Raw genomic sequence first — 102,465 nt, 5'->3', positions numbered from 1 at the left:
CTTACCATGAAAGGGTCTTCTGTGGGTATATTGAGGCTCCCCGTAGCTGGAGATCCTGCCCGTAAAGCTCCACTTTTTATCAAACCTTCATTTGTTTTTTTTTTCTTGGTTGTTGACAGTAAGGCTTCTTCAAATCTCACCCAGAATAAGTTAAAATGGAGCTTCTTAAACCTTTTCCACTGGAAAACCCTTTTCATATGCAAGTCATACATTTACTGATAATCAACCTTAAATTTATCCTAAAACAAAAAAATTCATTTTCCTAGACAGGATTTCTCTGTAACAGTTCTGTCCTGGAACTAGCTCTTTTGGACCAGGCTGGCCTCGAACCTCTGCCTCCCAAGTGCTGGGATTAAAGGCGTGTGCCTGCCTCCACCACCACCCAGCCTAAAACAATTCTTTGTTGAGAGGCAGAGACCAGACTGGTCTACTTGGAGAATTCCAGGAGAACCAGGGCTATGTAGTGAGACCCTGTCTCAGCAAACAAACAAAATCCAGTTCTTTTGTATGCACGCAATTTTACCTCTTACTAAAGACGAAAGCAAACTGGCTTGAGAATGAGAAGGCATGCTTTATTTCACAGAACTGAATATTTATACTGCAGGACATAGAGTATCTTCAGCATTTTTTAGAGTTGATATTTTTAGTCCTCATTGATAAGGACACTGCTTCATTTAAATTCTGTAGTACAAATTGGCATAAGTAAGCCCCTAATTAAATGCTTCCTTTGATAACTTTCCTTGGTCATGGTGTAATGATTCAGCCACAGAACATGGCTGACACTTCTGGGTTCCAGGGCCACGTGTGTGCTGGCAAGCCCTCAGGCAGAAGTGCCTAATGGCCCGGGAATCGTAAAGGACCCCGTGTGACCCACATGTAGCATGGTTGCATGATCTACATATGACATAACCACGACATTCCCCACCCACCCAACCCCACGTGTCCCGTGTTTCCTTCTCACTCGCACCAGGTAATTTCACAAGGCATGTCTTCACAGGAATAGAACAGTAACTACAACATGGAGTAACAGGTATAATCTCATCTCTGTAAGAAGGCTAAGGGCTAGGCATGGTGGTGCACACCTTTAATCTCAGCGCTGTAACAGAGCCCCAAACCTTAACAGGGCCCAGACATCAGCACACAGTTGACTCGGTGAGGAAAGCACCATTAGAACACAAATCTCAGCAAATGAACAGCACCACCTGCCGAAACAAAATGAAGACCTAATCCATCAATCCGTAGTTCTGGGAAACTCTTACGTGGACTAACCTTGCGTTTTGGGTTCTGTAGTTCCACCTCTGGCAAGCAGATCTTTCTGAGTTCAAAGCCAGCATCATCTACAGCGAGTTCCAGGACAGCCAGAACTATTACACAAAGAACCCTGTCTTGAAAAAAGAAACCAACCAAACAAACGTGGTTGAGTAGTAGTTGCTGAGGTGGCTTAGCGGGTAGACACTGCCACGCCTGACAACCTGAGTTTCATCCCTGGAACTGACCCCTGATTTACACACACACACACACACACACACATAAATAAATAATAAATGGGTAGGTGCTGAAGAGATGGCTCAGGCACCTGAACACTAATACTATACGTACCCCGCATATATGTACACATAATCAAAAATAATGAGATTATATCTGAAAAAGTGAAAGGAGGAAGTAAAATGATTCTTTACTGACACAGAGACCCCAGAACTTTATTTGGAGGGCATCTAAACTATTTGCCTAAACTTAGTTTACAGACGACTTCACAGATCTTGAAATCTGCCAAGAATTGGATGTAGCCACATGTAGATTATTATCTTAAAAAAGGTCTGTTTTATACCTCTTTGATAATTTGACTATGGAGAAGACCTTAATGTTTTTAGGTTAAATTTCTTTTTTTTTTTTAGATTTTTTGAGACAGGGTTTCTCCGTAGCTTTTGGTTCCTGTCCTGGAACTAGCTCTTGTAGACCAGGCTGGCCTCGAACTCACAGAGATCCACCTGCCTCTGCCTCCCGAGTGCTGGGATTAAAGGTGTGCGCCACCACCGCCCGGTTTAGGTTAAATTTCTTTACATGGGCTTGGTGACCCAGAACTGTAATCCCAGCTTCCCTGGTGACTGAGGCAGGAGGAACACAAAGTTTAAGGCTTGCCTGAACCAAACCGCGGAGTGAGTTCAAGGCCAATCTGGGAAACTCTTATCTGTGTGTGTACTTGTTTCAAGAGGTGGTCTCCCGTAGTTAAGAATGCCCTTGAATTACTGATTTTCCTTCCCAAACCTCTTGCTAGGATTACAGGTTTGGGACACCCAGGTCTTCTAGCGCGTGAGGTAAGCCCTCTTCTCCCTGCCAGCTCAGGCACTGACTTACTTGGTTTCCCCACAATCACCAGTTCTTATCTATCATCATTTTGTTTTCACCTCTGGTATTTTGCGGCTACACAGAGGTGCCTCAGGTACTGTTCTAGGAGGCCCGACTGCTAACCTTCGGAGTACTAGGAAGCAGGCAGTTCCCGGGAAGCCCTCAGAAGCGTGGGTGACGGAATCAGCTTGGGTCTGTTCCATCTGGGCTCAGGACTGAGCGCAGCCTAACACTCCAGTGCTCCTCACTACCTTGGTATTGTGACCAAGCAATGTCAGAAAATCATACGGGAAGGGCCAGGTGGTAGTAGTGCAGGCCTGTGAGTTCAAGGCCAGCCTGGTCTCCTAGAGCTAGTTCCAGGACAGGCTCCAAAGCTACAAGAAAGTTAAGGGTCCAATGTCAGCAGCCATTGCCAGGAGTGTGGATAACCCTGGGAGCAGGTCTCTTAGCACTCCTAGTGAGCCACCCCTCTGGCTCAGTCTTGGGGCAGTGGTGGGTCTGACTTCTAGCCTCAAAGTATCCTGTAGGCCATGGAAAGGATGCAGACTCTGGACAAGGAGACCAAGTTCTGGGTAATGTGGGGTTATCACACAGAGAGCAGTTTCAGGAATGCTGGCACCAGGAACCTTCCCTTCACAAGGTGAGGCCCCAGGTACTGGGTATGTTCTAGCAAACAACAGCCATTCTTGCTGTCAGTGGCTTCCTGAGCCCTTCTGACTAAATCTGTGATTAACACCTTCAGGGTCAGTGTTTAGGGCGGTGAGGTAGGGAAGCAAAAGGTACAAGGGATAAGCCTCGCCCTGGGAAAACCACCTTCGTGATCATGGTATCTCCCCGGCCAGGTAAGTATTAGGGAAGCAAAAGGTACGAGTCTTGACCCTGTCAAAGTGGGCCTAAACAGAGCAGACAATGACCACCGGGAGCCTGAGCTGGCCTACAAGGTGAGAGGGTAAAGACCCTTTGTTCAGCTGTTTGTCCTGAGAACTGTGCTGGGACCTAGGCAGGGTCAGGGCTGCACGGAAGCGGTTACCCCAGTGGTCATATTACTTTTCTAGCACCGAACAAGCTCTTGACACACAGGCAGTGGACTGGTGTGACCGTGCCCACAGTATACAGGCCGCTAAGTGCTGGCAGAGATCTGCCTGGCTACCCCCGAACTAGACTAGGTATTTGGATGGTTGGCGGGTGAGGGACAGGTGGTTTCCCCTCACCCCCTTGCACGTCCACTTTGGTCTCGGTGCTCTAACTTGGGAACACTACAGCCGGGAGCCTGCATGGCCATAGTCTTAGCCTTGGTAGTCACCTTTCTATCCCAGCTTTGGGCACTACACGCGACCACCTCTCTGCAGAGGTGGCTGTGCCCCCAGCTCCTCATGCTATATTGGTTTAGAGCAGGCACCTAGCCAACCCAGAGTCAGGGTCTCTCTTGTGGGTAGATTGGCCTCTGGAGACCATGCTGGATGCCCTTGAGTACAGGAATTGGCTACAAAAAGACAAACAAAGCTCCTACTTATTTTTTTTAAACAAGTTTATTTATTGAAAGAATCTGAAAATAGTAATAAGGCCTTCATTAACAATTAACAAATTTTAAGATATTAATATGAAACATTAAGAATTTACGTGAAAACTCCATGTGTTCTAGATCAGTCTGATAGCAGCTGCTTCTAGACTTGTCAACACTTGCTATTTAGATGCTATTTAGACCCATGCAGACCCTGCTCTCCTCTGGACCACACAGAGGCCTGCTGTGCTTACTGTAACAGATGAACAGCACAGATCTTGGGGACAAGCAACCGCAACTTAACAGCACTGATACCAGACCACTCAGGGATCCAGAGGTGCTGAGGTCAACAAGGGCCTGGAGGTCCTGATTTTAACAGCGTGGTCAGCACTAGAGTAATTGGCGAACCCTTCTGAGCAGCACAGGACAGAAGCCTGAAAGCCAGGCGAAGAATGGGCAGTTCTCCCTTCCTCCTCCCGCCAGAAGAGGGGAAGATGACCTAACTGCAGCACCTTGGCTGACCAGTGACTCCACAAACGCTCTAGGGTCTGTGTGGCGTCCACATGTGTTACTTGTGTTACATACATGTGCTGCACAGAGGGCTATACGTGGCTGCTGCTCAGATGCAAACCTAAGACTCTTGTGGAAGGAGGGCAGGCCCACAGCCTGATGCCAATAGTGAGTTGGTCTCAAACCCCTTGTGGCCACTGTGTAAGGGAAGAGTGGAAGCACGGAGCCCTGTCCCGGACACAATGTAAACACTGGACAACAGGCAGTCCCCTCTAAATCTTCACAAAGTGTGTACAAGAAAATATGTACATAATCACTTCAGAAAGTTTAAAATAATCTCTAAAAAGTGTACACAGGATTTAAAATGTCTCGGGAGCTGCTGCCCTGCGATATGAGGAATGTGACGTTGCTGGATGGCTGTGCAAAGTGTGGCCTCTGCTCTGGGAGGAGTCAGAGGCCTTGGGCCAGACTCAAGAGGTACCTAGCCATCACATGCCTTGCCAACCCATAGCAAAGCTGCCAGGTGACCCCAAAAGTTGCAGGGGAAAGGTGCAGTCCCTGGGGAAAAGCACTGCAGCTAAAGGAAGATTTCTGGCTGAGACATTTATTTCAATATCAAAGGGAAGATCAATTCATTCTGACCCCCTCAGAATTTCAACAGACTGATTATGGGAATTCCTGACCTGGGATCTCAGGGGGTCCATGGGAAAGATGTAGGACACCCAGCCCAGTTCTCATTTTGCTTCTTTAGAAATGAAAAAGAGGTTTAAAAACATTAAAAAGCTGATCTCTTCTTCAAAAGGCAGACCCAAGCTCTCCCAGCAAGGCAGGCAGGACACAGAGATCCTGGACAGCCATGTGGTTGGTCAAGGCCAGGTCGGCCAGAAGGCCAGCAGGAGAGCCAGAGAAGGAAGGCCCCCAAGGGCTTGAGGGCTCAGGTCAGAGGCTGGCAAGTGAGGCCTAGCTGTCCTCCTCGTCCTGGTCCTCATCCTCTGGGAAGTGAGCTTGCTTCTTCCGAACATTCCAGTGCAGACACTGGGCAAGGCTCTCAAACCAGTCACTCACAGGGTCACACACACAGATAGAGGGCAGCGGGTAGCAGGAGGTGGTGATGCTGATGCTTTGAAGGAAAGAGAAATACGTCTGTGTAAGCTGGGTGCCTTTTCAAGTAACAAACTACTCTCCCTAGGTCAAGGCCCTCTCCCAGGGTCTCACTTTGTCCAAATGGAAGCAGCCACCCTGGATCCTGAGAGGATCAGACAGAGACTCTGTCCCTGTTTTCACCAGGTCTCTGGCTCCCAGGGGTCTAGGCAACTTCTCCTGAGGTGAGGCAGGGTGGGGACTTTAGAATGACCAGGCCAATACATAAGCAGCTCTGCTGGTCCGTCCTAGAGTCTGTGACTGCTGTTGGCAGCACACCCACACATCCAGGAAGAGGAGGAGCTAGCCTGAGTCAGTGCACCGCTATCTGAGGCTATGGACCTCTCATCTGCAGGTGCTGCAGGTCACAGGCAGTGCAACAGCCTTGCCAGAGGTGACTCTCCCTAGATCTAGGCTCAGACCAGTCCAGTCTCTGTGTATAACAAGAACCAAGGGGCATGGCCTTGCTACAAGCCTACTACACCTACACGTGGCCATGCTTTGTAACAGGGACCAATACCACACGACAGAAAACAAGGTCAGCCCACGCCCAGCACTGCAGCCCCACACCTGTCTCCATGGCGTATTTCCTGCCTCTTCCGTCCATCAAACGACACCCATGCAGTGTTCCTGGCCTCTGGTGACAGCATAATCTAAGGGGTGGAACAGGAACAAAAGTGGGCTCTAGGTATGCAGGGTGCGTCCCAGCCCACTCGGGGTCCTCCGGAGTTCCTATATGGAACAACTTCAGCCTCACGTCGGTGCTCTAAGACTGGCAGCTACCTCCTAGACATGGTCATTAGAACTCACGCTAGTGACAAACTAGCCTGAGTGGCCTGTGATGAGGTGATCGAAAAATGAGGCTGGGCTGGACACTCAGAGGTCAGCCAGAGACCAGGTCAAAGGTTCTGTGGAGTACACCAATCAGGGGTCTTTCATCACAGAGACACTTTCGTCATTCACTCCCAATGGGGCCCATCCCTACTACTTGCAACTGAGAGCCCTGCATGGAGGGCTGGCCAGCTCTCTGTGCCACCAGAGACCATGGACAGTTGCAAAGCTAGCTGAGAGGCAGGGCTCCCATCTGAAGATACTGGGAGTGGCATTGTCTTTTGGAGGTGGCAGGTGCTGAGGGAGTGACAATTGCTTTTTGCTGGCTCAGGGTCAAGATTCACAGACCAGAGGAGATACAGGGAGATTGCTCTGACCTTCAGCTCAACCCCTGCTGGGACCACGATGGGCCGGAATGACAGCGAGTGGGGGCAGATGGGCGTAACCATGATGGCCGGCACATTGGGGTGGACCATGGAAGCCCCGGCTGCAGCTGCATATGCTGTGCTGCCCGTCGGGGTGGACACGATCACGCCATCGCCCTGCACAGTGGTGATGAGGTGTCCGTCCAGGTAGACATCTACGTTCGACAGGTATGAGGAGGGGCCTCTGTCGATCACCACTTCATTCAAGACCTGGAAGAGATGGCAAGGCCATGGCACTACCATAAGCACTTACGGTGCACCCCAAGTTTCTTATCCTAGTGTCAGGGATCCCAGCCCGAGTGCACCCCACCCTGATCCCTTGCTGGGGACGTCTCCACAGACCTGGTACTGCATGGCCTGCTTTCCGCCCTCTGGGTCCAGGCCGTTCTCACTGAGGCCATTATGGATGGCTCTCTTCTTGTCTCTGGGCTCTTTCACCACCCTGACCTTCAGCCGGCTCCTCAGGATGACCGCGGCATTCCCTGGGGTCAGCAGGATCCAGCTCAGGGAGGCTGGGACCCTTCACCTTTCTGTTCTACGCCAGTGACCTCAGTGCATTCCACCAAAGCCACCCTGAGCAGCCATGTGCTGCCAGATTTCCCACTTTAGTAAGGAGTGTTTGAAATATCTGAAATTTAGAAATCTCTAAATCTTGAAACTACATCATTAAATAACAAATATGAAAAAAACAAAACAAAAAAAACCAAGGGGGCTGGAGACACGGCTCAGTGGTTAAGAGCACTGGTTGCTTTTAAAGAAGACCCAGTTTCAATTCCCAGCTCTCTCATGGTGGATCACAACCATCTGTAACTCCAGTCCCAGAGGATCCCACACCTCCATGGGCACAAGGCATACATGTGGTACATAGACATACTTGCAGGCAAAATACTTATACACATAAAATTAAAAAATAAAAACAGCAGCAACAAAAACATAACCAAGGAGGAGGTAAACCCTGAGCTGTTTTGAGAGATCCAGAACATTCCAACTTACCCTCTATCACCTGATTCACTTGGGATTGGAAGTTCTCAAAGTTGAACGGGGTCAGAAAGCCCAGGGAGCCAAGGTGGAAGGCCATAACAGGAGGCACACTGCCCTGTGGGTGAGGAGACCAGGTGGCATTGCTGGGCTACCCAGGAAACACCAAACTGCCAATAGCTGTGGACCCTGGGGATGGGTAGGCATGAGCAAGGCAAGAGGTAGAAGAGCCAGAACAGGGCAGGATGGTGCTATCTCCCCAAGAAGTGAGAACAAGGTGGGAAGGGCCAAAAAGAAACAAAAGTAACAAGCCCAGACCAGCTCACTGGTCACATAGGAAAGATGTGGCCAGCACCAGATACAAGATGTGGCTACAGAAATACAAAGGCTAGAGGTAGGCAGATTTGGCAGAGACCTGGTGGATGGGAGAAGAAAAATGGAGATTGTTTAGGCCCCATCTGAATACAAACAGGGTTGAGCAAAAACCCCGTTCAAGTACAAGTTGTCTGCAGTCTGTGGCCAGAAACTTCTGCAGCAAAGCACAGATGACAACTTGCTGGGAGAACCCCAGTCCCCACTCCCACCCCCAGCTCGATGGGCTCTGCCCTGGCAGCCCACTAGGGTACCGAATGCCTACTCTTCTAGCACACCGTGGGCCAGCTCCTACCTTGCTGAGGGTGAGACCAGAGAAGTTCCAATGTCTCCTTGCTGCCCTTACCAGCCTGGGACTTTGGCTTCCAGACTAGTTCCTCAGTGCCAGGTTTCTCCCAGAGGGTCTGGTCTGTGGCCACGTGGTCCCCCTTCAGGGAGTCTCCCCACACTACTGCTCTCCCCCTCCTTGGCCAGCCCAGCACTGTCAGAGCATGTCCATTCATCTCTAGTCACCCCAGGAGACTAGTTACCTGCAAACTTGCTTTACTGCCAATAATTGGGCTGAAAAAAAAAAACTTCTACCTCCTTAGAGCAGTGGTTTTCAACCTTCCTAATGCTGCAACCCTTTAATACAATTCCTTATATTGTGGTGACCCCAAACATAAAATTATTTTTGTTGATACTTTATAACTGTAATTTTGCTACTGTTATAAATCTTACTGTAAATATCTGTGTGTTTTTTGATGGTCATAGGTAACCCCTGTGAAAGAGTTGTTTGACCCCAAAGGGGTTGTGAGCCACAGGTGAGAACCACTGCCTTAAGTAAGAACACTAAGAAGCTTGTGGCTTCTAGTATGAAGCTGTGTGATAAAGAGTAAGGGGACTCACATTCTGAAAACACCTCCTCACATTGTACCCAAACAATGCATCAGTACCCTGAAACATAGCCTTACCTGGAAAAGAGAGGAGGCATAGAGCAGGGTACCATCTCCTCCGAGGCAGATGATGAAGTCTATCTGGTTGGAAATGTCGTCATAATCTAGAGAGCAGACACAAATCTTGGGAACTGTTGTCATACACAGCCCAGTGCCCAAGCATGCAGATGCCAACAAAGGCAGAATGCTCATGGCTTCTGCCAACTGAGAGAGGTCGAGAGAGCACACCTTCACGGAAAGTGCAGAACTTCTTCTTCACTGGTCCAAAGCTTTCATCACTCACTATAGCAGGGTCTTCCAGTACTTTCTTTTCCACATACACGATCATGTTGTTCTCCTGGAAGTAAAGTATACACGGGAGCCCCCACACAGCCCTCAGTAGCCCAGCCCAGGTCATGCTGGCTTTTCCACATTGGGTCGGGGGGGGGGGAGCTGTTTCCTTAGCTAGCAAGTCATTTCCAGCCTGCTCACTTCGTTGCTATGTAGCCAGAAACTCTGACTCATGACATCATCGAAGCTTCTTCCCAAATAGGTACTTTCTAACCTAGTGGCTCAGGAACCAGACAGCTATGCCACGAATTGGATGTGTTGAGGGTGTCCCCCAAGTCATTTACTGAAAAGCAACATGATTTTGAGGTGTTGGGGTGATTAGGAGTGAGCCCATCATGGTAGAGCCACACCACTACATTCTGACATTCTGATGGTTTCACAGGAAGGGGAAAGGGTAGAAGATGTGTACACACACAACAGGAACACACCGCCTCCTTCCATATGCTGTCCTATCCCTTTGGGCTCTGCAAGGAAGATGGCGAGCATCAACTGTGGCCCTGGACTTTGCTTCTCCAGAATCACAAGCTAAAACTCACCCAGACTGGGAGCTGTATTGCAGGCAACACGAAAGGGACTCAGGTGAGGGTTAACTGCTGCAGCATGACTTAGGAGGGTTGAGGTCAGGAGAGCTAGCATTGCTAGTATCTTAGAAGTGGGGTAGCCAAGAGGTGGTGGTGCACAGGCCTTTAATCCCAGAACGTGAGACAGAGGGGGGGGGAATCTCTGTGAGTTCAAGGCCAATCTGGTTTACAAAGTGAGTTGTAGTAAGGTCAAGGCTACACAGAGAATTCCAGTGTTGGAAAACAACAACACCAAACAAAAAACAAAAAAAAGGAACTGGGGTAATGCCATGGGGCAAGTTGACAAGGTATAACGAGGCTCTCAGGAGATGCAGCTCCTCCACCCTGAGTTTCCCAGCGTCCAGCACTGTGGGCTAGTAAGAACTTTTAAGAATGCTTCAGACAGCTAAGGAAGAGACAACCCTGGACAAGTCTCCTCCCCGACTCACCCCGAGCACAGCCCTAACCTGCTGGCCTTACCTCCATGAGGTACATGCAGAGCTCTTTGAAGGGCTGCAGTAGGCTGGCGTCTCGGATCTTTTTGATGACAAGCACACTCTTGGGAGACTTGTTCCATGTCAACCGCTGGCTTGCAGGGTCCTGGATGTGCCTTTAGGGAGAGAAGAGAGCTCATACCAGCAGTCATCTTTTCCTTGAGGGAAGAAGCAGGCAATTTGGAAAAATAAAAATAAGTACACCAAGAACTAGTTAAAATGCACTGCCAACTTGTGTGCACAGAATCAGCACCAGACCCCTCCAGGGTCGGCCGCCAGCCATCCTGCAGCCTGGAGCCAGAGCAACCATCCTTGAAGACCCCTTGCCCAGCTACTGTCCACATGGCTTTGCTTAAATCCCCTTGGGCACCCTGCTGGCCAACTGTACCTGTAATCACCGTCATGGGCCAAATCACACATGCTGTGTTCATTTCCTTCTGACACTCCCCAGTGGGAACAGGGGCAGCAAGAAGAGCAGAGGGAAAAGCCTAAGCTGTCTGTCAGTCCAGTGAGAACACCAGCTCCTCTGTCCTGGGGTCTACTGTGGATGGTTTCCAGTCCCAGGACCCTTAGCGTGTGTGTTTCCTTCTATGTGCATGGACGGCCTATGGCCTACTACCTCTCGATGCCATAAACTTGGCTGGCTCTTAATTATTAACTTATTTCTCTATTCATTTATCTATTGAGACAAGTTCTTACTATGTAGCCTTGACTTGCTTGGAACTCATTATATAAGATCAGGCTGGCCTTGAAATCATAGAGATCTACCTGCCTTTGCCTCCAGAATGCTGGAAATAAAGGCACAACCTGGTACCATGCTTGGCCTGGTAATCTTACTTCTGAAACACCATTTTCCCTATCCAACACAATTTCTCCCAATTAAAAAAGGCTCCATATATGGCAGCCTATGAAAACCCACTACCAACTTTTGAAATTATAACACAAACTACTAAAGACAGGTCAGAAAATGACCATGGAACCCTGGTCACAGCACTCACCTGTTTCTGGCATTTCTGGGAGGGGAGGGGCCGCTCATAGCCACCTCTCTCTCACCATCTGCCTGTAGCGCTCACGACTCCTGAGGCGGTCTCCACCTTCCAGGAGACAGCAGGATGTCCCCAGCATTTCAGTGCTACAAGCAGACACACACAGAGCCCTGCCTGGCTACCATGCTCCTACTTGTGTGTTACACTGTAAGTCTAATTTTTGTATCTTCAAAACTGAAAGCCAAATGTAAAAGCCTTGTCACAGGTCCTACAGAAGTGTTCTCTAAACTGAGAAAATCAAATAAATAAAATGTAGACTTCCTTCTGAATATATGACCATTTTGCTTAACCATCTACTTTAAAAATGAACAAAACAGGAGGTTAACTTTAAGAGCAAAGAGGGCCAGCCTGAACTCCCTGCTCTTAGGGGAGGACCAGGACCACCTGCCTAGCAGGCCTCTGGCAGGCCACAGAGTCCTGACTGCTTAGGGAACTGGGAGCTTGGAAATGGCAGGGCCCGCCTACAGGGAGGAGTTCTCAGGCTGGCTGCAGGTGAAAGGGCTACAGGTGAAAGGCAACCACTTCCTGAATTCTGGGCTCCAGAGAATTTGAGTGATCACAACCCTCTGCCCCACCAGAGCTCCAAGTCCCCACCTACACCCTGCCCTGCCCATGTGTGTGTCATGGCTGCCCCAGGTAGGCTCAGCCCACAACTTTCAGCCCAAAAGCTCAGAAGGGTTCAGCATGCACCACCAGGATTAGTATATACAAGTCAAGATGCCAAGCCCTCCCTGTGACCACAAACCAGTTCCTCAACTTCCTATTGGGTCACCTGAAGGGGAATGCTGGCCATTCTAGGCAGCCTGAACTTCAGGTGCCATGTGGAGCCGACAGGCCATGGCCTGTCAGAACCAGCTCTGGATGAGCTGCCGCAGCAGCCAGGGATGCATGACCACTGTGCCCAACTAACAGCGGCTGAGAGTCTCACCCACCCACAGGAAAACACGGCCTCTGAAAAGTCCTCAGGATGAGCTCTAGGCTATCTTGGGAATATCTGGGAAACATATGAAGTCCTCATTCTTACAACACAGGTACTACTGCCCTACATTTACACGTGGAACGTTACAGAGACACAAGTGACAGAACTATGTACCCCAGAGCCCAGCAAACAACTGGAGGCAGGTGAGTGCCTGTTCTAAAACCCACCCTTGAACTTAGCTTGGAGGCCACTCTGTGTCTTGGTCTAAGTAACTGATAATCTAAGTAAAACCGGCTGTGAGGGGCTGGAGAGATAGCTCAGCAGTTAATGTTCCCCGGCTGTGCTGGCATACACCTTGAATTCTAGCACTTGGGAGGCAGAAACAGTTGAAACTGAGTTTGAGGCCAGACTGTTCTCTAGAGGAAGTCTCAGGACAGTGAATGGCACACACTGCTCCTGCAGAGGACTTGTATTTGGTTCCCAGAACCAACATCTATTATATATTACATATATTATATATTACAACTGCCTGTAACTCTAGTTCCAAGGGTTCCAAAATCCTCTTCGGGCCTCCACAGGAAGCTGCATACATAGGATGAAGCAGACACATTCACAGGCACACACACACATATATAACATAAGGTGAAGCAGACACACTCAGGCACATATATATAAATTATACGAAAAACTAGCTGTTGGAAAGGCTTAAGTAAGGGGCGAGTGTCAGGCTGTGCAGGAAGTAGCTGAAAGCAGCTGGTACTGGGCAAACGCAAGAGACTAGGAGGGCACTGGGAGGTGGTGGGCAGGCACGAGGGGCCAGGAGCAAGGGGGCAGAGGGCAGGGAGCGTGCCCAGAGCTCTAGGTGGTAGGGAGCTTGGGTGGCCACATGTGGGATAGACAGTGAGGTCACAGTAGACGTTAGGAGACTGTGGTGTTGGTGTGATTATAATTGCTGGATGTACGGATAGGGAGTATACAACATGTCAGCATCCCTTCCTTCCCGTGACATATATTTAGCAGTAGCAATAACTCGTAATTCTGCTCTGTGAACACACGGGCACTGGAAATTTTTGTCTCAAAAGCACTAATACTAGCATCCCTCCAGAACAGCATCAGTACTAAGTTACACTAACCCTGCAGTTCCTTGGACGGCCTGGAGGTGGCAGAACAGGCAACAGCGCTGTCATCTGAAAGGAAGCTTAGACCAGAGGTTCTCAGCCTGAAGGTCTGAACTTCTTTGGGGGTTGCATATTCTTGGGGGCCAGATATTCTGCATATCAGTTATTTACATTACGATTCATAAGAGTAGCAAAAATACAGTTATGAAGTAGCAATGAAATGATTTTATGACTGGAGATCACCACAACATGAGGAAGGTTGAGAACACAGCACAGGCATGTGTGTTCTGAGGGGAAACCAGCCCCATTGTACATCACCTGCCTATGGAACAAGAACAAACGTGCAGCGTCTCCATTTCACACACTCAGGCTAATGTTTACCCAACAAGTCCCAGCACACCACCCAGACATGTGGCCCTTTCACACAATCCTTTGAAGGAAGATTCCAGATGTACAAATCACAAAGGTCTCTGAATGAGGAGCAGTGAGGGCCAAACAAAAACAAAAGTCATGAAATAAAATTCTAATTCTTCTTCCTATTATTATTATTATTATTATTATTTTGGAGACAGGGTTTCTCTGTATAGTCCTGGAACTCACTCACTAGATCAAGCTGGGCCTGAACTCACAGAGATCTGCCTGCATCTGTCTCCAGAGTGCTGTGATTACTGATTGATTGATCGATTGATTGTGTGTGTGTGTGTGTGTGTGTGTGTGTGTGTATCACAAAGAGTACAGAAGTAAGAAGACAATCTTTTCTCTTTCTACCATGTGAATTTTGGAGCTTGAACTCACGATGTCTGTCTTGACAACAGGTACCTTTACTCACAGAGGACATTCTAATCATTTGTTGTTGCTTGCTTTTTGTTTGTTTTTGTTTTTTGAAACAAGGTTTCTCTGTGGGACAGTCTGGTTGCTAGCTGTCCTGGAACTCACTCTGTAGACCAGGTTGGCCTTCAACTCACAGAGATCTGCCTGCCTTTGCCTCCAAGTGCTGGGATTAAAGGTGTGAGCAACTGCTGCCCGGAGCTTGCGTATTTTTTTGAGACAGGTTTCTCTGGGTAGCCCTGGCTGTCCTGAGATTTGCTCGGTAGACCAGGCTGATGTCAAACTCGAGATTCGCCTGCCTCTGCTAGGATTAAAGGCATGCACTACCACTACCTGGCTAACATTCTAAATTTTTAAAATACAAAGCAGTAGTATCAACCCATTTCAGGGATTTTTCTTTTTTCTGTACCTTGTGACAAAACACAACTAGACACTGTGCAGAATACAGTGACAACACACTCGCTCTTTGGGCTGACAGCAACGACGAGACACATAACTGCTGAGGTCAGACCCAGTGAGAGCTGTGAAGGGCGCTGGATGAGACGTAGCTCAGCGGCAGAGCGCATGCCTGGTACAGGTGAGGCCTGTGTTCCACCTGGAGCATGGCAAACCCACCCTTCAAACACATGCACCAACAAGGAGAGACAACTTTCCAGCAACTAAAATCAGGTCGAAAAAGAAAGAAAATTTACATTTCTAGTTGTGGAACAATGAAAGGAGAAACCCCTGTGTTAGAACGGATTCTCACAACTATCTCACACTGATCCCATGCAACCTGTGCAGGACAGGCACAGGAAGGAACCTGGCATCCATGGTTACAGTCCTCAGTTCCCCAACACTTTTCTCTTTCTCCCTGGTTTGTTTATTTGTTCTTGTTTTTCAGATGGGGTCTGACTCTGTGATTCAGGCTGGCATCTTACTAACAGCTCAGGCTGGCTTGGAACTGGAGATCCTTCTGTCTCAAACTGAGTGCCAGGTTACAGGTGTGTTGCCCTTTGCCTCTGGAAGCCATGGGAGAGAAATCACCAGCTGAGCTTCTCCACTTAGGCATCTCTGAATACAGAAAGTTTCTGAAAGACACCTGCTTGACTTTTGTTTTAAACAACTCAGAACCCCACACAGGGCAATCCCATGATAATCACCAGGACCCCCCCCCACACCCCCTGCCAAGTCTGGTTAACTTACATGATGGTCTGGGGGTTCTGTAGCACGCAGGCCTTTGGTCCAAATGTGGTCACTGGGCATGGCCCATGGAGAGAGCGGGTCCTCCTGTGGAGCACAGTGGGGGCTAATGTCAAAGTAGGAGGGGACAGGCAGCAAGACAGACATGGGCTGTGTCAGGCCCTGTCAAAGTCCAAGAAACCCAAATGACATTAGCTCCATCAGCCACAGCATTCACATGGCAGGCACAGAAGATCCTGCCCTGGTCCAGGATGCTATGTCAGAGCTCGCTGCTGCTCAGGTTCCCATGGCAGTAACGAGACATGGAAGCTGACCTGGACAAGCTCCTGTGGACACTGATCCCAAATCAAAGGCACAAGTCTAGTAAGGGACTGGCATGAGCCTCTCAGCAGGTCTGTGGGCTATAATCGGGAGTCAAAACCAGGCGCCACCCTCAATAATCTAGATGAACATTCTAGCAGAAGTATTTGCTCTAGAGCACATGTGTCTACAACATAGATACTAATTGAGCAACCAGCCTTCCCTCCTGAAAAGTGGCCCAGCCAGTTAAGCACGCAAACATGGGTTCACTGTGCCTGCCAGAGCCAAGGACAGCAGCAGTCAGGGCTCCCTCTGCTTCTGGGGGATCAGCACAAAGACAGAAACAGTATGGAGATTTCTCTTCTTGGGACACTGCACTCAGGTCTTGGGGTCTCACCAACCCTTCACAGCCCAAAGAGAACAACACTGAATAACAAGAGCCGTCTCCAAACTCGCTTTCCCCTTCAGCTGCCTCCAAATCCACAAAACCTTCCAGTCCTGATGACGCAGATAAAAGATTGCTCTGTTTCTGGGGGATGGGCCACGTCCAGGGTCATGGAGCCTGGCCAGACTAGACAGCTGACTCCTGGAGAGGAGTCGATTGGTTGCTGAAGACCTTTCTGGACTAAACAGGAGCTAAGGTTTTACATAAAGCCTTTCCCCTTTTATCCTCCTTTTTTTCAAGTACGGCCTCCCTCTATAGCCCAGGCTGGCCTTAAACTCATGATCTTCCTGCCTCAGCCTTTTAAGTGATAAGATTGCAAGTGTGAACCACCAAGCCTGGGTTATTTATATAAGCCTTTAAAAAGTTATGCAGAATATCACAAATATCAACTTTTATAGGAACTTAAAGGCTACCAGGCAGGAAATTTAGGGCTTGCAAAAGACAGGAGTCAGCACTAGCAGTCCATCCTTGAAGGACAGATTGCATGGGAAAACTTGTTTGTCCCCACACTGCCCGAGGGCATTAGCCACCAGCGACAGAAGCTGCCCTGACCTATGGTCACTTTCACAGGCTCAACATTCCTGGAATAAAAAAATGCTATGCCAAACCCCACACAAACCAGAAACTAAGGCAATTCTGCCCAAACCTGGCTGGGTACAAACACAGTGGAGAAGGAACAGGCAACACAGGGCACCGTGATCAGCTGTGCACCCAGAGCAAAGGTGCTGGCCACCTGGCCTCTGCTGGAGCCATCGCTCACAGGAAGAACTTTCTATATAGAAGCTGAAGCAGCTTCTTGTCCCTCCACTGCTACCGAGCAGGAGCTCTGAGAGATCATCTTTCTCACAGAAAAGACGCCATGACGTTAAAGTGGCTCCTCACTAGAAAGCCTGCTTGCACAGCTCACAGGTCTCTGGGAAGCTCTATAACACGGTTATTGTCACCATGAGTGAGAACACCTCCTGATGTCAGTGGAACCCCATGTTTGTCAGGTGATCTTCCTTCCCTTGAGGCTTTATGCCGCAGCAGAGGAAGGCAGCGCCCCACGACCTGCCCATGAGACCCGAGGGCCCTGGTCGCAGTGGCGCCCCTGCTCCAGCAGCACCTAAGTCTTTTACTGAGCATGACCAGGACTTCTCTCAGCTCACCCTCAAGTCAGCATGACTCTGGATGGGTGGTTCTGTGCTGAGGCAGAAAAGAAAACATAGTGCAGCCTATACTTGGCACATATTAGTTGGTAACAAGTGCCCAGCATAAATCTCCCTCTAAGGTCAACACTGCTTGGGCAGTGCCAAGCCCCACCCTATGGACAAAACTCACATTAAGCAATGCTGATTCACACTGACACAGGCCGTGTCCTGTCAGGATCTAACATGTCCCATCACAGCAAGAGAGGAGAGGGGACTCCTGGTCCTACCTGAATTCCTTGGTGCTGCCCAGGGCAGGCGAGGCTGATAGGCTTCGAGACTTGGCCCGGCCCCTGATAGGATGGTTGTAGCTCCAGGTCTCATCCCCATGACAAGCTGAGCAGTGGTAGGAGGCTGAGTCAGGGCTCAACTCCTTACTCACACTCATCTTCTCTTGTTCCATTTCCACAGTCGATGGAGAAAACACTGACGCCTTCATTGATAAAATAAAGAAAGTCAATGCACGTGAGCAGCATCCAAGGAAAGGTAGGCTGTGGTTATCTGAACCGCTGTGGTTACCTGCCAAGGCTCCCAGGGACCCTCAGGACATTCCCTGTGGAGGAGTGGGGGTGTGGGGGGGGAGGGAAGGGCTTGAGGCCCCTCCCTTCCCTGAAGGTATAAGCAGCAAACACTGCTGGGAAAAGACTCTACTGATACAGCTGAGTCACCCAGGCTCCTGTAAGTAACCTCAGTAAATTCACTGCTGGACTTGGGACCACTTTTCTATCTGGATGAACAGATAACAGACTCCCTAAGGAAAGTCACATGCAACAGCACAGAAGCTGCCAGGTTTCCATTTTCCAAAGTTCTTCAAAATATGCTACCTTTGCCCTAGAGTTAAGAACTCAGAACCCTTGGCATTTATCCTCAGTGCAAGACTGCATCCAGGGCCACACGTTCCAGCTAAGTGCTCTGGGACTACCGTGTGTCTTCAACCCTCACTGGTGTTTCTGAATCCATCTGAAGATAGCGGAGAGTGAGCACAAAATAACCAAGACAGTTGTAGGGTTTCCATCACAAGCTAGATAAAAGGGTCCCTGGAAGGGTGGACACAGCACCACATAGCAGCCCTTGTGGTGTGGATAGCAGCACAGAAACAGGTTTCAGTCCCTAAAAGCTGAAGAAAAGCAGGAATGCACTGGGCCGCACCCCTAAAAAGTCTAGGGTCAGTCCAGTGACAATCCTCAAAGGAAGCTTCACTTCCCAAATGTCATGAAGGTACACAGTTCTGATGCCATGGCTCAGGAAAATCAGGAAGACAGAGGAAGCAAAAAGGTCCCTCTCCTCCTGGAGTTTTTTTTTTTTTAAATATTTATTTATTTAGTATACAATGTTCTGTCTGTGTGTATGCCTGAAGGCCAGAAGAGGGCACCAGACCTCACTACAGATGGTTATGAGCCACCATGTGGTTGCTGGGAATTGAACTCAGGACCTTTGGAAGAGCAGGCAATGCTCTTAACCACTGAGCCATCTCTAGCCCCTCCTCCTGGAGTTTTGACACATTTTCCCAGCCTGCTTGGGGTCAAAGCCAGCATGGGATGCCACATGGGCAGGCAACATCCAGATGGTGAAACCGGGCAAACACGAAGTGTATTTACTCCCCTAGAACCAAACTGGGTTTTCTGAGGATGAGTGGTGGTGAACTAATAAAAGTGGAAACAGAATCAGAGGAGCTAGCCTGCTGCTGGTGTCGGCGCACGCCTTGCCTTTAATCCCAGCACTTGGGAGGCAGTGGCAATCAGATCTCTGTGAGTCCAGGCCAGCCTGGGCTACAGTTAGACTCCTGTCTCTAAAACAATGCAACAGGGAAGGCTAGGCATGGGAACGAGAGCCCATGAAGCCAGGAGGCGGAGGCAGGAGGATGTCTGAGTCTGAGGTCAGCCTGATCTACAGAGAGACTTCCAGGCCAGCCAAGGGCTGCAAAACAGAGACAACAAAGAAAACCAGCAGAGACAAAGCAGAGCTCTGTGAAGATCCCAGTGCAGACAGGGCTACATTTTATCTGCCTCAGACACAAACTAAACACAAAGAAGAGTGGAGCAGTGTCTGGCGAGAAAGCATAATAAACTAGTTTTGGTAAGTGACTGAAAGAACTGGGCCTTGTTTGTTTTCTGGGGTGGATTTATTGGGCTTGCATATCCATACCCTGTTCCCAGCCCATTGCTGAGGGAGGTCATGGTAAAAACCTGTAGAAACCATGAAGAAAATGTGCTAACTGACTTGCTCCAGTGCTCAGCAGCTTCCTTATGTAACACCTAGGAGCACCCAGGGCATGGCCCCACCCACAATGGCTGATGATCATTTGAGACAAGGCTGTGTCAGGTTGATATTAACTAGGATACACCGATAACATGGAGGGGGGAGTACTTTTGAGATAGGCCTCATGTAGGCTGACCTCATATATCACTATAGTCCCCCCGAACCCGAGACAGGGTTCCTCTGTAGCTTTGGAGCCTGTCCTGGAACTAGCTTTTTTTTTTTTTTTTTTTTTTTTAGTTTTTCGAGACAGGGTTTCTCTGTGGCTTTGGAACTAGCTTTGTAGACCAGGCTGGCCTTGAACTCACAGAGATCCACCTGCCTCTGCCTCCTGAGTGCTAGGATTAAAGGTGTGCACTACCACTGCCCGGCAATTTTATTTACTTTTTATGTAAGTAAGGGTTTTTCGAGAGTTTCTCTGTGTAGCCCTGGCTGTCCCAGAACTCTGCCAACAGCCTCTGCAGTGCTAGGATTACAGGCATGAGTCACCAAGGCCAGGCTCAGATTTTTAATTTTTTTTGTATTTTTTTAAAATATTTATTTATTTATTAAGTATACAATATTCTGTCTGCACATATGCCTGCAGGCGAGAAGAGGGGACCAGATCTCATTACAGATGGTTGTGAGCCACCATGTGGTTGCTGGGAATTGAACTCAGGACCTTCGGAAGAGCAGGAACCGCTGAGCCATCTTGCCAGCCCCTTTAATTTTTTTTAATTAGGTGAATATGCTGCGTGTTTGCGTGGTAAATGCACATCCATGTGGTACATGTGCAGGTGCCTAGAGAAGCCAGGAGTTGGATCCCCTAGAGCTGTAGTTACAGGTGATTATAAGCTGCCTGATATGGATGCTGGGAACCAAATTCTGGTCCTCTACAAGAGCAGTATTTGCTCTTAACTGCTGAGGCATTTCTTGATACAGGAGATTATAAAGAACCTTCAGAGAGCCTGGCATAGTGTTACATGGCAGAAATCCCAGCACTAAGGAACTAAGGCAGAATAGGAGAATCATGAGTTCAAGATCATGATTTACATAGGAGACTATAAAAACAAAACAAAAAAAAAACCTCAACCTCTAGAAAGGACTGTGATGAAGGGGACAGTAGCCACAGTGCCATGATTTTAGACACTGTGGTCAATGACAAGCCATACCTACTGCCCTGCCTCAGGAAGCCTGCAATGGGGCAAAACACAAAACAACAACATAAACATCACAGCTTCGTGCTTAGAACACTGATATAAAAATGTCACGGATAACATCTGCTACAAGCACGCACTCAACATAACCCATCCTTAAAAAGTGAACCCCTGTACAGCAAATACAGAACAGAATATTTGGTGTCAAAAACCAAATATTGCCATCAAAAAAGAGAAGTATCAGGCCTGGTGACAAACACCTTTAATAGAGCTGTCAGGAGGCAGAGGTAGGAGGACCTCTGAGTTTAAGGCCAGTTTAGTCTACATAGAAAAACCCTGTCAAAAGAAAAAAAGGAAGGAAGGAGGGAAGGGAAGGAAGGAGAAAGGAAGACAGTGTAGACCACAGATGAAGTAGTGTGTGATCTAAATGCTTCTCTTTTGCACTAGCAATACTGGAGACTAAACCCAGGACCTCACTCATGCTAGGCAAATGCTCTACCACTGAGCTGGTACCCCAAGTTGTTTTACTTTGAGACACAGTCTCTCTGTTACCCACACAGGCCTTGAACTTGTGATCCTCCTTCCTCAGCCTCCAAAGTAGCTGGGATAACAGCTGCACCATCAGGTCCAGCACCTTGCTTGAAGTTATCTCGAAGCCTTAACTACCCTGTGACTGTATCTTGAGAAGGGCCTCTGAAGAAGTGAGTCATGGGGCGGGGCCCTAAAGTCCATCAGTGCCTCCCCCACCACCACAGGGTTTCTCTCTGTACAGTTCTCACTTTGAGTTTGAGCCCTGACTGTTCTACAGAGAGAGTTGCTGGACAGCAAAGGCTACACAGAAAAACATGGTCATAAAACAAAACAAAAAAGAAACCTATAACAGTGGCGCAGGCCTTTAATCTCAGCACTGGGGGCAGAGGGAGGCAGATCTCTGTGAGTTCGAGGCCAGCCTGGTCTACAAGAGCTAGTTCCAGGACAGGCTCCAAAGCTACAGAGAAACCCTGTCTCAAAAAAACAAAAACAAACTTAAATGCCATATTCTATAGATCTCTGAAGTTTTTGAAGACCACCTGTCTATCTAAAATATTTGTTTGACCTTGAAAACATACCTAACATGACTACAAGTTTGATTGTAATAGGTGACTAATTTCTAACTTACATTTATTTATTATCCTAAAAAAGTTTGCAATAATAACTCTCAAGAACTAGAAATTACATTGTATTGTTAAATGAGCTGCATAGGTACAATACCGTAAACAACAGCAGGAACATATGTACATGATGTTCTACAAAATAACCTTAAATTTGTACCAATAGACAAAAATATCTAAAAGTAGGAATATACACAGCATAACAAGAATAACCTCAAAAATGTATCAATATACAAAAATCCACACCTACCAATGTAAAATATTTAAGACTAGTAGTTACTGTTTTGGTTTAAAAGTAGGTTCAAAAATTGCCGGACAGTGGTGGTGCACGCCTTTAATCCCAGCACTTGGTAGGCAGATCTCTGTGAGTTTGAGGCCAGCCTGGTCTACAAGAGCGAGTTCTAGGACAGGCTCTAAAACTACAGCAAAACCCTGTCTCGAAAAACAAAACAAAAAAAGTAGATTCAAAAATCTACCCTTTCATCCTATATCCCTGTTTTCAAAAAAAGTCCCTGCATCTAATCTCCTTCTCGTATGCGTTACGTTGGGGAACCTCAAAACCTCTATGGTCAACTAGTGGCTGGCCCTGTCCTGACTCCAAACAAGCTTTATTTGTCAGAATACAATCAAAATATCACATAAGATCCTTCAAGTAGTGTTAAACAGGTGGATAGCCAGTCAAAAAGACCAAAAACTGAAAACATCTTTTAAAAAAGATTTATCTTGTATATATTTATTAAATATATATTTACTATATATGTGTTTATATATATTTATTATGTATATCGTATTCTGCTGCATGTATGCCTGCAGGCCAGAAGAGGGCACCAGATCTCATTACAGATGACTGTGCGCCACCATGTGGTTTCTGGAAACTGAACTCAGGACCTCTGAAAAGCAGCCAATGCTCTTAACCTCAGCCATCTCTCCAGCCCCTGGACTATCTCCTCTAATCACATACAAACATGAACTCAAAAGAGATGACAGATGTGTACAATCAAACCATTAGAGATGCTAGAGAAAAAAAATCATTACGGCCTTTAAAATCTTTTACTTTGTTTTTAAGAATTAAACCTAGGGCCTTACATTTGCTATGGAGTACTCTGTCACTGAGCTGTTCTCCCAACTTGTGCGTGTGTATACACACACACATAAATATACACACATACATATATACACACACATATGAATGTATGTATATTCTTTCATTTATTTATTTATTTATTTATTTATTTATTTATTTATTTATTTATTTATTTATTTATTTATTTTTTGAGACAGGGTCTCTTTGTAGCCCTGGCTGTCCTGGAACTCACTCTTGTAGTCCAGGCTGTTCCTGAACTCTGAGATCACCTGGCCTGCATCTGGCTTCCAAATGCTGGGATTAAAAGTGTGCACCACCAGACCGGCCTTTTTATAACAAACCAGAACAAAACACAACTGGGTCTCATCCTGTGATCCAGGCGTCTTTGACCATGTAATCCTCTGGTCCTCCTGCCCATCTCCCCAGTAACTAGGATTACGGAACTATGTTGCCACATCCATTTTACTTTTTCTAAGGTAGTGTTAAAGAAATGAAAATGTGTGTATAGGAGAGATGGCTCAGAGGTTAAGAGCATTGCCTGCTCTTCCTGAGGTCCTGAGTTCAATTCCCAGCAACCACATGGTAGCTCACAACCATCTGTAATGAGGTCCAGTGCCCTCTTCTGGCCTTCAGGCATACACACAGACAGAATATTGTATACCTAATAAATAAATAAATATTTAAAAGAAAATATGTGTATATACTAACAGACATAGCCTCACTATATAGTTTATCCTCTCTCCTTGGGTTCAGTCCACTCCTGGACTCCCACACTATGAAAGGAGAAAAGCAACTCCTTCGACCTCCACAGACAGGCTGTGCACACCTGAACCCACCCCTGCTCACAAAAACCATGTAAACAAACATAATTTTAAAAATTAGAAAAGTTGCTCCCTGGTGGAGACCACGGGTTTATGTTGGCCAAGGCCTGTGGGGTTTCTGTGCCCTGTGCTGGCCTTCCTCGCAGTGCCCTATCAGGTCACTACTGGGCAGAGTGGGCGGTTTGTCACAAAAGACTGTGCAGGGGTAAGTGTCTACATGGGATGCGCTGGGCAGTGGCACAGATCCGCTGATGGAGCCTGGGTCCCCCTGCCTGCTCTGCTCTAGTGTTTAAGCCCAAATTCACCCCATCAGCACGGAGCTGAAGACCAGGTGGGGGAAGACAGCATCATAACAGGTGCCACAGGCATCTCTGAAGTTAGGGCTGCAAAGACCCAACAGTGATTCTGAGCACATCACTAACAGAATATGGCTAGGCTAAGGCACAGCCTTTTCCTGGTCATGAGCATAGACAGATTCTGGTACATTTTGCACCTGGCCTTTGTCCAAGCAGCTGGACAATATGGACTGTTGGGTCTTCCAGGCCCTAGCTTTGAGTTTCCTGGAGACAGAGCTAGACAGAACATGCAGAACACAGGAGACAAGACCATTCTGTCATGCAAACACTTTCAGCGGTTGGACTGCGGTACCATTTCATGGGGAGGAGACTACGACCCCAGACTGAGGCCAGAAGGAACGTGCAGACGAAGAATTATCAAGAGAACATTGTAACACCCTATTCTGTGTCCACTGGAGTTGGACTGCTAGTTTCTCAAGGCAAAGAGAAAGTGACCACTGCCTGGGCTCTCAGGTTCCTATTCCCTGTTGGAGCCTTTAAAAAAAATTATTAATTTTTATGTATATGGTATATGGGTATTTTGCCTGCTTGTATGTATGTACCATGTGTGTGCAATTCCCGTAGAGACCAGAAGAGTATTGGATTCTGTGGAACTGCAGCTTACAGGTGTTAGCCACCATGTTAACAGAAGCCAAGGGAAACAAACCTATTTCCTCTCTAAGAGCAACAAGTGCTAGTAACCACTAGTCATTTGTCCCGTGTCTTTTTAAAAACTACACTTGTAAGGTGTGGCGCACACCTTCAATTCCAGCACTAGGAGGAAGAGGCAGGTGGTTCTCTGTGAGTTCATGGACAACCTGGTCTACATAGTAAGTTGCAGATAGTAAAACACTGTTTAAAAATAATAATAATAATTTAAAAAATGAGGCCAGGTGGTGGTGGAGCACACCTTTAATCCCAGCACCCTGAAGGCAGAGGCAAGCAGATCTCTTTTCTGGTCTACAAAGTGAATTCGAGAACAGCCAGAGCAGTTACACAAAGAAACCCTGTCTTGAAAAAACAAAGTAAACCGGGCGATGGTGGCGCACGCCTTTAATTCCAGCACTTGGGAGGCAGAGGCAGGCGGATCTCTGTGAGTTCGAGACCAGCCTGGGCTACAAGAGCTAGTTCCAGGACAGGCTCCAAAGCTACAGAGAAACCCTGTCTCGAAAAACCAAAAACCAAAAAAAAAAAAAAAAAAAAAAAGAAACCCCCCCCCCCAAAAAAAGAAAGAAAGAAAAAACAAAGAAAGTAAATAAAGAGCCAGGCAATGGTGGCCACACTTTTAATCCCAGTACAGTCAGGGCTACACACAGAAACTGTGCCTCAAAAAACTAAACCAAACAAATCAAGCAAGCAAGCAAGCAAGCCAGGCCCAGTGTACAAGTGTACACAGTGAGTTCCATGACAGTCACAGCGATAGAGAGAACTTGTCTTAAAATACAAAATAAATAATTTTAAAAAGAAAGAGAAAGCTCACACGCTGTGGTCTCTATGAAAGTCTGCTTTCTCCATTTATATTGAGGTCCCTGGGACTGAACTCAGGTTATCCGGATTGAACCATCACTCCTTTTCCGCTGCACCCTTTGGTCCTCAACTTCTCTCTAGGTGACTCTCTTCCAAGCAAGGTCTAGAAAGTGAAGTGACAGCTACTTCTAGGCAAGGTCAGCAGATGCTGAGGCAGCTGGGTCAGGGTTAGGTTAAACCTATTGGAATTGTTTTGTCTCATTATGTAGCCCTAACAGGCCTAGGAAAAGCACTGGATCACCACAATGGAGTATTCCTAAAGAACCTAAGAAAGTAGCAAGAAAGACATCAAGATGTCAATAAATACACGTACAGCGGTCAGGAATACACACGCCAGTCAGCAGGAGAACATAAGACATTTAAAGCCAGATCTGCTGGTGCACACCTGTTATCCACCCAGGCCTCGGCACACAGGTGGGAAAACTGCAAGCTAGGCCACAAGAGTCAGACGCAAAAGGAAAGAAAAGGAAAATTAGTGAGAGTAATAAGGAAATGTTTAACTTCTTCATTAATATCAAGTTCCATGCTTTTTTTTTTTCCGGGACAAGCTTTCTCTATGTAACAGCCCTAGCTGTCCTGGAACTAGCTCTGTAGACCAGGTTGGCCTTGAACTCACAGAGATCCACTTGCCTCTGCCTCCAGAGTGCTAGAATTAAAGGCATGCAGCACCCCCCCCCCCCAAACCCTCCCAAGTTTCATGCTTATTATTCACTTGTTTTTGAGACAAGATGTTGCTATATCGACCAGGTTGACATCACTACTGTGAGTCACATTGTCCAGGTCTTAGTATTTATCTAATATCTACCTCATTTCTACAAATAAACGATAGCCAGGCTAGCAGAGAGGTGGGAGAAGTGTGCTGTTTCTGGAAAGTTCTGAAAAATGGGATCAGAGACCCCATCTGGTGGTGGAACGGTGAGGCTCCACCAACACAGGGCAGACAAGAAGATGGGTCTAGGAGGCTGAGTGGTCAGGTGGTACCACCCCTCTCTACTGCAGAGTGGATGGCACTGGCATATGTTGGTACCACCTCTGTCTTAACCCAAACATCGTTTTTATGAATTTTCTAGTTCTCATGTGGTAGCCCCAGGAGCATGGCAACCATGGGTCAGGACATAGGCAAAATGATAAGCAACCATCACAAACAAGGAACACGTTTCCAGGGCTGAAAAGTGAAATCTTCAGGAGGGCTGGAGCCATGTGCTAAGTGCTAACAGAGCTAAGAAAGAGGAGCCTGAGGCCACAGCCTGTCCTCTTGTCCTCCCAAGGCTCCTTCTGGCAGTGTTGAGCTTTCTGCACAGACTTTCTCTTGCTGCTCTACCAGGAAATAGGCATATCTGAGGTAATAAAGATGCAGATGAATCCACTCCCTTATAATAAGTCACTTGCAGGGCTGGAGAGATGCCTTAGCAGTTAAGGCACTTGCTGCTCTTCCAAAGAACTTGAATTCTCTTCCCAGAACCCACCTAGAGCAGCTCCCAGGGATCTGACCCCTGCTCCTGCCTCCCAGGCACCTGCACTCAAGTGCACATAACCACATACATGCATACACATGAAAAGAGAAGAAAACTTCAAACAGTAAGACCACCTGAGGCCTGGAAATGTAGCTCAGTTGGAAGATTGCTTGCCTCACACACACAAAGCCCTGGGCTTGATCCCAACATCACATTAAAACAAGAAAAACCCCAACTGGATACAGTTGGCATATGCCTACAGTGCCAGCATGCAGAGGTACACACAGAAGGACAAGAAGTCCAGTCATCCTTGGCTACACAGGGAGTTAGAACCCAGCTTGGAATACATGACGTTATGTCTAAAAACAAATTAAGGATCAGAGACAGCTCAGCAGGCAAAGGCACGTACTGCCAAGACCGATGTCTGGAGTTTGATCCATGGAACCCACAGGTGGAAGGAGAAAACCAACTCTTCAAAGTTGCTTCACACATGAGCAGTAGCACGTTCACGTCCATATAAATTTTTAAAAAAAGTAAAGGAAAGTCACTTGTGTCTCTCCATCCTCCAAGTGAAGCCTAGAGTACTGAACTATTAACTTAATCTAAACACTGCTGTTATCTGTTAGTCACTTCTACCCAAAAGGAGGGGTACGTGGAACAGCATCTCTTATGTGTAAGGATCTGGACTGGATCTGTGTGGCATCTCAAACAAGACAAAATGAACAAACAGCACCCCTGCCAATTGTTTTATTACATAAATCCACAAAGGAGAAAAGGCAGAAACAATTTGAGATGCCACCTCCAAATGGTGCTACCTGGTCGGGCAGTATATTGTCACCGATGGCTGTCCAGAACACAAGAAGGGGTTGCGTAAGTCTCAGTGAAGTGATGGCTGAGGAAAAGCATGCTACAAGGAATTCCAAGGGACAGGAGGTCACTAAAGGCTGAGGAGGGCAATGTTGGGAGGGAAACTGAGGTTCTTGAAGTGTGTCATTCAGCAAGATGCTTAAATTACTAAGGCAAGGATGCCACCATCAGGCCTGCAAAAACCAACTGTGATCCATGAAGTAAATGAACATAGTTTAGAAAAACATTCGTCTCAAGAGTCAAGCCAAATGCATAAGTTTTGAACTGAAATAGAGATTGTTAGCAAACAAGAAAAGAAAAATAATTTCCTATTCAAAATCATTTTTTTTTTTTTTTGGTTTTTCGAGACAGGGTTTCTCTGTGGCTTTGGAGCCTGTCCTGGAACTAGCTCTTGTAGACCAGGCTGGTCTCGAACTCACAGAGATCCGCCTGCCTCTGCCTCCCGAGTGCTGGGATTAAAGGCGTGCGCCACCACCGCCCGGCCCTATTCAAAATCAAAGCGAGGAGAAAGCTCTTTGCTTGAGAGGAGAGCTGGTAAGAGGCTGGGTTTTGACCAAGGAAAAACAGACCCTGGGACTGCGATGGGCACGCCCTAGTACCACAATTAAGAAAGCGGCCAGAGCACAAGTCTGTGAACGTGACATCTGAGTCATGAGAGGCACTCGCCTCTAGGAATTCAGGACTTTGGAATTTTCTGGCAAGTACTGGACAGCAAGTTTAAAATGTGTTTCTGGAGAATTCCACACCCCGATTGTTGTTACGAAACGCCTAACTTCCTACTTTGCACAAGTTTTGGCTTCTGAAGTTTTGTATGCCAAGCCCTCTCCTCCTTGCTAAGGTCCCAGAAAGACCAGGGGAGCTGAGTGGACCGCGGTACAGCGCGCTCAAGTAGCCAGGGCCAGGAACAGAACGGAGGCCTCCCTAGCTGCTACCGGGACCCGAACCTCTGACTCGTCCCATGGATTCATCCCCTGGCCGGATCCTCAGATCTGCCCCACAGGCTCGTCCCCGAGACCACGCGTCATCCTGGCCGCAGCCCACATTCGGACGCAGGGAGGCGCGTCAGTGCCACCAGCGTCCGGCCTCGGGCAGGTGGGCAGGGCCGGCGCTGTGACCCGGCCTTCACGGGCCTCCAGCGGCGAGTGACGCCGGGCAGAGGGTGACCCAAGGTCCCGCACTCACCGTCGGCTGCCGCGCACCCGCGTGGACGTCTACATGCTGGGCCGAGCCAGCGGTCCCTGCCGCCCTACTGCTACCTGGCCCTCGGTGACCCAGCCGCCCGCCAACCCATGGCCGCTAGGTCCGGAGTCCGGCACCACCAAGCAGCACTGCGCCGCGGCTGGCAGTGCGCAAGCGCGAGCCACACGCATGCGCTGCAGAGCACGTGGGGAGGTCCGCGCAGCCGCAACTAGAGAGACGGGCGGCCAAACCGCACACGCCCCTGGTAGGCCCCGGACCAGGGCTGCAGAAGAGCGACCTGCAAAGGGAGGGGCGAGGCCAAGAGGAGGCGGGGCCAATGGGAAGGGGGCGGGACCGAGGCAAGGGGGCGGGACGGGGTGGAGGCGGGGCCGAGAGGAGGCAGGACCAGGGTGGAGGCGGGGCCTAGGGGAAGGGGACACGTCGGTCGGGGAAGAGACGGGGCCAAGAGAGGGGCGGGGCCGAAGGGAAGGGGCATGACCGGGGAGATGGCGGGGCCGAGGGGATGGGGGCAGGACCGGGGAGGAGATGGGGCAAAGGCAGAGAAGGGGTGGGGCGAAGAAGCCGAGGCAGGGCATAACGGCACGAGGGGCGGAAGCGTGACAGTACGGGGGTAGGGGCCGAAGGGAGGAATTGGGGCGTTGTGGTCGGACAGGAGGCGGGGCAGATGGGGGGGGGGTGAAGGAAGGTCGGAAAAGGGTGGAAAGCGGAGGCAGAGCGGCAGAGTGGGCGGGGACTGAGTGGTGAAGGCGGAGCAGAAGGGGAAGGTGGGGCAGAGAGAGGAAGCAAAATAGGGAAGCAGAACAGAGGCCGGGGGCGGAAAGAAGCTGCTTGGGCCTTTTGGCAGTCTCAGCAGCCACACAGAGACAACACCAGATTCCTTTCCGCTGTTTGCCTGCTTTTTGCCTCCTTGCCTTGTGGTCTGATCTTTATCCCTGACCTATGGCCCGCTCTGATTTCTGCAGGCGAGGTTCCAGGACCTGTGGGTCAACGCATGGACTGTCCAACAGCTTCCTGCCCCTCCTTCCTCCCGTTGTTCTGAATGACCAGGGCATGGACCTGAAAGTATTCAGAATCAGAACTCAGGGGCACCTGCGCTCACGTGGGCCTGAGGCACTTCACGTGGCCTTTCACATTTAGTAGAGTGTCCAGGATTTGGGCCTGTAGTTTTAAGAACCTGACAGCAGACTGGGTGTTGTGGTTCACTACTTTAATACCAGCGTCTCTAGGAATCAGGCCAGCCAGGGGTACCATAGTGAGACCCTGTCTTGGAAAAAAAAAAAAATTCTGACAGTTGAGAGGTGACTGTAAACAGTGTGCCTCATCCACAGTTTCAAGAGGGAACTAGAGCTTTGTAACTGATCCAGAGGTATGCTAAGTTGGCAGACACCCAGTTCACACATCAGCGGTGTGACTACTCCATTTGGCAGGACTTGGCACCCTTGGCTTTGCCCTTCCTGTACAGCCCAATGTCCAGGCTTCCCCACAGCCCCCATACCTGCTGAAGTCAGGATGTTCTCTGGTGGGGACTCCTGAGGTTCACCTCCTCTTCTTCCAAAAAACAACAGATCCATGCACAGTGGAGATACAAAATAGGGGTAGGAAGATGACAGGGGTTTTCTTAAGTTTTGTAACTTCCTCATGTGTTTTGTAAGCCTAACTCCTTCCCCATAGTGAACATCAGCCACACCCAAAGAAGGCTTGAACTGTTTTTGGACGTTACTGCATTGTACTGTAATACTTGATTGGTATCTAGCGGTACATTCCAGGTACAAGGCTAGCCTTGGAGAGACTTCCAGAGCGGGAGAAGTGTCTTCTGCGAAGGCCTCTAGCTTCCCCTTTTCAGAGGGAGGAACAAAGCTGACATTATGTCATTTCTTAGTGGGCCCCACCGAACTCTGAGGACTCAGGAACCTCCAGCTCAACCCCACCTCTGGGCTGACACTGAGTCAGTCTGGGAATAGCCAGAGGCAAGACTCCAAAGTAGATCAAAGGTCACATGGGGTGAGGTACCAGGAAGAAATCAGGGCATGTAGAGGCTGAGGACCTAGTGCCTGGCGTACTCAGGAACAGTGACTTCAGGACCCTGGGCTGCACGGTCACCAGCTGGAATCACACACCAGAAACTGCTACTCACTCGTTCTCACATGGGGGATCTGGGGACAAATAACTTGGCCAAAATCATCCTGTGACGAGAGGCAGAGGCAACTGGCTGCTGGGATCTCAAGCGGTAGGGAGCAGTCCACAGAGCACTCGTGGTGGTGGTGGGTTGCACTGAGCATGAAGGGGCAAAGCGACAGTGGTATGAGCAGGCTGGTCACTTGGCTCAGGCACACTTGAAGGCATGAGTAGTATCTAGTGGTGAATGCAAGCTGTGAAAACCTGAGCATTCTGCCTGGTCTGAACTGTACTGCTATTTGGCCACTACTGCTGTCCACATGTTTAAAGAGGGCAGTAGCCTTGAAGCTGACTGAGAAGGAACCAACCTCCAGTCCTCTGAGGTGGAGACAGAAGTGTCCTGGTTCCACTGGGCCTGCTAGAGATCAGGGTAGAAATAGGTTAAGATACGGATTCTCAAAGACAGAAAGTAGGCAGTGTTGGGAGTATGGTCAACCTCACCAATATTTCCCTCTAGCTCAGAAAGAACTTTCAAGTGTTCTGTACTCAGTGGGGATCGGGGTAGGTAACAGCCTACAAAAGATTTGTCTGTGAAGAACAGATTAACTTGAGGGAGATTGGGGGAGTATTACGCTAAGCAAACCCATCTGCTCAGCCCGCCAATCACACCATAGAGCTTGCAACATCAGGGTAGTCTCTTCTGAAGGGAGCACCACCGACCGAGTGGACTGATTTACTTACCACCCCCAATCAAAGGGAGGTTGGCTTAGTTAGTACATAGGGCATCTGAGGATCAAAGTCATCTTTTATAATCATTCCTTTAAAAGATTCGTTTAAAATTTATTTTTATTTTACTGCATTCTGTGTGAGGTGTTAGATCCACCGAACTAAAGTTACAGCTATGAGCTGCCATGAAGGTGCTGGAAATTGAACCCGGGTCCTCTGGAAGAATAACCACCTCTTCAGCCTGTCTCTTATAATTTTCTTTTCCGAGAAAGGGTTTCTCTGTAGCTTCAGAGCCTTTCCTAGAACTAGCTGTTGTAGACCAGGCTAGCCTCAAACTCACAGAGATCCACCTGCCTCTGCCTCTCGGGCTTAAAGGCGTGTACCACCAATGCCCAGCCTATCTCTTATAATCTTAAAACTCACGTTCAGTCTAGAACTAGGCACTGCAGTAGACTGGATGCTGGAGGAATGGCAGCTGAGCTTTATTTTAATACTTCTGGGGGCAGGGCGGTGGTGGCGCATGCCTTTAATCCCAGCACTTGGGAGGCAGAGGCAGGCGGATCTCTGTGAGTTCGAGACCAGCCTGGTCTACAAGAGCTAGTTCCAGGACAGGTTCCAAAACCACAGAGAAACCCTGTCTCGAAATGAAATAAAAAAAAAAACAAAAACAAAACAAAACAAAAAAAAAACAAAACTTCTGGGGTTGATGCTCACTCCTTCAAGATGTAGCGGCCTTTATTGACTAAGAAGGAAATGCTGCGTACTTAGAAGAGTGTATTCAGAGGGGAAGATCCTCAGTATTTTAGTGGGAAGAATAAGCCAAAGCAGCTTGTTGGTAGAGAGGCGAAAGGAGAAGATGCAAGACAGAACCCAGATACTGAGGGGTCCTAGAAGACAAATGGTTCTGCAGGCCTGAGATGTACAGCATCTTGGGAACGTCTCAAAGCTGGCCCCCACCACTGGCCCTCTTTTCTTTTTTTGAGACAGACTTTCTCTTATTATATTCCTTTGGCTGTTCTGAAACTTACTAAGTAGACCAGATTGGTTCCGAACTCAAAGAGCCACCTGCCTCTGTCTCCTGAACGTTGATTACAGGTATGTGGTACCATCATCCTCAGCCATGATGTTATGTTATTGTTGAGTAAGCAGTTGGGGCATGTGGCTACCTCCATACACTGAAACTGACCCTCAAATAACCATCACACCAGAGTCCCTCATGTCAAACTGCTTTATTACATCTTAAATAACAGTACAGTTTAATATAGTATCTATCTTGCATCCAGCCTCCTTGCAGTACACTGACTTTAAAATTAAATACAAAAGGTGAAAAGGGTACAGGGTGCAGAGAGCTCTACAGAGTTGTTTGGTAGGAAGAGAAGGGGCTTCGCTGTGTTCTCTTTGCCAGGTCCAGGCCTACTGCACAGTCACAGCACAGTTTTGTACAGGACGCTGCAGAAAACAGGATGGCGAAGCCACTACTGCTATGAGGGTGCAGGGTACAGGGGAGGGGAGGCCCACAGAACACTGCTGTCCAAACGCTGCTGCTGAACATGGCTTGAGATGATAACCACGAGGATCTGCATGGTGGAAAATTGTCGCCTCGGATGCAAAAGGCTGTTCCATGGAGGCAGGCTTCCAGGAAGTGGCAAAGAGGCAGCAGAGCGGCTTTCCCTCTCCCCTCCTGAATCCAACAGCAATCATTCCCAACAGGACTGCTTGTTTTGTTTTTTAAAGTAAAGAAAACAGTGACTTATCCCACTACTCAAGCGTGTAAAGCGCTTGCTGCTTCCAATATGTGTGCAGAATAGCAACAGTAATGGACAAAGCCGCCACTTGTACAACTTGAAGAGGTTATTTCTTAAAAGAAAAAGAACATCTAAGGACTGAGTCCTATATGCACTTTAGAGCATTTCTACAGCATGCGATTCTAAGAGTAAACCCACCCAATATGGCAAACAATCAAATTGTTTAAAATTTAACTTAGAAAGTCTGAGATCATTATTTTCAAAACATTGATTTGTACATGGTTTCATACACAAATAACCAACTGACTATCCAAGCACAGGACAGGCACCTCTCTGGAGAACAAGTCTCTGACAGCAGGGGCAGGACGGCTAGTGTCACATGACTACAAACTTCCCTCCAACTTCACAGGAAACCCAAGGTAAGAGAAGAAACTAGACAGTGAGGAGGACAAGTCAGGAGGGAAGGGTGCTGGGAGTAAGTTCACTGCTGAGCAAAGGGGAAGGATTCCAATAAAGCATTTGTGGCCGTCACATCATGTGCTTGGCTACTTAGCTTCTGAATGTTTTTCTTCCACTATGCCATGTTTGTACGAAACATTCATCTATGACATGAGATTAAAAAAAAAAAAAATAGCCAGGGACAAAACTGCATCCCTGACAAATCAGAGGCTACCATGGGCTCCGGTTTTCTTAGTTATTGAACATAAAGGAATATATTTAAGAAAGAAATGTGAATGCTTCCAAAGTCCTGCTACAAATAACTCGTATTTATAAACAATTACAGAATGTCACAGAAAAAGATCACTGATCTAAAATGCAAATGAACTAGTAAAGAGGCGTGTCTGTCTCACAATCACACTCAGGGTTACCTTCTGGTTAACATTTTTATTGTAGTATTTCCTTTTAAAATTTACCCAAGACAAAAGAAGAAAACAAAGACAATGGCCCCGGAAGGAATGCACAATTTGTTTTAGTTTACAGCACAGAGATCCTTCTCTTAATGGGAGTTGTGCTCTTGGTTTCAGCAATAAGTGAAGGAAAAAAGATCTTGCCCTTTTGAAGTTCTGAGGGGAGGTGTGGGTGTCCACGTTAGTATGGTTGGATAGGGTATGCTATCGCTGTAACGCTCCAAGGTTGGAATGGTCTTCCAGTCACCATGGCATCCACCTGCTGCTGTCAACAGAGCTTGGGGTCAGTGCATAAGAAAAACAGATATCTGAGCTCTTCCCACTGCCCTCTCTGAGCCATGGGTCACCACTACAATACCAGATCAACAACACATCTTTGTTAATCTGCAAGCCATGCATGGAAAGAAACTTCATGCCCTGAGAAGTATGTTTAGCTACACTAACAAGTAACTCCATTACCTACTTGCCTTAGTTCCAGATCTTGAGGAAGCTGTCCCAGGACCCTGTTGCCACAGCCATGCCATCATCAGTCACCCCCAAGCAGCTGACACGGTTGTCATGTCCAGCTAAAACACCTGGAAATATAATCAGAAACATATGATGCTATGACAAGAACAGGATGGCTCATTTTGACAGACAACACTCCAAGACTCTGCTACAGCCATCACCTAAGAAAGCAAGGGAAGGACACCACGGACGAAGAAAGTTTTGTCCAAGTGGAAATTATCCTTAGGTAAATGGCCAAATCTGTTCAGAGAACAACCAACCATACATGCTCTTTTCTAACAAGAACAAAAGGATACCACGGTGGCATGCACATGTACACAAACGCAGAGTAAGAAACCCAGACCCTCTTGTACTAACTTGTACACTCACAGAAGCTTAAAATCACAGAAAGCCGGTGGTGGTGGCACTCCTTTAATCTCTGCACTAAAAAGTGGATCTCTGAGCTTGAGGCCAGCCTGTTCTACAGAGCTAGGACCCAGGGCAGCCACGGCTACACAAAGAAACCCTGTCTCAAAAAAACAAAACAGCCGGGCGGTGGTGGCGCACGCCTTTAATCCCAGCACTTGGGAGGCAGAGGCAGGCGGATCTCTGTGAGTTCGAGACCAGCCTGGTCTACAGAGCTAGTTCCAGGACAGGCTCCAAAACCACAGAGAAACCCTGTCTTGAAAAACCAAAAAAAAAAACCAAAAAAAAAAAAAAAAACCACAGAGTACAAACTACAGTTAAGAATCTATCCATGTCTTAGTGGCTAAGAATACTTGCTACTCTTGCCAAGAACCTGAGTTTGGGTTCAAGCACCAACGTGGTGGCTCACAACTATCTGTAACTCTAGTTCCAGGGTTCCATTTCCCTCATCCGCCCCTCAGACAAGGTTTCTTTGTGTAGCTTTCGAGGCCATGATTTGCTCTGTACACTACGCTGGCCTGCAGGTACTAGGTATATGCAGGCAAAACAGTCATACACATAAAATAAATCTTAAAAAATCTAAAAACCTAATTTCAAAGCAATTGACCACATGAATATACAGAACCTAAAGCTAATATTGGAGCTATCACATAGCACACCATTGCCCATACATTCATTTCCACCATAGAAGGGTTTGAAGCTTCAGAAGCAACTTTTAATTCCTGCAGTTAATACCAACTACGTATAAGGGCTAGAGGGTCTCTGGAGTTCAGGGTCAGCCTCCCTGGTCTATAATGCCGAGGCCCTGGCTATCCTGGAACTCAAAGATCCATCTGCCTCTGTCTCAGTGCTGCGAGAGTGAGTACCACAACAGCCAGGGCTACACAGAGAAACCCTGTCTCAAAAAACCAAACAACAAACCAACAAACTTGGGAGTGGGGGTAATCAAATCACTGTCCAAGAACACAGAAAGGCCATGTGGCTACTGACCTGCTCTGTCAGCTTTGAGTGCATCCCAGACATTGCAGTTGAAGTCATCGTACCCAGCCAGGAGGAGGCGGCCACTCTTGGAGAAGGAAACAGATGTGATTCCGCAGATAATGTTGTCATGGGAGTAGGTCATGAGCTCCTGGTCTGCACGGAGGTCAAACAGCCTGCACGTAGCATCGTCTGAGCCAGTGGCAAAGGCATTGCCATTGGGAAAGAACTAGGAAGAGAAGGCAAATCAAGACATGTGCAAGCACTGAAGGGGGTGGGGGTTGGGGTGGGGAAAAGTAATCAACCACGGAACGTTACATAGTCATTAGGGTACCAGGAACACAGTGAATTCACAGTCAACATATGAAGTACTACATATGTACATATGAAGTTCTAGCCCATATACTGACAAAAAGATAAATAACTCAGTAAGAACCGATGTTAATGCAATTAGTGGCATGGCTGCTGCAGAAAGGAAAACAAGTTGAAGCTGCAGCAAGAACAGGAATGCCATCAAAGAGTGAATGGGGCATGCACTAGGGGAGTTCTGACACAGTCCTCATGGACTGCCAATGTCACCAGGAAGACTTAAGTACAGAAAAGCCAGGAGAATGAGCCACTGCTATAGGGCTCCTGTTCCCTGGCCACTAGTTATCACAAGAGACTTGTGAAGAAAGAAACAAAATCCTGATCCAGCCAATCAGACTCATCCCTTAAGGAGATACTACAGCAAGAAAGCAGGCTTTAAATCGGCCATACCCCTGGCTAGCAGAGGATACCCTGATATATTCAGCTCTAAATTACTGGCCAGTCTAGGGAAAGGAGCAGAGCTAGCACAGCCTCTTCAATGTCTGAAACAAATGCAGAGCACAGAATCCAGCTGACCTTTAAAGATCAAGTCAGTGCTTCAATTTGGTCTGTGACTCTGGTTGTATTTGTAAAGAACATGACAAACCAGATGTGGTAGCAAAGCTGAGGACCCAAGTCTGAGCCACAACATGTGGCTCGTAATGGCCTAACTCTAGCTCCGGGGCATCCAACACCATACCCTTGTGTCTGGACTCTGTGGGTACCTGTACTCATAAATGCACGCAACCACACACAGACATACACATATATTTATTTTTAAATGTATGCATTTTATTTATTTTTATGTGTACAGGTGTTTTGCTTGCATCTTATGGGTACAAATCCCTTGGGTCTTAAGTTAGAGATCCTTGAGTCCCACCCCCGTGGGTGCGGGAACTAAACCAGATCCTCCATAGAGCAGCCGCACTCTGAACTGCTTTAGGCATCTGTGGTGGTCTAAATGAGAATGGTCCCGCAAATTCTTGCGTTTGGGTCACTGGTGGAACTGTTTGTGAGGGATTAAAAGGTGTGACCACTGTTGAAGGTTCCAGGTTTCAAAAGCCCAAGCCATTCCCAGTTAGCCCTCTCCTTCCCTCTCTACTTCATGGTTGTATCAGGATAAAGCTCTCAGCTACTTCTGCAGCTCCGTGCTTGCCTGCATGGGGCCACAGTCCCCACACGATGGCCATGGACTCACCCTCTCCAACAGTGAGCCTTCATTAAATGCTTTTTTTCTGTAAGTTGCCTTGATCAACAGAAAAGTAACTAAGAGGCTATCTTCTCTAGCCCCTAAAAATAAATCCTTTTGTTTTTTTGAGAAAGGGTTTCTTTGTAGCTTTGGAGCCTGTCCTGGAACCTTGGTAGACCAGGCTGGCCTCGAACTCATGGAGATCTGCCTATCTCTGCCTCTGAGTGCTGGGATTAAAGGCATGCACCACCACTGTCTAGCTAAAAATTAAATGTTTAATAACTTTAAAAAATAACATCTAATGCAGATATAATTTAAACTCACACATATGGCATTGATGTCAGACTCATGTCCTGTAAAGGTCTGCCGGCACATCCCTTCTCGGACATCCCAGAGCTTGGCTGAAGCATCACAAGCACCAGAGACAAACAGTCTGGTGTCAGGAGCGAGAGACAGACTCATGACATCTCCAGTGTGTCCAGTAAATGTCGTCGTCTGCTGGCCAGTCTCAATGTCCCACAGGGCACTGGAGTAGGAGCAAATGACAAGGTATGAGCACACATGACCTCTGTGCCAATGTTAAGACACATTCACGTCTTATTGTATTGAGGAAAGAAACAACTGTATAGATGCATAAATAGGCTCGTTTCCAGGTCACCTCACTGCAGCAAAGGGGTGGTTGTCCTTTCATAGCAGGTCATGTGAGGTTTTATCACATATGTACCTTTCATGGGCAGCAGAAAGTGCTAAGGCCTGAAAGGAAAGAGGCTTTTCTCCTATATCATTCCCTCTGTACCCCCATTTCCCACCTTCCTACACACTAGGGAGGAATTGTTAGTTAAATCTATGGCTCAAAGCAATTGTGTTGCCTGAATTCCCCTTCCTTAGGGATAATAAAGCAAAGATGGTCCTCATGGATGAACATGGTATTCCAAGGGCCTGCCTGACAGTACTCAAAGGTAAAACATCAACAGGACTACATAAAGCAAGAGTTGGCTCTAAAGTGACAGCCATATGCTACTTCTCACTGCAACCTGCACAGGCAACAGCACACTGAGCTGCCAGTTCTTGTCGACCTTACCAGAAGGCCTGGCTCAGCCTAGCAACACAAATCCAAGCAGTCAATTTCAATATACACAATACAGGCTATCTTTTCTGGGCAGGAGGGACACAGGAAGAAAGAAGCAGGGAACACAAAAGCCTCATACATTCAAACCAAGAAAATGATCACCATGTGAAATCTGTAATGACTAATCTTCATTGTCAACCTGACTACATTTGGAATCAGCTAAGCCCAAGCAGCTAGGCATATTTGTGAAGGATTTTTTTTACTGGATCACTTGAAGTGGGAAGACCCACGCTAAATATGGGCCACCCCTTCTGGTGGGAGCTCACGTAAAAGGACAGAGTCTTCACCCCCACTGGCGAGCTCATCTATCTTGCTGTTGAGGCATTCCTTTATTGATTTTAAGATATATTCCAGGTTTCCATGGTAGACAGAAGACCAGCTGAGATATCCAGCTTCACAACTACCAGACTCTTGATCATTTTCATCAAGAGACACAGCTATTGCTGGACCAGCAGGCCTGAAGGCACTATAATAAATCACAGCTATTTAAATTACTGCTGTTGATATATTCAGGAATGTTTCCAGTGACCAGCAAAACCCACAAGGGTAGCTTAAGACTAAAATTACTCTCTTAAAATAACTACCTGTCATCTTGTTATTTAACAAAGGGAATCACTTGACTTCTACCTACTAGTGAACAAGCGTTCTGAGACGGAGTCCGGCAGAGCTGCTGTTGGAAAGCTGCATTCCTGCTCACAGTGTACTGAGCTGGCTTCACAGTCAAACAGAGGCAAAAGGCCTCTAAAACATATGTGTACGTAAAGATAAATGGAGAAAAGGAAAGAAAAGCAGGTACTTCATATATGACTATAGTCTAAATATCCGTATTTTAGTTCTCTGTTCAAAACTAAACTTTGTATACCTAGATAGTACAATGAATAGCAACTTTGTTTTTAAATCACCAGCCATAAACAAATTCAAGATAGTCTTTTTTTTTAAAAAAACAGGGTTTCTCTGTGTAGCCTTAGCTGTCCTGAAACTCGCTCTATAGAGCAAGCTGTCCTTGAACTCACAGAGATCCACCCACCTGTCTCTAAGGCAGGCACCACCACTGCCCCTAGTCATGAGAACTATCTCCCAAAAGTCTCACCCTAATAGTGTGAACAAGAACAGGGAATCTCAGGCCTCAGTCTCTGCCTTGCCAGGTACTCACCATGTGGTGTCTCCAGAGCTGGTGACTATCTGATTGTCATCCAGGAACCGGCAACAGGACAGATAACCTGGAAAAGAGCAGACCCAAATGAAGACTAGCAGGCCCCAATCTCATGATCTTCTCAATGTAAAAACCACGGTAATGGAAATACTCAGAACTTTTGTTTTGGCTGTGACAGGAGCACTAACTATCACGGTGTGAGTGAAACCACAGCTACACAGAACCAAAGCTGGGACAATGGGACGGTACTTCAGACAGACCCATTCCCTGCACAGCACAAAGGAGTAAGCCATACATAGGAATTCTTGGATCTGAGGACAATGGGGCGGTACTTCAGACAGACCCATTCCCTGCACAGCACAAAGGAGTAAGCCATACATACAAATTCTTGGATCTGCCTTTCTATTTAAGGTAGGGATTCCCTTTCCTTTTATACTCATTTGTCTGCCAGCTGGGACACGAAGGAGCTCAGAGCCCAGTGGGAAGAAAGACAGTAATGGAATCAGGGAAGAAGGGGTTAACAAATCAACCAAGAGGAACAGGAAGAGAAGGCAGAACAGGCAGCTCCATGGCAAGAACACTGGAAATACCCATGGGAAGGTTACTGGGCTCGCTTTCTCAAAAGCTATGACATGGAGCTTACATGGAAAGCTAAGTTTCTGCTTTCTGCTGACACTCACTGGAAAGATTTCTTGGAAGCTGTGGATGGAGTAGGAGACAGTTGAGACCCTGTCTCAAAATACAATAAAAATTTTGAGAGAGATGAAAAAATTAAGTCACTGAAAGTAAGTGGTATATGAAAGTCACTTAGTTCACAAGAGAGGAATGGCGAAATCTGCCAAACAAAAGAACAAATTATAAATGGTTACATAAAGTTATACAGTAGGAACCAGGACACTGAGAACTTCCCAGACATGGAGTCTGTGTACAGGTGCCTGCTGGAATGACATGGAGGGAAGCTGAGCAAGCACCCGGGCTTTGCTCCAGTCTGTGATGATGACCAACAAGTGGGAGAGGGACACCAGAATGATGGAAACAGCAGTAAGTCATCAATTTCCCAGTTGTGACTTTCAGAGCACATTTTACAGGGAGACACAATCTTTTCTTCTATTATCTAAGGTCACTAGTACCCATCGGGGGAAGGGGATCACTGTGTTTATAAATAATGTAAAATACTAATTTCTCATTAGATGAAAAAATTATACCCAGATAGGGTTTTAGCCACTCACTCTACCAGCTTCCAATACTGAAGGGCAGGCAATGTCATGCTTCATCAGAAGGGCAAATTGCGGTCCTCTTGACCAGAATATTCCAGCCAAGGATACTATACTCAAGTTATCAAAGACGCCGCTTTGAGTCTTGGTTTCCACTCGCTCTCCATGAGTCCCTATAGGGATTAGCATGGAGACCAATCTGTGCCTTAGTTCCAGTCTCCTCAAAAATAGTATTCAGGCAATAAATCTTCAAATATATATTGCTATTTATCTGTGTCTGTATACATACATGCACACTCGTTCATAATTGTTCATTCATTTATTTGGTTTTTTGAGACAGTCATGGCTGTCCTAGAACTTACTTTGTAGACCAGGCAGGCCTTGAACTCACTGAGATCCGTCTGTCTCTGCTTCCCAGGTGCTGGGAATTATTTATTTTTTTGACACAGGGTTTCCTTTTGTAGCCCTGGCTGTTCTGGAACTCACTCTGTAGACCAGGCTGATCTCCAACTCAGAGATCTGTCTGCTTCTGCCTCCTGAGTGATGGGAATAAAGGTGTATGCAACCATACATGGCTAATTGTTTTCAATAAAATAATTTAGAATATGTATTCTACCAGTAAATTTAAAAAATAGTAACATAAATAAGGTAGTAATACTGAATGTTCCACTACTATGAACCCAATGGATCCATTTTCCAGGATTGCCTGGGAGCAACGGGAGGCATGATTGACTATCACTGAGAAGAGCTACAGTAGCCTCCAGAGAGTCCTGAGTTACACACCCAGGTGCTCTAATCAGGCAGGGCAGCAGCAAACCCACACAGACACTAAGTGACAGGAGGAGAGACAAGAGTTTTGTTGCTGTGTATGTGCTTCTTGATGAAACCAAAAATTTCAGAGGAGCACAATGGAATCCAGAGTTGTTATAACAATTAAAATGCCAAAGCCATAACTCAAACTTACAGTGTTCACTAAGAAGGCAAACTGTCCCCTATATTCAAGAGGCAAAGGGGCCACAAAGATATACTTCAAGATCAGAGGCTACAAGTAGACATTTTACAGTTAGCTTTTATAACTATTCAGAAACATGAGAAATAATCTTGTTATAAATAACATGTGTGTAGGGAAGATTCTCAAATTGAGGAGACCGTTTAACACCAAGTTTATCTAGACCATCCTTCCGTGCCTCCCCAGCATGGTTTGCAGTCTTGCATCTACTCTCAGGTGAGTTCCCTCAGATGCTGGCCATTACTAGGCTGACAGGAAGCACAGCTGTTGTCTATTGTTGTTGACCAAGCCAACTGAACTTACCTGACTAGAAACAAAACACAGGAGGAAATGGAAACAGAAGAAAGTTACGCCTTAAAGCCATAGACACCAGGAAAATGAAGACATGGCTCAAATTCTACCAATTTAGCAAAAAACAAAATTTATGGGTACCAAAAGCCAAAACACAATGAATGCCACATATCCAGGCACATCACAATCAACCTGCTTAAAAACAAAATTATACCCTTAATGCGTTTTTTTTTTTATTTCGGTTTTAATGTTGAAGGCAGAAAAAAGACTCAGTGGTTAAGAGCAATGGCTAATTTTCCAGGGGACTCAAGTTCAAATCTTAGCACCAACACAACGGCTCATAACTATCTGTAACTCCAGTTCCAGGAGAGATCAAACACCCTCTTTCTGGCTTTGGTGGGCACCAACATTCACGCAGGCAAAACCACCCACAAAAAATGAATTCAAGGCCACCCCAGGATTCTCTATGTCCAGCAAACATATCCTTCAGGAATAAAAGTCAAGGGCCAGCAAGATGGGTCAGCGAGCACAGGTGCTTGTTGCTAGGCCTGACTACCCGAGCTCGAGTTGCAGGATCTACATGATGCAAAAGAATCAACTTCCCACTAGTTGTCCTCTTAATTCCACACACGCATGAATACACACACAGGTCATAAGTAGATCAGTGGGTAAAGGAACTTGCAGTGACACCTGAGTTTGGTCTTCAGGACTCACGTAGAGATAGGAGAGAACTGACTCCATAGCATTATCCTGGACTTCCATGTGCACGGTGCCCCCCTTGCCCCATGCACATAAACACAATAAAAAACATTTAAATGTAGAACAAAGGGCAAACAGATGTTTTCAAAAAATGAAGACTTCTCACCAACAGCCTACCCTAACCACTGCAACCTCACCTGGTTTCAGTTAACCAACGGAAACCTAGGCTGAAAATATTGCTCAGAAAATTCCAGAAACAACAAATTTAAATTTACTCTCCAGTGTCATTAGACAAAAACAAAAATAAAAAAAGAACATTAAATCTCAAATAGTATTCATTACATTGTATTGCTGTAATTGTGCTATCTTCTTAAAGTTATTGTTGTTAATCTCTTCTTGGATCTAATTTGTAACTTGAACCTCACTGAACAGACATGAATATACAAGAAAAACAGCACATACAGGGACTGGCATAATTCACAGCTTTAGGCTCCACGAAGGAATACGAAGCATTTTCCCAAGGATATGAGCACTCGATAAGCCATGCTCAGGGAGGAATGCACAGTACTAGAGCTGATGCGAGCTGAGTGAATGTGAGACGACCATGCAGCTCTTTAAACAGAACCCTATACCAGACTGGCAGTGCACACTTGTGATTATAGGACTAAGGGGACAGAAGGAAAAGGATGCAGAGGAATTAAAACCAAGACTCGCCGGGCAGTGGCGGCGTGTACTTTTAATCCCAGCATTCAGAAGGCAGAGGAAGGCAAATCTCTGTAAATTCAAGGTTAGCCTGGTTTACAAAAGCTAGTTCCAGGACAGGCTCCAAGAACAATAGAGAAACCCCGTCTCCAAAGAAACAAAAAAACAAACAAACAAAAAAACCCAAGCTGTGTAAAAGACAATTTACTAGAAAAATAATCAACAAGAGAAAAAAAAAAAAAAACAAAGTGGATTCATAGAGTATTATATGAGAGTGGGTACTGATCATAACAAAAGGACCAATGATTTAGGAAGATACAACAAATGATCAAATATACATAAAACACTATGTTTAAAAGAAAGACCAAATTAAAAGGAATAAGTACTCCCATAATTATTTTAACACCTTTCCTCATCAATTCATAGAAAATACAAATGTAGAAGATTGTAACGTCTCGCCAGGTGGTGAACAGGATCCTGGTGGTGCATTGTCTGTAACACACGGAGGAACAGGACTTTTGAGGACAGAAACAGCCACAGAAAACCAAACTATGACAGGGATTCTTCTTTGCCAATGCAATGTGTTCTGAATGCAGTGTGAACTAACTCTGGGCAAAACAGTCTGCACCTAACATTTTAATGCTGACCACACTCCAAAGACCTGAATGGACCAAAGATTCTCTTCCGTCTCCTCTGAAGGAGCACCAGTCAGTTCACAACAGGGAGGCTGTGCACATGAACACACGATGAGGACGGAAGGACTGCCGACGTGCTGATAAACAAGAATGGTGGCTGCCAACTGTTAGAAGAGAACACAGTAGCTGGGAGTTCAGAAACCAGCTTTAGTACCCAATCTACAGGTTTCTTACAGGTTAAGACAGGTTAAGTCTGGTTTGGCTTCACTTGTAGAAAATTTCTGGCCCTTAGCATAACTTTTACTTGAACCATGATCAACAAATCAAAGGAACATATTACTGGAAAGTTGAGATGAGATGTGTACCTGTGTGTCCCGCCAGCTCACGACTCACACGCACATTCCCTTCACGGGTTTTCAGATTGTAAATGGAGCAGATGTTATCCAGGCCCCCACAAGCCACGTAATTCCCAGAAGGAGCGTATGCACAGGTCATAACCCAGGAAGAGCGCAGAGGGATGGCATGGACCTAAGGAACAAGAACACAGACAGGTAACACTATTAAGTCCAGGAAATGTAACTTTAAAGACAGCTAGGTATGGCGTCTTTAATCCCAGCATAAAAGAGGTAAAGTAGGTGGAGCTCTGAGTTTGAGGTGAGCCTGGTCTACATACTGAGTTCCAGGCCAGCTATGACTACACAGTGAGACTTTCTCAAAAAATAAAATAGAACTAAAAAATTAACTAGTGGATGGGTGTGACGGCCTACACCAGTGAGTCTAGCACACGAAAGGCAAGGGAGGAAGAACAAGGTCTTATGTTTGTTTTTCTTATGGGTGCTGCAGATTGAACTTGTCTACTGGTCGAGTGCTCTTCATCACCAGCCCTGATGACAAGCTTGAGGGATACATATAGTAAGAGACCATCTCAATGAAAAATGGAAATTATATTCCTATTTTTAATGATTTAAGGAAGGAAGGATGTTATTATGATTTTTAAGGAATTACTTAGCCTCCGCCCCCCCCCCCACACACACACATACACCCTTTTTTAGTTTCTCGAGACAGGGTTTGAGTAATTCCTGGCTGTCCTGGAACTCACAAAATCTCCTGCCTCTGGGTCCCAAGTGTTAGGATTAAAGGCATGTGCCACCACCGTCCAGCACTTAGTTCTCCTTTTAATTCTATAAAAATGGCCATGAGTTAAAAAAGAAAACACAGAAAAAAAGAAAAAAAGCCAAACATAGTGATGTATGTTAATCCTAGCACTTAAAGAGGCTGAGGTAGGAAGATAAGCACAAACAGAAGTGAGCTTAGGAGACATGACATACTCATTCATCCGGGTTCTCTCTCTCTCTCTCTCTCTCTCTCTCTCTCTCTCTCTCTCACACACACACACACACACACACACACACACACACAGAGTGCGTCAAGCTGTACACTGGCATCATAATTAATCTTGCTGTTTAGATAGAGCTGTTGGAATTCCAACAATTTCTTCTGTGTATCTAGTATTTCTTAGGAAAACACAACCGTTTTAGATTATTTACCTTTCCAGGACTGAAGACAGCATTCAATTATTTTTAAATAATTTATGTGTATGAGCATGTTTAAACATGTTACCCATGCAAGTGCAGTGCCTGGTAAGGCCAGAAGATGGCATTGCATTCCCCTTTGAACTGGAGTTACAGATGGTTGTGAGGTGCTGAGAATCAAACTCAGGTCTTCTGGAAGAGCACCCAGTGGCCTTAACCACTGAGCCATCTCTCCAGCCCCAGCACATATTTTTAAAAGTATGTGTATGTGTGTGTGTGCCAGTACAGGTGGATATGGAGGGCTGAGACTAATGTTGGAACTCTTCCCTACCCATTGTCTACCTATGTTTTGTGACAGGGTCTCACAATTGTATCTATAGTGCATCTATGACTAATGTAGCTAGCCAGCTTGCTTTGGGGATTCCTTGTTTGTCTTCCAAATGCCAAAATTACAGACTGGCCACTACACCCATTCAGCACTTAAGTGAGTTCTGTTCTTCGGTTTATAATTATTTTTGTTTGTTTTGTTTTGTTTTTTTGAGACAGGGTTTCTCTGAATTCCCTCTGCAGACCGGGCTGGCATCAAACTCACAGAGGTCCTCCCACCTCTGCCTCCGAGTACTGGAATTAAAGAGGAGTGCAAGTTAAGGCGGAGGCCACCACTAGATGGTGATACAATTTTTTTTTCTTGAGGAAGGTCTCATGTAGTTCAGGCTTGCTTCAACTTTACTATGTAGATAAGGATAATATTTAATATGTGATCTTCCTGTCTTCATTTCTCAAATGCTAAATCACAAGCATACACCACCATACCCAGTATAATTTATTTTAATATCAGAGAAGTAAAGATTTAATCTAGAGATTTGTACCTATCAGGCAAACATTCTACCTAGTACCTGTGCCTTCTCTTTTTCTTCCCTCCCTGCCCACCTTTTTGGTGGTATCCTGCTAAATTACCCAGGGTGGGTCTAAATTTTGGCCTCCTACCTTGGCCTCCTTAGTAACTAGAATCACACTCTTACCCAGTGTGCCGGGTTACATTTTGTTCTTATTTTTGTGATTCTGGGAAACAAACCCAGGGAATTATGTTAGACAGGCAAGTACTCTACCACTGAGCAACATTCCCAATCCTCAACTAAAATGTTTTTGTTTTTTAAGGCAGGGTTTCTCTGTGTAACAGCACTGGCTGTCCTGGAACTCACTTTGTCAACCAAGCAGGCCTTGAACTCACCGAGATCCACCTGCCTCTGCCTCCTAAGTGCTGGGACTAAAGATGTGTGCCACCTCCGCCTGGCAAATTTTATCTATTTTTATTATTTCATGTACATTGGTGGTAGTATAGCGTTTGAAATTACATCTTGTTTAACAAACGAAACTAACTAAATGAAATATACTTTTCAGTATTCTAGAAGTCAGGAAACGTCTGAACCAAAACTGGAATGCAGCTCTTCTACACACACAAGGAAGCACCCAGCTCCTGTCTCCATGCTAAGACAACCAAGGCACAGCTGTGCATCAAGCATGGGACCACCATGAGCTCTTCCACCACCCTCAGGACATCCTCACTGAAAAAACTTCTGAGTTGGCAGGAACAGACAGTGTTCCAGGGAAGAATTGTCCACCTTGTTTGTGGTGTAGCTGTCCCAGATGATGAGTTTTCCATCCTGAGAGGCGCTGACAAGGAGCCTGGAGAAAGAAAAAGGAAAAAACAAATCTTGGTGACATCCAACTAGAGCTTTAAAACTGAATTTGCTTAAAATCAAATACACTTACTGAGAAAAGGAGGATATAAATGTTTGACCAATGTGACACCATGATTCTCAGATAACAGTTCAGCCCTAGAGACATCTGGCTGGTCAGACTACCAGTTTTTCCCTTATCACCTGAGAGGTGGTACTGATCTCTACTCTTAATTCTGCAAGGTTTCTTTTTAATTCCAAGTTAAATTAGATACACAGATCGGTCCAGAGCCCTAAATAGTACCAAATATTTAGGATACAGTTTTGTTCCATCTGATACAAAGAAAACCTGAATATTATGGATATTATGGGAAAAGTTTGAAACACTCCCTACTCAGGAACCATTTTAAACATTATGTCCTGCTTTTATTCTTTTTGTGGGTTGACACATTCTAGAGTCATCAATTGAAAAAAATGCTTCCACCATATCGGTCTACAGGTAAGCCTAGGGGGCATTTTCCTGTTAATAACTGATGTGGGCAGTGCCATCCTTGGGCAGTGGTTCTGGGGGAGGCTAACTAAGTCCTTTGTGGCCTCTGCTTCAGTTATTGACTTTCAGTTTTCTGCCCTGACTTTCTTTCACACGATGAACTAAAATTACAAAATGAAATAAACTAGTCCCCAAATTGCTTTTGCTTGTATCACTAGAAAGCAAACTGAGCCAGGGGGTGGTGGCTCACACTTTTAATCCAGCACTTGCGAGGCAGAGGCAGGTGGATCTCTGTGAGTTTGAGGACAGCCTGGTCTACAGACTGAGCTCTAAGATAGCCAGGGCTACACAGAGAAAACCTGTCTTAAGAAAACAAAACAAAAAGAAAGCGAACCGGAACACACCCCATGAACTGGAATGGTAGTGTAGGTTGTAATCCAAGATTGTGGGACGTAGAGACACTGCGACTAAGAGTTCAAGGCCAAGTTTGACTGTGTAACAAGTTTGAGGCCCAGATTCTATACCCAAAAGCCAAGGAAAAAAAGAAACACCACCATAGAACTTCCCAGACTGAGATCAAATCAAAATGCTAGTCTCCATAAAACTAAGGAGTCTCCGCCTTCATGGTAGTAAAGATGACAAATGACAGAATTGTACATGGTCAGGCAAAAGAGACCACCAACTATCATGAATTATGAATTGCTTGTAACTCAATCCTGCTTCGGGGCAGCTGTGCTAAGCTTGGAATCTGTTGCTTTCTGTATTTGCAGAATTAAGAAAGGATACTGTAAAAAGAAAACAAGACTAGCAGGCAAAGAAATCTAAGTTACTAAAAAGCAATCTGGGTGAGAGGAATTCTGGGTACCATGCTACTCAGGCACATGTTCCAGGAGAATCTGTTGTTTTGTTTCAAGGAAAAGCAAGAGGTTCTTCCAGGTCCAGAGATACTTTTCAATATGATAGTGACATATTTAATCAAAATGTCTAGTTTATATTCTAGACATTTTAGCTACAAGTATATTAGGGTATATTTGGATTTTTGAAGCAGATCAAAGACTTGAGGTAAAACTCAGCCACTTCATTCTGAGTCCTTTTAATCAAACCATGTTTACAGATTTCTTTATCTCTCTATAATACAGCTCTAACTGTCCTAGAACTTACTATGTAGACCAGGTTGACCTCGAACTTAAGAGTCCAGTTGTCTGCTCCTAAAGTACTTGCATTAAAGCTGTGTACTATCTATCAGACCCCGCCAAGCTCCCCTTTTATGGGGCTTTTAAGTCCGTCCACCTCCTCTACCCATGTTTGGTCACCATACCTAACTAAGGTGATTTCAACTATCTCTACAGGACAATGTAAGGGCCCTCAGCCACTCTATTTCTGCCTGGTCTTTTTGAGGCTCTGAGCAAGGGTATTAAGAGACATCTATAGTAACTCATCCTCCGAGTTAAGAGGTCACCTTCAGAGAGCTCAGTAATTGCTGATTCAGTGAGGAATTAAGACTATGCTAAGCTGTCAACTGATCCTCCAGAAGGTGAAAGAAGACACACATTCTAATCTCAGGTCATGTAACTTGGAGGGACCAACACAATTCACTGTGCTACCTGAAGTCTTTCCCATTCTGATTTCCAACAGAGATAGAAACTGGGAACCAAGGCCGGGCAGTGGTGGAGCAAGCCTTTAATTCCAGCACGGGGGGGGGGGGGGGGGGGGGCGGACGACGACACAGGCAGGCGGATCTCTGTGAGTTTGAGGCCAGCCTGGTCTACAAGAGCGAGTTCCAGGACAGGCTCCAAAGCTACAGAGAAACCTGCCTCGGGGGGAAAAAAGAAGAAAAGAAAAAAAATTGGGAACCAGTTAAATTGCTGCCTGGAACAGAAAGTGGCAATCACAGAAGGACCCAACCAAAGAGACTTCACCAGGCTTTGGGACGGAGAGAGAGATAAAAACCTCACAGGACTGGGAAAACATTGCGAATATTACAAGTTACACACACACACACACACACACACACACACACACACACACACACACACACACACACACACTATGTGTATCCCTACTCAGAAGTCAAAGGAAGAGGTTGTTTGTCCTGCTCGTTCATTCTCTGAAAAATTCCTTTCTTTAAAGCAGAATTTCTCACTGAACCTGGAATGTTTTTTTTTCCAGGTAGGATCAAGCATTCTAACTCCACCCCACTACAGCCCTGGGGTTAAGGGTTGGTCTGGCCAGAACCAACTATTCCATGTATTGCTAGCAATGTAAATTCAGGTCTGCAAGCTTGTGCTCTAAGAATTCTTAGCTACTCAGACAACTTCCCAGTCCACACAGGCAAAAAATCAAATTGCCAATTACCACAATGAACAAGGACAGTCATGGACTGCAGCTTTGAGTTATATATTAAAAAAAAAATTATAACAACTTTTTCTTTCCGTTTTGATATAGTTCTAATATGTAGTCCTAGATAGTCTGAAACTCCCTATGTAGACTATGTTGCCCTTGAACTCACAGAGATCTACCAGTCTCTACTCCTGAAGTACTCATGAATGAAGAACTCAAAAGCGTTTACCATTACACCCAGCTCAATAACCTTTTACTATGAAGGCGAAAATATAAAGATTATGTAAAGGGGAGGGGAAATATATAACCAGAACATCTCCCTAAAGAGCTACTTTGGATTATAAGATGCAACCACTGACTAGCCAGAAAGAATAGTCACCTGAAAGTTTTATTTGCTTTTTGAGACAGGACCAAGCTGCCCCAGAACTTGCTATGTAGCTGAGACTGATCTTGAGCTTCTGTGATCCCCCTGCCTGTACCTCCTGAGTTCTGGGGTTATAGGCATGCACCCGCCCCGCCCCCCCCCAACCTCCCAGTTACCCAATACTAGCAACATCCCAGGGCCTAGTACATGCTAGACAAGCAACAGCTCTACTTTGTTGACTGGTCTGTTGAGAGTCTTAGGGTTATGTTGTCTAGTTCAAAGAAAAAAAAACATGTCATACTCCCTCTATACCGCCCAAGAAAGAGAACAGACTAAAAACCACCCATGAGCCTTCCCTGTTCACAAGAATATCATGACCTTAAATCTGGGGTCCCACTGATACACACACCTTCCTTCTGACCCATGGTTTTCAAGACAAACTCATGCTTAAGATTAGATGGAATATCAGGCTTCATCTCATGCTAACTGCCCTTTACTGCTCAGGCCACACACTTATCCATAGGTCTCTGAACACACCTGCACGAAGCACACCTTCCCAACACCCCAGTGAGAGTTTAACTGCTGAGATTCCCAGTCCAGGGCCCTGGGCTACTGACCAAAGCACAGCTACTGCAATGTTCTCATGTATGGAAGAAAAGCAGAGATTACAATCTGTCTATTACCACTTACCTTTGATAATGCACTCTCTGATGAATTGATCAGTAGGAATATGTTCTTTCATTTTCATACTTAATTTTATAAATCATTAAAAGGTAACTTTGAATTTAGTAATTTTCTAATTTTACTTATTTATTTTGAATGACCTTTATTTTTAATTGACAATTATGGACTATATAAATTGCCTAATGTTTACATTACAGAATGATTGAATGAAGTGAATTAACACAGTCATTACCTCACCTGTTTAGAACCATTTTGCAGTGGGAACATTGAAGGTCTATACCAGCACTCAGGAGGCAGAGCAGGGGGATCTCTTGAGTTTGAGGCTAACCTGGTCTACAGAACGAGTTCCTGGACAGCCACGGCTGTTTCATGGACAAGACCCGCCTCGAAAAACAAAACAAAACAAAAATCTATTCTTGGCCTGAACGTGTACTTTAGTGGTACACCAATTGCCTAGACTCTAGGTTCAATGCCCAGCACTGCAAAAACAATCAATGGATAAATCTACTCTTAATTTTGACAGCACCAACACAATGCATACATGATCTCTGAAGTAGAACCCTCTGAGAAAAGAGCAATACCCCACCCCCTTTTTCTTTTCTGATGAGACTGCTTCCATCATTAAACGGTCACGTAAAGCACTCATTTGCACAGCAATTGTACGGAGACCCTGTAGAGAACTAAAGATAGAATTGTTTGTTCTCCAGCTGTTTACACCCTACAGCAGATCATTTCAGAAACAAAGAAAAAAACAAGCAGAAATTCCATTCTGGCAACAGAAAATGGGAAAAGAAAAAGAAAAAAGAAAGGGGGAAAAAAAAAGACCAAAGGGGGTGTGTGCTAAGATTCTGTTGGGTCTGGAAGGGCTTGCTATAGCCACACAAACCATGTTGCACTATGTTTCATTATCAGTGTAAAAAAAAATGACAAGAGACCCAGAAGTCCAATAAATGGTAGTTATCAAACTATAAAAGATAAATAAGTAGAAGGTAGGACCATGTAGGAAGATAAAGACAGCCATTAATTTATATTCCATACAGCTTCCCAGTGAGGATGAAAAGACCACTGAAGCCCACATTTAGTTTTTGGGACCAGTCTGCTGCTGGAAACTTAGTATCTTTTTAGTATCTTTTTCTTCATCGTCCAATTCTTTTTTTTTGTTTGTTTTGTTTTTCGAGACAGGGTTTCTCTGTGGTTTTGGAGCCTGTCCTGGAACTAGCTCTTGTAGACCAGGCTGGTCTCGAACTCACAGAGATCCGCCTGCCTCTGCCTCCCGAGTGCTGGGATTAAAGGCGTGCGCCACCACCGCCCGGCTTCATCGTCCAATTCTGGCATTACAACTCAGCCAACAGAGTAGCTGGGGAAACTGTGATCCAGAATCTAAAAGATGAGGGGTGAAAGCTGGTGCTGGCATGAGAAAGACAGTGGTGCAATAAGCCAGTTAAACGGAGATTTGAATAGAGAACCTGTCAACACCAGACCTGGCTGCAGGCAGTGGATGGAACAAGTTTTCTAACTCACCTTCTCTCACTATGCAGCCTCGACTAGCCTGGAACTCACAAGGATCTGCCTACTTTTCCTCCTGAGTGTTGGGATTAAAAGTGTGTGCCACTACGCCCACACCAGCTCAACTTTCTAACCACTGTCTTTTAGAAATCCTAGCAGTGAGCTAACATTTCAAGCACTGCTTGGGAAGGGCCAGTTCATACCTTGAGTCTGTGCCCCAGTGCATGGCATAAATCTTGGCCAGATGACCCCTCAGCGTTCTTCTGGTTCGCATTTGGATTCTTCCCACTGGATCAATGTTGTTTGTGATCTTAAAAAATAAAATTAGTACAGATTAGCAAATAGACTCTCCACTTGTGTTCCAGTATAGAATATCAACTGAGAATCAAAAATATTGAATGGAAAATCCTGTATTTACTTAAAAGAATATTTTATGTGTATGGTGTGTCCCTGAATGTTTGTGTATACCAAGTGCATGCAGGAGCCCTAGGAGGTCAGAAAAGAGACTGCATCTGCAATTACTGACAGTTGTGAGCCACTGTGGGGGTGCTGGAAGCAGAATACAGGTCCTCTAGAAGAGCGGCAAATACTTTTAACTGCTGAGCCATCTCTCCAAAAGCCAATTTATACACTTTAGATTGCACCTGCTCTTGAGGAGCACAATTAAACTGTCCATCCTGCAGTACCTGCTGTGTAAATCCCCTTAAACATACCGCATGTCTATTAGCAATATACTGCAGCAATCAAGCACTTACGCGCCACGGTGCCTATGCCACTCACCACTTTACCCAGTGGGCAGGCACTGTGGTATCCCATATCATTTCACTACAAACAGTAAGATATTTTAAGATCATGAGTGTATACCCCATGTGACTACTACAGAAAAGCCCTAATTTTAATATTGCTTCATTAAATTATGAGTTATCGCCATCTTTAGCTAATATACAAACCATACTTTCACCGTCATGGATATTCACTTAAAAAAACAAAACAAAACTGTGTCTTTGAGGTCTGAGGGCCAGGCATCAAATCCCCAAGAGAAGGTGGACGTGTGTTTACTGTGCTAGTAACTTTCCATTGTCAACCTGACACAACTTAGAATCACCCAGTTAAAAAAATCCTCTGTGGGGTACTGTCTGGACTATCAACGGATGTGCAGGGTCCAGACCATTGTGAGCAATACCACCTCTAAGCAGATGATCCTTGGCTGTTTAGGAAGTAAGGAGTAAACAATGCTCCTCCTATGGTTCCTGCCCTGACTTTACTCAATGGTGAATTATGACCTAGAAGCAGGTCTAAATCAAAATAAATCTTTCATTCGCAGGTTACTTTTAACCAAAGTGCTTCACCACAGCAACAGAACTACACCACAGCAAGAGCTGACGATCACATGTATTTTCAATAACTTCTAAAATGAATCTTTATTTATTGGGGTAGAGGAGCAGCACATGTTTGCAGAGCCCTAGGGACTGAACTCAGTGTTGAATTGGTGGGAGGTACACGTTACCCACGGCGTCATCCATCAGCCCTGTACATGCTTTACAATCAGTTTGATTCTTCTGGACACGAGTCTGGCAGTAAAACTGTTTGTCATGTGGAAGAGATCTCATTTTCATTTAAAGAACATCCATTGGTCCTCACTGCCTATCTACCATCAGAACCAACTTCCAAATGATGTCTTGATAGTGGTTTTACATCCTCACTCTACAGGACAGACTACTCATTCCAGAAGTTCAGCATGAAGGTAACAGCCCACACTAGACTGCATTACGAATGATTGACAGCTGGAAGTGTTTCTTACCTGAGAAAGAGTTGCATCAGCACAAGCTTTACGAGCATCCTATGAAATAACAGATAGGAATTAGTTATATTTCACTTTCAACCTCACGACTGACTTTCCCTACCATGGTTTCAGGAAGCCTCCACTGTCAGGAACAAAAGCACAGTGTGCATGATGAAGCATTCTTTTTTGTTCAGGTCACAGCAGAAATGATTCACAATCTCTGACCCTGCATAAAACATGCAGACTCCACAGAACTCTGGGGTCACTGGAACTACAGGCAGCCCACATACACCTGCTCTGTCTTTCCCACAGCCTCTGTGAGAGCAGGAGGAGTTACAAGGAAAGAAACAGGCTGAAGACCAGTTAGCTATCCAGGCCAAAAACCTTCCCTTTGAGAATGCATATCCAAGGACTTTATTTTCAAGCCAAATAATGATTAAATTTAAGTTCTATGAGAAGAATAAGGGACCTAGAATTGTTAGTAAAATTCTAAAGAGACTTGGCAGGACGGTGGTGGTGCACACCTTTAATCCCAGAGCTTGGGAGGAAGAGGCAGGCAGATCTTTATGAGTCTGAGGCCAGCCTGGTCTACAAAGCGAGTTCTAGGACAGCTAGGACTACACAGAGAAACCCTGCCTCTAGAAAAACAACACAAAAAAACAAAAATTCTAAGGAGACTGATAACAAAATAGTAGTAGGCAATCTTTGCTATCTATAAAACCTACCAATGCAGCAAAGACCTACAAAAAAAAATACCACAATAGTTTTTTTCTTTAATTTTTTACTATGTTTTCACTAATAAATGAAATAAGCCTTGAAATCTCAAAATACCACATACATATAAATACAGAGATATTCATTATGAAGAAAAATGAGACAACCCCACTTTTAAAAGGTCAAAATTTAAATACAGGCAAAAGTCAAAGGAACTGATAACCTTGACTAAGAACCTGATGACTGCGCAGGGCTTTAATTTATTAGGACGGCATGGCAAACACACTGAAATGACCATTACTATATGGACAGACTTCTAGGTTACAAGTCCGCCTGAATGATTCTGCTCGCAATCTAAACACAATTATATAACCAAGTATTTCTATATAAAAAAAATTGGATTAAGTGCACAGAAAAGGCTTAAAATAGCTAGTCACTCTCAAGTGTTTTTCATGCCAATAAGTCTAATACTTTCAAAAACCATGCTTGTTGATATAATGTATAGCCTTGGGTTTAAAAGACTAAAAAATAGGGGCTGGAGAGATGGCCCAGAGGTTAAGAGCACTGACTGCTCTTCTAGAGGTCCTGAGTTCAATTCCCAGCAACCACATGGTTGCTCCCAGCCATCTGTAATGAGAACTGATGCCCTCTTCTGGCCAGCAAGCATCATGACCACAGCAATTCTTATAAAGGAAAACTTTCAATTGCAGTAGCAGCTTAGTTCCAGGTCAGTTCATTAGCATCTCGGTGGGGACCAGGAACGTGTGCAGACAGACATGGTGTTGACTACCTACATCTTTATCTGCAGGCAACAGAAAGTGAACTGTGACACTGGGAGTGGCTTGAGCACAGGAGACCTCAAAGTCCACCCCACAGTGACACTTCCTCCAACAAGGCCACACCTCTTAGTAATGCCACTCTCTTTGGGGGTCATTTTCTTTCAGACCACCACAGAGGGTGTTTCACATGAAAAACAATCTAAGAACAAACAACACTTCCTAGAAAGAGACAGTGAGACTCTGTCTCAAAAACAAACAACAAAAAAGGCACTCCCTTTCCATTTGGAGACTCAATGGTCTTCACCTCTCCTCACCAATTCATCGTAAAAGTAGCCTGGTGTTGAGAGACAAGGTCCAAATCCAATGCACCCATTTGTGAGGATGACACTCATGCTAAGGGCTGAAGCAGAGTGTCTTTACTAGGAATAATCAAAACTGGTGCTGTCCACAATGGAGGTCTTGTGCCACGAGCTACTCTGTGCACGTTAAACACAGTGAGTGTGAACTAAAGGATGCCCTGAGAGTGAGGCGCTGAACTTTACGAGCAAAACAGAACTCATGTGAAAGCACTGTAAAGTACTGGCCGCAATGATACTTGTGCTTAGCTAGATGGAACTAGATCAAACTTGTTGAAATTGTTTTTACCTGCTTTTTATGTTTTCCCGTGGGACAGGGCCTTGTATTGCCTACTTGGTCTCAAATGTCACGCGTAACTGAGAATGGCCTTGAACTCCTGATCCTCCTGCTTCTTTCTACCTCTTGACTGCTGTACACAGGGACACTAACTATGTAGGTGTAGAAAGGAGGGCACTAAGGACTACACATGTGACAGGAGTGAAAACACGGGGTGCTACGTGGCTGTAACTATGCAGCACTGTAAACCGCTCGCTTTTCTCTTTTTCATCTTTGTTCTAAGCACGTTTTCCCCAACACCTGGGCTTTCGTATCCTTTCTCTAAATTTACCCTCTGCCATGTAGATGACTTCCATGCCAGCCTAACATTAAAAAAAAAATAGCTATCTCTACCTCGTTCCCCTTTAAAAAGTCCAAATACAAGCCCAACACAGTGGCACATACCTTTAGTTCCCTGCACTTGGGAGGCAGAGGCAGATAAATCTGTGACTTTGAGGCCAGCCTGGTCTACATAGTGATTTCCAGAATAGCCAGAGTTACATAGTAAGAACCTGTCTCAAAAAAGCAAAACTTAAATCATACTATAGTTTAGGACTATCTTCAAGATAGACTTGAAAAATAATTTCAGATAGTTACTCAACACAACTCCTTTGTCCCTCAGAATTTTAATTTTTATATTCTCAGCTTTCAGAACTTCTGAGACAAAGAAAAGATAAAAAAAATCTCAAAAGCATATGATCTCTGCAAATGCCTCAAACCCATTCTGATCTCCAGCAAAGATAGAAACTGGGAACCATGGCCGGGCAGTGGTGGCACACACTTTTAATCCCAGCACTCGAGAGGCAGATGCAGGTGGATGGATCTCTGTTAGTTCGAGGCCAGACTGGTCTACAAGAGCTAGTTCCAGGACAAGCTCTAAAGCCACAGAGAAACCCTGTCTCGAAAAATCCAAGAAAAGAAAAAAAAAATCAAAGTTGGGGAGTGGTGGCACACGCCTTTCATTCTAGCACTTGGGAGGCAAAAGCAAACAGATCTCTACGAGTTGAAGGCCTGACTTGTCTACAAAGGAGTTCCAGGACAGCCAGGGCTGTTAAACAGAGAAACCCTGTCTCAAACAACGATGACGGGAAAAAAAGAAAAGTTAGCCAAAACGGTGCTGAAGATTCTCCGTAAAGTTCCCCTGGCAGCCTGCACATACTGACAAAGTAAAAGAAATGTGACTGTTCAACAACAGGCAGACACTGACTGCCTAAACAGAGCCCTAAACAGAATGAAAACTGGGTTTTTCCTAGTAAATCTTAAGTCTTTTTGCCTAGCTCTTTAGACAAAGTCTAAGAAAGAAAACATATACTTTAATTGTTCAAAGTCAGCCTGGTCTACATTTTGAGTTCCAGGATAGTCGAAGTTACATAGTGAAAAGAGAAACCTTATCTCAAGTAACAAAAAAATAAAATACAAACCCCTAAACTATTAAACCCACATTCACCTGGTATGTATAAGGGCTCTCAGTTCTACCTCTAGCCCAACCTCAAAAGAATCAGATTAGCCAGGCGATGGTGGCGCACGCCTTTAATCCCAGCACTCCGGAGGCGGATAGAGAAATCACTCTGTGCGTTCAAGACCAGCCTGGTCTACAGAGCTAGTTCCAGGACAGGCTCCAAAGCCACAGAGAAACCCTGTCTCAAAAAACCAAAAAAAAAAAAAAGAAAAAGAAAAAAATCAGATTACAACGAAATTTATCTTTCCCCTTCATTTTTTTTTTTCTGAGAGAAGATTTCTCTATGTAGACCAGTCTGACCTCAAACTCACAGACACCTGCCTGCCTCTGCCTTTCGAGTGCTGGAAGCTGAAATTTATCTTTCATTTAGTTTTGTACTCAGGTAGATAAGTCTGTTCTCTCTGGTGGCCCAAGAGCTGTTGTATACATTTCAACAGTCATTCTGGAGCACTGTATGGAGTCATCCAGAACAGGAAACTTCTGATCTGAAACAGACACGCACTGATACTTACTCTGATCTGGTTCTTCAGTTGCTCGGCCTCCTGCCGCAGCTGGTCAAGTTCACTCATCTTCAGGTCTCAGTGCTCTCCTCACTTCAGAATTCAAGCTCTGCAACAAAAACATGGCACAAAATAAATAAGCTACAGTAACACTGGCTGATTGAAAATTCACAGCTAAGAGCACTAACTGCTCTCCCAGAGGTCATGAGTTCAATCCCTAGTAACCATATATGTGGCTCATCCATAATGAGAGCTGGTGCCGTGCCCTCTTACAGCCTGCAGGCATACACGCAGGCAGAACAATGCATACACAATAAACAAACACACAAATAAATTAATTAATTTTGGGGGGGATCACTTTTGAGTAACTTATAAAGCAAGTAAAACACTGGGTATGGTGGTGCAAGCTTTTAATCCCAGCACTTGGAAGGCAGAGGCAGTCGGATCTCTGTGAGCTCCAGGCCAGCCTGGTCTACAAAGTCAGTTTCAGAATAGCCAAGGCTACATAAACACCCCAGTCTTGGAAAACCCTTAAAAAAAAGAAAGGGGAAAAAAACAATAAAGAAATTGAAAACTTCAGAGCTATGGTCTCATAAAACAGAACTTTCCTGCAGCATTCATCAAAACTTTTAAAGTCCTACATAGAACTGGATTAAAACCATTTTTTTTTTTGCCGGTACAACAATGTCTAATACACACCACTGGACTGAAACATCATAAACTGTTAGTGCCAGTAGTGGTGGTGCCTTCCACTACTTAGGTGGCTGAAGGAAGACCTTAAGTTCAATGCCAACCTGTACTACAGACCCAGTCTCCAGAAAAATAAAATCACTTAAAATAATACAGATAACACAGGCCTTTCTCATCATGAAAAGATTGCATCTCTCAGAAACCAAGAACGAAATGCTAGACATCCAGAATAGCTACCACACGGAGAAACCAGGAATAATTTCTTCAGGAAAAGGACTGGGGCACTCTGGAAAACTACAACTTTAAAGCTATGGCAGTCATCATGAGACTTAAAAGGACAAAGGGGATCCAGAAGTCCTCTATTTCCACCAAAACCCTAGGCTGTGGAATCCCAGGAAGCTCAGAAACATCTTGACCCTTCTAAGCACAAACGTTCTGAACAAGGCTGGTCACGTGCTGCATACCCAGTCATACAAGACCTCTCCAAACTCTAAGGTCATCCTGTTACGACTTTTTCAGCCCGGAATGCAGAAGTTCAGTTGGTAGAGTGCTTGACTAACATATATGAAGCTCTGGATTTGAGTCCAGCCCCAGGATAAATGGTGTGCAGGGGTGTACACCTATAATCCCAGCACTCTGGAAATAAGCAGGAGGATCAGAGTCACCCTTTAAGGTCATCCTTGGCTACATAATTTGAGGCCAGCCCGAGATATATCCTACTACTGTTTCAAAATAGATAAGCAAACAAACCTGACTTCCGGGACTGGGATACAGTTCAGTTAATAGACTGCTTGCTACAACGTTTAAATCCCCACAGGTGTGGTGCCACCTATAGTTTCTCTCCAGGTGGAAGCAGAAGTTCAAGGAGGTCACTATTAGCTACATAGTGGTTTGAGACACTGCCTCAAACACAAAGTCCACAAAACCCACTACAGAGTATGGTGGTGGAATGCCTTTAGTCCAGCAGTTGGGAGGTATAAACAGAAGGATCTCTGTGAGTTCAAAGCCAGCTTTATCTACATACCCAATTCCAGCATTGCCAGGACTACAGAGACCCTGTGGAGAGAGAGAGAGAGAGAGAGAGAGAGAGAGAGAGAGAGAGAGAGAGAGAGAGAGAGACAGAGAGACAGAGAGAGACTGACTTCTTCAGAGGAAGTCATATGTGGACGTGCCTGTGTGCCGGCTGAAATTCATTTCCATAGCCTAAGGTTGGCCTTGAATGCCTCTTGCCTCAGAATCTCAAGTGCTGAAATATCAGGCCTCATAGGTCACTGTACCTGGCATACAGGCTACACTTCTGACAAAGATGTTGGCTTTAAATCAATCAATCATAAATGTGATCAAAGCAACTTAAAACTAAAGATAAAATTACTTAATAGCAAAGTGATTTATACAAGGACCTTGACCCTACAATGCAAATTACACAGGGTATTTGTTTGTTTGTTTTTTTTTGTTTTTGTTTTTTTGTTTTTTCGAGACAGGGTTTCTCTGTAGCTTTGGTGCCTGTCCCGGAACTAGCTCTTGTAGACCAGGCTGGCCTAAAACTCACAGAGATCCGCCTGCCTCTGCCTCCCGAGTGCTGGGATTAAAGGCGTGCACCACCACCGCCCGGCAAATTTATTTATTTATTTATTTGTTTGTTTGTTTATTTATTTATTTTGTATGCAATATTCTGTCTGTGTGTATGCCTGCAGGCCAGAAGAGGGCACCAGACCCCATTACAGATGGTTGTGAGCCACCATGTGGTTGCTGGGAATTGAACTCAGGACCTTTGGTAGAGCAGGCAATGCTCTTAACCTCTGAGCTATCTCTCCAGCCCCTAGAGTATTGGTTTGTTTAACTGTATTTTAGTTATGTGTGTCATGTAAATGCCTAGTATCCCCAGATCAGAAGAAGGTATTGCATCCCATGGAACCAGAGTTAGATGGCTGTTGGCTTCCATGTAGGTGCTAGGAATCAAGAGTCATCTCTCCAGCCCTTCCCCCAGTCAACAAAATTTTTGTGTAAAAGTTAAAGAGGTGCTTAGGGTATAGGGGATAAGGCAGAGACACGTGCATTCTTGGGTTCAATGCTAGTTAACCCAGTTGAAATGGAACCTTCTAGGTCAGTAGTTATCAGCCTTCCTAATGCTTCCACCCTTTAATATGGTTAGTTCCGTGGCGCGCGCCTTTAATCCCAGCACTCGGGAGGCAAAGACAGGTGGATCTCTGTGAGTTCGAGGTCAGCCTGGTCAACAAGAGCTAGTTCCAGGGCAGGCTCCAAAGCTAGAGAAACCCTGTCTTGAAAAACCAACAACAACAAAAGTTCCTCATGTTATGATGACCCCATCATAAAATTATCTTCATTGCTACTTCAAAATTCTAATTTTGCTGTTATGAATTAAAATGTAAATATCTGTGCATACCAATGATCTTAGGTGACCTCGGTGCAAGGATCATTTAATCCGCAAAGGGTTGAGACCCATAAGGTTGAAAACCCCTACTTTAGGTTTAGTGAGAGGCTCTGTGTTGATAAATGAGGTAATGAATTAGTAAAACAAGAGGCCAAGATTGGTCTACATACATACATAGATGAGTACACCTACCTGCGTGCATTGATACACACACACATGCATGCACGAACACACACACAATAATAAAATAAAAATTAAACCAACAAATCTTTAAGTGTGATGGCATGCCTCTAAGCTTCAGAACTTGGGAGAAGCAGAGGTAGAAGGACTGCACTGAGTCTGAGGCCTCTCTGGTAATATAGTGGGCTCCAGGCTACCTAGGACTGTGTATCAAGATCCTGTCTCAACTCTTCCTCAAAACTCAAAGTTAGTTTCACATGGCTTAACTAATCACTGTTATTTTCATTAAGAGTAAAAACACATCTTGGGTAAATCATCTGGATGACCCCAAGCGTAACTGCTCAAGTTCCTGATACTTTTCTATTCTACAGAAAAAACGAATGAATACCATCGATGAAGATTCACACTATAGGCTCCTGATGCATACACTTGCAACAAGATCCCTTCCGACTAAGTGCCTTTGCTGTTGGGCAGTGCAGAAACACTTGAGAAAATGAGTTTGAGAGTAACTACCAGTAATGGGCTAAGAAAGGCCTACAAGGTGCAGCTGTGCACTACAGGGACGCCCCACATTCCTAGACTAGCACCTGCTGTTGCTGTTGCTCTCTAGGAAAGCAGGCTATGCAGCAACACAGCTTCCAAAAGATTTCTGAACACAATGGTAGTCTCATTTTCTGTCAATTCTCTGCACCTGTTATTTCCTCAATTAAGAGAGAATCTTGCTAGCCAGCCTCGTATGAACTAATATTTATCGTTACACCTAGTCTGACCTCATACTCCACTTCTCCAGTGTTATCGTTACAGGTACGTACCACAATCTCTGGCTACAGTGGTTCTTTTCAAATGTATTTCTTGAGTGGATGCTTGACTCGCTAGAAAGCTCCAGCAAGGGAGAATACCTCAGGCTTCCCTGGACATCCCTAGCATTAGAGAACATTATTTACTTTTTCAGGAAAAGACTGGGTCATTCTGTCTTTAGCACACAATATTTAAGGACTAAAGTTTAAGAATATTCCTATACAACAGAATAACATCATGTTGTTTAGATAGAAAGATGTGGTGCATGTTAGTCTTGCATGTGTCTGGCTTGCTTCACTGGTTTTACTCAGGCTCACTACACTCCAGCACTTCTTACCCTACAAAGTCACTCTGGCTATAAAGATCTACCACCCAATCCAGCATTCAACTAAGAAAAAGTAGCAACCAAAGTCACAAGGTACCCTGAATTAGTTCAGTCAACACACACCAGATGACCCGGACACAAACACTAAAGCTGAGTTAGCTTTAAATCACAAAACTGAAAACAACACACTAAGAGGATTTTGTGAACAGAGGAACTTTCTGAGCTGTCTCAAAAGCTCCTCAGGCTTGGCGGCCAATGACTTTACCTAAATAGCCCATTAGCTTTATAAAGATTTTTCACTAGGTTTCTAGTAAACCCATTTTCCTAGTTTTAAGCACTATAACTAGGTGACTGTCATATATTTTTTTTCTGTAGTATATAAAGAGAGTATCCAATTAAATGAAAGATTTTAGGCCAATGAGATGGTTTTGTGGGTTAAGACTCTTGCTGTTCAAGCCTCATGACTTAAATTCAACCCCTAGAATGTAACCATGTAAAGATAGAAAGAAAACCTGGCTCCATAAAATCACCCTCTGATGCTCACAGTATGTTAAAAAGAAAGAAAAGAAGAAAGGAAGGGAGAAAGGGAGGGGAGAAGGATCTTAACAGCTAGCAGTCTTTTTCTAAAAAAATGTTTTATCTGTTTGTATATGTGTATGGAACACACCTGTTAAGGACAAAGAACAGCTTGAAGGAGCTGGTTCTCGTGTTCCATGCGCATTGAGTACCTTTATCTGCTGTCCTAATATTACCTTTTCACGCCTGAATGAAGTGCAGCACACACTACTATTTACAGTTTTAATACTTTAAAATGAATGTATGTTTAATAAGTCTTACTTACATTTAATCACTTTTGACTTTCTCTTCAGTGTTGTTAGTCCCTTGGCCCTTCTGGAAACCCCACCATCAGGTCTGCTTGCCTGGGCAGCTCTTCTCCTCCAGAGCATGTCCCAGGTAAGCTTTGGCTATGCTGAGGTGGCATTTTCCAGTCTAATCCACTAAGACAGGACCTGCTGAGGCCTCATGACTGCCCATGACCCACATCTGACTTCAGTTTTAAGTTAGAACTGCTGTTTAGGAAATCTGAATAATTTAGAAACATGGGGCTAAGAATGCAGCTCAGGAGAGTGCTTGCCCACTATGAGAACAAACAAGCTGACGAGACCTATCCTTACTTTAAGTAAAGCATTAGCATGATTAGAATAGTTTACACATGTGGTATGAGATATAAAATCCTCAACGTGTGACAAAGACAGCAGCAGCATAATGCCCTCCAATCAAGACCCTGTGAAGGAAGGCGTGCAGAGTACCTCAACAGTGACCTCGGGGTCCTACTATTAGACACTTGGGCTACAAGTCTGCTACCGACAAAAAACAGACATATGGGCTGTCAAGATGGTTTAGCCAGTAAAGACACTTGACATCAAACCTGCCAGCCTGATTTGGACAGCTCAGGATTCACCTCATAGAAGGGGAGAATTGACTCCTGTAAGTTGTCCTGACTTCCCTATGTGCGGTCTGTTGCAATGTACACACACAAAATAGACTATAATTCAATATAATTGAATATAATTCACTCAGGAAACAGAGACAGGGAGATCTCTGTGAGTTCAAAGCCAGCCGGATCTACAGAGAAAGTTCTAGGACACTCAATGCTAAACAGAGAAAAACTGTCTGGAAAAACAAAAACAAAGAAAGCAAGAAAAAGAATTTCAGTTTTTCCAACATACAAATAGGACTTCACTGAATCAGGTTTTACTCTGGTCTGGAACATCATCATCTATATCACAGAGCTAAAACAAAAATTAAATGAGATAATCAGTCTGACAGTCCACCCCCATCCCATAAGCCTCTCAGTGATTATACTACTGAAGTGTCCCCTTCAACAGAACAACTCCAAAGTTAACAGCTGACATCTGAGTGGAAGTCATATTAACAGAGAACACTACTGTCCTTCTTCGAGATGTTATTTTCAATGACAGGAATTTCTTTCTTTTTTCTTTTTTTGGAATTTCGAGACAGGGTTTCTCTGTAGTTTCTGGTGCCTGTCCTGGAACTAGCTCTTCTAGACCTGGCCTCGAACTCACAGAGATAGGAATTTCTTAAAGATTTGAAGTTATGAAAGTGGCTGGATTTATAAGTGAATGTCTTTGATCCGGGCACTCAGGAGGCAAAGGTAGGTGGATCTTTTGTGAGTGTTGAGGCCAGCCTGGTCTAAATAGTGAGTTTCAGGACAGTCAGACCTACATAGTGAGATTCTGTGTCAATTTGAGAGAAAGAAAGGGATGGAAGGAGGGAGGGGAGATTAGAACTGTGAAGCCCAACAAACAGCACTAGACCTGAACATAAACAGGGAGCTGTACAGGGAGCAACCGTCAACACATTTTCTAAGTGTGATAACAGTATTGTTTTATGTTTAAAGGTACTGAAGTCTTTAAGAATAAAGATTCTCCTAAAAACAAGCAAGAAATAGAGAAATGGGTAGGGGCACGTGTAAGAAAAAGATCAGCGATGAGCTAGTGATGATTTTAGTTTGCTGACAGAATTTTTTCAAGTGGTTAACTTCTTGTACGAATTTCAGTTTTCTATTAATAGCCACCTTTTAAATTTGGTAAGGTGGAACATACATCTAATCTCAGCACTCAAAAAGGTAAAACAGGAGGACACTGAGAATTGGGTCAATGTGGGCTATACATTAATATCCTGTTTCAAACCTCTTTCTTGTCCACTACCTCCCCCCTAAATTATTTGTGAACTTTGAATCTTGATTCTTGACTGAAATGTAAAAAAACAAAGAGAAAAGAAAGCTGGGTGGTGGGTGGCTCATGCCTTTAATTCCAGCACTTGGAAGACGAAGGTAGGCAGATTTTTGATTTCCAGGCTAGTCTGGTCTACAGAGTGAGTTCCAGGAAGCCAGGGCTACACAGAGAAACCCTGTCTTGGAAACCAAAACAACATAATGCAAATACACAGTAACAGCTAGGCATTATTGCAAATGCCTAACTCTTGTTCTGAATGATTAGATACACTTTTTTTGGCCTTTGTACAGCATAGGCACAGGCATGTACAATACCTGCAGGAACACGCACACACACAAGGATGGAGAGATGGCTGTTTCAAAAACTAAGGAAGAAGGCTCAGGAGAGATGCTCCAGACATTAAGAACACATGCTACTCTAATGGAGAACCTGAATTTAATTCAGCTTCAAGGCATTTTGAGCCCTCTGGCCTCTGGGGACGCCTGCACTCACATGCAAATACCCTCCCCCCCACACACACACACAAAACACATATCCAATTAAAAATAAAACTTAAAAAAATACACATGCATGGACACACACACAAATTTTTAAAATAGAGAAATGGGCCAGATGTTGGTGGCTTACACCTGTAATCTCAGCGCGCTGAGAGAACGAGGCAGGAAGATTGTTTGACTTGTTTGATTGTTTGATTGTTTGAAGGTCAACCTGGCCTGCATGGTGAAACACCAAAGGGAGGTTGGGGACAGCAGGCTGAAGAGATGAGATGTCTCTATGGTTAAGAGCACTGGATGTTCTTCCTGGACATTCCCAGCACCATATAGGAGATAACAACTATCTGTAACTCTTTCTCTTTGGCCTTTGCTTGCACTGCATGCACATAGCACACAGACATACAGCAGACAAGACATCTAGAAATATAAAATACCAACAAAGACCTTTAATGCCAGCGCAGGGGAGGTAGAGGTACAAGTCTGAGGTTAGCCAGGCCTACATTTAGTAAGACAGACTATCTCAAAAAGAGGGGGTGGGGTACCAGTTACTTGAGAGAACACTGAGAGAACATGAGGCAGGTCAGGGCCAGATTAGACAATACAGCAAGAGAACAGGTAAAACTGTGACAGAGTAATAGAGAACATTTGAAAGAAAGTAAAACTTATAACAAAGGAGCTGGAGAGATGGCTAAGTGGTTAAGAGTACCAGCTTCCCTTCCACAGGTCCTGAGTTCAATTCCCAGCAACCACATGGTGGTTTACACCATCTATGATGAGATCTGGTGCCCTCTTCTGGCCTGCAGGCATACACATAGGCAGAACATTGTATACAAAAACAAACAAACAAACAAACAAAAAACCCAATGAGATTAATAACCCTGGGCTGGTGGTAGATGTAACTTGCCAGTAGAGAACAAGTTTAGCATGGGCAAGGACCTCAGCTTGACACCCAGAAGAAATGTAAATGCTGTACTTTAAGAACTGATGAGTGTTGGGCTCTGTGGCTTACACCTTTAATCCCAGCCCTCAGAAGGCAGGTGAATCTGAGTCCCTGACAGCCTGATCTACAAAGTGAACGCCAGAACAGCCAGGGCTACACAGAGGAACCCTGTCTTGAGATATAAAACAAAACTGATGAGTATCAGGATGGACACAGAGCACACTTTTAATCACTGCCCTGGGAGGCAGAGGCAGGTGGATCTTTGTAAATTCAAGGCCAGCCTGGTCTGCATAGTAAGTCTACACAGTCAAAGGTACATAGTAAGACATTCTCAAAATCCCCCACCTCCAAAGCCCCACAAAAATGACAACAATTATATATGTGAAGTTACCTTAATTCAGAAGTGTTTCTGGTCTGTTTTCCCACACATGTAAGTCTATCTGTAACAACAGAAAAGATTTTTATCATATTGGGGCTGTGCTAACAGCTACATTAGCTACATTGTAGAAAACACATACACAATCCTCTTCTCTATGACTCTCTCCACCATAAATTTCTACTCATTATAGAATTTAATTTTTCAGCACTGAAAAATAAAGAAATGGAGACCAGGCACTCAGCCTGGTCTTCATAGTGAGACCTTGCCTATGCAAGCGCGCGCGCGCGCACACACACACACACACACACACACACACACACCCTACAGAAATAGTAAACAAAATAAAGAGACAGGGGCTGGCAAGATGGCTCAGCGGATAACAAAACTTGATGCCAACCCTAATGACCTGAGCTCAGTCCCTGGACGCCACATCAAGTAGGAGAAAACCAACTCCCAAAAAGTTGTTTGGACCTACCTATCTACCTATATACACACAGCCATGTACATAGTAGATAACTTCAATTACGACACATCCAAAATATGCAGATCCACGGACAAACAGCAGGAGCTGCATAGGGCCATACACAAAGTATGAAATTTTATTGAAAACAGGCCTCCTTTGAGGGTGACAAAAATACAGACTTAGGTAGGGAGGCAGTTGCACAACAATGTGAATATACTAAGTGCTACTGAATCATTCTCTTTAAAGTGTTTTGATTTTCTATTATGTGAATTCCACCCTAAAAAAGATAAGGTGGGCGTTGAAGTGGAAGTTAGGGAACACAAGTTAATCAGTAAAAGCAAGCTACATCCACCTCCAAACGTCCTCTCGGAGAAGGTCCTATGAGCACACGCCTGAGGAACCATCAAGTTCTCTTAGTCTAGAGGAAGGCCTCAACCTGGCACCCTGATTTATTTTTTCTCATTTTTTTTTGTTGTCGTTTTGTGAATAACAGCCCTGGCTGTCCTGGAACTTGCTTTCTAGGCCAGGCTGGCCTCAAAATCAGAGATCTGCCTGCCTCTATCTCCTGAGTGCTGGGATTAAAGGTGTGAGTCACCACTGCCCAAAATGTTTATTTACTTTTAGCATTTTGTTTTACTTTGTCTTTGAGACAGGGTTTCACTAAGTAGCTCTGTCTGGCCTGGAACTTGATATACAGACCAGACTGGCCTCAAAGTCACAGAGATCTGCCTGCTTTTGCCTCCTGAGTGTTGGGATTAAAGGTGTGTGCCACCATACCCAGCTTACCCTGCGTTTGAATAGGAACGACCCCACAGACTCAGGAGTTCAAATGCTCGGCCCATAGGGGGCAGCACTATAAGGAGGGGTGGCCTTGTTGGCGGCTGGTGGGGGGGGGGGTCCTCATATGCTCAAGCTACACCCAGTGTGGGGCAGAGCTGTTTTTGCAGCCGTCTGTGGAACAAGATGTAGACCTCCAGCACCATGCCTGCCTGCACACCACCATGATAATTAGAGACTAAACCTCTGGAACTGTAAGCCCCAATTAAATGTTTTCTTTTATAGGAGTTGCCGTGACTGTGGGGGCGGAGGTGGTGCACACCCGAATCCCAGCACTCAAGATGCTGAGGCAGACGGACCTCTGTGAGTTTGAGGCCACTCTGGCCCACACAGTAAGTTCCAGGACAGGTCCCAAAGCCAGAGAAACCTGCCTTGAAAAATCAAAAAATTAAAGAGAGAGTTGCTATGGTTGTGGTGTCTCTTCCCAGCACTAAGACATTCTTGTTTATTTAAGGTGAAATTATTCTTTGGGGAGGGTGAGTTGTCCAGCGACTGACAGGTATACAGTAGATAGATCCCAGTTCCTACTGTCAATTACAACAGCACAACTAGCCTCGCTGTAGCCCAAGTAAGAATCTTGCCATAAAGGGCCATAATTATCCCAGTCTCTACACAAAGATCTTCCTGAGCATCTTTTCAGAGTAAAAGATAAAGGGATAAATCACAAGGAGGGAGAACATGAGCAAGGAAGTCAGGACCGTGAGATGGTGGGACTGATCTAATGGGAGCTCACCAGGGCCAGCTGGACTGATCAAACCAGACTCTCTGAATGTGGCTGACAATGAGGGCAGACTGAGAAGCCAATGATAATGACCCTGGGTTTTGATTCTACTGCATGTACTGGCTTTTTGGCAGCCTAGTCTGTTTGGATGCACACCTTCCTAGACCTGGATGGAGGGGGAAGGGCCTTGGACTTCCCACAGGGAAGGGCACCCTGACTTCTCTTAGGACTTAGAGAGGGAGAGGAAGGGGGAGGGAAATGGGAGGATGGGAGGAGGTGGAAATTTTTAATAAATAAAAAAAAATCACAATTTGCTCTATCTGAAACACTAAGGCTCCACTCCCTGGGGGTTCAAGCTTTCTATTCTTTCATAAGACACTAGGTACTCGCTAGCTCCTGTGGCCATGCCAGAATACAGTGGAGAAAGGGGCTGCTTAACTATCCCATTACCTCAGGTCAAGTCAGGTGAGTTGTCTGGATTTATTTGTGGGAAAAAATAAGATCCTACTGCAGTTTTAAACAATATGTAGGAATCAGAATTTAAAACACCTTAAATAGGGCCGGAGAAATGGCTCAGTGGTTAAGAGCACTGTCTGCTCTTCCAGAGGTCCTGAGTTCAATTCCCAGCAACCACATGGTGGCTCCAAACCATCTGTAATGAGATCTGGCGCCTTCCTCTGGCATGTGGGTATACATGGAGGCAGAAAGTTGTATATATAATAAATAAATAAATGTTTTTAAAAAAAACGCCTTAAGAAAATTGGGAGAACCAGAATTTATTGAAACCAAAGCCAATATCCAACATGCTACCACACAGCTACACCAGCTAGTCTGTGGTGCAGTGGAAAGATGGGGCACATCATAGATGCTTAGGTACTAATACTGACAGCCTGAACCTGCTGCCCACCACAGAACTAGGAGCCAAAGTGCCAGACAGGCAGGCAGGAGAAGAGCGCTCTCGCAAGGCAAATGTATGGAGACTGAGTGAGCTAACGGCTAGCCGCTGCTGCTGATACACACACGGCAGTGCCAGCTGGCATGAACACGTGATGAGAAAATAGCCTGCTATAGAAACTAGAAAGGTATAAATGTCAAAGGTTAGAATGGCTGGAGAAAGTTCACTAGTACATATTTAATATAATATACATAAGGCCCTGGGTTCCAGTGCTCTAAAAAAGTTTCTACTACATTTACTTATTATATGTGTGTGTGCGCTCACTGGGGGTGGGCATGCACAAACATATCCATGGCACACGTCCATTCTGCATCCAATATTGAATCCTAGGAAACAAAATCATGTCCTCAGGTTTGCTGGCAAGCACCTTCACCAGATGAGCCATCTGTTGAGTCAACTCACCAGTCCAAGTGCAGCATCTGACAGAAGGCAGTGCAGTAGATACTAACATGCAGCGATCATGACTGCATCATGCTCACTTAGTCAAGGAGCCCATCACAAAGTGGTTCATTCCCATGGCTATACTAGTTAAATTCCAAAGATCAGACACCATTTCAAGATTCTGAATAAAAATCATCTGGTCCTGTTTGACTCTATGGAGCTAATTTAACTGTATTAAATATGAATATGATTAACTTCTAAGTACACACATACTGTAGTACATCTTGAGGTTTTAAGTTCTAAATACTGTATTTGTATAATAAAGTCACTTAATTTTTCAATCTTTTTTTTTTTTCTGTAGCTTTGGAGCCTGTCCTGGAACTAGCTCTTGTAGACCAGGCTGGCCTCAAACTCACAGAGATCCACCTGCCTCTGCCTCCTGAGTGCTGGGATTAAAGGCGTGCGCCACCACCGCCCGGTCAATTTTTCACAATCTTGAAATGAAATGCTCTCACGAAGCTCTTTACAGGTGATTTCCCATTAAAATGTGAATTCAAAAATTTTTTCTCATTGGACAATCTCCAGATAAGAAAGATGGGCACCAGCAGCTCTACTGCCCCCAGCACTGGGTTACAACACACACTGCAGTGCAAGGCTTTTCTATGGGTGCTGAGGACCCACATCTGTGCTTCAAAAGAAAACTGAAAGAAAGTAGAAACGAAAGAAGCCATGCCTCAGGCTACGTGTGTGTGTGTGTGTGTGTGTGTGTGTGTGTGTGTGAGAGAGAGAGAGAGAGAGAGAGAGAGAGAGAGAGAGACTGAGACTCATTTTGGTTCTGATCTTGTGTCAGGTACCAGTATGGGGTGGGGAAAAAGTTACAAATATATCCTTAAATTTTGAGTACAGCCAAGCGGTGGTGGCACACACTTTTAATCCCAGCACTCGGGAGGCTGTGGATTAAGAGGCAGGTGGAGCTCTGTGAGTTGAGGCCAGTCTGATCTACAGAGCTACATAGGCATGCTTACATAACAGTACAAAACCAGGATGGAAGCTTTAAGCTACTGATAAAACATTAATAGCACCATGGCCTCCATAGCCAAGGTCTATTCACTCTCAACAACATTTACAAGTGCTAGGCAAGAGCCAATTTCTCTCCTGCAAGTTCTTTGCTTCCATGCCGAGTACTTGGTTAATATCCTGATGAGGGGGTTATAAAGTAAATGGTGTCAGGTGCTTTTCACTGTGAAGGAAAAATAGAACTAGGTGGGATGGAAAGGCAGAAAGATGAAGGTCATTCGAAAACTGTAGTCAGAGAAGAGCGCTCAGATGCGCTCATCCCCTAACCCACATGATGGAAGAAGAGAACCAACTCCCGAGGAGGTATGGGGGGGGGAGGAAGTGGGGAGAGAGAGAAGAGGGAAGGAGGAGATTAATTCCCTACTTCCTTTAAATGTCAACATGTACTGCCATTTCTATATCAGAAGGAAGCATTTTATTTTCTTTATTCCTAAAATACAGTCCCTCTCTTAAATTCAACTTGTTCGTACAAAAAAGGATCAGTCACAAAAGGGGGGAGGACTAGGGCCATGGCTAAGTGGTAGGGTTTAAGGGGGGGGGGAGAGGAATCCACACCACCACCAGGCTAATAGTAAACATCACTAAACCCAGCCTGGGAGTAAAGAGAAGAAGGCAAATCTTTGAATCTGAGAACAGCGTGGTCTATAGAGAAACCCTGTTTCCAAACAAACAAAATGTAAAAATCAAATCCCCACCAAAGAACCACTAATCATTAGAATTTGCCAAGAACTGGCGGTGGTGGCACACGCGTATAGTCCCAGCACTTAAGAGACGGAGGCAGGCAGATCTGTCACTTTGAGGACAGTCTTGTCTACAAAACACGTTCCAGGACAGTCAGAGCTGTTTCAGAGAAACCCTGTCTCGAAAATCCAAAAAGAATTCGTCAAGAAGCAGACTGAATAGAAACAAAGTTATAATAAACAAATATTCCAACTTACTTATCAATAAGGAATGAGGCAAAACACACAAACTCTGTAACAAGAATAAGATCAAGTTCTCAGTGTGTGCTTGGCACAGAGTAGTAGCCCAGTATTTGCCTAGCAGGGGGCTCTTTACTTTCATGAACTCTTTTGCTTCCTCCTAATCTTATCTAATGCCGAATGGTGACACAATGGGATAAGAAAAACTAAAATACGACAACAGTTAATTTTTTTTTTTTAAAAAAAAAAACTTAAAGCAACAGACACTGAACTTTAGGAAGGTAGACGAATATGGAAGGCTAAGTACATGAGCAGGACTTTGTAATTTCCTATGTTTTCCAAGTTCAATATATTTATTGTCTATTTTTTCTCAAAATTGTTTAAAAGAAAAAAGTTGGATACTAACTACATCTTTAAGGAAACGATTAAATCTAGAAGCAAAAAGTTAAACTATTCCTGATGCCGTCTTCCAATTTCCCCTAAGCCCTCAGTACTTACCTGGTCGAACTAAGGCTCTTACAGGAAGAAGGAAGACAGGGATTCTGAAAGGCCCCAGGACAGGAAACACGTGTAGGAAACAAACATAAGAGCCAGGGGGGGCTGGAGAGATGGCTCAGCAGGTAAGAGCACTTGCAGCTCTTGCAAAGGATCTGGGTTCAGTTCTCAGCAACCACATCAAGAGGGTCACTACAACCAACCTCCTGTAACTCTAGCTTCCAAGGGCTCCAACACCCTCTTTTAGTCTCAGTAGGCACCAGGAATGTGCACATACACACACATTCACACATATATATGAAAATAAATTTTCAAAAAAATCAGAAAGAAAGGAAGGAGGAAGGAGGGGTAGACAGGCTATTTGTATAGATCCCTACCACTTCTGGAAACCTTTTCTCAAGTCATTCCACTGCCCTCTGTATCAACTGAACAATGGTATCTGGTGCACTGTCCAACAAGGCCTATTGTCCTCCAGCACAATCAACTCGGTCTGTCTCTAGGAAAGGTCTGCTAGCTCATTTACTTGCTACCCCCAGCAGGCAGTGGAATGGAAAGAATAACTAGGAAGGCATCACAAATGGGTCAAGCAACAGTAGGGTCCTGCAACACAGGCTGTAGTTATGTAAGCTTCATCTTTTCATTCTGCACTGTCCAACTAGAGAAATGAGTCATAAGGCACCAGACATAGATTCGAAACACATCATCAGGTAATAATGCAATTCTCCAAACAAATGTAAGTGGTTTCTAAGCCACTGGTGGCATATTATCTCTAATTGAGCTCCTTGGAGGCACCGATAGGAAGATCACAGCAAGTTCAAGGCTAGTTTAAAGGCTATATGGTGAGACTCTTGCTTTTTCTGTCAAAACCAGGAGGAGCTGGGCCTGAGGTAGGAAGACTGAATATCTGAGACCAGCTTAGGGTACACAAGGCCCTTTTCCAAAAAGAGAAGGGGAAGACATGGTCGGATTAAAGGACTTCCATTGCACGTAGTCCCTTATTACTCTGACAAAAAGAGGTTTTTTAGTTACTTATGTGTATGAGTGTTTTGACTGTTTGTGTGTGTGTGCATGCACCATGTGTGTGTGTTGCCCACAGAAGCCAGAAGAGGGCTACGGATCCAGTAGGACTTGAGTTATAAAGATGGTTATGAGTTGCCATGTGAGTGCTGGGAATCAAAACTGGATCTTCTAGAAGAGCACTCAGTGCTCTTAATTGCTGGGCCATCCACCTCTTCTGAACCTACTTTTTTCCCAGTTCATTTGTCAATAAAACTATAGACAAAAGGGATTGTGTTACTGCCCTTGCAATTTACTCAATAAGCTTACTTTTGGGCTGGGAGAAAAGCTCACCAAATGAGACTTGCTATTAAGTCTGATAGCTTGAGTTTGATCCCTGTAATTCATAGTGCAATGAGAAAACCTACTCACGTAAACTGTTCTCTGACCTACGCACAGAGTGTGCTTATGCATACAAGCACACAAATAAATAAATGGTAAAAACAAAACAGAACAAGCGAGGTGTGGGGTAACATACCCCTTTAATCCCAGCACTCAATAAGAGGCCAGTGGATCTCTTGAGTTCCAGGCCAGTTAGAGAAACATAGTACAACCTTATGCCTCAAAAAACCAACCAAACAAACAAACCAAGCAACAATCTCAGCTCCCAAACTAAATGATGTTCAGAATATTGAATAAATTCAGTACACTGAGAAAATGTGGGAAGTCTGAAGACGGCTGACATGAAAGGAGCACCAAGTTCCACACTAGCTATACCCTCTTGATGACATCACAGCCTAGCTGCTGGGCCTGAGATGCTTGTTTTAATAAAAACAAAACAAACAACAAAAAAAAAAAAACAAGTATCACAAAAACATCAGCACAGCACTAGAAATGAGATGGGTAGAGTTTGATCTGATTCTTAAATTTGGGAAGATGTACAGTCCACCAATTAATAGCTAATAAACAATGAAGAAAATTAGTTTTCTGCAACCCATAAGTATTATTTTTCAAATGGCCATTTAGTTCATTACACAACATTGCTCAAGTTGTTCAAATCTTTTTTTAAAGATTTATTTATTATATACAGTGTTCTGTCTGCATATATGTTTGTATGCCAGAAGAGGGCACCAGATCTCATTATAAATGGTTGTGAGCCACCATCTAGTTGCTATGAATTGAACTCAGGACCTCTGGAAGAGTATCCAGTGCTCTTAACCTGTTATCTCTCCAGCCTGGATATTCAGATCTTAAAACAAATTATAGGAGATTTAAAGTTGTGTTGGGGCCAGAGCACTGGGAACCATGAGACATTTGGTACCACTATGATTTTAGGAACTTTTCCATCAAAAGCCAAACCCGGACCTCAGAGATAAACAAACAGACTAAGTACAAGGTAGGGGAAAGAAAATGAAAGGAAAACCAGGGCGAACACGGGAAAAATGATGAAGTGAGCCAAGGGACAGGGGGTCTAGCTCATCTCCCTTCCTTCTTTTCAGTTAAGGACAGTGAAGTTGGGTAATATGTCATACATTCTAACAGGAACTGTCTTCCTAATCAACAAAGCCCAGAGGACTCTATACCTGCTGACTGAAAGAAACTTCTATGCAAAACCTGGATCATACTGAAAAGAAGCCCAGTGAGAGTTCGGGTTCTTCTACAGGACTACTGGCTTCTGCTCTTAAAAAATGTCAAAAACCACACACAGACAGGAAGATTCCAAGTTCAAGGCTATCATGGGCTATACATATAGCAAGAGTAAAGTCTCCACACATAAAAGTAGCAAGAAGGAAAATTAATGTGAATTTTCATGCTGTTTCATGATGTAATCACATTTAAGGGAGGGTTTGATTCATTTTTATCCATTTTTAGGTAGTCTGGTTAATTTAATTAGTCTAGGCTGGCCTTGAACTCATAATCCTCCTACCTCAGCCTTAGATCTAGAGACTAAGAACCTTGCTGGCTGCTGAGGCCTCTCCTTGCCTACCCAGAGAACAGAGCCCACTGCTGCTTCTTGAGATAAAGGAAGAGTGGCCTGGTTGATGGAAATACACTCTTCCAGGCCAACCAGGGGACTTTACCATAGCTTAAATAGGAATTCTCATTTTCTCCTATTTATTGCTCACAGTATAAAGTACTTCACTTTTTTTGAAGCACAACTAGTAAGTCTAGAAAAAGAAACCAGGAGAGCTCAGTGAAGTACCCAGGAATCACTCCCTTGGAGACTTCCACAAATACCACCAGGAGTGAATACTGCAGAACTCTACACATAAGGAGCTGAGTACAAACAAGGCTGCGAGAGCCACAAGATGGCCATTTCTCACACCTAGTGAGTGACAGGGAGCTGGAACCAACAGGAGGCAGGGGTCTTACTTAACCTGGCTCAGTCTGTCTGAGAATTACACATATTGAACAGCATTCCCAGAGTTTCTCCCTCAAATTTTTCTGCAGCACAAAGTACTACACATTAATTAAAAAGACAGCTTGGGACAGGAGGCATGGTTAGTATCCCAGCATCCATACATGGGTTAACAACAGTCTTTAACTTCAGTTCCAGGGGATATAGTGTCCTCTTCTGACTCACTGTGCTCACATTGTGCATGCACATACATTCAGGTCAACACTCACACGGTAAAACAAATCTGAACAGACAACTTAAACCTGGTTGTAGTGACATACAGTTGCAACCTCAAGTACCAGGAGTTCTCTCAGGTCAGCCTGGGCTACAAGAAACCCAGTCTCAAAAAGTAAAATAAACAGGCGGTGGTAGCACACGTCTTTAATCCCAGCACTTGGGAGGCAGAGACAGGTGGATCTCTGTTGAGTTTGAGGTCAGCCTGGTCTACAGAGCAAGTTACAGGACAGGCTCCAAAGCTAAAGAAAAACCCTGTCTCGAAAAACAAAACAAGTAAAACAAAAAATAAACAGGCAACTGCCACATGCCTGTAATCTCAGCCCTTAGGAAGTTGATTCAGGAGGATCCCCAGTCCAAGGCCAATCTAGGTAACTTAGCAAGACATTGTCTCAAAAAATAAAAAATTTAGAGATAGAGTACTTGGGATCATAGAGGTAGGGTGATGCCCAGGCCTAGCTTCTGTGCTGGGATGAGACTAAGAAAAAGATTTGTGGTCAAATGTAGCATCTTAGGCCTTACATGGCATTTACTATCTCCTTCAGGGCTGATACACCTCAGCCCACAGCACCACATAAACAAGGTGCAGTAGCCACATCTGTAACATCAGTACATGGGAGCAGAGCAGCACCAGAAGTCAAAGTCATCCTTGAGCATATAACAAGGCCAGATTAGAATAGCTAAGACCCCATCTCAAAAAAATAAAGAAAAATTTTAAGCTAATAATAGTATAATTTGCTCACAGAGCTACTTTGTTTTTGGAAACCAAGTATCACTATCCTTCGAAATAACTATCGTGAGCTGGGGAAATTTAAAAAGAGAGAGAAAGAGAGGGAGGGAAGGAGGGAAAGAGGGAGGGAGGGAGGGAGAGAGAGAGAGAGAGAGAGAGAGGGAGGGAGGGAGATGAGAGAGAGAGAGAGAGAGAGAGAGAGAGAGAGAGAGAGAGAAGAAAATGGTATCTCAGCACAAAAATGTTCCTTGCTACCTCCTCAGACATCCACAAAGTAACATTTCACAGGGCTGGACAGCATGGTGTCACAGGATACACAGATAGGCACAACAACAAGGCAAACATCAGTTAAGCCCAAGACCTCAGGACCAGCCTAGGCAACAGAGGAAGACCCTTGCACAGAGCAAAGACATCACAGGAGCAGAAAACCTAATCATGGAAACAATGGCACCAGACTACTTTCCTTTCTTATGAACATGAAATAAATAAATATATGGATGAATGGATGAATAAATAAATTTTAAACATCTGTAAGTTCTATTTAAAAACATAGCTAGTCACAAAAAAAAAAAACATTCAAAAATCCCAGGCAGGGCCAGTACACGGCTGCCCATTTCATCTAGCACTCACTAACCTAAACCACTGACGTCTACAACAGAACCAAAGCAGAATTTTAAAGTTGTAAAGTTTATTTCAGTTAAACATTCAGGACAAAAAGCATAATTACAGAGCTCTCAGACCCCCACAGGAAAGAGTGGTCCAAGAGCTCAGGTGAAGAGCTTGCCAAAGCTTTTCACATAGTCCTTGCCTTCCACACTGAGCACCAGAACTCTCAGCTACATAAAGATCAGCTAGGAAAGGAGGAGTAGAGGAAATTCCTTGTCTAATCACAGTTATTTATCATGTAGCCAGTTCCTTTTTCTGCTGCTGCTTCTTACAGATGACTCAATTAGTCTCCAACTGCCCACGACAAAAACATCTGATTTTGGGCTGGAGAGATGGTTCTGTGGTTAAGAGCACTGCCTGCTCTTAAATTCCCGGCAACCACATGGTGGCTCACAACCATCTGTAATGAGATCTGGTGCCCTCTTCTGGCCTGCAGACATACAGACAGAATATTGTATACATAATGAATAAATAAATAAATAAATATTTTTTAAAAATCTGATTTTTTTATAACTGGTTGACATACACACAGCTTTAAACCCACTGACACTCAATTTAGGAAGATATAAACATGTAAGTCTTATAATGCTGCTCTGCCATATGTCCCAAGAAAAACCCCACAAATAAAGTTCAAATAATTTTAAAATAGGACCAGCAAAATGGCTCACTACTTAAGGGTGCTAGCTGTTAATATCAACAACTTGAATTCAATCCCTGGTACCTACATGATAGAAGAACTCACTCCTGCAAGCTGCCCTCTGACCTCCCACACTTCTTTTAATTATTTATTTATTTATTGCGTATATGATGTTCTGCCTGCATACATGTCTGCAGGCCAAAAGAGGGCAGTAGATCTCATTACATATGGTTGTGAGCCACCATGTGGGTGCTGGGAATCGAACTCAGGACCTCTGCAACATCAACAAGTGCTCTTGACTATAGTCAAGGACCCAACTTCTTTTTCTCTCTCTCCCCCTTCCTCCCCAACCTCTAGTCTCACATTGTAGTACAAGCCTTCCAGTGATCTCCCTCCTGTCTCAGCCTCTCAAGTATTAAATTATAGGTGTAAGCTACTATGTCCAGCTTACAAATGACTTCCATTTAAAATAGATATTTACTGAATCTGACCTTGACGTTCCAAGGTTTAAACAAGGTCAACAGCAGCTCCTAACTTTAAATATGCAAAGGCTGCTAATCTAGTTTGTGAACACAACTTAATTCCCCAAATTCATACTTTTACGTTGCTCAAAATGGCACTTATTGACCACATAAGGCAAAAACAAAACAACAGCAAAAACAATTCATTTTATAAAAATTAACACTAAGAAGACTAGCTGGGCTTGGGGATAAAAAAAAGCTTTTAGTTCCAGCACTCTGAAGGCAGAGATAAGAGAAACTTTATGAGTTTGGGGCCAAGCTTGTCTACATAGTAAATTCCAGGACAACCGGGACTACAGGAAGACCCTGTCTTCAGAAAAAAAAGGAAAAAGGAAACAAACCAAGTACCTAGTTTTTCAGTCACACTAGACACATGGTTCTATTACTGAACAGGATATAAAACAGAAGAAGGAAAGAGGACTGGAGATATAACATGGTGGCGGAGCACTGTCCAGCACAGGACAGATCCTGAGCTCCATCCTCAGCACCACCTGACTTTGAAAGAAAGCAAGTGCCGGGCGGTGGTGGCGCACGCCTTTAATCCCAGCACTCGGGAGGCAGAGGCAGGAGGATCCGAGACCAGCCTGGTCTACAAGAGCTAGTTCCAGGACAGGCTCCAAAACCACAGAGAAACCCTGTCTCGAAAAACCAAAAAAAGAAAAAAGAAAAGAAAGAACGAATGAACGAACACAGGAGAACATCAGTTAGACACACAAGGAGAGGGGTCCCAAAGGATGAAGCACTAGCTATCTAGGGTCGAGCAGCATCTGCCAAAACTCATGCCTACCGGGAACTATGACTTTATTTGGAAAGGTCTTTTTCAGGTGTAATCAGGCAAACTAAAATGAGATCACACAATCAGAGTAGGCCTCAGCCAACTGTCCTTCTAAGGAAAGCAGTTGCATAGTTTAGAAAGTCCTATGAAAACCTGCGGAAACCTGAAGTGATGCAAGCACAAGCAACTATGTTACACAGCTGACAACCAGAGAGAGAAATTAAAGCTTCTCAAAGGCAGAGCAGTATACAGAGCTTTCCCCAGTTCCCTGCAGGACGCTCACACATCTTGCCTGCACCCCGATTTCAGACTTCTCCAGAACTATGAGAGTAAGTTTGTGGTTGTTTATTACAACAGAACCCAAAGCCCAGCAGGGCCTAGGGAAGAATCTCATGAAAGCATGAAAGAACAGGCAAAGGACTAAGACGCTCCCAGTGTCCATCGAAGCTGACATTTTACTCCACTTCATTTATTTAATTTTATTTTGAGACAAAGTTTTTCGATGTAGCCATGGCCACTCTGGAATTTGCTATGTAGACCAGGCTGGCCCACGCCCACACCTCTGCCTCCCCAGTGCAGGAATTAAAGGCAAAAGCCATCAGGCCTGGGGTTACATTATCATTTAATCCCTACAATGCTTATGAGAATGGAGAGAACAAAGATGCTCAACAGATGGATGAGTGAGCTATAAGGAGGAGAAAACACAACTGGCTGGAAGTGGTGGCATAACCTTTAATCCCAGTACTGGGGGAACAGGTTGGCAGGACGTTTTGAGTTCAAGGTCCAGCTAGGGCTACATATTGGGGCCCCGTCTCAAAAAAAGGAAAGAAGGGAGATCTCCTATCTCTCCCCTATGTAGCCAGCCACCTTAAGTACTCCCAGCCAAGCACAGCAAGCACCTACCCTTCTCCACTGCCACAAGCTCCATCTGTTCCCCACTCTTCACTTTTGACCATTCCTTGCACTCAGAAAGGTCCCATGGACAGTAGATCTCACTCTGTGTTCTATGAGCTACTATTCCTATACTCATCATCTGCTAACTGCCCTTCTACTTTCCCCATACCTACTCTCAGGGCAGACCTCGCCAAAACTCTGGGTTTTCCTCCCCTGCAGGATGCAGTACTGAATGTGTATGACGCAGAAGTGACGAGACAAGACATTAAGACAACATGACTGGCTGCAAGCAAAGGACTTCCAGTATCTAATTTTCAGCTCAGACCCCCTTTCCATTTTCAATCATTCAGGATCCCAGGGGCCTTGATAGATTAACTGGTATTTACTATATTCAGAAATTAAGATTAAGATTTTTAAACCAGGGCTGGAGAGATGGCTCAGTGGTTAAGAGCATTGCCTGCTCTTCCAAGGGCCCTGAGTTCAATTCCCGGCAACCACATGGTAGCTCACAACCATCTGTAAAGAGGTCTGGTTCCCTCTTCTGGCCTGCAGACATGCACACAGACAGAATATTGTATACATAATAAATAAATAAATAAAGATTTTTAAACCAGGCACTGGTGATGCATGCCTTTAATCCCAGCACTAGGGAGGAAGAGGCAGGCAGATCTCTGTGAGTTTGAGGCCAGTCTGGTCTACAAGAGCTAGTTCCAGGATAGGCTCCAAAACTGTGTTGAAAATCCAATAAATAAGTAAATAAAAAATAAATTTTTTAATTAGTTTAAATTTTGGGGAAGTGAAAAGCTCCGGAAGTCAGAGGGCAACCTGCATGAGTAAGTTCTCTTATTCTACTATGTAAATCGCAGGGATTAAATTCAGTTCGTCAGGCTTGGTAATAAGTACCTTTATTCACTACGCCATCCTCGTAGTTCAAGACTGAAAAGTTTTTAAATGTTAAATCAGAAGTTAGGGAGAAGGTTCATGGGTAAAGTGAATGCTAAGTAACCACAAGGAATGGAGTTTGAATCTCCAGAACCAACATAAAAATCAAGTCTTTCCAGGCAATGGTGGAGAACGCCTTTGACCCCGAACTTGGGAGGCAGAAGCAGGCCAATGGATCTCTGAGTTCTTCAAGACCAGCCTGGTCTACACAGCGAGTTCCAAGACAGCCAAGGCTACAAAGAGAAACTGTCTAAAAAAACAAAAACAAACATAAGACTAAGACTTGCCAGCATGTACCCACAACCCCAGTACTTGGAATGAAGAGGGTTTAGGATGGGGGAGGTGGGGGTGGGGGTAAGCACAGATCCTTCTGGGTTCAACTTTCAGTCAAAAACTAATCTCAGAAATTGAACAAGGTCTGGAGATGGCTCAGTTGTTAGGAACACATACCACTCTTCCAGAGGACCCTAGTTCAGTTCCCAGCACCCACAGTGGGTAGCTCACAACTGCCTGTAACTTCAGCTCCAGGGCATCTGACACCTTCTTCTGACCTGAGAGTACCCATATCCATCTATGCACAATCACACATAATTAAAATAAATAAAAGTACTAGTACTAAAGATCCATTCAAAATCATACACAACTAAGGAGAACATGAGATATCCCAAGTGAACTTCTGGCTTCCACACATGCATGGAAGAGCATCCCCAAATGCTCTCCACATACACTGCAAAGCCCATTCCCCCCAAATGTATGTGTATTAAATCACTTGGACACATGTTATCAAAAACAACACTTTTTTATGAGGGAAAAAAACAACTCCAGCTCCAGGAGATCCAATACCCTTCCTCTGGTTTCCAACAGAACTCACATTATGTGGAATTCAGGCAACTTTTAAAAAGTCAGGAATAGTGGTCCACATCTTTAATCTCAGACTTAGAAAGCAGGCAGGTGGATCTTTTACAGAGCCAGTTTCAGAACTGCCAGAGATACACGGAGAAACCTTGTCTCGAAAAATAAAAATTACAATTAAAAAAAGAAAACAGCCTCTCACAGGTTTTTTATTATTTTGTTAGGGAGATAAATATTCTTTAAGACTAAACCAAAACTCAATAGCCAAGTAGATCTTTGGTTCACTGACTGCAGTGATGGGATGGAGGCAAACACTGCCACAGAGCTATACTGCCAGCTCAAATGGTCAGTTTCTTCTTTTCTACTTATCAGTGTGTCCATGTGTATGAACACATGTATCAGAGGATGACTCCATTGGCTGGCTCTCTCCTTCCATTCTCTGATCTTTTGTTCTGCTTTCGCTTATCTGTTTTCACCATTACCTTTTTAGTGGGAAAAAAAAATGTAATCAGGGTATTTATTTAGGTTTTAGCCAAGAAATCTACAAAATGTAAAGCTGTCAGTCTCTGCTTCATGACGTGGGTGGTTTTTGGATTTTGCTTTGGCAGAGGTTTGTAGAATAGGCTGTTATATAGCCTACAACAGCTTCAATCTTGCTATGTAGCTGAAGAAGGCATTAAACTATGATCCTCCTTCCTCTACCTCCCAATCACGAGATTACAAACATGCCACCATGTCCAGCATAAATTTTTCAACACTGTTAAAGTTATACATTCTAGCTGGGTGGTAGTGGCACGCCTTTAGTCACAGCACTTGGGAAACAGAGGCAGGCGGATCTATGTGAATTCGAGGCCAGCCTGGTCTACAAAGAGAGTTCTAGGACAGCCAGGGCTACACAGAGAAACCCTGTCTTGAAAAACAGAAGAAAAAAAAAGCTACACATTCTAATTAAGGGGGCTTGATGGCCTCAGGCTGGTTCTCACTGGTCCAAGTGCTACTGTTCTGTTTTTAAACTATTTGTTTACATGGAAGGAGGCACGTATGTGCCACAGCATACATGTGGAGGCCAGAGGATACCTTTGTAAAATCATTTCTCTCCATCTGTCTCTACATGGGTCCTGAGGACATAACGCCAGTTATCAGGCTTTCGTAGTTAGTGTCTTCACCTGCTAAGACATTTCATGAGCTCCAACCTTGTTTCTGAGGCAGGACATCTATTCTATGAGCCACACTATGTCCCCAAGTGATCAGTTCTTAAAGGGTAGTACTAATGTGGAATCTGAAACTGACAATTTTTCAAGCAGTTTCATTAAATCATTTTACTCCAGTTTATGCCCTGAATAGATCTTTTATCCATCTGTGAGTTCATAGCATCATGTACACATCATTTGGGAAGTGAAAGTTGACTGATACAAGGAGGTATTTCAAATGCAGACAATGCTTCATCTATAATTAACAAAAACTGTTTCACTAGAACCACCCTCTAATCTTATAAGCAAGGCACACTATCCTCAAGACTGAAAATGTATACCTTAGTGGTAGAATACTTGCTAGCATACATGAGGCCTGGGGTTTCATTCCAGTAAAACACATACACCCTTTAAATACTGGATACTGTCTTGTCATGATAGCAGTAACAAAAATCTCTATTTCTGTTTGAAATCATCTATTTATTTAAAAAATATTTCATTTCATGTATATAGATGTTTTGCCTGCATGTATTATCTGTGTACCATATGCATGTCCTCAGAGACCAGAAGATGCCCAGAATTGAAGTTACAGATGATTGTGAGCCTCTATGTGGGTGCTGAGAATAAAACCTGGGTCTTCTGGCAGAGAAGTCACTGTTCTTAACCACTGAGCAATCTCTCTGAGATTTTCTATTTATTTCTACTTATAATATTTGTATTATTATTCTATAAATATTCTATAAGTATTTTATTTATACTATTGCTATGTATTTCTAGTCTTACTATTACATCTTTCTATAAAATAGAAGCCCTCAATGTTTCTATTTATTACTGCCATCAATACTCAAGTTATTTTAAGTATCTGGTTGACTGTTAATTTTTGAGAAGTTTTCTGCAATATCCATGTTTGAGCAGCTACAGTTCTTCAGCTCGGCTGCACAATGCCTACCTTCCCATTCTGTCATGGGACAGTAAAGGGATGGATGGGCAGTCACGAGTTAGAATTACAGAACCTATTTCTGACAATTCATCAAAGGCATTAGGTTTTTAAAAGGCCTGGGGCCAGGTGTTGGTGGTGCACACCTTTAATCCCAGCACTCGGGAGGCAGAGGCAGAGGCAGAGGGAATCTCTGGAGTTCAAACCCAGCCTGGTCTATAGAGTGAGTTCCAGGACAGACAGGGCTACACAGAGAAACCCTGCCTAAGGGGGGGGGGGGGCACAAAACAAAACAAGAAAGGCATGTGTCACCATAACTAGTCAAAAAAGGCCAGCCTGGGGTATATAGCAAGACTTCATTTCAAAAAACTAGAAAATAATAAATGTAAAGGATTAATGATTTTTTTTAAAGCTCTGGTTAACCTGGATCTCACTATTAGACAGGCTTGTCTCAAACTCACAGAGATCTGCCTGCCTCTGCCTCCTGAATCTAAAGATTAATCAGTAATTAACCCGAATGCTATGAAAATGACCAGTTTGTGCCACAGCCTTGATCTGTGTTAAGCAGTTAGCAGTTTTATTTGCCACAAGTGCAAAACTAACACTAAAATAAAATAGTCATAGGATTACAAGTAGCTTTAACTTAAGAGACCCTAAAGAGGGTTTCAGGAACTGCTAAGAGTTTACAGATTACACTTTAAGATTTGAAGGTCAGAGTAAGCACCGATCCCAAGGCTCCAATCACCATCAAAATGCTAGTAACTCCCAAAGGCCTAAGAAGTCACTGATTCAACAAATATCTATCGTGTACTTTTCAGGAGTAAAGCTGAGTATCCTTCTTCCAGAAGCTGAGAACTAACTAGTGGGAAGCTCAACATCAGGCTATGGAGCCTGTGGTTCATGAAGGTCCTGTAGTGAGAGGCTCCTAATGGAGAACAAACTCTGTAAACACACTTGTGAGGGTCTCCACAGAGCAAGAGAATGTTCAAGGACTGTTATGTGTCTGTGGAGCAGAATGTGAAGGTGCACAAACCAAAGTCATTATCTACCCCACCAGGCACCCAGGACAGAACCCCCACAAAACTCCAGGGCTCCTTCCTGATCACCAGCTTTACTCATCTTCTCCAGCCAGCCTCCTCCCCCCTGCCCTGAGAATGCTCCAGGCTTAAGCGCTGTCCCTTTCTAGTTAACCTACTCAAACCCTTCAGAGGCCTGTTGGAGCCCTCTAGATCAAAGTTCACATTCTCCCCAAGACTCTGATCTTCTTTTATCTACTTCTCCCCGGGAGAATTTCTGGCTACAGAAAAGTAATTATTGCACGTTTATTATGTGCCAGACATTGCTCCAGTGCTGAAAACAAGGTGGATAATGGAGTCCAGCTGCTGTTTGCTGCATGAAGAACACCATCTCCTCTCCTCTGCCCCACACCTCAAACTTATTTCGGAGACTTCACCAAGTCTAGAACTGGTTGGTTAGGTATCCCTGAGAACCACTGACCTCTACTGTTCCTACTCGTCAGGCGCCCACACTCAGGACTCAGAAAAGGTGCTGAGCAAACATTTGAAATATTAAATATGCCAGGAGTTGGGAGGCAATAGCAAGCAGATCTCCATGATTTGTGAGGTCAAGGCCTGCCTAGTCTACAAAGCAAGTGCCAAGACTACAGAAAAACCCTGTCTTGCCGGGCGATGGTGGCACTCGGGAGGCAGAGGCAGGCGGATCTCTCTGAGTTCGAGACCAGCCTGGTCTACAGAGCTAGTTCCAGGACAGGCTCCAAAGCCACAGAGAAACCCTGTCTCGAGAAAAAAAAAAAAGAAAAAGAAAAAGAAAAACCCTGTCTTGCAAAACAAAAAAAAAAAAAAGGAAAAGAAATATTAAATAAATTAGCCAGTCGGTGTTGCTGCACACCTTTAATTCTAGCACTTGGCAGGCAGAGGCGGGCGGATCTCTGAGTTCAAGGCCAGCCTGGCCTGCAGAGCGAATTCCAGAATAGGCTCCAAAGATACACAGGGAAACCCTGTCTCAAAAAAAACAAGTAAATTAATTAATTAATAACAAAGGAAAGGGAATATCAACCAATAGACAAGTAGATGAGCAGATGAGCATCTATATTTCTTGTAGGGACTGAATTTTACAATCCCACATCCCACACAATGACATACAGGTTAATAAGCATGCTTCACCTATGCTGCTGTTCTCATCAGTCTTAAAGCAAATATACACACTCTCTTCCCCTCTTGATAAAATACGTCATAAAACTAGGACTACTAAATATTATCTTTATATCTAGTAACCGTAACCGTTATATAAATACAAGAATGGACTCAACTAAATAATGCTTAGAACCATTTTATGTAATCCTAGTCTTTTAAATCGGAGATTTTAGAAATGGCTCTTTAAAACTTCTGAATTAAGGCAGGTGGCAGTGGTGGTGTACTACTTTAATATCAGCACTTGGGAGGCAGAGGCCACCCTAGTCTGTTACACAGAGAAACCCTGTCTTGAAAAAGCAAAGCCAAAATAAAAACAAAAAAATTCTGATTTAAGAAAACAAATCACAGGCTGGAGAGATGGCTCAGAGGTTAAGAGCACAGGCTTCTTTTCCAGGGGTCCTGAGTTCAATTAAAGGTGATGCACACACCGGGCGGTGGTGGAGCACACCTTTAATCCTGGCACCCAGGAGGCAGAGGCAGGCAGATCTCTGAGTTTGAGGCCAGCCCAGTCAATGTACAGTGAGTCCCAGGACTATACAGAGAAACCCTGTCTGGAAAACCATCTACCCCCACTAAAGAAGAAAAATCACTAAATACTGTTATTGTTATTAAGTCTTTAAAAAAAGAAAAAGGCAACTGTGTTCTGTAAAAGAGAAAGTCTTTCTGTCATTGGAAGCCAGCAGTAGCACCAGGAGATCAACAGAACTCCCTAAGCCAGAACTGCGCAGGAGGTTAAAGAGCAGTTAGCAGTCCTCTTACCCAGTGACCAACTCCAGTGTCTACAGAGTTTGTATTTCTGAAATAAGTTATGCAACAAAATTCAAGTTTTAAAATTCTTATTTCCAGAACAGTTAACATGGTACGTCCTCTCTTCACATACACACCCATACAATATCATAGAACCATTTTCCCATCACTACTAAACATTTTAGTTTTGTAAATTAAATCTGTTCTTTTTTTCCTCTTGTTCAATGATCACTAAACCAACCATTTAACTGAACTTCTACTTCATAAGTTCTATAAATACTCTTAAGCACAGTTCTAGGAAGACTGCAATACTAGCACTTGGAAAATCGGAAGGATGAGGATCCCTTAAGTAGTTCAAGACTAGCCTGAGCAACACAGTGAGTCCTGTCTTGGAAAACAAAACAAACACCCAAATGCAAACCTGGAATTACTCAAACAGTCCTATGTAGCCTGGCCTCACTTTCTGAGTGGCAAATGACCTTAAAGGGTCAAACCATCAACTCCTAAAATCAGAATTTAAATTAATGTTAAGAATTAAGAAGGTGGTGGCGCACACCTTTAATCCCAGTACTTGAGAGGCAGAGGAAGGTGGATCTTTGAGTTCAAGGCCAGCCTAGTCTATATAGTGAATTCTAGGACAGCCAAGGCTATGTAGAAAGACTGTCTCAAACTGCCAAAAAATAAAAAAATAAAAATAAAAAGGTGTGTAAGAGCTGGCTCAGCCAACAAGGGCACTTGTTGCTCTTGTAGAAGACTTGGGTTTTGTTCCCAGTTCCTACATGGTAGTTCACAACCATCTGTAACACAACTCAGCCTTCTGGCCTCTACAGGAACTAAATATTATCTTGTAATAATCTTTTATGAATAGCAGAATGAACTCAATTAAATAAAGCTTAGAACCATTTTATGTAATCTTAGTCTTACATGCAGGCAAAATATTCAAACACGTAAAATACTAAATAGTAAAATAATTTTAAAAATAAAAAAAACACCTCACAAGTCTAAAAATTTTGTCCCTTGTCTTATGAGATTTATGATGGTTCATGCCTGGTTCACTTGGAAGCCTGAGGAAGAAGGATCACCAGGGGTTAGACACCAGCCTGGACTAAACAGTGAATACCAGGACAGCGTGGGTTACAGAGCAAAATGGTCTTTAAAAAGCTAGAAGGAGATGGGGAAAGGCACACCATATGGTCAAGCCCAGATAATAAAACTGAGAATATCTATTACCAATCCACTAATGCTAAAGCCAAAGCCCACATAAAGAATTTAATCCAATTTAATGACTGACATGAGCCAAATCTCTTGGGCAGAGGAAAACAATCCAATGAACAAACTAATAACTACAGATACCACTTCTTAAACAAATCACTGTGGGTCACTCACTATAGGTGAGCACTGGCCACATAGCCAACTGTAGTGGGGTGCGGCGAAGGAGCCCTGAAGGCTCAAGGGCTTTCTCAAGGCTACATTTAGAGATGTTAACTTTTCCAGGAGTATCAAATAGGTTTTCTTAAAGTATACTTACTTGGAGCAATTATGTGCATTCTTCTCTTCCCCATAGGGGACCCAGGGATTTAACTTAGGTCCTCAGGCTCAGCACTGATTGCCTAAACCCCCAACCCAGTACTTTTTAACTAAGTAAAACTAACAAAGCTGCCGGGCGGTGGTGGCGCACGCCTTTAATCCCAGCACTCGGGAGGCAGAGGCAGGTGGATCTCTGTGAGTTCGAGACCAGCCTGGTCTACAGAGCTAGTTCCAGGACAGGCTCCAAAGCCACAGAGAAACCCTGTCTCGAAAAAAAAAAAAAACAAAAACAAAAAAAAAAAAAAAACTAACAAAGCTTCACTAATCTGTGCACCACTCTGAGAGATTATCTTCTCTAAGTCAGTCTGTTTCTCCAGTGATTGGTATAAATCCACCTGGATAAAACTCTGAAACCAGCCTTCCTAGATGTGGAAAGATGTGTCTGTTTTCTGAGGAAAACAGTCAAAAATATTATTATGCAGACTTTGGGAAAAGGGAGTGTTTTAGACAAGGTTGGTCAAGAGGTAACCCAGGCTACTCCAACTTGCATTGATCCTCTTGCCTCAGCATCCAGAGTGCTGGGATTAGAGGAGACACACCAGCACATCTGGTTTATTCTGCAACCTTTTAAATCTAAGGAAATTTACCTGGTCCCCCTATTCCCCCAAATCAGACATAACTAAGGCTACCAAACAAAGAGAAGCCTTTTTAAAAAGTGTGTTTAAGGGGCACTCTGCTCTACTCTGGTGAAGTAAACATAGCTTTGATGTCAGCTCAGGTACTACATAAGAACTGTTTGTGTCCCGTGGATAAATTCATGGAAGACGTCTAAGTTTCATGTTCAATCTCCTGCATCAAAAGATCCTTGCAAGGATCCAGCAGATGAAATACAATCCTGAAACCGGGCATCTGTACACCCAGAGCCAAGCAGCAGGTATGAGCACACAGCCTCAGATAACCTACTTTTGATGTTCCAGCCTCTCATCTTCTAAGAAAGACTGCACACTGTAGCAGTGAAATAAAATGCCGGCAGGACCCTACACCTACAGTCTAGCCTCCTCCCCATGGAGATGATGCAGGCAGGACCCTACACTCACAGGCTAGCCTCCTCCCCATGGCGATCCTGGCCTTCCCAGCCGCACTACATTCCTGTAGGCGTCTGTCATCAAAGTCGGGCTTCCTTAAGTCAAACCACGCCAGAACCTAGTTCTGTTGTCTAACAGAGGCTCAATGCCTGTCTTCACACTTTCATCCTCGGCCAAACACCCAGTATAAGAAAGGAGAAAAGGAACTGCTCCTTCATTTTCTTTTTGCAGTATGAAGTACCTTCGAGAAGAATCCAGATTTTAGCATTAGAACTAAAATCCTTATTTTCAAATAAAGACCGGTTAAAAAAGACAAAGCAATTTAGAAACCGATTAATGCTTTCTCTGAAAACCATATCCAGTCTCGACAGTGAAGAACTTTTCACAAGATTACACTGCCATTTACTTGCTAATCATGAAAGATCATCTACATATTTTCTTGGTTAATAGTCAATCTCACAGGCTATTTAAACACACAAAAATGCTTGCTTGCTGCTATCAGGCCGAAACGTAACAAAAGAACTAACAAACACTACGAGTTTCCTGAAATTTCAGTATTACACACAAGCCCCGTTAATATACTTCATTATAAATTCCACTAATTCTCTCAAAATAAAAATCCTGACATAACCTCTGTAAAGATGAACTGGGAACATATAGGGATGCTATTTGGGGGATGCTAAACGTGACGTTTAAAAAACCCGGAAAAAAAACATGTTCAGATGTATCAAAAGGTCAAAAGCCAAGCTGCAGTTCCCCAGGGGAAATCGAGGCTGTGGAGACAGGGATAGACTAGACCACCCGGTGAGGGATCTGGGCAAGACGCCCCCTCCCCACAGTGGCGTCCAGGCGAACCTAGGACCCCAGCGCTTTTCTCTTCTGCTCCGGCCGCGGCTGCCAGGGCCGGCCTTTGTTTTCAGCCCCGGCGGCGGCCGGCGCGGTCCTAGCTGACAAAGGCGGGCATCGCCATCTTGTCGCGGCGGCCGGACGCGGCGCCCATTCATTCGCGGGCGCCTGGGGCCGGGAACGTCGGGAACCAGGGGAGCAGGGAAGCATGGTAGGCAGCAGGCCCGCACCCGGCAGGGGTGATCGCGGTATCCGGGAGACCCGCCCCGCGGCCGCTCCCCGCGCGGCCCTGATGAGTCCCACACCCCGCAGGAAGGCGCGGTCGGGAGGGCAGAGCTCGGCTTTTGTTCCCGCGGGGACCTGGCCTCGAGAAGAAGCGCCTGCGGGGCGCCCTTTTCATCCCGGCCTAGGCCGCCCCGCCCAGGTTCGAACCCACGACCCGGGCCCCGGTCCAGCATCCCGCTCCCCTTTTTAAAACTCAGGACCACCGCCGGATTCCGGCACCACGGCCGAGACCACTCCACCGCAGCTTCGATTCGAGGATCACGGATCTGAAAACCGAATCCCGACACTCGGTCCGGCCTTGAACCCAAGACCCCAGACCCAGCCCCGCATCCGGGATCCAGCCTCGAACCTAGGACCCCTACCCCAGTCGCCGTAGCTCGGGATCCACCCTGAAGCCCAGGACACCGGCCTCTGTCTCACATCACGGATGCGGCCTTAAGCCCAAGACCCCTGCCCGGTCCGCATCCCGGCCTAGGCGGCTCCGCCCCAACCAATCGGGGACCCGAGACCCAGGCCCCGCCGCCCACCCAGCCCACCCAGGGATTGCGGTCCCCGCCGGCCCCACCCTGGAGGGCGTGATGACTCGGGCGGCCGACGACCCCCACCCCGGGGCGGGAAGAATAGCCGCAGGGCTCGGCCCGGCCCGACTCGGCCCAGCCAAGGACCCGCGCCACTTGCAGACCGCGGCCACGCTCACCTCGCCCTCGCCCAGTCTGGCGCCCACGCCGCCGCCTGATCGACCCGGTCGTCGCGCTCGCGGCCTGCGGGCAGGAGCCGGCGAGGCTGGTCGGGTCCGCGCGGCGGCTGTTCCAGTTCCAGCCCCGCTGCCCTCGCCGCCCGCGCCCGCCACCGCCGCCGCCGCCGCCGCCGTCGCCGTCCGCCCCTCAGACGCCTCCAGCCATCAGGATGGGCGCGGCGGCCCCTGCCTGCAGCCTCGGGAAACCCCACGTCGCGTCACCGCGCACCGGCGGCGTGCGCGTGCCGCGCCTTCCGCCCCGCCCTCCTCGCCCCTGCGCGTGCGCGAGCGGCTTAAAGGCACCGTGATCCTGCTCGAGGGTCTTCCTGGGGGGTGACCTGTCTGCAGCTGTTCTCGGTAGCCTCGGGTTCTAGATTGCTGATTTAGGTTTCAATACCACGCGCCCAAAGCCAGAGCGTGGTGTGTTCCGCCTGTGTGTCCAGCCCGGGAGGGCCGGAGGGCGTAGGCGAGCGGCCTCACGGGGCCTAGCCTGGGCAAGGGTAGCCAGATGGCACAGGAAGGTTGTCGAGAGTAACCCCAAGAATCTGTAAGGCATGCCATTCTGTCCGTCTTGCCTCTATTCCACCCGCCCTGGGTTAACACGACTCCTGCCACACTGACTTCTTCACTCCCTTTCTGTCCTTTCCAAAATAGTCTCTGTTCCTCTCTTACTTCCTCCAGGCCTGCGCTAGCCTCTCTTAAACCACAGCCTGGGACCTGGCACTGGCACCTCGCCCCGCTCGCTGCTAAGGAAGCTTTCTTCACACTTCATGGTCTCCATTCTTGTCTCTTGTGCGCCTTGCAGCCAGGTCTACCTCCTCCTCCCTAGTCTGTTTCTTCTTGCAGCAGCCTTTGGGTGGGTGGTCTTCACACCTCCCTCCCTGCTCCGGATGCTTCCTGCCAGGCCATAGAAATGTCCCTGTTGCTTTGCTCCTAGGCTTGCTCTGTGTCAGCCCTGAACTGAGACCTTCTCCTGCTAGTGGGCAATAGAAATGAGGATTCAGGTGCTGGAGATTCACTGCTACTAACATGTCATTACTTCTAGCAGGCTGAGCAGACAGCCTGAGGCAGAACACATATATACACGAAAACACGTATGTACATACAAACAGTCATGTGGACATTTGTGACTGTTTTTCTTGAACACACTAAGTGTACTGATCTCTCCAAAACACTGCAGGGCTTATTCATATTCTCTTCCTTCAAGTCAGTGACCTTTTGCTTTGGGAGTAAGGAACTTGTTTCCAGATATCGCCAACGTAACCATAATTGCTTACCATCCTACCCTACTCCCTGGGCCTCTATGTCCTTCACTCCAGCTGAGCTAAACCTGGCTTAACGTCATTTGAGTAGCTCTTTTACTCCACGCCATTGACAGCTCCATCACCCCATCCTCTTCCAGTAGAGCCCAGGGTCATCTTGTGCTTTGCCCCCCAGTCCTCTCCCTTGTCCCTTGTGACTCCATCTCCGGAGAGGGAGTCTGTTCCATAACTTTGTGAAGACCGGCCTTTGTGCCGCTGTCACTTCTGTGCAGAAGTTCCCCAAGCGCCTACCGGTCCAGTCCTAAAAGAACATCCATTGCCAGCTTCATTTCTCAGAAGTGGCCTATTCCCAGCCGTCTTGCCCAGCTCTTTTCCCTATTTCACCTGTGAAGACTTCCTCACCCACAGCAACCACCCCACCCCCAGAGGATCCTGGGGGATATTTATGGTCTGGAAAAAAGTAAATGGCATTCTGAGTTCCAAGTGAGAGTCAAGACTCAGCAACCAGAACTATACCTGGGAAGAGATGGGCAGGATGAGGTCTCCACTAGTCACTGCTGGTCCAAAAAAGGGTGGAGCTAGAGGAACGTGAACAACTGGGTAACCAGGAGACATCTGGGCCCCAGGCTCCTGCAGAGAAGGGTTGCGGGCAAGGAGTGCGGTCTAATAGAATATCAGAGGGTCAGGGCTTCTGGGCGTTGGCAGGTGCTCTCACATTCTAAGGCAGTCATCAGACCCCAGCAGGCCTGATGCCCACCCTTCAAGATCTGCCTGGGTGAATGACTTAAAGTAGAAACGAGAAGAGGAAGAGAGAGAGGAAGGAAGAAGTGGTATAGAAGGGAAATGGACAGAAGCAAGTAGCCCGAAGTATACAAGGCCAGTTATCACTGCAGAGTCTTCCAAGTTGCTGTGAGCCCCTCAGCCACTTTGAAGTCTCCTAAGTGAAGATGGGGGCAGGGAGGGAACAGACTGAGCCCTTCAGGGGCTAGCCTCTGGGGCTCCCCGTTCCATAAACTGCCTCCTCCCTGCTCCCACTTATTGGCAGCCCATGAACAAGGTCCCTTATGAGGATGCTGAGCCCTAACATGGTTGACATGGTTGAACTGTTGTTTAAGGACATCTTGCTCTGCAGCCCAGGCTAGACTAGAATCTGGGGTCCTCCTGTTTCAGCCTTCACAGGCTTTGAGATTTAGCCTCTGTACTTTCATGTGATCTCTGATCAGGGTGGGGCAGAGCCTTCCCTGGAACTTGCTGCACAACACTGGCTGAAGTCATCATTTATGTGTTTATGGACAGGGTGTGAGGGGCAAAGTTGAGGGGAAGGAAGGAAGAAAGGGGGGAGGGCTGGCCCCTGATTCTCAGATCCCCAGCTGAAGCTTCAGGCTGCTGCGCGCGCGTGGCCTCACCGCCCCCCCCCCCCATATGAGCACTCCCCAAGCAGCAGGGACCTCTGTCCCTGGACCTTGGTCATTCTCCAGCTTGCTTCAGCTAACAGCTAGTGCCCTGCCCTAAAGATAAGAAGCTAGCCTTCCCTCTTGTATCCCAGGGGATCCGAAGACTCCTTTTCATCCATGGACTTCAGCCCAGGTCCCTTGTGTTTTTTTGTTTCCCACACTGCTGCCCAGCCCTCTGGACAGTTAGTCAAAAATTTAAGGGATCCCTGCTTACAGCCCAGAGTCCAGGCCTCTCCTGATTTTCCAGGCACACTCCCTTCTCCGGAAACATCTCAGAAAATCAGCTGGCAAGTCCATAGCCACACCCAGTCAGATGTGACCAGCCCAGAGCTCCATCAGCAGTGGCTGCAGAGCTAAGCACCGCTCCAGGGTGGAAGCGCTGCCCAGGGACTGGCTCGGTGCCCAGGCTTCTCTAAAAACCCAGGGAGTGTGGATGTATAATTCAAACGCCCCTCCCCCATCTGCTCTTTAGCAGGAAATGGCCTAACAGGAAAGTAGGTCTTCTTAAATCTGAATTATTCAAACAATCTAGGCATGTGACCGGGACCCAGAGCAAGGCAGTGCCCTGGTGCCGTGCTCCAGCCAGGCTTTGAAGAAGCTCGAAACAGCAAGGGACATTTCTAGATTTTCTGATCTGGTAAAAGGGCAGAATAGTGACCAGTAAAATCCCTTTGTCACAGCCCGGATTCAGGCCCTCGGGGCATCCGTCCTTGTCCTGCTGAGCACTGTCCAAGTTTTTTCCACCACACAGCTATTCCATCATCACTTCCAGTAAGTGAGACTGCGGCCTCCACACCCCAGAGCACTGAGAAGAGGAAGGAAAGAGAGGAGGGACACGTGATGGTGCCCAGGGACTCAGAATGTAGGTAACAAGGAAGAAAGTGCTAATTAGTTCCTATGGGCTTCCAAAGGCAGGCTTTGGAGAAAGAACGGGGCCATGGCTCTTGAGGAGACCCTCATACTTCTTTTTCCCCCTAAACATACTTATGAGTGCCCATCTCTGTTGTGGCAACCTGGACATGGCCTGGGCAGCTCCCAATCCTGACCTCCAGTGGTACATCTATCCCCAAGGAGCAGAGAGGGTGGCCTTTGCAGACCGGCCAGCATGCTTGAAGTACTGTTGGTCCCCCTCCCGATCTCACGGGGGATTGGTTCCGTGCCCGTTTGCTGTACCATGCTTCTAACCCTGATCTTTCTGATCACAAACCAGACATCCTGTATACAGGGCACCAAAATTAGACGGAAATGGAAGGGACGTCAAAAAGTACCCAGTGATGTCGGGTGGTGGTGGCACACACCTTTAATCCCAACCCTTGGGAGCCAGAGGCAGACATATCTCTGTGAGTTTGAGGCCAGCCTTGTCTACAAAGTGAGTTTCAGGACATCCGAGGCTGTCACACAGAAAACCCCTATCTCGAAAAAAATTTAAAAAAAGAAAAAAGTGTCCAGTAAGCCAGGCATGATGATAATTTCATCACTCAGGAGGCTAAGTCTAGTTTGAGGCCAGCCTGGGCTTCATAGAGAGACATTGTCTCAAAAATAAAGTAAGTGCTGGCCAGGTGACTCAGTAGGTAGAAGTGCTTGCCACATAAACCTGACATCCCAACTTCGATCCTTGGGACCCACGTAAAAGTGGAAAGAAAAACTCTGTAAAGGTGTCCTCTGACTTCCACATGCTTGCTGTGGCATTTGCTTGCCCTCCTCTGATAATACGTAAAATAGAAGTTGTGGGTCTGGGGTGAAGGATAAAGGCAAGTAAGCCTGTGTCTCCTCCACTTGAGCAATACAGAAACCTGGGGAGAAAACAGAGGGTTCCTTGTTGCCCATGACATGAGTGTACTGTTCAGACCTTCAGCAAAGGCCTGGTGTGGCCAGCAGTGGCAGGTACCTTCCTGGAGAGAAGCTGTGTGTGGAGGGCATCACCCTGAGCTGTATGTGTGAACCTCTAGGCCTCTGCCATGGTTCAGGTGCCATGAAACCTAAGAAAGGGTCTCTCCAATGCCATCTTCATTTAAACCTAACCTTCTCTAATGCAGGAGGCAGCCATGAGCCAAAAGAACAGGAGCCCAAACGTACAGGTTGAAAGCGTGAAAGTCAAGCCAACAAGCATCCAAGCTTAAACCATCTTGAATGAAAAGAAGCAATTGACAGACTTGGTAAATAGTTTCAGAACAGACATCTGGGCTTTGGGTCTAACAGCATCCAGGTGCTCTGTGAAGCTGTTGGGGCTCCATTCCTAACCATTCTTTGGTCCTCTGTGTGGAGTCTCTGTCTGATGAGGAAGTCGCTACTGTGGACTCTGCCTTCTGGCCACTCCAGTTTAGGACCACAGTATTCAGAAGCATCGGAGTTGTCTGTGGAAAGGAGACACTGAGGGCTTCATTCAGACTTCAGGGGACCTGGTGGCAGAAAGCTGGGGGCTGCCATTAGTATCTCTGTTTAGATGACACAGTTTCCAGCAAAAAGGATGGGGCTGTTACCTGTCTCCAGGCAGGAGGGAAAATACTGGCTGCTCAAAAAAGGAAGAAACTTCATAGGTATCCTTCCCCTACAACCAGTCTTTCTGTTAAAACTAGGATTTTGAGCTATGCATGGTGGTATATCCTTATAATCCTAGGACTCAAGAGGCCTGGACAGGAGAATCGTTGTGAATTCGAGTTCAGCCTGGTTTACATAGTCAGTTTCAGACCATCATAACTACCAGGTGAGTCCTGTCTTAAAAAAAATCAAAACAAAGGTACTGAAGAAAAGGCTCAGCAGTTAAGAGCATTGGCTACCCTTCCAGAGGACCCAGGTTCAATTCCCAGCACCCACATGGCAGCTCACAACTGTCTGTAACTCAAGCTCAATCAGTGGATCTGATTCCCTTGCACACTTATATGCAGGCAAAACACCAATGCACATAAAAAAATAATCAAAACCAAAAGAAAACATAAACTTCGGATTTTCGACAGCAGTCGAGCTACACCTAAAGAAGAGGCTCTGTTGTTTGTGGGACTCATGGCTAAAAATCAATTTTCCTGGTGTCTCCTGCTTTGATTGCTGATCTTAAAGTCCTGGACAAAATGCAGGCATTAGGGCAGCTCTGGACACTGACTTGTCAGAATGTCCAGCTAGTGCTGGAGGGACAACAGAAACAAACACAGTTCCAGGATCACTGTACTGCTCAGTTCCACCTAACTGAGGAAGCTAGGCCTCCCCTCCCCAAGCTTGGAGCCCCAGCCCGGCCCCTAGACACCCTCTAAAGCATCTCTTGGGGCAGGATCTCTGTTAAATCTGGGGCAATCATTGCTCCCTAAGTCCTATTTCCTTCCCAACAGTCCTATTTCTTGCCCAACCTGGAAAAGCAACTTAGGCAAAGGCCCCAGTTGTTTTCTTGAGCTTCCATCACTTCCTGCAGGTCACAGGTTCTGGCCTGAGGGTACAACTGGTGGCCATACCCTGGGTGTGTACTCTGTGAGAGAGAATGAATGTCCCAGAGGTTGAGACTTACAGAGGACTATACCCAGACTCGGAGAGAGGACTTCAGTGAACAGATGTCAGGCACAGGCCTCAGTGTCCAGAGCTGAGAGGCCTGATGGGTGGCTTGGTGAGGCAGGTTGGTTCAGAGGCAGCTCTGAGCTCTGAGACATCTTGTGATTCCCTGACCAAAACCTCTCCTTCCCCTAGGAGGTGCGATCTACAGACCCCGGCATGCTCAGGAGGGAGGTTCTGGGACCCATGTACAGGAACACACATGTACTATTGGCCAGACTGGACCCGGGAACCTGATGTGGACCCTATGGTCATGATAGCTTGTCTAGGGCAAAGGAGCAACCCAGACTCTGAGACGCTAGGTGCCTGCCTCTGGCCTCCAGTTCCTCTGCCTAAAACCTTCCCTGGGGAAGGGAGTTCATGACATCCTGGGAGCCCATCTCCCAGCAGATGGCACCCTGGGACTCACTATCCTAAGGCTAAGCTCTTCCAGCACCTGCCAAGTAAACAGCTCACACCTGTGTCAGCAGCAGCGGGGCAGGCGGCCAACGTTTCCATGGAGACAGGCTCCTGAAAGTGCTGGCTAAGGGGCCACGGGAGAGCCGCTGGCACTGAAGGTTTCCCAGACTCCCGTTCACAACCTGCTGGTCCCCACCAGTATGGGACAGCTAAAGATAGGACGTGTACCTGGAAGTGCCCTTCAAAACCAGGAACTAGCAGAGGTCGCTGGACCAGACAACACAGAGCGCCAAGAGGACCATTACCACTGGGTAGGGGAGGTGGGCCGGCTGCAAGCCTTCCCTGGCCTCTGGGAACAGGGCTCCAGTCAGCAAAGGGTCCAGGGTGCTAACATGAAGTACAATGGGCCCAGGATCCCTACCAGGCTCGGCTCTGGCCACAGTGCTTCCTGTTCATGCACTAGATTTCCCTGAGGCTAAAGATCTCTGGGTCACATCCTTCCTAACAGAAAGACACCCAGACTGCCAGATTGACCCTTCCTAAGGAAGGGAATGGGTTGCAGCCTCCTAGTCTCGATGAACCCAAGCCTGATGTCCCCACTTGCTCCCCTCACCCCTCCCCTGCTCAGCTCCAGGGAGGAAGGTCTCCACAAAGAACCTCCACATGCCTCTCATGGACTTAATCAGAAGGGAGACCACTAAAATATTTCTAGTGACTCTCAGATTCCCCAACGTGGGCCTCGTCCTTGTCTGTGACGTTTTTCTTCTTTAATGTAGAAAGGGATGGAGACAGGGCTCAGCAGCTGTAAGCACTGGCTATAGCACTGGTTACTCTTCCAGAGGACCTGGGTGTGATTCTCAGCACTCACACGGTGGTTCGTAACCTCCTGTAACTCCACTTCCAGGGGAAACCAACACCCTTCTCTGGCCTCCCTGGGCACCAGACACATACACAAAATACCCACACACATAAAATAGAATAAAAATTAAAATAAGCCGGGTGGTGGTGGCGCATGCCTTTAATCCCAGCACTCGGGAGGCAGAGGTAGGCGGATCTCTGTGAGTTCGAGGCCAGCCTGGTCTACAAGAGCTAGTTCCAGGACAGGCACCAAAAGCTACGGAGAAACCCTGTCTCAAAAAACCAAAATAAAATAAAATAAAAATGTGGAAAAAAACACATCATAAAGTACTATTTTACAAATTATACTTTATTTATTTTTTTGAGAGAATGTCTCGTGTATCTGAGCCTGGCCTCTAACTCACTACGAAGTCAATAATGACCTTGAACTCCTTAGGGCAGCACACAGGCTTGTCCCACCTTACTCCGCAATCCACCCATCGTCATTGAAGCCATCCTCAGGGCTGCACCCACTATCCCTAGTCCCAGGATCTCTGTCTCCCAGATGGAAAATATTGCTGTTTTCATCTTCTGTGAATCTAACAAAAATGGAATCCTATACTGTGGCCTCGAATCTAGCTACCACAACACAGCTCTCAGTTTTACACGCTGCGCATCTGTCAGTACTCCAGTCCTCTTACAGATGAACAGTATGCTATTGTTCACACATACCATGTTTTAGTTATTCATCAATAGATATTTGGGTTGTTTCTAAGTTTGGGCTATTATAAAGTAAATCTGCTATAAATATCCCAGAAAATGTAGCCAGGTGTGAGTGATGCATGCTTTTAATCCCGGCACTTGGGAGGCAGAGGCAGGAGAATCTCTCAGTAAGAAGCCAACCTGGTGTACAGCTCAAGTTCTAGGACAGTCAGGGCTATACTGGAGAAACCTTGTCTCGAAAAACAAAACAAACAAATAAACAAATATCCCAGAAAACCCAGTGTGTGGGTAAGTGATTCATGATTATCATCTCAACACTTGGGAGGGTGGGGCAAGAGGATTTCTGTCAGCTCATAGCTACCCTGGGCTATATAATGAGTTCTGGGCCAGCCTGGGCTACAGAGTTAGACTCTATCTCAAAAATGATTCCTGCCAGGTGGTGGTGGCACATACCTTTAATCCCAGTTCTTGGGAGGAGAGGCTGGCTGTGCTCCATGAGTTCGAGGCCAGCCTGATTTACAGAGTGAGTTCCAGGACAGCCAGTACTGTTACACAGAGAAACCCTGCCTCGAAAATTCTAAATAAATAATAAATAAATAAATAATCCCTCAACACATTTTGTTGCTGTTGTTTGGGGAGGGGCTTTCTTCTTTGGTTTTGAGGCAGGTCTAATGTAGCCCAAGCTAATATGGGGAGTTTGTAACAT

General features: G+C 45.4%; 2 protein-coding genes across 10 annotated transcripts; both read right to left on the bottom strand.

Annotated features, from left to right (window-relative positions):
* Positions 1–3,860: 3,860 nt before the first annotated feature.
* Nadk (NAD kinase) lies at positions 3,861–29,435 on the bottom strand. 3 transcript variants are annotated; one of them, XM_075947180.1, is made up of 11 exons: positions 29,261–29,435; positions 17,678–17,880; positions 15,519–15,602; positions 10,409–10,538; positions 9,267–9,375; positions 9,057–9,142; positions 7,747–7,849; positions 7,096–7,235; positions 6,706–6,963; positions 6,068–6,150; positions 3,861–5,477 (listed from the first exon to the last, which is right to left on the bottom strand). In XM_075947180.1, exons 2-11 carry the CDS (start codon positions 17,848–17,850, stop codon positions 5,318–5,320), a joined length of 1,326 nt encoding a protein of 441 aa, XP_075803295.1. In that variant the 5' UTR covers positions 17,851–17,880; positions 29,261–29,435; the 3' UTR covers positions 3,861–5,317. The 3 variants fall into 3 exon arrangements, with proteins under 3 accessions (XP_075803295.1, XP_075803296.1, XP_075803297.1); XM_075947181.1 differs by lacking the exon at positions 6,068–6,150; XM_075947182.1 differs by lacking the exons at positions 15,519–15,602; positions 17,678–17,880; positions 29,261–29,435 and adding an exon at positions 11,421–11,560.
* Positions 29,436–33,329: 3,894 nt separating this feature from the next.
* Gnb1 (G protein subunit beta 1) lies at positions 33,330–93,652 on the bottom strand. Of its 7 annotated transcripts, none has more exons than XM_075946611.1 (12): positions 93,512–93,652; positions 68,503–68,551; positions 59,546–59,642; positions 55,428–55,466; positions 53,830–53,936; positions 48,186–48,249; positions 45,397–45,559; positions 40,482–40,548; positions 38,524–38,725; positions 36,675–36,891; positions 35,232–35,347; positions 33,330–35,034 (listed from the first exon to the last, which is right to left on the bottom strand). In XM_075946611.1, exons 3-11 carry the CDS (start codon positions 59,600–59,602, stop codon positions 35,241–35,243), a joined length of 1,023 nt encoding a protein of 340 aa, XP_075802726.1. In that variant the 5' UTR covers positions 59,603–59,642; positions 68,503–68,551; positions 93,512–93,652; the 3' UTR covers positions 33,330–35,034; positions 35,232–35,240. The 7 variants fall into 7 exon arrangements, with proteins under 7 accessions (XP_075802726.1, XP_075802731.1, XP_075802728.1 ...); XM_075946616.1 differs by having other exon boundaries at positions 33,330–35,037; positions 35,236–35,347; XM_075946613.1 differs by having other exon boundaries at positions 35,240–35,347.
* Positions 93,653–102,465: the final 8,813 nt, after the last annotated feature.

Source organism: Microtus pennsylvanicus, chromosome 13 (genome assembly GCF_037038515.1).
Source record: "Microtus pennsylvanicus isolate mMicPen1 chromosome 13, mMicPen1.hap1, whole genome shotgun sequence".
NCBI classification, from domain to species: domain Eukaryota; kingdom Metazoa; phylum Chordata; class Mammalia; order Rodentia; family Cricetidae; genus Microtus; species Microtus pennsylvanicus.
This window is presented reverse-complemented; position numbering and strand designations above follow the sequence as displayed.

What these genes read in the sequence shown, in the direction of transcription:
- Gnb1 (XM_075946611.1), bottom strand. Translation starts at nt 59,602, where the DNA reads ATGAGTGAACTTGACCAGCTGCGGCAGGAGGCCGAGCAACTGAAGAAC. An exon ending in CACTGGGGCACAGACTCAAG is followed by an intron (nt 48,250 to 53,829) that starts GTATGAACTGGC and finishes TTCTTTCTCCAG; the next exon opens with GCTCCTTGTCAGCGCCTCTC. An exon ending in TGAGCTGGCGGGACACACAG is followed by an intron (nt 40,549 to 45,396) that starts GTACACATCTCA and finishes GCTCTTTTCCAG; the next exon opens with GTTATCTGTCCTGTTGCCGG.
- Nadk (XM_075947180.1), bottom strand. Translation starts at nt 17,850, where the DNA reads ATGGAACAAGAGAAGATGAGTGTGAGTAAGGAGTTGAGCCCTGACTCA. An exon ending in CAGAACCCCCAGACCATCAT is followed by an intron (nt 10,539 to 15,518) that starts GTAAGTTAACCA and finishes CTCTCCCTAAAG; the next exon opens with GCACATCCAGGACCCTGCAA. An exon ending in GAAATACGCCATGGAGACAG is followed by an intron (nt 5,478 to 6,067) that starts GTGTGGGGCTGC and finishes TTTCCTTCAAAG; the next exon opens with CATCAGCATCACCACCTCCT.